Consider the following 106,620-nt stretch of genomic DNA (forward strand, 5'->3'; position numbering starts at 1 on the left):
GGTGGTTTAGTTCTCAAATTTTTACTTTGAATTGTTGGAACTATTTTATAATGAGCTTGAATCATTTTTAGAACAATAAAGTCACATTGAAATGAGAGGATTAGACTCAAAGGTCTCCAAAAAAGCTCTAAGTTCTAAAAGTCTATGATTTAATATTCTACGAAGTAAACAGATTCATAATTCAGTAACGTCTCCACATTCTTTTTCTTTAAATAGTATTTTACTGAAATTTATAACCACTTTGATCACTGATCTTTGTCCAGGCTAAAGGCCTACTGGAAAAACACTAAATAACCTCAAATAATTAACCTTAGAGGACAGTGTGGTCTAAAAAAAAAACAGCAATTTTTCAATACAAACAAAAGATTTAAAGCAGGAAGCATGCTATCTAATCTAAGAGCAATAAAGGAACATCAACTTACACATAGTTTTAATATTTAATTGTAATGACTGTAAACTATCTGCTTAAGTTGTAAATATATCTTACATTGGCATTCTTTTCTTCAAAACAACAGATCCAAATATATCATCCAGCAGGAACATCCACTATCCCCCTAACCTCCCAGTTCTTTCAGACCTCTGTGTCTTTGGACGCAACCTAATGCTTTCTCCCTCATTTAATTTGGACAAATGCCATTCACCTAGCAAAACTCAGTCCTTCCTACCACTACAGGCCCATCGCACTTGGCATCTACCTCCATTATAACAGTTCTCAGGGCCACTGGATATAATTGTGTAGGTTGTGCACTGCACAAAGGCACCCAGATGAGGGAGTAAGTAGGTAGGCATATCCAAGCTCCCCTGCAAAGCCAGGTTGTACCTGCCTAGACGAAGTCTCTTTCGTAAATCTGCACGAAGGCACCTTATAGATTCACACTGACTCTTGCAGTTGTTTGGATTGAAATCAGTTTACCATCTATTGCCCCTCCTAGAGTATGCACTCATCAAGGATCTGGCAGAGAGTAGGAACTGAATGTGTGTTTGATTGATTCTGAATAAAGGTAAGATATAAACAGTTCCCGTAATCTCTTAAAATCACAGAGAAAACAAGTGATGGGCATTTGTCTCTCCCCTTACTTAGGTTGAAAAACATTTTTTATATAAGTTGTATGGAAAAAAAAGGAAGAAAATAACTAATATGTCATGAGTACCAACTTAGGGTCAGGAACTTCGCATATATTCTCTCATTTTAATGTTCCAAATAACCCTACCCACTAAGTCTTACTAGGAGTGATAATCAAAACATTTAACAACCAGAACAGCATGGACACCCACCATTCAGAGTGGACACTGGTCCCATCAGAACAGAGATCAGCTGTAAACAACTGGTCCACCTGTGCTGGTAAGGATTGGCTGAAAGTCAGCCTTGAGTGTATCATTCCCACATAACAGATGGGCAAATGAATGCTCAGACAGTCCCCAAGCCAGTGCTGTTTCCTCCATTCCATGATTTCTCTCCCTGGTCTCCAAAACCCAGCGGGAGTGTGAGAAGTTGGGCATAAGTTTCCTGTCTAGTCCAATGTCTATTCACTAGACGATATCACTTCCCCAAAGAGGGATAACCATTGTTAATGACTCTAAAATAATAACCCTTATTTCATAAGTCACACACAACAAATAGTCACATTGCTTTAGAGTCACACTTCTTATCTTAGTAAATCTGAAAGGGACGTTTTTATCACTTGGTATATTGAAGAGGTTAGCAAAAGGAGACAGTCCTTAAATAATGCTCCCAGTTCCCTTTGCAGTTGTTAAAGTCTATATTCTTTAAATTTGAACTACATAATGCAGTTCCTTTCAGCAAATACACTTCAACAGTTGAAGAATATACCAAATGTAATTTTGTTCTGTGAAAGTTCAGGGCAATACTTTTCATCCTACATATTTTACTCTCAGTTGAGAAATACTAATTTATTTTTCAGGACCTCATATATTCTTTGAACATATGTTCATTTTGGGATCCTGTTATTTACCCAATCCTTGGGTTAGCTACTGAGCAACACTATGGCCAGACACTACACATCATCCTACATCCCTTCTGTGAATGAAAACATTCAACAATGTTTGGTTTGTTTCAAGGCTGTTTTCCATTACAACCCTGTAGGAGACTAACAAATTTCTTTCTACTATAAAGTGAGTTATTCTCTGTAAAGAAAAGGGGATTTTTTTTTCCTTAGGTCAGTTTTACTACTATGTAATACTAACCTCCAAGCAATCAAGTGATTCTGATTTGTGACCCAAATGTTATTTTTCTGGCAATAAGAGTGAACCTATGGATGCATGAGACAAGTGCTCGGACCTGGTGCACTGGGAAGACCCAGAGGGATCGGGTGGAGAGGGAGGTGGGAGGGGGGATCGGGATGGGGAATACATGTAACTCCATGGCTAATTCATGTCAATGTATGACAAAAACCACTACAATATTGTAAAGTAATTAGCCTCCAACTAATAAAAATAAATGAAAAAAAAAAGAGTGAACCTAAGGAAAGATTATCACTTTAAAAATGCTATTTGCAAGACATGATTTCTCCTTTTTTCTTTAACAGAAATACATGGTGAATGTTTTAAAAATGCAAAATTTGTAGAAAGACTTGTTGAAATGACAACCAACCAAACTATGAAATACATAATTTAGGACTACACTAATGCAAGTACACATAGAAAATATTGCACATATGCCTTTTGTAATACAGGTTCTGGATCTTCTCTCTATGCAAGTCATGGGAAAGGTATTCAAAATATTTAACAACCAGTGGAGCACAGACATCAGCTAATCAAAATGAAGGCCAACAAAGCCCTGAAATAGAAGCCCAAACTTTTCCTCTGCTAGATTACAAATGAACTATTCAATTTCTGGGTAGTAAGAAGATCTTGGGGTTCCCTGGGAGGGGATAGGTCATCTGGGGTTATGGGGGGCACTTGAAGGACTCAGGGAAGGAACAATTTACCAACCACTAAGAGTTATAGATACTAATCAGTGACTCAATGAACATAAACTTGAGCAAACTCTGGGAGATAGTGGAGGACAGGGAAGCCCACAGTGTGTTGCAGTTCAAGGGGTCACAAAGAGCTGGACATGACTCAGTAACTGAACAACAACAAGAGGTATTCAGTATTTTAATAACCAGCACAGCTGGTTATGAAATAATTTTATTTATATTTTAATATTATATTAAATAATATCTACTACTGTGGGCAAGAATCCCTTAGAAGAAATGGAATAGCCATCATAGTCAACAAGAAAGTCCAAAATGCAGTACTTGGATGCAATCTCAAAAATGACAGAATGATCTCTGTTCGTTTCCAAGGCAAACCATTCAATATGACAGTAATCCAAGTCTATGCCCTGACCAGTAATGCTGAAGAAGCTGAAGTTGAACAGTTCTATGAAGACCTACAAGACCTTCTAGAACTAACACCCAAAAAAGATGTCCTTTTCATTATAGCAGACAGGAATGCAAAAGTAGGAAGTCAAGAAACACCTGGAGTAACAGGCAAATTTGGCCTTGGAGTACAGAATGAAGCAGGGCAAAGGCTAATAGAGTTCTGCCAAGAGAACACACTGGTCATAGCAAACACCCTCTTCCAATAACACAAGAGAAGACTCTACACATGGACATCACCAGATGGTCAACACCAAAATCAGATTGACTATATTCTTTGCAGCCAAAGATGGAGAAGCTCTATACAGTCAGCAAAAAAAAAGACCGGGAGCTGACTGTGGCTCAGATCACGACCTCCTATTGCCAAATTCAGACTTAAATTGAAGAAAGTAGGGAAAACCACTAGACCATTCAGGTATGACCTAAATCAAATCCCTTATGATTATATAGTAGAAGTGAGAAATAGATTCAAGGGATTAGATCTGATAGACAGAGTGCCTGAAGAACTATGGACGGAGGTTCATGACACATTGTACAGGAGACAGGGATCAAGACCATCCCCAAGAAAAAGAAATGCAAAAAGGCAAAATGGCTGTCTGAGGAGGCCTTACAAACTAGCTGTGAAAAGAAGAGAAGCGAAAAGCAAAGGAGAAAAGGAAAGATATACCCATCTGAATGCAGAGTTCCAAAGAATAGCAAGGAGAGATAAGAAAGCCTTCCTCAGTGATCAATGCAAAGAAACAGAGGAAAACAATAGAATGGGAAAGACTAGAGATCTCTTCAAGAAAATTAGAGATACCAAGGGAACATTTCATGCAAAGATGGGCTCAATAAAGGACAGAAATGGTATGGACCTAACAGAAGCAGAAGATATTAAGAAGAAGTGGCAAGAATACACAGAAGAACTATACAAAAAAGATCTTCATGACCCAGATAATCATGATGGTATGATCACTCACCTAGAGCTAGACATCCTAGAATGTGAAGTCAAGTGGGCCTTAGGAAGCATCACGTCGAACAAAGCTAGTGGAAGTAATAGAATTCCAGTTGAGCTATTTCAAATCCTAAAAGATGATGCTGTGAAAGTGCTGCACTTAATATGCCAGCAAATTTGGAAAATTCAGCAGTGGCCACGGGACTGGAAAAGGTCAGTTTTCATTCCAATCCCAAAGAAAGTCAATGCCAAAGAATGTTCAAACTACCGCAAAATTACACTCCTCTCACATGCCAGTAAAGTAATGCTTAAAATTCTCCAAGCCAGGCTTCAATAGTACATGAACCATGAACTTCCAGATGTTCAAGCTGGTTTTAGAAAAGGCAGAGGAACCAGAGATCAAATTGCCAACATCTGCTGGATCATCGAAAAAGTAAGAGAGTTCCAGAAAAACATCTATTTCTGCTTATTGACTATGCCAAAGCCTTTGACTCTGTGGATCACAACAAACTGTGGAAAATTCTGAAAGAGATAGTAATACTAGACCACCTGTCCTGCCTCTTGAGAAACCTGTATGCAGGTCAGGAAGCAACAGTGAGAACTGGACATGAAACAACAGAATGGTTCCAAATAGGAAAAGAAGTACATCAAGGCTGTATATTGCCACCCTACTTATTTAACTTATATGTAGAGAACATCATGAGAAACGCTGGGCTGGAGGAAGCACAAGCTGTAATCAAGATTGCTGGGAAAAATACCAACAACCTCAGATATGCAGATGACATCACCCTTATGGAAGAAAGTGAAGAAGAACTAAAGAGCCTCTTGATGAAAGTGAAAGAGGAGAGTGAAAAGTTGGCTTAAAGCTCAACATTCAGAAAACTAAGATCATGACATCTGGTCCCATCACTTCATGGCAAATAGATGGGGAAACAATGGAAACAGTGACAGACTTTATTTTTTTGGGCTCCAAAATCACTGCAGATGGTGACTGCAGCCATGAAATTAAAAGATGCTTGCTCCTTGGAAGAAAAGTTATGACCAACCTAGACAGCATATTAAAAAGCAGAGACATTACTTTGCCAACAAAGGTCCGTCTAGTCAAGGCTATGGTTTTTCCAGTAGTCATGTATGGATGTGAGAGTTGAACTATAAAGAAAGCTGAGTGCAGAAGAATTGATGCTTTTGAACTGTGGTGTTGGAGAAGACTCTTGAGAGTCCCTTGGACTGCAAGGAGATCCAACCAGTCCATCCTAAAAGAGTCCTGAATATTCATTGGAAGGACCAATGTTGAAGCAGAAACTCCAACACTTTGGCCATCTGATGTGAAGAACTGACTCATTGGAAAAGACCCTGATGCTAGAAAAGATTGAAGGCAGGAGGAGAAGGGGACGACAGAGGATGAGATGTTTGGATGGCATCACTGACTCAATGGATATGAGTTTGAGTAAACTCCAGGAGTTGGTGATGGACAACAAGGAGGCCTGGCGTGCTGCAGTCCATGGGGTCTCAGAGTCGAACATGACTGAGCGATTGAACTGACTGAACTGATTATATTAAATATAGCATATTGATCAAAATAACCAGGACAGTGGGTGCCATCTGAAAATCAACTTTGCTGGTCAATACACTGTATTCAAAATGTTCATCAGTGCCTGCCAGGCCCCAGGCCCATTGTGCAATTCCCTATCCTTAGCCCCTGCTGCCCACGTAGCCATGTTCTACATGATATTCCTCTGCTCTGCACTGCAGGACAGGACTCAGGATGGACTCAGAATTCAAAGGCTAAAAACCCCTAGGCCAGCCAGCAATCTTTTTGGCCTGACACAAAAAGATAACCTGGCCAGCCAATCCAATTCCTAGTATTAGCAATTGGAGTTAGGAAATACAAGTAGCTGTTGGTCCTTTCCTGGCAGGAATGGAGAATGGGAAAGGTGATAAGAAAAGGATCATGAAATACACAAGTGTCAGCAGTACATCACAGAACAACATGTGAACATCATAGAACTACATGTGGACATCACAACAACCAGGTATCAGGAGGGATGGGACACAGGGAGACCTCTGTTTGGGAATGATAAATACAGAGGTTCCCAGGCACACAAGTAACAGAAGACCTAGAGAAATTCTCCTGGATTGAGACTACCACCAAAACCCCACTTCTATTTTTTTTAATTTTTACTATTTGGAAAAACAAAACCCACTTCTACTTGACCACCAGAGGCCTGATTCAAGCACCCTAGAATGGCGGGTTTCAAAGTGTGATTCCCGGACCAGCAGCATCAACATCACCTGGGAACTTATTAGAATGCACATTCCCATGAAAGCAGGAACTCTGAGGGTGAAGCTCAGCTGTCTACGGTTTATAAGCCCTGCAGGTGATTCCAATCCAAGCTCCAGTTTGAGAGCCCAGCCCTCAAGCTGGCTTGGCCAAGAGTGCCAGTGTTACCTGCAATGCACTGCAGCTGCCCTCAGGGCATCTCAAGGGTAAGCCTCCTAGAGGCAGATCTCCAGTGGGTCAGAGCTGCTCATCAAGGAAGTCACTTCTTTGCAGTACATGTATGCCTACCAGTTCCAGTGTAAAACCCACCAATCCCAAGCAGCTGCTGGATGCAGTATATACTCTGAACCAGGATCCACAGACAGGCCCAGGAATTGAAGATTTGAAGATATCACCTAAGAGTTCTAGACACTGAGTATGACGAGCAGCTTTTAATGTGTTCTTTTCATATTGTATGTGTGTGTGCTGAGTCATTTCAGTCGTGTCTGACTCTTTGTGACCCCATGGACTGTAGCCTGCCAGGCTCCTCTGTCCATGGGATTCTCCAGGCAAGAATACTGGAGTGGGTTGCCATGCCCTCCTCCAGGGGATCTTCCTGACCCAGGAATCAAACTCGCATCTCTTGCGTTGTCTCTTGCATTGCAGGTAGAGTCTTTACCACTGAGCCACTGGGGAAGCCTTTACTTTTAGATAAAATTGGGTTGTCTTTCTCCTGGAAGCGGGGGGAGCAGGTGTTTGTAGCTGAGGTGTGAGAGGGAGACCCTTCTAGGCAGAGAAACTTGGGTCCCGCATGTAGGAGAAAGGTCGGCGGACCAACCAGGCAGAAGCCAACCAGAGGGACATGCCTGTTAGCCACAGCCTGCCTTCACTGTCTGCTGCTCGTGCTGCCAAGTTTTTAATATCACATGACCTGTCCTCTAGCCACAGGGTCTACCCCCGACCTGGGTGCAATCAGGTCAATCAAAACACTTACCTACAATGTGACCTGTGGATCTGTACACCTACTAGTCTCCCACTCAGAAATGTGAAGGCTGAAACAGTTAGAAATAACAGCTGAAGCTTCCCGAAAAGGCCCTGAAGAGAAGAATCTATGAAGCATCACAGCAAGGCAAACCAACAAACAGAATGCTCCACACAGCACGGGCTTCTAAGACCTAAAATCAGTCGGCCATCCATTAAAGGCCATAATCACAGAAAGAAGCAGAGATACTGAGAATGGCAGTGATAGGGACATCACTGTCAGACATCATGGAGTCCTGGAGAGAGATGGAAAGCAGAACTACCTGGATTCCTGATGGCTTGTGTCCTTATAATTGCCACCTTTTCATGGTTAGGTGATCAGAATTACTGGAATGCCTGAGGAGGGGGAAGGCTGTTTAAATGAATTTGAGTGTAAGAGCAGGTGAAGGCAATTAACAGGATGCTGGAGACCCAGAGTCCATTAGAAAGACAAAGAAAATGAAAGAAAGAAACAAAGAGATACATGCTGACCATCAGAGACAAAGTGCCTACAGATGCAAACCTTGAAAGCCTTTCTGTTGAGATAGGGTCATGGCCACAATCCCTTCTCCCAGGAGGTTAACCCAAAGTCCAATTAAATGAAGAATGAACAAATGAATGTACCAATGAATAAATAATAAATAAACACATTTTAAATGAAGGTGTAGGTAATGACATTTGTCACGATAGAGAGAGGGGACTCTGGCCAAGGTCCAGTGACAGAGCAACAAAGCTTCTAAGATCAAATCACAATGAGAGGACAAACAGCACCATGGGCCAGACCTTGTCCAGTAGAATCAAAGAGGAACCGAGGACTGAGTCTGTGGGATGGCAAACCCAGGGACCAATCTCAGCCTGGCTCTTCTGGCATCCTCTAGAAGGGCTAGTTAACGTTTTAAAGAGCTCATGTTCGGATTTCACGCCATTTTTGACCTTTCCTCAGGACTGGCCTGGGTGGGGATCGCACTCCGGGGCCCTGGAAGTGATGGAGTGGGGACGTTCTGGCCCGGACATATCAGTTCAGTTATCAAACGTGGCAACGCACAGTCCAGCACCAGCCATGGCCTCCGGGGCAATGAAGGAATCACAAACCTTGCCAAATGCAGTGGCAGCAAAAGTGGCATGGAAAGCCTGTTCTGAAGCAAACAACTTAGGGTAACAAAGGCGGAAGTTTCCAAACTCAAAAGGGCATATGCAAATCTTGGCCTAGTGCCAAGGGACAGGCAGTGGACCAGAGACCTTGGGAAACCCTGTGGGGCCTTGGGGCATTCCCACATAGTGCAGGACATTTGCTCTGAAGGCCTCTATTCTGACCCTGCCATCTTTGACCCCCAGAACACTTTTTGTTCTGAATTTTGTTCTTTCATCCACCCAGAATATGGATGGTGAGAGGAATTCAATTTTACTAGGAGTTTAATACCTCTATTTCAACATTTTTTTCTTCTTGGAATGTATAAATAGGGATTTGATGCCTTGAAATCAGCTGAGCCCGGGAGAGGCGTGCTAATCTTCCCACAAGTACAGGTGGCACATGTTGCATTAGGGTTTCTTCTCAGAGCACACCTGCTTTGCCAGTTTATAGCCATGATAACCTCAAGTGCAGGGACTGAGAAAGGAGAAAAAAAAAAGACAGCCTCTGAAATCCAAAAGCTGATGGCCTGGTGCTCACAGCTAGGCCATGTTCTTCCACTGGATATTTTAACAAGTTCACATAAAACTTCAAACAAGTATTGTTTGAATGTGAGACAAAGCAAGGACACTTCATAATTTTGTCTTAAGCACAAGGTAAAGTCACTGTGCTCCAAACAAACTACCAAACATCACTCACTCTTGGCTAAATGAGGAACTGCTATTTCTTTACCAGTTAGATGTAGTGGTCCCCAATCTTTTGGGCACCAGGGACTGGTTTCACGGAAGACAACTTTTCCACGGACCAGGGTTGTGGGATGGTTTCGGGATGATTCAAGCACATTACATTTACTGTGCACTTTATTTCTATTATTATTACATCAGCTTCACCTCAGATCATCAGGCACTAGATCCTGGAGGTTGGGGACCCCTGATTAGAGCTTTAACCTTTCTCTAGCTGGCCCTTCCTATAACAAAGATTTCAATGAGATACCCAGTCAGAGAATCGTCTCTAATTCCTGACAGCATCAATCTAGAAAGAACCTCCGCTTCCTCAGACCCTTCCCCTACTTAACCAAAGCCCAAATCCTTTAATAAGTAGGTTCTTTCTATTATCCTCTCACTGAGAGACCCCATGGCTTCCCAGGGTGTGCATTCAGCCTCTCTGTAGCAAGTGGTAAACCCAACCTGATCAACTACAGGTGTGTTCCTGGTGGGCTTTAACTGAGGGGCATTGCCTTGCCCCTAACATGCATTCTTTTAATTGATTTGTCTTATTGCTTCTTTGTGTGTGTGTGTGTGTGTGTGTGTGTGTGTGTGCGTTTTGCATGGAAGGTGGAAAGACGAACTTTCAATATTTTATTTATGATTTTGTAGAGGTAACAGAGTTTCCTATTGAGTGTAAAATATCTACAAAAATTTAAGAAGAACAAATAACTAGTCATAATTATATTAGGAGAAACTGCCTGTTTACATGTTGTAAACATGTAAATAAGTAACATGTAAATAAATAAGTAATGTTACTTATAAACCACGTGAGTCCATTTTAATGAAATTTTGGTGGTATTTTAACAAAATGGCTGTCAAGGTGGGGGCTCAGGGATGCATAACATTTTTTCCCACTTTAAGTAATGGTAATTGCAACTTTGATTTAGGAGGATTTGCACCAAAGGAGATTGCCAGGAACAAATCACGAGGGGAAAGATTGTATTCACAAGCCTTGGATGTGCAATAACAGAGATCCATCCTTAAGAATGGGGAAATTCTGGGACATCTGAGGGGAGTTGCACACAATTTCCTTGTGGGATCACCAAGAAATTATCAATTTCTGAGTCTTAATAATAAATATAACTGGTAGAACTAATCAACACAAAATAAAATGGTCAGTGTCTAAGACAGCACATGCTAAGATGTATTAGAAACAAAAAACTGAAAAAAATACATGCCATTTGTAACACTGGAAACTGAAAACTGACCCAAAGTTTAGACTCGGTGGAAATAACCACCATAGAAAAACATGGCAACTTGTAAAACTGCACAAGAAAAAATTTGTTATTTACTATAATTTTACAAATAAAAATCACAGGTTCTTAAAATTTTTAGACATGTAAACTTTGACCCAAGGAAACAGACTTTGATTAAAAAAAAAAATAACATCCACAGACTATAATTTACAAAGCAAATTTTACTGTGAAAAATAGTTTATTGATAAAGCAAATCTTTACTGTGAACTTAAAATGAAACTAATGAATCCCAAAGAAAATATTGATACTTTCAGTAGAATAAAAATACAAATGGGAAAAAAAATCGGTACAGTTTAGAAAATCGATCAAGGACTTTAGTTGGCTTAAGGCAATTTGTTTCAATAAGAATTTCCTCAATTAAAAAAAAATCTATGTTGGGGTATTAGTTAGGATATAGATACCTATGACAGTCCAGATACCAATGACAACAAAAATAAAAAAGAGTGGCTTAAACAGATGGAAAACTATTTCTCTCTCAAGATACAGTCTGTAAGTGGGAGCACCCGATGGCTGGTCGGGCAGTTCCATGGTCATCAGGGACCCAGGCTCCTTGTATCCAGCTGCTACACCATCCTTGACATGCCTCCACATCACTCAAGGTGGTTACTCAAACTTCAGTCATAATAGGCACATTCTAACCATGAAGAAAGAGGAAAAGAGGAAGAGAACCTCTTTTTAAGGACACTTTCCAGGAGTTGCGATGTCACTTCTGTTTACATTTCACTGGCCAAACCTTAGTATGCAGCTATACCCAGACAGAAAGGAAACGGGCTAATGTAGTCTTTTAGACAACTGGCAATGTGAACAGTTGAAAATATAGTCTTATTACTAAGCAAGAAGAGATATATGTGCTGTGTGTGCTCAGTCGCTAAGTCGTGTCTGACTCTTTGTGACCCTTTGGACTGTAGCCCACCAGTCTTCTCTGTCCATGGGATACTTCAGGCAAGAGTGGCTTGCCACTTCCTCCTCCAGGGGATCTTCCCGAACCAAGGACTGAACCAGCATCTCCTGTGTCTCCTGCATTGCAGGCAGATTCTTTACCCACTGAGCTATTGCAGAAGCCCCTTAAGACATATATAGGGAAGCAATTAGCAGTCTCTTTCTTTTTTAGCATAATGGTGACATATATACATCCTTGTACTCAGAAATGGGGAGTCCAAATGTTCTTGTAGCCAAATAGATAAGGTATCCAACCTAGGGGCTCAAAAAGACTACTAGTTCAAATGGCAGAGTAAAAAGGCAGGTGCAAAATATCTTGATGCCCTTCATGGACACATTAGGAAGGAAGGTTCTAAGTGATAGACTCTGGACTGTTGAGCTGTGTACAACGGGATTCCATGTTATAATTTGGGATACTCCTAGAGGACTGTTATTCACACACTAACTATAAATCAGAACACTTCAACAGAAGCTCATGGTAGATTCTTGTCCACCCACATCTTGTATTTAGACCTTTGGGAATGTAACTTTGCAGCATCTCTCATCAAGAAGTGGAGTCAATTTTGCTATCCTGTAAATTTGGTCTGGCCTTGTAATATGCTTTGACCAGTAGAATCTAGTGTGGAATCCAAGACTAGACCTCAAGAAAGCCTTCTAGACTCCTGCTCTTTCTTTTGGATCCCTGCCAAGCTGCCATGTGAACAAGCCCCAGCTAACCTACTGGATGATAAAGCTACCCCCATTGCCCAGGCTTACAATCAGTCAATTCCCACAACCAGAGCTATTTAGCCAGTAGCTGACCATAGATATGTGAGTAAACAGAGTCAAGACCAAAAGAACCACCCATCTGAGCCCAACCCAAACTGCCAACCAACAGAATTTTGAGTTCAAGAAATCGTTGTTTTAAGCCACTAAGTTTTAAGAGTGGCTGGTAGGAAAAGTTAACTGATGCAGAGCCTAACTAAAGTAAAACCAAACCAAGCTCAGTTACCCACAAAGCCTGAAGCTAATTCTGAATATTCTCCTTAATGTATTCAGTCCAAACCCCTGCACCCTGGGACGTACAGCCACTAGTTAACAGGTCCAGGAGGCTCAGGCATCTTGCCATGTAGTAGTAATATATCTTGCCATGCTCCAGCACCTGGCATTGTGGAAGATCTCCACATGAAGAAAATTACAGCATGCAAGTTATTCACACACAGTTTATCTTGCATTTTTAACCATAAAAGTGAATCTTTTAAAAACACGGTGTGCCCATATTTCAATTTTAGCAGTAAATGTGCATTTATAATAGCATATGAAAGCAACACTTTTTCTCCTATTATCATGACTGGCAACAGTTGCCATCTCCCAGAAGAGAAGACTCAAAATACTGTGACACTGTCACATAATGGGCCATTGTTCTCAAGGACTCAAGTTCACTGACAAACTGTCTCACCAATAATCACAAAATATGGTAAATAAGAAATCCCACTTAGGTGATACGATTCTCACAAGAAGTTGTCAGGTTTGCATTCTGTAATGGTACTTCTCGTGACATTTTGTGGTCGTCAGTGTTCCAGCCATATATCAACATTAAATCAACCACAGGCTATAGAAACAGACCTGGCTACAGAAACTGGATATCTAAGCAGTGCAAGCAGTGTCCATATTGGCCTCCAGGGGAAGGGGTTCAAGGTTCCTCTCTGATCCTCTTCCTATCCTCTTACACAAGTCATGGCAGAGTGCTCAACTGATGGGTTCAGTTCAGTTCAGTTGCTCAGCCGTGTCCAACTCTTTGCGACCCCATGGACTGCAGCACACCAGGCCTACCCTGTCCATCACCAACTCCCAGAGTTTACCCAAACTCATGTCCATTGAGTCGGTGATGCCATCTAACCATCTCATCCTCTGTTGTCCCCTTCTCCTCCTGCCTTCAATCTTTCCCAACATCAGGGTCTTTTCCAGTGAGTCAGCTCTTCGCATCAGGTGGCCAAAGTATTGGAGTTTCAGCTTCAACATCAGTCCTTCCAATGAATATTCAGGACTGATCTTTAGGATGGACTGGTTGGATCTCCTTGCAGTCCAAGGGACTCTCAAGAGTCTTCTCCAACACCACAGTTCAAAAGCATCAATTCTTCTGCACTCAGCTTTCTTTAGAGTCCAACTCTCACATCCATACATGACTACTGGAAAAACCATAGCCTTGACTAGATAGACCTTTGTTGACAAAGTAACATCTCTGCTTTTTAATATGCTGTCTAGGTTGGTCATAACTTTCCTTCCAAGGAGCAAGCATCTTTTAATTTCATGACTGCAGTCACCATCTGCAGTGATTTTGGAGCCCCCCAAAAAATAAAGTCAGCCACTGTTTCCACTGTTTCCCCATCTATTTGCCATGAAGTGCCATGATCTTAGTTTTCTGAATGTTGAGCTTTAAGCCAACTTTTTCACTCTCCTCTTTCACTTTCATCAAGGGGCTCTTTAGTTCCTCTTCACTTTCTGCCATAAGGGTGGTGATCATCTGCATATCTGAAGTTGTTGGTATTTCTCCCAGCAATCTTGATTCCAGCTTGTGCTTCCTCCAGCCCAGCGTTTCTCATGATGTACTCTGCATATAAGTTAAATAAGCAGGGTGACAATATACAGCCTTGATGTACTCCTTTTCCTATTTGGAACCAGTCTGTTGTTTCATGTCCAGTTCTAACTGTTGCTTCCTGACCTACATACAGGTTTCTCAAGAGGCAGGTCAGGCAGTCTAGTATTCCCATCTCTTTCAGAATTTTCCACAGTTTTTTGTGATCCACAGAGTCAAAGGCTTTGGCATAGTCAATTAAAGTAGAAACAGATGCTTTTCTGGAACTCTCTTGCTTTTTCGATGATCCAGCAGATGTTGGCAATTTGATCTCTGGTTCCTCTGCCTTTTCTAAAACCAGCTTGAACATCTGGAAGTTCACAGTTCACGTACAACTAATGGGTAAGATTCCTGAACACCTGTTGAACCAGTTTCTAGTGCGTGGAGCCTTAGGAATATAAACAATCCTAAATGGAAAGCCTGTTTCTGGATTCATTCCATCTGGAGCTGGTTGCTGTGAGCTTTTTTCTCATTGGAGTGGCAAATTCTGAAGTTTGATTTTCACTTACAGGAAATGCTAAGCCATTCACCCTGCTTTAGTTCTGAGTTGCAGGCTGCCTCTACCCTAAGCTGCCCTGTGAACAAGCCCAGCTCAATACAGTGCTGAACTAGGGTTTGGAGCCAATGTCGCAGTTAACAAAATGTTGCTTTGCATTGTTTTGACACTCTTTTAAGCATATGTATCCTTTGTAGAACAGCAAGAGTGGTAGGGCCAAGGCAAGATAAGGATTCCTGAGTTCCCTAGCCTACTACTACCGTAATTCCATCCGTTAATAACACCTGGACCTTACCTCCATCCCTAATGCTAACATGGTCTCGGAAGACAGCAGAAATATGTCCTAGAAACTGACATTCAGAGGGCAAGGTCCCACAGAAGAGACTGAAGTTCAGTCCTCAAACTACAGAAGCAGCACTGCTTCTGTAAACCCAAGCTATAATCTCCCATGTGTAATAGGCAGGTGTTGGTATTGGTGCAAATAATCATTTTAGGAGCTAGCCTTGTCCCTGGCTGCAAAGTATGGGAGCAGGAGTGTCTCTAACACAACCTAGGTCTCCCTACAAGAAGTGTGTGATATTTTTGGCCTATTGGATGGTTAGATCCAAATAATCATATGGCCAACTAGATGGCAGGTCCAGGGGTAAAGAGAAAATGATGAAGAGATGAAATTCTGGTGGTATCATGTGCCTTCTCTGAAGTTTTCTGAGTCCCTTCTCCATGCTACGTTCTCATGTTGACTCTGATTTGGGCATCCTCTAAATTCTAATCTATGAATTTAAAGAAAGATAAAAGGATAGAGTAACAAAAAATAACTGTTAGTGATTTGCAAGGCTTAATCAGGAAACAGTATATTCCTTGCAATGGCTTTTCTGATCAGGTATCTTCAGTGAGCATTGGCCAAGCTCCAGTCATGGCTGTGGATTTCAGAGATTTCCACTGTGGTATGCAATCATTGCAGGGAGGTAGAGATCACTAGTAGAAAAGAAGCCAGGTCTTTATTGCATGGGGAAGGTAGACTCTTGCCCTGACTTTGAGAACTGAGGTGGCCTGGACATAGTGGAAGGCCCTTTACCAGGTAGCATGATTATAGGATATTTTAAATGAACTAAAATTTCTTGTACAGGAGATAATTTGAGCTGTAGGAGTGATGGGAGGCAAACTAGGAAAGAGGGAATTAATGGAAAGAAGAAACCTTGAGATCCCAGAAACCAGGATGGATATATATGAAAGGAAAAAAGGACACAAGTACAAAGATACACCCAGATTTAATTGTAATCAGCTATCAAGAATGTAAAAAGCCACCTATCCAATATATACTGGGAAACAGTAGATGGAATACTATGCCAATATTAATAGAAAATGGGTAAATTATATTTTGGTAATGCTTTTATATGGCCAGTATAAAAACTAAATGGTGTGTGGAGACTTACAGTTGATTCTACAACAGAGACAAATAAGGTATCAATCCTAACTGATAATGACTGTCACACACCAAATACTTTAGCCAAGATGAGACCTTATTCAAAGATATTTTCTGTCTCAGATATAGCAAATAGGCTTTAGTGTCCACCACTGAAGGAGATATGTTAGTTCAAAACTGTATTAATGATGGAAGGTAGACAGTTGACAGGAATAGTACTCACCATCAACCTCCCATAGGTATATGGAGACCCTAAAAAATAGGCCACGTAATTTGATAGTCCAACACATGGACAAATCTAGTATCAAGTCACATAATTTGATAGTCCAACACATGGACAAATCTAGTATCAGATCACAGAAAGATAAGAAATTAACTAAGCATGTCTTGGGGGCAATATGGAAGGCAAGGTTGAGAGTCAAGAGAAAGATACAGCTTGAATCTGACTTAGAGTGGCCTAAATGAAAGTTCTCCCAGTGGGAAAGCAATGTATCAGGGAAGGGACAAAATAATCAGGTCACGAGAAAGACCAACAGATGGGGGGAAAAAAGCCTGTTATGACCAAGTTTCTGTAACGGCTATATGGAACAGTACAGTGAGAAAGGCCAACACTTATTCCAGTTACCTCAGTGAACCACTGCTACAGGGAAGGGGCACCAACCAGCATGGAGAATGCTTAAGAGAGACAACGGCCTGGATACCAGCTCTGGCCTTACCAAAAATTTGGGAAGCTTTTAACCTCTTCCTGGTAATTCCCAGTACCATAGCTATTGGTGAGATGAAAAAGTCTCATTTGTTAATGTAGAGAAATGAGAATCCGGTACTTTGTACCAGTGCAAAATATCCTGGGCCAGTCAAGTCACACACTGTCCACAGAGGGGTAGATCTTCTAGGAATCAACGGTATAATATCAATCATTACTCTTCTTAAACACCTAACACCTTCTTGTGAAATAACTAAGGGCTAAGAAGAGCAGGGAGAAATATCAATAACCTCAGATACACAGATGACACCACCCTTATGGCAGAAAGTGAAGAAGAACTAAAGAGCCTCTTGATGAAAGTGAAAGAGGAGAGTGAAAAAGTTGGCTTAAAACTCAACATTCAGAAAACTAAGATCATGGCATCTGGTCCCATCACTTTATGGCAAATAGATGGGGAAACAATGGAAACAGTAAGAGACTTTATTTTGGGGGGGGCTCCAAAATCACTGCAGATGGTGACTGCAGCCATGAAATTAAAAGACACTTGCTCCTTGGAAGAAAAGCTATGACCAACCTAGACAGCATATTAAAAAGCAGAGATGTTACTTTACCAACAAAGGTCCATCTAGTCAAAGCTATGATTTTTCCAGTAGTCATGTATGGATGTGAGAGTTGGACCATAAAGAAAGCTGAGCGACCGAAGAATTGATGCTTTTGAACTGTGGTGTTGGAGAAGACTCTTGCGAGTCCCTTAGACAGCAAGGATGTCCATCCTAAAGGAAATCAGTTCTGAATATTCATTGGAAGGACTGATGCTGAAGCTGAAACTCCAATACTTTGGCCACCTGATGTGAAGAACTGACTCATTTGAAAAGATCCTGATGCTGGGAAAGATTGAAGGCAGGAGGAGAAGGGGACAACAGAGGATGAGATGGTTGGATGGTATCACCAACTTGATGGACATGAGTTTGAGTAGGCTTTGGGAGTTGGTGATGGACAGGGACGCCTGGCGTGCTGAAGTTCATGGGGTCGCAAAGAGTCAGACACAACTGAGTGACTGAACTGAAGAAGAGCTACGCATACAAGGGGTTTTAATTTGGGTTTCCTCGGAAGCCGACCCTGAGACAAAGATTCTAACGCAAGCAGTTTCTTTATGAGTTGGCCCCAGGAAACAGTCAGACAGGAGTGAGGAAGTGAGAGAGGGAAATGAAAGCAGTCAGTACGGAGTTTGTTATCAACACAGCCACAACTGTGGCCGACTGGAGCTTCGTGCCATGGGTAAACTCTGGGGAACAACTTTGTTTGAAATTTGATGGCAACTGGAGCATTTCAAAAAAACACCTGGAGAAAAAGCATGCGGACCCGTCTCATCACTGACACTGGCCCAGGAATCTGAACAAGCTGCACTGGCTATGGCACCATAATAGACCACAGTGGGGAGCTTTGCCAATAATTGGGAAATAATAGAACTTTATTTGGGTGACAGTAGATATTATAGTTTCACCAGTTAGGTTTTCAAGCCAAACACCCAGCGACTAAGATAGCTGCAAAGATTCTAGTTCAGTAACCTCTCTTAACTAGATCTCATACAATGGATCTAATTTGGGAGCATACTTCACGGGAGAATGTGTAATCTGACGAGAACCCAGGTTTTCCAGACAGTGTAAGCATTTGTAGGCTGGCGAGCCAGAAGGAATTGTGTGATAAAGACTGAGAGACAAGTGACTCTGATGCAAATGAGAGACTGCTGAGCTATCTTCCTGTGATTTTAGAGTATCCAACAGATGAAGACAGATGCTTCACAAAGGCCTCTGTGGAAGCCTGGGGGTTACTGGGGAACCAGAGTCCCTGGTTCCCTCCTTGCACATTCTCCAAACAAGCAATCAGGTTAGGTCAGATTCCAGTACCATCTATTAGACCACTTTTACTGGTGGGCTGGAGCACTGTGCATCTGTCAAATTGCATCCATGAATACAGCACTCTTCCACTGCTTCTGGTCTCTGAGCAGCTGACATGGTAACTGACTATCCTGTTCTTCCAATCCAACACGGCAGTCAGGTCCAGGGTTACTAGCCCATCAGCCCACGTCTCTGGTGTGAAACAGGATTTATTTGTTGGGACTTTGAAATTTTCTATGACAGTTTAATTTCTCTGTGAAAATTGACAATCAGAGGGGTTTCCTATGGAGACTTAGGGTGTTGTGCATTTCCAGCATCATATGGTTTGGACCGTGCTATCATCTGCTTGCTCACTGTGTGGACTCCTTGGTAGGCTACATTCACCAGTGATGCTGCACATAATCTAGGAGAGCTGAATTTCCCATCTCTTGGGTCCAAGAAAGAGCCATGTGGCCAGGAAAATGGTCCCATAAAAAGAGTGGAAGAACTTACCTGCAGATTTTCTCTCCTAAAGTAGATAGCCACATACAGCTTAGTCATTAACCCCTTTGGTTTAACAGAGAAAGAACAAGTAGGGAATGTTACAGGTCCATGAAAGAAGTTCAAAGATGGTAATTGTACCTGCTCCCACCCTCCACCTTCATTTCTCCCCCAAGAAATGCTGAACTGATTGATTGGTCTGATCAGAGTCCAAGACCCTAATTGGGTTATTTTTCAGTGCACGGAAATTGTGGGTATTAATAAGACCCTCTAATGTATAATTTTCTCCATCTCAAGTGACTGGAACTTTTAATTTCATTGGAATGGAAAATTCTGAGATTTTATTTTGGATCTAAGAGCTCTGGATTGAAGTTTGGAGCAAAGCACCAGCTAGTGAAGTATGACTGCTTACTTTTGCCTCTTTTGTGAACCTTACAGAAAGGGTGGTTAAGCCAAGAACAGATTTAGATATCTCTGGGTCCCATGACCTAACATCATTGTAAACTCATCTCTTAATAGCAACCCAGTTTCATCCCAACCTCCAACAGAGTACGAGTCTCCTAATAGTGGAAACAGTAAAAATAATCCAATCAGGAGCACGGCAGTAAGAAATATGAAATCTGGACAATGAACAAAGACTTGTAAGAGTCCAGCAGACGATGGATTGTCATTCTAGAAGATCTATTCCTATGTTGCAGAACCCCAATGACAATGAGGATGTGAAAGATGCTGACTTGCACCAAGCTTTACCAGTGGTACACTAAACAGAGTTGGAGAGGAAATGCAAAAGATCTTGGGTCAGGGAGAGAGCAACTCTTTAGTCGTCCAAATTTTGTTTTTATAACAAACACCACCATCCCACATGCCCAGCTTTACTTAACTGCTATGCGTTTCACACTAGGCTCTGGTCCATTTTCCCTGTTCCCTCATAGCCTGACCTTGACTGATTAATCACACACTCACAGTTTCGTGTGACAGCCCCTGTGGCGGAGGCAGTACTGTAAGGCATTCCATTTGTGCTCCTACATTTGCCAGTCCTCTGGCAAATACACAAGACCATGTGACTAGTTTCGGACAATGAAATATAAATGGGTGTGACGTCTGTCACTTCTGGACTGAGGAAATAAAGAGCCTATGTGTGATCCTCCAGAGTCCTGTTCTACGGTGGCAGCTCAATAACCCACACGTTCTAGATGGTGCAAGTATGAACCAAGGGAGCTTCAGTCAGGCTGGAGCCTGGAGTGACTGTGTGGAGCAGACCTCCTCCCATCTCACATCCCACTGGCCTGTGTGGGATCTGTGGTGTGGCAAAGATAAAAGCTCTTGGTATACAAAAGCTTGGATACTCTGTCTCGTTAACTGAGCATACTCACATTCCTATAGAAGACCTCCCCTTTCTTCTGCATGCATGCTGCTTATTTCATACCCGCAACTGAGTTGTTAATAAATCTACGTGTTATACCCAGACTCCCCTGAACTGGCTCTATGTGACAAAAGATCAGGCACAAGTCAGCAAGCAAAGCTTTAACTTTCAACCAAATACATAGTTGTGAGCAATACAATTCAGTAAACACAACTATTTTCTACTGCACAAAACACAGGAAATAATTAAATTTCTTATAGACATTTCTTTATTATACTTTCCCACTTGAATATTTAGAGAATAATTTAAATGTAATGCATACTGACAGCAAGCACAGTATCAAATATTAGTTTTTTTTAATAATTTTCTGTTCTCACCCTTTATTCCTTTAGGAAAAAAATATTTAGATGACCTCAAAGAAACAATTATTATGCTAATCACAGTATGCAGTAACACGTACAAGCCCATACTCAATAGAAAAGAAAGCAACAAAGAAGTGAAAAAGTCTTTCTCCTCAAATCATTTTAATTCATTTTTCCACAGCCATATAAATTTAAAGTATGAAACAACAATAATACAGCTATAGAATCTAGGTTCTCTTTCAAAGCAGCGGCATATAAAACATAGAAAAGCTAAAACCTCAGCACAAGCTTCAAAAGAACAAGGACTGAGAGGATTTAGATGAAGACATGAAATACACAAAATACAGTACACAAAAATACTAGAATGCATAAAATATAAAGCTACACATTTCAGGTAGAAAGCATTGTAAAATATATAAAATATGCAAGAAATCAAAACCAAATTGATTTTTCTTAGAGTACCATGAATACACTGGAACTGGCAATTAGCATTTGAAGATGGGAACAAGAAAATAGCAGTTTCCCATTTAAAACTTTATTTCTAGGCTTTAGGATTTCACCTTCTTGACATCCTTCTTTCCAGAGCTCTCAGTAGCTGACTCTGCTTTTCTTTTCTGTGACTAAAATGGAAACAGATTTAATGTTCTGCTCCAATATGCACATTTTTAAATGGCCCAACAATGTTAAATCTAGGATGTAAATGCATCAAAAAAAAATTTTAACATGAATATTCACTTAAATGTTATACTCACAGTTAATGTTCTATATAGCCCAACAAACTATATTAACCCAATGTAAAATAACCTCCAAACATGTTTTCTTTTTAAGAAAAGACATAAAATACCCATCAAAAATAGTCGTCAAGTTTCTACTTACACATGGTACTAAAAATGTATGCTTAAAGAACTACTTAATACTTAAAATTTTCTGGGAAAAATGTTATTTATGAGTGTATTATTTTTGAAATGTTATGATAGATGCTAAAATACCATATTTCATATATTCTATGATGCACACTTATTTCCCACTTTAGCATCTCTGAAATCAGGATGCATCCTATAATTGATGACAAATCAGAGTTACTTGGCAGCAGTTTTTCTTAGTAGCACATAAATAATGCTTTGTCTTACAATAGAAGGCATCTTAGACTTGATGAAATATGGTAGTTTACTTAACCACACTCAAATAATATGTTAAAGAGTACTTGAAATTTAACTATACAAGGCAACCTGACTGAGTTAAAATTATCTTACTATTAACAGTTAACTTATTACCAAGTAAATCAAGTAAAGCTTTGCTGTCTCCTCAAAGTTCTTATTTGTATTCATAGTTCCACAAAGATCAGAAAACTTCTTTGATCAAATCAGAACTCCCAGTTTCAACCTCAGCCCCACCCCGCCCCACCCCTCTTCTACTCCCCATGACAACTTTAGTCTCAGTTCAGAGGATTTTACTTGCATTATACTTCTGCTTAAAAGTCATGAGAAATTTTTTAAAATACTGAGCCCTGTTACTAGGGAGTTCCTAACCATATACTCTACAAACAAATAGGAAACACGTGGTTGTAGTGTAATTCTTTTTCTGTCAAAAACAAATCAGCATTTCATAAAAACCAGTTTTTATAATAGGTATCACTATAGCATTAAACATAATAGAGGCATTTTAATTATGTAAAAAAAATGGGATCTACCTAAAAGTTAGGAAAATGCTGAAAATTTTACCATTGGAGTTTTAGTTGCCCGTTTCTTCTTTTCTGCTCTCTCTCTTTCCTCAATTTCCATATTTTCTTTCTCAATCAACGAAATCAGAGTATTACAGCGTCTCTGGAATTCCTGAACCAAATAAAGAAGACTTTTAATTTCTGCAACCCAGGTACAACCTTCAAAAAGTGATAATATCATTTCTGTGATAGAGAATTTCTAAGTTGGTATTCTTCAGAACAATATTCATACAGGTTATATTCCACTAAATATATGATAAGTGGATAAATATCATTCAGTGGGAGAATGAGTAAACTGTGGTACATCCATATCATAAAATACTGCTCAGCAGTAAAAAGGAAAGAACTATTGGTATATGCAGAAACCTAAATGAACCCTATCTGAGTGAAAAAAGCCAATTTCAAAAGGTTACATAGCACAGTGTTCCATTTATATAGCATTATCAAATGACAGAAGTTTAGAATGGAGAACATGTCAACGGCTGCCAGGGACTAGAAAAAAGGGATTGGGGGTGTGATTTTAAAGAGCCAGCACGAGTAAGTCTTCTGATGGTGCTAGTTACATGTACCCATGTGTGATCAAATTGTAATGAACTACACACTCGGGAGGAGGGCATGGCAACCTACTCCAGTATTCTTGCCTGGAGAATCCCATGGACAGAGGAGCCTGGCGGGCTACAGTCCATGGGTTCACAGAGTCAGATATGACTGAAGCAACTTAGCACACACACACACATGTGCACACACACCCACACACAAACATGAGTTCATCTATAACCAATGAAATCTGAATAAGCTCTTTGGATTGTACTAATGTCCATTTTCTGATTGTGACACTGTCCAGTGTTTATGGAAGATGTTGCCATCTGGGAAAACCTGGTGAAGGGTGCATGGGCCCTCCATGGACATTCCTTCACAGCTTCCTGTGAATCTATAAATATTTCAAAACAAAAAGTTAACAAAAATCACATTAAAAAAATAAGGGGATGTCCTCTTGTCAAAGTACGATTTGGAAGTACTCAGCTTACAAAAGTCAGATTTCTTTTTTACAGGGCTGCTCAGAGCCTTTAAAGTTCTAATAAGCACTGTCAACCACTAGGGTAGGAGATGGAGAAAGCAAGCAATTCCCAAAGCCATTCAATCAGCAGAAATCTCTTCTCAAAGCATACCTCGTGGGATCAAAGTTCTGAGGAAAGACTGCTGCAGTTGTTAATTCAAAGCAAACAATAGCTGGAAAGATTCCACATTAACCTTGCCACTACCTATATTTCACTGCCAGCAAATCAATGCATCCAAACTATAAACAGCTTTTATGAACATATGGTGAGCATTAAATATACGATTCATTAATATGGACACTCATATATATTAACCTTGTATACTTTGCTGTGTTTTAAAGGTAAATAACAGCTTAATATCAAAGGATAAATATCATTTTAAATGGTTTCTTTTTGCATAAGCAAAAATATCTGTTAAGATATAAAATAGCTAAATGCTCAAATAAAAATGTAGATTTATTAACAATTGAGAACTCCAACCAAAAAGTGGTCAAAGTACAAGAATAGAAAACAAAAATAATTTTAAGTGTCCAAATTTAAAAACTTTTTTCACTCAAAGACATGCAAAGTAAAACAATGATATATTTATCAAATTAGCAAAGACATGTTCATGTGTGTGTGATATGTGCATCCAGTGTTGGCAATAAGATGGTGAAATGGAAGCTCTCATTCACTGATGATGGGATGCCACTGTGAAAAAACTGTGTCCTTCCCAAATCTGTAAGTTTAAGCCTTAACACCCCCACAGTGTGGTTGTGTTTGGAGAGCAGGCCTTTAAAAGGAAGTAATTAAGGTTAACCAAAGTCATAACGGTTGAGTCCTTCCATGTAAGGACACAGGAAGAAGACATCATCTACAAGCCAGGGAGAAAGGCCTCACCAGAAACCAACCCGCCTGGAGCCAAAGCCATGAGAAATTGTCACCTCATGTGGGTACTGTGTTATGGCAGCCCAAGCAGACTAAAATACTATCTTTCTAGAAATAAAATTGGAAATATCAATGATGTATCCTAAAAATTTCATGTTTTTGAATGAATAATTCCACTTCTAGATGCTTAACGTAAGGAAATAAGAGATGTACACAAAGATTTACAAAACAATATTTAGAGCAGTGTGCTTTTTAGCAGAGAAATCCTGGGAACTAAATTTTTGCTAATTTTGAAATTATGATATACATATAAATACATCTCACTATATACACACATACACAATAGAAATAGCTGAGAGAGAACTATGTGCAGAGTTACTGGTGGTTAACAGAAGCTACTTCTGAATATAGAACCAATGGGAACTTTTATTTTTTTCTTTATACTAGCATGTATTTTCTAAATTTTTTGTAATGAACACTGCAATCTGTAACATTTTTTAAAAGTGGCAGATTTTTTAAATACAGTTTTCTCTTTCCAAATAAAAGCTAGAAAAATGGCACACAGAAATATTATCAACTATCCAAGCAGTTTCTACTCTGTAAAGAAGGCAGAAAACCAAAGACAGTCCAGCCAGAAAAAAAATTCTTCATTAACAAATTATTGTTTAACTATTAAAAATAATCATCCTCAATTACTCAAGGTTAAATAATTTAGGAAAAATAACATTGGAATTTTCCTTACTTACCAAAACAATAGCAGTATCTTTAATATGCAGACCAAACACTCTTCATAGCTTCATTCAATACCACACATACAAATTAAACAGCATGTTATTCAATTTATCTATTATAGAAAGGGCTAAGTTGACCCTGATGAGATTTGATTGTTGGTTTCTAGGGAGACTAGATAGAGTCTTTATGTGAAGCTGATTCTTGAATCATTAAGCTATACCCTCTGGCTATTATTATTCTCAATAAGTAATAGTTGCCTGTGACTGCAGATATCTTTAGATACATATTCATGGTTCATATGGGTGATTCAGGAAAAAACTAATACTTTTGAGACAGTTTCATATGCAAGGAAGTAGACTATCTCAAGATGATTATAAATAGACTGTATAATAAGTTCTTACCTTCATTCCTTTTAACCTGTCACTAACTACAGACAAAAAAATAATCTAACTCTCTGGAGAAAGGCATCAAGGAATGAGTGAGTCTAGATGCTACCTTCCTAGCGTAGGTAATGCCACTTCCTCTAAAGATACCAACCCCATCTTTTATTCACATGCTTAAAGACTGCCTAACTAAGCAGATGGTATCATAAACAGAACACTAGCCAACACCAGAAATTACAAATAAAGAGGCCAGATTACCAATAAAACAGTGATTCGCTTTTTGAATAACTAAATGACAACAAAATGAGTCTGAGAAATTTTATGATGTCTAAAGCAATTTTATCTTATATAATTTCTTCTTTCACATACATGTTCCCCCTATATTGTTTTACCTTTTATCTTTCTATTTTCCGTGGGGTTACAGGGAGTGGTTCACATGGTATCAAACTGTTTCCACAGTTCTGTAGTCTAATTATCTCTTTCTTTCACGATTTCCCCACACTGGATTTAGGAATGAAATTGAAGGGAGAAAAACAGCACACAAGAGGAAGACAGGAGACACAAAAACAAGAAAGACAACAGAACAAAGTAGGAAAATGACAAATGGAAAACTGTTGTGCAGTGTTAATAGCTGTGGCCAAAGGGGGGAAAAAAGTACTTTGTGTTCACACACGCTCAGGAAATGCTAGGTTTTTAAAAGGTTAAACAAATTTTGTCATGGCAGGACTTCACAGAGCTTTTAGCAGTCTAATGTAGATTGCAAGGGTCAAGGGCAGGATTCAGAACCTTGTTTTGCATATTGTATATTTGCAAATCCTGGAACAATGTTTGGTAGAAACCAACTTGGGAAATGCTGTGCAGGGCAAGAGTGATGGAGAAGACTAAGTTTGAATCAAAATACAAAGAACCTAGGAGCTAAAAACAAAGAACTAAGCAATTTTACTTAATTCAGTTGACAAAAGGATCTCACTGATGACTTTTAAGCAGGAGGAGTCATGTAATCAAAGGTATATGATGTACTCTGAAATCTTCCCCTGATACAGAGTCTCAATAGGGGGAGCTCATAAAATTACACTCTCAATATTGAAAAGGACCTTTAAAAATCACTCAAGTTGATGCTGAATTTCTTCTATGAGGTCCTTGCTAATTATCTGTCCAGCCTGTCCGAATTCTTCCAATGATGGGGTACTCATTACCTCACAAGATTGCCTAGCCCACCTCTGAATAAGTTTAAAATATTCCCTTATCCAAAGCTACCATGTGCTACCTTATTTCCAACAATTGGTTCTAGGTCTAACCTTTGTAGTCAGATTGAACAAGCTGATTCCCTCTTCTGTATGACAGTCTTTCAAATATTACAAGGCAGCTCTCATGCCTCCATCACAATCACCACAATCACCACCAGACCTGCCAAACATCTCTCCTTTAGGGTCAACAGGCTCCCCCTTTACCCATCCTTCATTTAACATGTTTCCTGAAGGACTGTATAATGCTTATGTCTACCTTGGTTGTATTATTTCTTTCCTTCAAGTTTTCTTACACATTCTTTAAATCAGGGGTCAGCACATCTTTTCTGGTCGGCTCGGCAGACCACACGGTCTCTGTCACAACTACTTGGCTTTGCCACTGCAGCATGAAGGCGTGTGGCTGGGTTCCAACAAAACTGTACAGACACTAAAATCTGAACTTTGTACAATTTTCACATGTCACAAAACAGCCTTCTTTTGATTTTCTTTCAACCATTTGAAAATGTAAAAATCATTCTTGGCTTGCAGGCTGTACAAAAATAGGTAAAGGGCTGTAGTTTGCCAACCCCTGGTTTAAACTAGACTTTAGATTGACTTTAAGCAAACTGTCTGCCTTGGTTTTCCATGTCTTTTTAATGGTTTATGATTCTGTTCAATGCAAAGTCACCCAAGTCCCAACTTCTGAGTACTAGGACATGGATCTCTACCTTTATTTAATAAATGATGGGATGTCTGCAGTAAGTGGCGCTGCCCTGTACTGTGTGGTGAATATCAATCACGCCACGCACCAAGTTCAAACATCCTTTGCCCCAATACTCAGCTTCAAAGCATCAATTCAAAAGGCACAGAAAGCATCAGTAGACTTGAAGTGACTTATTGAAAGAGATTAAAGAGACTCCACATTACATTTCCTATGTACTAAAATCCTAGACACTAAGCCTGCCTAAGTCTGAATGACAGAAGGTCGGTGCCCGCTATTGGTTCAAAGTCAAAAGCAGGTGAATGAGCAGGAGCAAAAAAAATAAATAAATTGCACTCCACACTGGTGCCTCAAAATTTGTAGGTAGTTCCATAAAGTCAGAATTTTCTTCTATAGTTCTTAGTAAAACGAAACTGGGAGGTTTTTTCTCCTTTGCTGTTTTGTAAACTCCCTGTACTTTACCTTCAGAATCAACACCTTCAACTATATATTCTGCGGTATATTTCCCAGGTTCTTTGTCACCTGGGAACCCCTCTCATACTAACAAAAAGCAATGGCATTCTATGCTAGAATCTCAGGGCTCAAGCACACTGGCCATTAGATGGGAGTTATATACTCTAATAATAATAATATAAAAATATCTTATATTTCTTAAGCAAGTATCAAATGTTATGACAGTTTTACCCAATTGCTGCTACTTAAACATCGTTATTTGTAAAATGTCATGTCACTTCCTCACAGGCTAGCTGATGCTGCTATTTAGTCGCTACCTAACTGTTTGCAACCCCATGGACTGTAGCCCACCAGACTTCTCTGCCCATGGGGTTTCCCAGGCAAGAATACTGGAGTGGGTTGCCAGGATAGCACATAAGCATAAATACGGAAAACAAACTCCTGTTAGTCATGTATCATATTTCAGATTGTTAGAACAATTCAGTCTTAAATCAAACACTACAGTTACTAATAAAACACATGATGTTTACAACTGGCTATTCAAACCGAAGCTGCAGGGATTATAGCCAACTAAAGTCCATCATTAGAGAAAGGTAGATGAAAAGAAAAGAAAGGAAGAGGAAAAAAGAACTCAAACCCATTGCTACATTTCTTCACATTCTACCCAAACGTGACCCAATGATAGGGTCTATGAGACAGAAGCCAACTGCAGAACCAAAGTTCCATGCTCATTCATTCACTGAATGCCCACTTTGTGCAAGGTATTATGCTGGTACCTTTAGATGTAACCATTTGCTCTTGAAGGTTAAGACAGCAGTAGTAAAAAAAATGACTCTGGGGCAGATGGTAATATATTAGCCAAGGCCGGGGGGCGGGGGGGGGGGCGGAAGAAGAGGAACAGAGAAGAGAGAGAGATAGAAATTTGGGAATTATCAGCCTATATGGGAGTTGAGGTAGATGTTTGCCCATTTCCCCAGAGCAGTATTTCTATACAGTAAATCTGACCATGTCACCGCCCTCTTAAAATCTTTCAATGATTCCCCATTTCCTATGGAGCAGTGATCAAAGTTCAACAGGGCCCCTGGTCATTTGGCTGCCAGCTCTTTCCTCATCTTCCGGGACTTTCCTACTCACACCCCAGTACACCAACCTCCTTGCAGTTTGTGAATATGCTGTGTTTGTTTCTACCTTTGCACATGCCATTTTCATAGTCCCAGGGCCAATCCCTGCCTGGTCTTTCAAGGCTCATTTCCAAGAAGGATCTCTTCTGTGAAGCCATTCCTCTGACCTAACCCTTAAGGCAAAGTTAAGACTCCTACTGTACACACTTCTATATAGGATCCTTTTGAAAATTAAGGCTGAAGAGGACATTTTAGTCTTTCAAGCACATGGGGAAATAATATATAGCTATAAGCATAAATATATTTTAACAATTCTAGAGTCAAGAACTCATCAATAATTTTATATTTTACCAATTTTTTGAATAATGTATTAATTCAAATTCTCACATTTCATTAAGAAATTAATGCTCTGGATCATGCCCAGAGTGGCGGTTGCGGGGGGGGGGTGGGGGTGGGGGGGGCAGTGACTGGGCGGTGCCGGCGCAGCAGACATGCCATTTCCAGTTCACAACACAGGGATCACAGCAAACACAGCCTGCCACAGAAGCACTATGGCATTACTTCTCCCATCAGCTTAGCAGCGCCCAAGGAGACTGACTGCCTGCTCACACAGAAGCTAGTTGAGACTCTGAAGCCCTTTGGGGTTTTTGAAGAGGAAGAGGAACTGCAGCGCAGGATTTTAATTTTGGGAAAATTAAATAACCTGGTAAAAGAGTGGATACGAGAAATCAGTGAAAGCAAGAATCTTCCACAATCTGTAATTGAAAATGTTGGTGGGAAAATTTTTACATTTGGATCTTATAGATTAGGAGTACATACAAAAGGTGCTGATATTGATGCATTGTGTGTTGCACCAAGACATGTTGATCGAAGTGATTTTTTCACCTCCTTCTATGATAAGTTGAAATTACAGGAAGAAGTAAAAGATTTAAGAGCTGTTGAAGAGGCATTTGTACCAGTTATCAAACTGTGTTTTGATGGGATAGAGATTGATATTTTGTTTGCAAGATTAGCACTGCAGACTATTCCAGAAGACTTGGACTTAAGAGATGACAGTCTGCTTAAAAATTTAGATATAAGATGTATAAGAAGTCTTAACGGTTGCAGGGTAACCGATGAAATTTTACATCTAGTACCAAACATTGACAACTTCAGGTTAACCCTGAGAGCTATCAAACTGTGGGCCAAACGCCACAACATCTATTCCAATATATTAGGTTTCCTCGGTGGTGTTTCCTGGGCTATGCTAGTAGCAAGAACTTGCCAGCTTTATCCAAATGCAATAGCATCAACTCTTGTACATAAATTTTTCTTGGTATTTTCTAAATGGGAATGGCCAAATCCAGTCCTATTGAAACAGCCTGAAGAATGCAATCTTAATTTGCCTGTATGGGACCCAAGGGTTAGTGTATTATTTTTTCCCCTACAAATTCGCACTGTGCAATGACGAGTAGAAGCCATCTGCGTAAACTGAGGGAGACTTCCCATTCTGTTACGTATGAGTGGACATGTTCGTGTCACACTTCGTTTTTAATCTCAGCTAGAATTGTCCTCTGGTGTGAGAAGCATAATTATGTACCCTGGAAACCACATTTAATTGTATGTAGTTTATAATATCAAGGTCACTAACAATTTATATATAGAACTACCTTGTAAGTCAAAGTTGTGTGGGCATTTGTGCTTAAAAAAATAATAATAAAAAGGATACTAAAAAAAAAAAAAGTAATGCTCTAAGATACCAATATTAGCTGTTATCACACAATTAAGTACTAGTACATAAAATGAAAAATCATGAGTGGCCTTCCTTAAAAAATTTCCTAGTCTATACTGCATAAGCAACAAACAAAAGTGTCATTGTGACTACAGAATAGCTTGGAAATTTTTTAACTTGACTTCTGTTTTTCTAAAGTATACATAAAGAAAACTCTTCTCTGACTGGACAGATAATTTATCAAATATCCTGTGCTGAACTAATAACTTAGTTAATGTTTACTATCACAGATAAACCTACACAAAGGGAAGCAAGCTCATAAAAAGCTATAGCAATATTTTCTAAAAATTCTTTTTTCTCCTACAACTCTAATGAGGAATGTCATGTTCTTAATTTTAAATAAGGAACACTTTCATTAATAATAAAACTGTGATTTGAAAACAAACAGCAATAACATGAAATTTTTATTACATTGTACAACAGTGTGTGATTCTCTGAAACACTACCTTAAAAATTCATTTGAATTACCACAAAAGGCAAGGCAATTGTAATCACTAATTATTAATACTTTCATTCAACTCTAAAGTCCATGGCCACAGGATATGCACACGGAGCTTCTTGAGAGTCTAGGAGAGGAAAGAAAAAACTCCCTAGAGTCTAAAAATTACAAATATTTTTTGGCTAAAACGAAAAGTCAGAGCAACCTTGCCAAGGAAGCATAGTCGCTATATCAAGAAATGTTCTTTATTTCAGACAGCCAAATTCTGCTTTTTATCCTTTGAGTACTTCAAAGAACCTAAGCAGGAGCAAGGACTTACTAATTAAACTCTGGATACTTTCAATATGTCCTTTCCAGTAAACTGACTAATGTGCTAGATCTTTTAGACTTCTCAGATTCTTTTCAAATCTCCCAGTCATGTCAGTCTGTCACTAAATGAATGAAGACAGTGCCCTGAAATTCATTCAGTAAAAGGAATTAATGAGACACTGTTGATAAAGGGATTGGCAACCTTATAGTATAAAAGGTACTATTCAAAGTATTATCTTTTCTTCTGATAGTCATCTGGCAAAGATACTTTTAATTCTGATAGTTTTAAATGTCCTAAGACTAAGACCTCATTATAATACATTTTTTTCTTAGAAGGAAAATGGTTAAGGCAATTCATATGCTCTGAGCTTAAAAATCTAAATTGATCATATCCTTCCTACTTGTTTATGTAGTTCAATAGAGACTGATTACTTACTTAAAGACCACAAAATTTCTCAGAGAAAGAAATCACCATCTTTTTAGCACAGAGAAATGGAACTAAAACTCATTTTCTCTTTTGTACAGCCAGCATTTTTAAACGGAAAAGAGCCTCAAAGAAATTTTCAACCTTTAGCTGAAGGCTTTCAAAATGTGGCATATTCAGAAGTGAAGGTTCATGCCTTTAAGCATTTTAAGACTGTTAGTTAAGTCAGAAGCCATGAATTCAATAGTTTGAGATCTCTGAATAAAATATAACTACCAAAGTTTCTATTTTTTTCTAAGTATTTCACACTATTTATTGCTGTCTCTGGAAAAGTAATCTTTAAGCAAGATTGTTTTTAAAGACAGCTTCTTTAGTAAGCTAAGTTTAAGGTTTAATCATTAATAAAATGTTAATTTGAACACAGTGACACACTCACATAATGAATCAAGTTATATCCTCTGTATTTTGGGGTTTTTCAATGAAGTAAATTATTTTAATTTTGGAAATCCAACTGCCTCCTTCAAGAGGGAAGTTTCACTTCCTAGATTGTGAATGATCCACTATACAAGACCAATCATTTAAAATGAGGCGAAAAGAGATCATCTAGAAATAACAGTAATCCATTTTTTAATTCCCTAATGATTTATATTATCATGAAATATTCTAAAAAGATGGTCTAAATAGTCTAAATCCAGAAACATACATAAAAATTACCCATTAACTAGGAAGGAAATGATATGCTGGAAAATTTAACAAAAACTCTGGATTAAAATATTTACTATGAAATAAGCTACTATGTTTTTAAAGATTCTTTAGAAATCATAAATTCCACCTTCCAGAACATAATTAAGGACAGAATTGTCTTTGTTTTTAACAGACAAAATAAAAGTTTCATTTTTCAGTCACGTATGTAGTTAATATCTACTCTTTGAAAAACATACATTAGAGATTTAAACCTCTTGGTAAAGAAAGATGTGAATGTTTTGTAGAAAGATGGAGGAAAAGATTCTTTACAAGGGAGTTCAGAGACATCTAGTGGTCGTTAACAATACACTTGGTTTTTTCCTGGAAAATGAAATAAGGTTACATAGTTCTACAGTCATGTTCATATTACAAATAATATAAGATTTTCCCTGCACTTCTGAATCTGTTTCACCCTACTGCTTTAGCTTAATGTTTCCAGAAACTGAAAACAGCATTAAACTCAACCTTTAAAAAGTAGTAAAATATCACTGAAATAATACACAAAACTCTGCAAATGTTCCATCATATAAAAGGGCATGTATGATCTAAAACATAATTCAACAAATGCAGGTGGGCATTTGTTTTTTACAAGCTGTTAATGCTGCTGTAAATTAGATCACCATATGCATAAAACCCCAAATGGCTAAAAATTTTTAATGCCTGGCTTCTGAAAGGAGTTCTCTGCTAAACATGGTCATAGATCCACCAAGCTAGAAGGCACCTTAAAAGGCCAACAAGCTTACTGCCAAAGTCTTCAGACTGTCAAAATAGAATTTAATTTTCAAAGCTAATAGAAAAGCTATTCTACACTGTTCTTCAATAGTCTATTTCAACAATCCAAAGAACTTGTCAAATAACTCTTCCCTCCAACATCAGTCCTTCATGCTACAGATTAATCCTCATCTTTTTTATTCTTTCCTCAGTTATTTCTACTGTGTATTATTAACATTTATACCTCTTCCTATTCTTTTATACAAGTACAGCACTTTACATTCATCCCTATTACTGTCATGTAGCAAGGGAGATTCAATCAATTCATCATTACAATTTCTCTAGTTCCTTTTGTATTCTGGCTTGATCCAAAGCATTTGCTACCTCTCTCAGTATTATGTATTCCACAAACTTGATAGACACAGTCTAATAACAATCCAGGAACACTCTAAATTTGTGTTAAAGTTTTAACACAAAATATCTGATTTATAAAGCATCCACCAAAATTAGCCTTCAATATAGCAACTTAGACTTTTCTTTTCTTTTTATTCAATTTGAACTGAGAATATAAAATGGGTCAGACAAAATATTAAGCATTGCTTCACATCTCTATGAACTTTTGGCCAAGAAAACATTTATGATAGAAACTAAAGAAAAATGTCCATTGTTTGGATTGTTGGTTTCTGGCTACTTTTAATGTTTCATTGTTATTGTTCAGTCACTCAGTCGTGTCCAACTCTTTTAGGCTATATGAATCTATTTTTGTCTTAATTACCTCAACTAACAAAAGACTGACACTGCCAAGATTAAAACATGTTGCATTTATTTCCGGCTTCCCTGATAGCTCAGTTGGTAAAGAATCCACCTGCAATGCAGGAGACCCCGGTTCGATTCCTGGGTCAGGAAGATCTGCTGGAGAAGGGATAGGCTACCCACTCCAGTATTCTGGCCTGGAGAATTCCATGGACTGTATAGTTCATGGGGGGTCACAAAGAGTCAAACACGACTCTTTCCATACCAGCATTTACTTCCATACCAGCAAGAACACTGCTAAGCGGCATTAGGATTTAATAGAAACACAATTCATGTCAGAAAGTAACAGGAAATTACATCAAGCTAAAATAAAATCTCTTAATTATTCAGTTTCATGATATTCTTACAAAAACTCAGGCAACAATTACTTCTCATTAAAAATAAATTCTTAAGTTATTCACACAGTCTCAAATATCACCTGCCTCAATACAAAGGGGAAACTACCTTTACAGTGGAGAGCTCTGATGGCCACCAATAAACCCGGTAATCAAACTCACCATCACCAAGAGTGTGACAACCTGACATAATGAGCCTCCTGATGTGATATAATACACTTCACTTAGGCAGGCTGTTGCCAAAAATGCTTAACCTAAATCTAACTGTGAGCAAACAATGAGATACATATTGGGCATTCTACAAAGTGAGCCTGGGTACCTTACAAAAGTCACTGTTGTAAAAAACAAAAGTTGTAGATTGAAGAGACTAAAGAGACTCAACCAAATGCGATATGTGAACTGTGACTGGCTCATCAATTTAAAACAACAGCTGTGAGAGATACTTTGGGGACAAGTGGAAAATTTTGTACATGGACTGTATACTAGATGATACTACTGAATCAATGTTAACATTTTCAGGTAGGATGATGGTATTGTGCTCATGGAGGAAAATATTTTTATTTAAGAGATAAACACTTATTCTTAGGAGATAAATACTGAAGTATTTAGAGGTGAACACATGTTGTCTGTGACCTACTTTCAAATGGTTCAGAAACATAGATCTGTATATTAATAAATAGAAAATACAGATCTAGATTTCTGAATATAGCTGTTTCTGAATTCCTGAGTATAATATATAGATTCTATTTGTATAGATAGATTCTATGTATGTAAGTATATACACACACACATATACATATATATACACATACGCATACACTAGTAAGAAGAGAAAGCCAATGTGGCAAATGTCAACAATTACAGAATCTAAGTGAAGGATATGTGACGTTTGAAATTTTTCAAAATAAAAAGTAGGAGGAAATAAGCAAGAAAGGAATACATACCATGGCAGTTCTAGACTTGATAAACCAGTCAAATCTAAACTGAGGAGCATTCCGAACACACTGCCTCAATTCTTCATACACGTTTTCTCTATCAAAGCCCATTTTGTGTAACATACATATCAGGAATCTATCTTCTTCCTCAGTATAGTTCTTTCCTTTGCTAGTTCCATACTGAATACGTAACTGATGAAATGGAGCCTTGTATCTTGCAATCTATAGATTTAAACAGAATAGTGCTTCTAACTAAATGTGCAGTAATAATAAGTCAAAGCCAACCACCATTTAATCATCAATTGAAACAATCTATTGGTAATTTGACAATTAGGAAATATAGTACTTTAGCATCCAGGGCTTTCTTGATACTAATCCTTCGTTGAATTCTTGCTTCTCCACGTTCAATTTGAGCCATAATTTTCTCAATGTCCTGTAATTCATTGCAACGCTCCCAAAACACAGCTGAAAAAAACAAGAGTTATTATTTCACAATTCTGTCATCTTACATAAATGAATCCAAGGAACTATAGAATGAAGACTTAGCAGGAAATGATACAGTGAACTTATACTGTTTATACTTAAGATTCAGATTTATCAGTATATATAGACATATATATATATACACACACACACACATATATATGCATATACACAGGCTCAGATGGTAAAGTGTCTGTCTGCAATGCAGGAGACCCAGGTTCGGTCCCTGGGTCCCTTGGGAAGATCCCCTGGAGGAGGAAATGGCAGCCCACTCCAGTACTCTTGCCTGGAAAATCCCATGGACGGAGGAGCCTGATAGGCTACAGTCCATGGGGCCGCAAAGAGTTGGACATGACTGAGTGACTTCACTTTCACTTTCACATGTGTGTGTATGTGTGTGTGTATATATATATATATATATATATATATATGTTCAATTATTAAATACTCTTAAGGTGTAATAAATGAGCGATATTCAATAACTCTTTTCATTTAAAAGTAAGACCTCAACAAGAAGATTTTAGGTTAGCAATTTCCCTTTCATGAAATATTATGAAGCTTTTTTTCTACTTTATTTATTTTTTATTTATTTGGCTGCACTAGGTCTTAGTCGTGGTAAGTGGGATATTCTATCTTAGTTGCAGCATGCGGGATCTAGTTCCCTGACCAGGGATTGAACCCAGGCCCCCTGCATTGGGAGAGTGGAGTCTTAGCCACTGGACCACCAGGGACATCCCTATTATGAAGTTTTTGATTATCCATCTCAGATGACTAGAATTTCAAAAGGTACTACAGATATTGATTTAAGCTATGTTTTTATTTGAACATTATATCCTCTAGCACAGCCCCAATCAAACTGTCCTGAGTTAGTCATCCTACCTGGCCTGGTGTCAATTTGAAGGAATATCTGACATAATATCTTCTTTAATCAACTTTTTTTTTCTTGCAACTTCATACACATTGATGCTTAGTCCCCTTCCTATCTTTTGAAGAAAATTCTACTTCAGAAAATTTCTCAGCACATATTTTTTTTACACTATTTTCATTCAACTCTTGTGGCTAAAATTTAACTCTCTCCTCTATTTTACCCCTTTTTAAGTCTCCAAATGCCCTAAACTTAAGTGGCAAATGTTAACAGCAGTAGTAATGTTATCCTGATATCAAAGTAAAGAACATTCATAGACTTGATGTTATACTACACGAAATAACAACTCAATATAATCCACCTCTAAAGTCCCTGGCAATCACCAGAAGGCTCTTTCACATTTCCAAAAGAAAAATAAAGTATCTTCTCCCTAATTACACATACTTATTCAAGCACTAGCACTATAAATAAATTAGAAGTTAAAAAATAAATTAATTAGAAGTTGTTCCTAGTCTGTATTAATCTTTGGCATATTTATTAGTATTTCAATGTTTCCTCCCTACTATTTTTCACAGCAAAAATATAGAATTTCACTTGTTAGGCTAAGTAGGCTTTGAGGGGCTAGCACAGAAATCTAAACCTACTTTGTAACATTTCTATGGGGAAAAATGTCCTAGGTTCTATATAGCTGCTGCTGCTGCTTCTAAGTCACTTCAGTCGTGTCCGACTCTGTGCGACCCCATAGACGGCAGCCTACCAGGCTCCTCCATCCCTGGGATTCTCCAGGCAAGAACACTAGAGTGGGTTGCCATTTCCTTCTCCAATGCGTGAAAGTGAAAAGTGAAAGAGTGAAGTGGCTAAATTTGAGAACTCAACCTATTTGGACTTCAGAAACTTCCTATGTTCTACATAAAGAAAACTTACTACACATACTTGTCTATTTTAATAAGATTTCTTTTCAGAAGCCTGAGGTTGGCTGCACTGTGACATGGAAATCAGTATCCACTCCATATGCTTTGGCACATAATTTAGCTCTGGTCAAGACCAAAGACACAGCTGAGTAAGAGAGGGAGTTGATTCCAGGACCTGTCAACAAATTTATTCAAGCAGTCTTTTCAGATCTACTCCAGCTTGCCTGGAGTTAATGCAATTCATATAACCTCCCTGGAGCAAACTGGAACCCTGAGAGTGTCTGAGGATCTAAAAGAACCTGATAGGAATTCTCTACTTTAAGGACAACCTAGAAAAACACTAATTCCATCCACTGAAACTGAAGTCTTAGACTTGACTTGCCCAGAACCCTTGTTTTATCGGTGCTATACTTGGCTCTATTAGCTAACTAGCAGGGACAACAGCAATTTGTTTTTGTAAGTCTTATCATCTTTTCATAGAAATGCAATTATATTTTATACTTTCACCTACAGTTTATTCATAAAAGTCTAAAGGTCTCTGAACAAAGGTATAATTAAACTGACACAAAGAAATGCGTAAGGTTACAAGTAAAACACCATTTTTGAAGTTATATATACAAACCTGAATACTCCATGACCTCCTCAGGGGATTTGCCCTCCACTTCTCGAGCTATATTATCAATGTCATCTCTTCCATATTTCTCATTAGCTTTAATGAACTGATTGAAATCTCGCTTAGTCCAGTTTGTGAATCCCTGTGAACAAAAAAGCAAGCATCATCAATAGAGGTTAAATTAACAACTCCAAATATTATTCTATTTAGCTCTATACAACAATACATTAAAAAGAGGTCAAAAGACTTAAAATTTTTCTCCTTATAAAATCCCAGGTTTTTTTATGTTGGAATCAAGTTGAGTTAGTGTTACTGCAAAAATAACTACTTTTCTATCATAAAGAGAATATATTTCCCTGTAAGTACTAAAAACTGATTTATAGTTCCAAGATATTATATAGTTTTAACTCCATATTTTATAGATGCCTACTACATTAAAATACAAATGCATAAAATAAAAATGTTAATATAAATGCTGAAGTCCTGGATATTCTAGTACTTCATTTTTTTCACAGATGTGTTCCCATGTAAATTAAGAAAAAAATGTGGATGCTTTAAATAAAAAAAATACATAAAGAAAAAAAGACTGAAGAAAACTTTTATAACTCTTTACATCATTCCAAACTACTATGAATAAATAATTTCTGTTCAAAATTATATTCATAAATAGGATTTCTATAAACGGTGTTATTGGGCCCACTTGATTTCTTTCCTAAAAGAGAACAGTTTGACCAATCAATGTTTTCAGTCTCTTTGGTATTTATTAGCATGTCTCTGAAGTCACAAGACTAAATTTCTGTCTTCCACTCCTCCTGTCCCAACTCACATAAATGTGATACCCTCAACAAAGCAAAACTCCATCCCTAACCTCTAGTTGATAAAGTTTTCCGATTACCCCACATTTTGTTCCTTTGTACTCCTGTGATTTTTTTGAAAGAATTATTTAGGGCAGTAAAGAAAAGTGACTAAAGATGACTTCAAGTACTAAGAGAGGCAAAAAATTGATTCTGTTTCTAATTACAAACAAAAGCAATTTCTCAGTTGAGACTGTATATTCACAATATGTTGTACATTTACAATATACTGCCAGCCAAGGAACATTCTAAGACCATAACTTTATTTTTGTGTTCAGGAAATAAATTTTGAAAATAAAACATGAATTTTTAAATGTTTTATTTTATTCTATGGTAAGTCCTAATATTTAGCCAGCTGCAATTACATTTTCCAACTGAACTTTATGACTTCCAGGCATTTGGCTCAGAAACTTATGAATGTAATTTGTAAAAATTCATTCAATAAAATCACATGTTATAACAAAGAAAAGATCTATATAATAAATAAGATATAAATATAAAAATGAACTTTCAATAATTAATATGGAAAATTTCCTAGCACTGGGCTTTGCATATCACTCAAAAGAATTTGTTGAATGATAAATCTTGCTGGCTATTTTCTATACTAAGGTAGAACACATTTTTATTTATTATTTTGCAAGTATCTTTTGCACTGTAATTCTTTTTATCTTCTACAGGTTATTTTGGAAGTATGTCACTCATAAAACTCATTAAAGCAACAATGACCAGAAAGCATTAATATATTGTTCAAATGAAAATGTTTATATTTGTTATTAAATATAAATATTATTTAAATATTTAATAATTACTAACTTTTAACTATACAATGAGTATCTTTAAAAGTTTCAGAAATTTCTCACCATTGTATTAAAGTTCTTTTCAAGAAAGGATATGAAGCATTTTGAGAATTATGAAGCCATTCCATAAATAAAAGATTAGTAGAGTATAATTTCAGAGGACAGCTCATAATCAATAAAATAAATTTTTAAGAATATGCTAGTAATTACTGTCTATCAGGATTCATATGTGGGTTAAGTGACTTTAGTATAATTGATAAAATGCATGTCTTATTTCTAATAATTGACACATATTTTTCATTTATGTATCTTTTAGTATTTCCAAAACTGTTTTATGTAAGGGATTAAAATATAGGGACAGCTGATCTAAATGTATGTCTACACTAAGGCCCTGTGCTGTGCTGGTGTGTCTGATCAGGGTACCAGGCCCATACAATAAAAAGTAAGTGTAATCTATATTTTCTTTTCTTCTACTTGTTGACTAGAAGTATTTCAATCGCTTAAAATATTTTACTTGTGTGAGAAGTTTTTCTTTTTCTTCAGTCTCTTCTGGTGTAAGAGGTTCAGCTCCATCAATCTTTTTTTGTTCCTCTCTTTGAGCAACAGCTGGATTTGGGATATCAGGATTCCTTGGGACCTAAAGATCGAGAGATGTATTATGAGTAAACTGTTGAGAAAAATTAATTAGGGGTGTACATACTTGTATCAATATGTAGAGTTATTTCAACGGTAAATTATCATACCATGACACACGATTCTCTCCACATTTCTACTACCATGATATTACCAAAGTAAAATTGTTCTTAAATGTGCCATGTGGTATTTTATAGTTAAAAACCCATTGCTAAAAAAAAAAAACCCATTGCTAAATGCCACATTATATTCTAGATTTAATCATACTGTGGAACAAAAAAACATCCCTATGATATCGTTAATACATGGTAATAATATCATTATCCCCAACACCAACATTATACAATAAAATCTCAAGCCCAGAAACAAAAAGTCTGGTAATACGGAAAGAGTCCATATTCACCTGGCAATATAGACCAGGGTATAGAAGTGGCAATGCACCTGAAGATTGCATCCAATGCTCTGATCAGTTCAGCGTGCAAAAAGAAAGGAGTGCTTTTACTGCCTGCCAGGGTATGGAAAGAGAGACCATCTTCACATAAAATGCAAAGACTGAAAGAACTGACAGATAAAGAAGAAGCAAAAAAAAAAAGAGAGAAAGAAAGAGACTATATATATATATATATATATAAGAGGGAAGGGATAAGCAAAGCACACAAACAGCTGCGATGGGGCCTGCAGTCAAGGGAAAAAGACTACAGCAGCCGTGACCAACAGAAAGTGTAGTGTATACTATACATCTCTGCATAGTATAGAGAATTGCAATACACTGACAACTGAGAAGAGAGCTCAAGTTCAAAAGACTGAGGACAGAAGCTCAGCTCTACAAGGAAGCAAGCAGTCAGCCAGTCATCTGTATCTCAAAACTGTAGCCCCAGGGGCCTCCGTGTGGCCCCATGAACACAGACAACCCGTACAGTTCAGCAGTATGGAGCAGCATTCACTGTATGGAGTGATAAACTAAGTTACTCAGCGCAAAGCCTCACATCATTTTTAAGTGCATCTGCAGTGACAATGCAGCACATTGATTTAGGAGGGCAGGTATATAACATATATAGTACATTATTTATAGCATTCCATTAAATATGGCAAGAAGAGGATTGATGGTAAGCCTTCCACTGTTTGGAATGCACATCATAAATGACTCATCCTCCAAGGGTATCAAATAGTCACAGTTTTACTGTGATGTAATTATAAATGCATATTAGGGTATATCTCTCTAATCGTTATACATATTTCATAGCGTTTCAACCACAGGATTGTAACTTAAATGTTTTAAAAAACTATTGTATCCAGTAGTTGTTTAAATATGAAACCTACTAACTGGGCAATTAAAAACCAATACTGAAGGACTTCCCTGATGGTCCAGTGGTTAAAACTCTGTGCTTCCAATGCAGGGGCACAAGTTTGATCCCTGGTCAGGGAACTAAGATTCCACATGCATGGTGTGGCCAAAAGTAAAAGTCTTAAAGAAATACTGAAAAAACAGATTCATTTATAATCATCAGTATGAGACAATCAAATTAGTAAGTACTGACTGTCTATTTTATCCATAGCACTATGACAGGTGTTCACTGGAATATAAAAAGTAGCCAACATGGTCCTTGCCTACAAGGAGCTCACAACCTAGTTGTGGAATTCTGAGCTGTACTCTAAGAATTCTAAAGATCTGGGGAGATGGAAAAGAGAGGAAGAATACTCTAGGCTGGAGCAGTAAAGCAAAAACAGTGAAGGCAAAAACCAGAAGGAGCAAATATAGAGTTTATGTTGAGAAGGGATAAGAAACAAGGCCAGGTGGAGACGGAATTAGAAGGCCTTCTCAAACCACACAGTAGGCAACAGCAAGCCACTGGAGATTACAAGGGAGTAGTGTTATATCACCTGTAAACCTTGTGCTGGATGGACTGAAGTAGGGAAGCGACTAGAGGCAAGAGAACCAGCTAAACTAGTCTAGAAATGAGGTATGATTACCTGACCTAGGATGATAGCAAATGGAAATGAAAAGGAAGCTGTAAATTAAAAATGAAGTATAGTTCAGTTATATGCATGGTTTAACGTAACTTTTTTCAATAGCTAAATTCCACTGTTAGATTACCAGCACACCAGCAATTTCACTCTGAACTATCACAAAGACTTTTAGGAGAATGCTTACAATAGCTTTACTTACAAGAGCCAAAATCCAGAAAACAGTCCAGATGTCCGTCAACAAGAGACTAGATAAGCAAACTGTGCTATTTCCTTACAATGGAATAGTACTCGGCAATAAAAAGGAATGAACCATTGATAATGAGACAACATGGATGAATCTCAAAAACATTATGCTAAGTGAAAGAAGCCTTACAAATATTATACGATTCCATTTCTGTGAAACTCCAGAACAAAAAACCTGATCTACAGAGGAAAATAATATCAGAACAGTGAGTCTGTCTGGGGAGTGGGTTTGGGAATTGACTGGAAAGATGCACTTTCTGGGGTGACAGTAATGTTCTACATTTTTGTAGGGACATCAGTTATGTGGGCATACCATTTGTCAAAATTCATCAAGTGATACACAAGATTTATATATTTCAGTGTATATAAATTTTATCTTAAAAATCAAATAAATATTGAACTCTGGCTAATAATATGCATATTGAAGTGCTTTTGGGTGAAATATGTCTGCAACTGGGAAATGCATTAAAAAATAAGGATATTCATTTGATAGAAAGCTGGAGAAATGGTTAAATAGGTGATAAAGCAAATATAGTAAGATGTAAATTGGAGAATATATGTGGTGTTCACTGTATAATTATTTCAACATTTTTCTATATTTGAAATTTTTTCATAATAAAATGTTGAAAAAATTACAGACACAGCTTTAAAAGTTTAACAGACCCCCTTAAATTGCTGGTGAAGTTACTTTGGCCTCAAATTTTAATTTTAATTGAGGAAAACCTATTTAATCTTAAGATATTGCTCTACCAAATAGCTTTGAACTTTGCATACCCAAAAACCCTTACTTTAACAAAAAATTTCACAAATACCTCATTTTTATGATAGAAAATGGATTATACACCAACACAAAATAAACTGCTTATTCCTATGTAGATATTCCCCAACACTAAAAATTCACCCCTTGAATTTTAATAAAGGCAAAATCAGAATATTACATTATATCCATTAGATTTTAGGATCCACTGCTCCTGTTTTTAATACAGCAAAACTTGAGAATGACATTTAATTTTACATTTACTATTTTAATTCTAAAAATTACTCAAAAATAGCTGTTAGAATTTTTTAATTAGAAATGACTCAAAATTCCTAAATTCCTGTCTCTCCTACAAATAATCTACTTCTTAATATTTATTATTTTTAAAAGGTATTCATTTTTCACCTCATGAGGTTTTATGAGCATTAAGCTCCCCTTGATCTCAAAGTGCTATAAAAGAATTAAATAGACAAATTATAGGCCAATAGACTAAACAGATACCTAGATAGTATCTCAAGTAATCATATTGTATATATCTCACTGATGGTCCCCAGCAACACTTAACATACAAGAAGTTATCTTTCAAGAAAACAGCTCAATTATTATTTAGATTTCTAGTCAGACTGCAAGGAATTTGTGATTAAGAGCTATGTTCCATGGAAAAGTGAAAAACTTTTTGGAGGGTCATGTTTCTTAGGAGTTTCAGCAAGCATTTCATAGAAATATGGAGTACAGAATTAAATGTGACAACACACAAAATGAAAGTAGTGACCTGAAATCAACTCACGTATTTTAGTGCTACCACAACAAAACAGGTGGCCCACAATGACACATTACCAAAACTCACAAAGATCATAGAACTTCCTGCATTTGTCAAATGTTTACATCCACTTCTAAAGAATTGTTTTACTGAAGATATATGTTAGAATGTTCTACAGCCTTCTTCAGCTTCTACTACGGCAAAACTCTTTCACTGCAGGTCTTTAGACTCCATGGGACTTCAGGATACTCTGGATTTTTAAAATTCTGCAATTGAAATTTCAATTCAGTCACCTTCTTCCAACACAAAGATTTTAGTGAACAAGTAATTAAAAGCATTAGGGTAACTCCTTTACACAAGAGCAATGAAGCTTCTGAATATGTCTAACTTGCAACAAGGTCAAAACTTAGACAGCAGGGAAAACAGGCACATGATACACAGCTCTCCACCAAGCGGTGAGAGCAAAACAACTACTTCTCTCAGCTTCAAATAAAACAAAACTCTTCAATTCCAGATCTTATTATCAACAATACTGCTGTGACTTTGTCATGCCGAGTATGGAACGGAAAAAACACAACAGGAAATAAAAATGCAAATAAGCAGGCCCTGGAGAAAAATGCTATTTACCAACTGCTTCAAACCTACTGAGTCCCTCACTAGCTCCACCCCAAGTCACTAAAGAATATGACTGTGGGGACTCAAAATGGGCAAAATGGAACCATGCACCACAGTGACCCCAGCTTCACACAGAACCTCTAATCCCTGGGCTAACAATCATTTAAGCAAAAAGGGGGAGAGGAGTCCCTTTTTGAGAGCTTAACTATGTACAGAATATCAGGAAACTCAACACAACGGTCCCGTTTATCTGAGAACAAACTATTGCTCCGTTCACTTTTGTGGCTCGGGTTGAGTTTTCTGGAGGTTTAGTAGGAGGAAAAAAAATCAATGCTAGATATCCTTGAGAAGATATGCCCAACACTTATCAATACCACATCGTCCTTAACAGGAAGCTTTTGCAGATGATTAACATGCCATGCTCATCTGTCCATACAGTCGGCCCTCTGTATCTGTGGGTTCTGCATCCGTGGATTCAAGCAACCTCAGATAAAAAAATATTCGGGAAAAAAAAATTCCAAAAAGTTCCAAAGAGTAAAACGTGAATTGGCTTTGGTTGCATGCAGGTAACTATTTACATAGCATTCACATTGTATTTAAACCTATTTGCATAGCAATTACATTGGATTAGGTAATGTAAGTAATACAAACATGATGTAAAATATATGGACACATTTGCATAGGTTACATGCAAATCCTACGCCATTTTATTTAAGAGACTTGAGCATCCACGGATTGTGGTACCTGTGGGGGCTTCTGGAACCGATGCCCCGCAGATACTGAGGGACAACCGTACTCAAACACAAGACCCACCCAATTAAAGCACCCACCTTAGCTCAGGTCTGTAGCCCCTGGTAAAGAATGGAAGAGACAAGGTTCAGAAAGAACCAACATCCAGGATATTTTCTTCTTTGTCTTGTAAATCCTCAGCTAAGTATGCATATGGAGGACCAAGGGAAGTCTTAAGACAATACAAAGGCAATCCGGGATGGGGCTGAGGAGAGCTTGGGACTAGGAGTGGAGTGCCAAGGGATCATTCTCCTTCCACCTCCAACCCACCACCACACTCCCAGCCACCTCCATCTTTTCATCTTCACACTGTGGCAGCTTCCTGGCTGGTTTCCCTGGAGAAACTCACCATTCTCTGTTGCAGCCAGAGTGGTTTTTAAAAATGTAAAGCTGATCATACTCTACCTCTTATAAGTGGTTTGACCTTGAGCAAATTACTCAAGGCCAATTACTCAACCTCTCTATGCCTCAGTTTCCCCAACCGTAAAATAGGTATGTAGTTTCAGGGCTCTTCTGAGAAGGATGAGCTAATCATTTTAAACAACTGAGGAGAGTAAGCAACACAAGTAAGGACTAAATAAGTATCTGCTGTTATTATTCCATCGCCCACCTACCCCTCTGCCTTAAATAAACATCTCAAAGGCTTTCTTTTGCTCTAAAGTTTCACCTAATTAATATGACCTATAATTAATGTTCAATGCTCCACATGATCCAACTCAACCCACTCATCAATCATTCTCCTTCTCACCACTCCCTAGCAACACTGGCCTTCTTTCAGTTTCTAAAGGGACACTCTTCCTTCCTACAACACCTCTGTATCTGTGGCTCCCCAACCTAGTGATCCTCTTCCATACTTCACTTGGCCAATTCCTATGCATCTCTCTGATCTCAACTTAAATGCTGATCCTTAGAGACCACCTCCCTGAACTCCCAGTCCACATTAGATATCCATGTTATGCTCCCTCGTAGCACCCTTTGTAAGCAATGAAACCAAATAAAGTCACTACTTTGTGCTTTCAGCGTAATGTCTGTGTCCCCCGTTAAAATGTAAGTACCATGTGTGAGGAACCCCCTTGTCTTATTCACCAGTTTATCCTCAGAGCTTGGCACAGAATCTGGCACAGGGGAGCACTCGATGAATATGTATCAAATGAAAAACAGCCCTCCTTTCACTCACACTCCCTTTCTTGTCACCTCTCTCCAGGAGGTAAAGAACAGAACACAGGAAGGTGCCATAGCATGGATTCCACGCCATCTTCCTTTTCATCACTCATCCCTTTCCTCTCTTCTCACATCTTCCTCCCTATCACCCTTTAAAAGTTGTACTTTCATTCCTCTCTCTTGTAAAGTTTCCTCTCTCCTCCATCTCCTTCCAGCTGGCCACTGCTCAACTGTTCATGTAAGACCCCCAACCCCTAACCAGAATTGCCTGTAGTGACAGTCCCTGTTTACATTAAAACCAGAGCTGTGGTGAGAATGTGGTGGGCACTATATTATCACAGGGAACAGAATTTCAGTATCTCCAAAGAAGGAATATAAGCAGCTATATTAGCAGAGGTGATTTTTTTATTGCTGCTACTTGACTACCACTTGGCTCACCTCCCATGTCAAACCACTGTAAACACAGTCCTTATTTAGGGCTGCAGAAAGAAGCAGAGTTATGTCACATGCAGAAATAGCCCCGAATGTCTGAGTGGTAGGAGCATAGCATTTGAATGCTTAGGACCTGTGTTTGAGACCAGCACCTTTGGCAACTCTGTTAGCTACCTGACCTTGAACAAGTCATTTAACCTCTCCGAACTGGTTTCCTCACCTATTATATAGAGGTGAAAACAACACCTATCTCATAGCATTTCTTAGAAATCAAATGAAGTGGTAAAGCATTATTCAATTATAAGATGTTCTACACAGATATTTGGTTGATTACTGAGGTCTAACATTTCAATTTGATTCTCCTTTCAAGTCTCACTAATAACAGTCAATAAAAGTAACAGAAAATAATGATCTAAAATGTTTAATAATCCCTAGTGGGATCATGTATATATATGCTTACCTCATGAAATCTTATTCACTACTTTATTAATTTTACTATTTTTATTTTACATTTTGAACCTATAATTTCCCTGTTTCTTCGAACGTATCGCTGTTTTCACTTTCTTTGAAGCTGGTTTTATACCTGATCTGATGTTCAACCGCGAGTACTTTACTCTTCTACAACTTCCTAAGAAGGATTTTATCCAGTCCTGTTGGTTAAATACATTCAAATTTAATCACATTTCCCTAACCAGATTATAACTAACCACTTTATTTATAAATGTTTACATTTATATTCACCCTAAGTTTCTTGTTCCTATTTATATATACATTTCCACTCACATTCACCTTAAGTTTCTTATCCCTATTTAAATATATCTAAACTTTGGTACATAAACAGCAAGCAAAACTTTTTTGTTCTATTTCAAAAGACAGTGCTCCAACTCTGGACACATAGTAGAAACATTCCAGAGAGTCATTCAGTTCCAAAATATGAACTAACTAAATATCTTATATATATATATACACACATATATATATGTATATATATATATACACATATATGGAGCTCTTCTAGGCACATGACAGCTACTAATCAAAATGATTGGTCATAGTTCCACTTGTGACAAAGATTCACAATAAATTTTAAAACACAGCTTTCAATTCATAAAACAAAAATCTTCATAAAATTATATGAGTGTTAGTATCTGCATAATTTTGTTCATACTATCAATTATTATACCCTTGGTCATCTCTTTCCATTCACTAGGAAGCCAATTTCAACATACAGAAATAGCCTGGAATGCTTAATCTCTCAATGTGATAGCTTTAGTATCACAAACTTTAAATTTCACTCACTATCAATAGGTTCCTATCTACCTATATAAATAAGAAATTTGAATTCCAAAAGATCATTTTTAAATTCCACAATTCACTATCATTATCATTATTTTAACACCTAAGTGAACATAATCTATTAACCACTAACGGGGCTTCTATCAATCTATGAACAATCAACATGAAAATACTATTTCTTGGTCATTTTGAGGAAAACAATCAAAAATTTCTTATCATCTACCATACATTCACTTCTATCTAAATACATACCTATTGCTTATTCTACATATTCTTTGAGCACATAAACACTAGCATTATTTAAATAAAATGAAATTTTAATATTTTTAAATATTTTTGAAATAGTAGATAATTCTCCATTAATCTCATTTTGTGATGATCTCACTGGTGACTGGGTAGTTTGATGCTTTACTTCTAGTAAAACCTTCTCTTTGATTTTAAAAGCACCACTATATTTATTTACTCTTAGGTTCTCTCACATTAAAATGGAACACTTTCTAGTCTAGCTTAATACATTACATTAGCTTAAAAGATTATATTATGCTAATCTAAAAAACTGAAAAATTACCTTATAGCCTACTGTCTTCCTATAATAAAGAATTTCCTTTTCAAGGAGCTCAAATAAACGTGGTGGGAAAAATTGAAAATCCTGAACATTTGGCTGTTTTGGAGGTCGTGGAGCCTGTGGGGAAAAAAAATGCATTACACACATATTTGTTTTCAGTTCATGAAGTGAACTTATCTTTTCTTATTTCTTTTATATGTAGAAAAATAAATACAATGGAATCCATTCATAAGGCTGGGGCATATCAAGTACTTTTCTGTATTGTTATTTTTTTAGAGGCTAAGATTTAGCACTAATATAAGTAAATCTGAATCAGAGACCATGCTACAAGAGAATTCTGCCATAGGACATGAAACCTGGCCTCACACTGCTTTACCTTTGGAACCTTCGGCTCACTAACACGTAAAGCCTCTCTGAAGTAGGCATCCACAGCGTAGTTTGCTTTGCGTTCTCGTTTGGGAGGTTCAATCCATTCCACCATTCCAAGCTGTACACAAAAACAAGAATGCAGAGTTTAATTACTCCAAATTGTTTTATAAATATCCAGTACATCAAGGCTGTAGAAGTGTGAGAAAACCAAAGCATTAAGAAGAATCAAAACTTGATTTGTAAAACTCTCACTGGAAGAGATACATGCACCCCAAAAGAATCTGGAAAAATAACTAAATCACTATGCTGTACACTTGAAACTAACACAATATTGTAAATCAACTATACTTCAAAACAAAAAGTGTTTTTAAGTCACAGCTATACATCCCAAATTCCAAAACCTCGTTCTATATAGCAATTTTAGGTGCAAGGATGGTTTTGGTTTTTTTTTTTTTAAGTATGTGTGAAGCTTAGCTCTTCCTTATTAGTAATTGAGAATTTGTACAATCTGGTTAATATTTTATGTCAAAATAAATAGTGACTTAATACTGGAGGAAGACTAACATTGGTTCTGGTAACTCTGTTAAGTGTATGAATTAGAAAACAGTTGAAAAGCATGAAATACTGAATATCAACATGACAGCCACATATACCTTCAAATCAAGAGAAATTTTAAAATGAGACCTCTTAGTAAGGTAGTTGTGAGACAAGCCAGTGGAATCAGAAAGACTTGAATTTGAAACAGGTTCTGCCACTTTATCAACTGTGTAACTTTGAAGAAATTATTTTTTCCATCTGTAAAATGGTAATAATAATAATACCTACCTGAGGATTACATGGACCATATATGTGAAAGCATTAGGTAACTGCCAAGAGCTAAATGTAAGCTATTATTAAACATCCAAAGTGGGGTGATTTAGTAGCATTTGGTAGACAATGATTTGGTAGCATTACAAAACTTTACTCTGATATCAGCTAGAAAAAGTTATTTAAAAGTCAATATACAAAAGTGACAAAATGAAGTTCTAGAGTCTGAGGTATGGTTTTCTAGCTCAGATATTTTTCTTGATTTCACACTACCTAGCCTAGTGCTTTTACATAAAACTGGCCACTAATCTACAGTTAATGGTCCCACTCTATTTGACCACATCTACAGGCTGAGTTTTAAGAGTGTATAACACATTTTAAGTATTTTTTAAGCTAATACATTAACTAAGATGACTAGAATGGTTAGAAATCTACAAATTCTCAGTGTCTAAAGAAGTAAAGGATAAAGTCAAATAAAATGGCGGCATCCACATATGGAAACATCTGTGAGACAGAAAAAAATAGTTCTTTGTTAGACTAAATGTCTCTTTTAACTCTGTAAGTTCATAACAGATGGATAGAATAATGTGAGTTTATGTAAAATGAGAAATACTCACAACAGTGAAATGAGTTGTTTTGTTTTTCCCCTCAGATGGGCTAATGTGAGATGACAGTAATGGAAAAGACATTTTTCAATAACTAATATTTTATTTGTCTCAATTGGGGTTAAAATAAATCAATAATAATGACTTTCTAAAAGTAATGTATCTGGCCATTTAACCTATACATGTGTGAAGGTCTAGGTACTCAAATTTGAAACAAGTATTAAAGGCCAATTCCTGAACTTTCAAAAACAGAACAAATATGCTAAATTAGTTTTAGATAAGAGTACATTAATACAAACTTATTTAGGTCAATTTATTCAGAATCAATGTCAGACACTGTGACTTAATTCATCAAGTATGGTTATGAACCAATGCAACTAGTTCAGCAAATCTTATATGAAAATCTCCCTTACTGTGCAATTTCCATGATATGTATGAACAACATTCTTACAAGTTTTCAATTCTTTTCAAAGGACAGTATGAACCTATTTTAAGAACCTATCTAAAAAATAAGGAAACACATAATAAAATATAATCTCAACTCAGAATATTCAGATAAATTCTGATTTAATCATTTAATTATAAAAGTATATAAAAAAGTATGTCATTATAATTGTTATTAAAATTTTTTGTTATCTGCACATCATTTTTGCTTAGAAGCACAGGAAAACTTGTTATATTAGAAATGACAAATATTTTATCAAGCCTAATTTTTCCCTAAGAATGTAGATAAAGATGCACCAGTGATGGTTAGACTCTTCACTGTTTAATATTTTCTACTTTAAAAAACACTCTTAAAACCAATAAGCCCACAGGAATAACTGCAAAATTAATTTTTAAAAAGTCACATAATGAGATCTAAAAAGCTTATTAGGAAGGCAGTTCCTACGCTGTGCATGCAGGCTATCACCTCCATCTTATCAGAGTAAACCATAAATGGTCTCAATTAAAGTTAGAGATGGAATAACCAGATAGATTTTGGTCAAGATACTAAAAACTAACCAGGAATAATGGTAGCAACAAAGCATTATCACCACACTAGTTGCAATGCAAATTAAAATGACTCACCTCTCATTTTTCAATAAAATCAATACCCAAGAATAAGCTTTTTTTATTTTAAAAATTCATTCTGTCAGTTAAAAAATATAACAGCTTTATAGAACAATTTGAGTAACAAAATTAAAATGACAGAATTGTATTATAACTGAAAAAATATTCTTAAGTCCATGCTGATATAAATAAATGAGTATAGAAATAAATGGGGAGAAGGGACAGCTTTTCCTTACAGAAAAATCCCAATTAATAAATATAGATGGAATGAAGGAAATACAAAATTACCGTTAGGTAAACGCCCCAATAACCATTGTAGGCAAACTCCACCAAGAGATGCCAAAATCAGTGTGTAAAACTTTGAGGAGTAGCTCCCCCCACCAAGATATTTATCAATTACAAAGGGAAAATTGGTAACTCTACAGTGGAAAAATCCAGCAGACGTCACCTCAACAAAGTGACTAAGATTAATGTCCCCAGTAACACAACATAGTGACATCATGTTCCCTGGTATGACGTACTGAGAAAGACAGAACATCCCTTCCAAGGCATTCTTGCCAAAAACACAAAATCTTTCATGAAAAAAAAACAAAAACCCAAAGTGAAAGACAAACTACGAGACAGCAGAAAAATGCTGTTCAAAAGTGTCAAGGTTATGAAAAATAAAGAAAGGCTGAGAACTATCACAGATTAGAAGAGACCAAGGAGACACAGCAATGAAATGCAATGAGAAGACAAGCCAGACTGAGAGAAAGTGTTTGCAAAAGACCTATCTGACTACCAACCAATGTTTCATGTAAACTCTGAGAAGAAATAAATCTTGTCTTATTAAAAAAAAAGAAAAAGACAGCTGATAAAAGACTGTTATCCAAAATATACAAAGAACTCTTAAAACTCAACAATAAGAAAATAACCAATCCGATTTTTAAATGGGCAAAAGATCTGAAAAGACACCTCCCTAATGAAATACACAGATGGCAAATAAGCAAGTGAAAATATGTTCCACATCATTCATCAGTGAAATACAAATTAAAACAAAGATATAATACTACACTGCATGCTTGCTCAGTAGAGTCCCAGGTATGGAACCTACATCTCCTGCACTGGCAGGTAGATTCTTCACCACTGTGCCACCTGGGAAGCCCCGTTCACTGCCCATGAGAATGTAAACAGTATGACCATTTTGGAAGACAGGTTGTCAGTTTCTTACAAAATTAAATATTCTTACCATACAATCGGGGCTTCCCTGGTGGCTCAGTTGGTAAAGAATCCACCTGCAATGCAGGAGACCTGGGTTCTATCCCTGGGTTGGGAAGATCCCCTGGAAAAGGAAATGGCAACCCACTCCAGTATTCTTGCCTGGGAAATCCCATGGACAGAGGAGCCTAGTGGGCTACAGTCCATGGGGTCGCAAGAGTCAGACATGACTTAGCAACTAAACCACCACCACTACCATACAATCCAACAATTGTGCTCCTTGGGATTTACCCAAAAGAGTTGAAAATCTATATCCCCACAAAAACCTGCACATGAATGTTTATGGCAGCTTTATTCATAATTGCCAAAACTTGGAAGCAATCAAGATGTCCTTCAGTAGATAAATGCATAAATAAACTGTAGTACATCAGAAATGGATCTTAGCACTACAAAGAAATGAGCCATCAAGTCATGAAAAGACACAAAGAAACTTTAAATACATATTACTAAGTGAAAGAAGCCAAGCAGAAAAGGCTACATACTGTATGATTCCAACAATATAATATTCTGGAAAGGGCAAAACTATGGCAATAGTACAAAGATCAACTGTTGTCAGGAGCTGAGGGGAAGGTGGGATTACTAGGCAGCACACAGAGGGTTTTTAGGGCAATGAAACCATCCTGGATGATATTATAATGGTGGATATCAATCATTTATAAATTTATCCAAATCCATAGACCGTACAATTCCAAAAGTGAACCCTAATGTAAATGATGGCCTTTGCATGATAATGATATGTCAATGTAGGTTCAACAGATGTTCAATGAGATGTTGATAGTGTAGGTTGATAGTGTAGGAAGCTCTCGGAGGGGGGCAGATAGAATATGGGAACTCTTTGTATTTTCCACTCCTTTTTGCTATGAACCTAAAACTGCTCTTAAAAATAAAACTGTTTTTAGAAACTGCAAAGTGGGATCCTGGATTGTAAACCCTGGAACAGGGAAAGGATACTAGGGTACTGGGGGAAAAGGTTAACTTTCTATACTTGATCATTGTAATATGATTAGGTAAATTGTTAACATGGGAAGCTGAGTGAAGGATACATGTGGACTCTGTACTATTTTTTGCAATAAAGTCTAAAGCCATTTTAATATTAAAAGTTTTAAAAAGTACAGCCATAATTTCAGTTTAAACAGAGAAAATAAACAAAATTCCCATTTTTTCAAGGGAACTTTGTGGCCTATGAAGTATATTACAAGGCATTATTTTATGAGACCACCTGTAACAAAGTCCTTCCAGAATTTAACCAACTATATGTCAACAATAATATTATTACTAATGTAATTAATACTAAATACTGCACATTTTGTTCTAATCGCTCTAAAATGTAATTACTACAACCTCCATTTGATTGGTGAAAACACTGATGATCTAAAGTCACTTGATTATGGTTACCAAAGGGGAAAGGGGGGGAGGGATAAATTAGGAGTTTGGGATTAACATATACACACTACTATATATAAAATAGATAACCAACAAGGACCTACTGTATAGCACAGGGAACTATACTCAATATTTTGTAATAACCTATAAGGGAAAGAAATCTGGAAAAAAAAATAGGTGCACATATAACTGAATTGTTTTTCTGTATACCTGAAACTAACACAACATTGTAAATCAACTATACTTCAACTAAAAAAAAATTTTTAAGTCACTTAATTAGTAATAGAGTTATGATTTCAGCTTCAGAATCCAGGAACTCAACCAAAATCCTATACTACTCCTCAAAAACCAAAGTAGTGGTACAGTAATAGCAGCAACAGCAAGAATGATAATGATGATAGTGATAGTGGTAATAATAATAACAATAAACAACCAGCAAAATATATTAAAAATAGCCCGTGGATAAGATCATTTTGACCTACATAACTTTCACTCTATCGAAGAGTATTGTAACAGGTAAATGCCAGTGTTTTGTTAAATATTTAATTGTTATGGGAAGAAATGCTAATCTGAGAATCTAACGGTTGACAGTAAAAAGTTACCTTCTGTTTTTCTCTATAATCTTCTCCTTCAAACTTGTACAAACTTTGTTCAATGTCCATTCTAAAATTTCTCAGAGAAGACTCTCCCATTTTCTGCAAGCGTTCATTCATCTCTGCGGTCTAAAGTTGAATGCATTGAAATCAGAAAATTATCACTGAATTACTTACAAAAATCTGTGAATTCTCTGTCTTTTTAAAGGCAATTATTGATATGAAATATAAAATCTGTTCATTTACAAGGTAATAATGCAATGCTAACATCAAACTTGAATATAAATTTAATTTACCCCAAGTATTTTAAATATTTCAATGGTTCTTCTTAAGTGCTCTCACTAAGGCTTTCTCTAAAATCTTTCATCATTGAAAATATAGCCCTATTATAATTTCTGCTGCATAATTTTAATGGGACACATGGTAATGCTAAAACAAAGGCAAACTTGGACTAAACAACACATCTGCACACTAATATGAAACATAATAATATAAGATTGCTCAAAATCCAACCTCAGATACCTGAAAAGGTGCTCAATATCAATAATTGCCAGGGAAATGCAAGTCAAAGCCACAAGGAGATAGCATCTCATACCTGTTAGAATAGCTATTATCAAAAAGACAAGAAATAGCAAGTGCTGGTGAGGATGTGGAAAAAGAGGAACCCTTGTGCACTACTGCTACTAGTACAGCCACCATGGTAAACAGTATGAAGTTTCCTCTAAAAATTAAAAATAGAGCTACCATATGATCCAGCAATTCTAAACTCCACTTCAGGGTATTTATTTGAAGGAAATGAACTCATTAATTCGAAAAGATACCTTTACCCCCATGTTTGTTGCAGCACTATTTACAATGGCCAAGACAGGAATACAACCTAAATGTCCATCGATGGATGAATAGATAAAGAAAATGTGGTGTATATGAATACAATGGAATATTATTCAGCTGTTAAAGAGAAAGAAATCCTGCCATTTGAGACAGGATGGATGGACCTTGAGGCTATTATGCTAAATGAAATAAGTCAGAGACAGAATGGAGAAGGACATGGCGACCCACTCCAGTATTCTTGCCTAGAGAATTCCGTGGACAGAGGAGCCTGGTGGACTGTTTCAGTCGTGTCCGACTATGTGCAACCCTATGGACAGCAGCTCACCAGGCTTCTCTGTCCACGGAATTCTCTAGGCAAGAATACTGGAGTGGGTTGCCATTTCCTTCTCCAAGATAATTTCTAATCCCATGCAAAAAGAAAGGTCGTAAAATGCAGTCCTGATAGAAGTGATTAAATAAGAAATTTACTTGGCCCTTAAGTACAGTAAATACCAATATTATAAGTATGAGGTATAACGTCACTTGATTTTAAACTCTGACTCTTAGTCTTTCTCACCAAAAATTAAACTAAAAAAATAAAAAATACTAAATTATCCCTAGATATAAATCTACAAATTCTTACAGAGAACATGTAACATGTTCTCTGAAACATGCATTTGCAACAATACAATACAATAATTATGCTGAAGTATGTCGATTTAAAGCAATCGATCCGGAAAACAAAAAGCCATTTTAACCTACCTTCTTTTCCCCTCTTTCTAGAAGAGTTGTAATGTCTTCATCTGTCAGCTCACTTTCTTTAGAAGCAAAAACATGGGTGGCTCCATGACGTATCATTTGCAACATTTCCTCTTTTGCCATCTTGTTAGACTGTTGGTCAATGAGTCTTCCTAATAATAAAAATAAAAATTGTATATATTCAATGATATTTCAGAGAAAGCATAGCATAATAGTTCTAGTCAGACACTACTACATTTAACCATGAGTCTGCCTACAATGCAGGAGACCTGGGTTCAATTCCTGTGTCTGGAAGATACCCTGAAGAAGGAAATGGCAATCCACTCCAGTATTCTTGCCTGGAGAATCCCAAGGACAGAGGAGCCTGGCAGGCTACAGTCTATGGGGTCACAAGAGTCGGACACGACTGAGTGACTAAGCACACATTTAACCATAAGTAAAGCTTTACAGCAGAAAATTAGTGAACTTTGAAGTAGTTTTTTAAATGAATAACCCTGCAAGTTTTTCTTCTACCATACCTTCCATTTCAATATGAATTTCCTTCTATAAAATTCACTCAAAACACAGGAGAACAAAAACATTTTTTCATGTTCAAGCTTCAATTCTCAGATCAAATTTCTCTGTATGAAAAGACACCCTCTAATACATAATTTAAATTTTTTAAGCCAAACTTTTATCTGCTACATAATATCAAGTACTTCAAAAGACATGCCATTGACATTCAACTATAAGCTAGAGAGGTTCAACTACCTACCCCATATACTGAACACAAGGTTTCAAAATGGGGATTTTTTTTTTTAATTTGACTTTCTTCTCTAAGATTGCAGATTTTGGTCAACTATCATTAAAAGTAATCTCCTTTGAAGAAAACTGCATGTGTTTTCCCAAAGAAACATCTAAGTAAGTTTACACATATAAATACCTTGTTGTATGACAATTGAATCCAGTCTCAGTTTTATCTCAGCTCTTTCAACAATCCTTTCTTCAACAGTGTTGTCGGTGATGAGACGAAACACACGTACTGGCTTCTTCTGACCAATACGATGTGCACGATCCTAGTAAAAAAAAATCCTAATATAAGACACTGGGTATTCTGGATAAAACGTATGGTATAGCTAGCTTACGCTATAAAATTCTGAAAATAAAATTAGTTCCTGATCTCTTTAGACTGGCCACTTTTGAAAGAAGGATAATGAATGTTAAGACTATCTAGAGAACCCTAGGAACAAAGAAATCCACAAATATTCTGCTGTATCATTAATGGAAATTTCCAGAAGAACAAAAGACAAAAGCCCTTGAAGATAAGGTCTAAAAAGAGCTGAAAAAAGAGCTGAAAGCTTCTGGACTGGGTTACTGAGTAACTTTAAGCCATTAAATAAAAACATTTTCCACCCTAGCGAGGAGTTTTTTAAGTGAGGGGCAAAGTAGTTAACAAGGGTTGCTATGGTGGCAAAAGTCAGCTTTCTCTCATCAGCAAGCAGTTCTTTCTGCTTACTGAGGCAATTCAGCGATCTGCAGTAAAGAGTCATAAACATTAATGGGAGATTAATACCCTTACTGTATGGTCTAGAATTTAGTCCTGTGGCTTACAGTTGGTAAAGGTGACAGGTGGCAAGTTCTGATAAAAGATAAACAGCTAGGGGGAGTACTTTTAAAAACCCCAGAAGCTCTCAGCAAATATGTGAAGGAAGAAGGGTAGCTGAGCAAAAAAAAAAAAAAGCAAAGAAACAAGTTTCAAACAGCCCTGTACTAAATATAAAAACACCAGCACCAGTAAGTTTCAACACAGCTCGCTGAAAGAGAATGCAACACCCCTACACACATTTACATTTCAAACTCAAATCAGTAAATTGTGAAAGATCAGCTATACTCTAACACTTTTAAGGAAATGAAGCGTTATCAACAGACTTTCCCGTTCACTAACTTACCGGGACTTACTCCTACAGAGTCAGATCAACATGTTAAAGTAGTAATAATTGGTGCTAGTGGTAAAGAACCTGCCTGCCAATGCAGTAGACATAAGAGACGCAGGTTAAGATCCCTGGGTTGGGAAGATACCCTGGAGGAGGGCATAACAACCCACTCCATTATTCTTGCCTGGAGAATCCCATGGACAGAGGAGCCTGGTGGGCTACAGTCCAGGGTCGCAGAGTCGGAGTCCAACTGAAGTGACAGCACCAGCAGCAGCATGCCAAAGCATATGGATTTTAAAATGTCCTAATGTAAATATTTTCAATTCTCTATTACAAAAGAAAAGGGAGGACTTCTAAGCTCTGCCTCATTGGCATATGATTTTGTTTCCAAAGACAGTCAATTGTCCCAAAAATTCTGGGGATTTTGAATGCATAGCTATTTTGTATCTTTTTACTTCTGAAATTATATTCACCTTAAAATTTGAGTCACAGTGACTGAATTTGTAGCCCTAGTTCAATAAATGATACCATGATTAAAAGTAAGAAAAGCTCCTTGAATTTTTTAGGGTGGAGTAGTTTCTGATAGTGTCTCTAGGTAGCAAATGTTTTCCTGGAATATATTCCTTTGTTACATTTTCACCTTCTTGCCCCAGTTGTTTTATTACAGAAGTTAAAATCCTACCTCTCCCAATTTTAATGCTAAGGATTGTAACATATTTAGTTGTTGAGCAGAATAATACTTAGAGACTAATTTTTAATCCCTTATCATTCAAACATGAATGTATCTTCTTCAATATTTAGGAATGGGGAAAAATTACATTTGTGTTTCATGATAAAAGCCAAAATCAACACAGAAATGCTACAGTTAGATTTGGCATCTATCTGTTTTCATTTCATTTGTTTTTGCAATTAGCATAGCAACTTTGTTTTCCAAATAAATCTATTTTAACATCTACCAAACTTCCCAAAGACTGCTGTTACCCTTTCATCATAAATTACTTTCATGCTTTATAAATAGCAATAGTTTTCTCAACGAAGATAAATTTCTGATATCATTAAAGATAACTAACCATAGCTTGCAGATCCACCTGTGGATTCCAGTCTGAGTCATACAGTATAACCACATCAGCACTTGCCAAGTTAATTCCGAGACCTCCAGCCCTGGTACTCAGCATGAAGATGAATTTGCTACTATTAGGAATATTAAAGGCCTCTATTGCTTCCTTTTTTTTAATTGATAGGAGATGGAAGGAAAAGAGAGAAAAATAAAATTATATTACCAGAGTTCTTAAGAAATAAATAAACATTTTAACATGCATGCTCAAACCCCCACTTTGTAATATTCTTCCACCTTCAAAAATATTTAAGCATCTATCTATAAACTGCACTGTGTATACAGTAAAAAGTATATTAAATAACGTAACTAATCTTTAGACACTTACACCAGTAAAGACAAACAACAATCACAAAGACAAATTTAACCAAGCAAGTGATAAATTATTTTAAAACAAAAATAGTGAAAATGTTTTAATTGAGTGAGAGCTGAAATTTAGGGGGCAAAATGTCAGATATCTCAACTTCATTCCCATTAATTTATGAAGGATTAACAGAGAAGATATAGTTTAGAAGACCAACCAAGAGAGAAAAAAAAAGTTGAGAAATGGGAATGAGAGCAACAGATAAAGGGGAGGTAGGTAGATTTACTACCATATGGTGAAAAGGAGCAAACAGGGAAGTAATGAGGAAAATCAGGAAGGTAATCCATGGATATTTAGTAAAGAGTCTTAAAAATTAATAGGACATTAATATCCTTACTATATAAAGATCTCAATTAATTAGAAAAAAAACGCTAAGACCCCAATAGAAAAATGAGGGGGAAAAAAGAACAGACAGTACACAGAAGAACAAATACAAACGGCTAATAAACACAAGAATAATGTTCAGTCCCACTAGTCATCAAGTAAATGCAAATAAAAAAACATAATACCATTTTTTGAAGATTAAAAGAATGATAATACTCAATGTTGACGAGGGGGCGATGAGACGGGCACTCTCATACATTGCTGCTGGGAGTGTAAATTGGTACAACCTTTCTGGAAAGCAATTTGGCAACATGCATCAAGAGTCTTAAATGTGTTCATACCCTTTGACCCAGTAATTCCACTTCTAGGAATTTATCCTAAGGAAATAATCAGAGATGGGCACAAAGATTTATGTAGAAGGACTTTTACTTAAGCATTCTTTATAATAGTGAAAAATTGGAAACAACCTAAATGATCAACAACAGGGGGATAAATTATTTATTGTATGTCCATAGGATGAAATAGTACACTGAAATTATTTTTACGGTGATTTTTTTGTTACTAATATGGGGAAGTACAACATAATGTTGAGTAAAATGTATCAGGATACTGAACTTTATATGTAGCATATACAGTATAATATTAATTACTTATATATTATATATGCATAGAAAGATCAGCCAGAAATACTTTTATTTTCCAAATTTCCTTGGCAATCATATATCACTTTTATAATCATGAAATACAGGAAGTTCTATTTTTAAGGAATGGAATGGCATGGTCAAAAGCTGCAGGCAGAGAAGGCGACTCTGCTGCAGTCCATACAGCATGTAGAGGGGCAGTACAGAAAGCAGCATGGTGTAGTGAGAGGCAATTTGGTGTAGAGGAAATAGCAAAAACCTGGGCGTGAGTCATAACTCTACCATTTATTACACATGTGGTTCTCAGCAAGCATTTAACCTCTCTGAGACACAGTTTCAAGTGGAGCAAATTATGCCAATACTTCACTGGGCTGCTAGGAGAATTCAACTGGAACTATAAAGTTGCCTAGCTTATAGCTGTTGCTTGACAAATGTTAGCTCCTTTCCCTATAAAAGTGAGGTTAAAGTTAAGGTAAGTCAAGGTTACAGAAGCTAGCTGAATTTAGCTATAGCTATGGCAAATCTGAGTGCTATTGAGAAAAAACTGCTTATGAACAGCTCGTGAACAATCTGAGTAAGGAATCCAAGGTAGATTTCCACTTCTTATTGGGAAGATAGATGAAATGCTTATCTGAATGATGACATAATGGGGAGACAGGATGTTTCCAAAACAAAATGAACAGCTCTCACTGTGCTGCATCTAAAGTCAAAACATGTGATTCCAACTCTCTGAAGGGAGGACATTATTTAGCATTTTAAGAGACCAGATAATTGGGGCATAATTAGGTGAAGTCCATATTATTCAGGAGCAGAGAGATTAGTCAGAAATGCAAATTGGCTATTTGAGATCAGAAAGCACCTACTCTTCTGCTTTAATATCATCTTCATTCCAGGAAGAAGGGCCATCTTGAATGGTATTATATGGCCCATGCTTCATGTGGATTGGCAGAAATCCATTCTCAGGAACAAATCAGCAAAAGCCCAACAAAGTTTTGAGTCACCATTTCCGAGAGAGTCAGACTATAGAGCAGGAACAGTGTAAGCTTTGAAACATCCTTATTTATAAATATTACCACAACTGTTTCCCCATAGTGGGTAGCAGGGAAACTCTTAATGTGAAAAGGGCCTGTGCTTCTGCTATAGGAGGCACACGAGGGACAGAGTGCCCACTACAGCTACGGAAGGACAAGGACACAGGCTGAGAGTCTCGGTGGCCTGAGAAGGGGTCCAAGAGCTGAGAAGTGAAAAGGCCTGTGTGCACTTTCGTGACCTGTGATCTATACTGCACTGCACAGTACAAAAACTATGTTCATACCTATTCTATCCAGTGATCCTCACAACACTGTCAGGAAAACAAAAGCCTAGGCATTAACAGTACCCTTATAATATACAGTTAAAAGATACTGAGGCTCAGAGGATTAAATAGCTTGCACACATAATGGTGGAGTTGATGTTAAATTCAAGTCTTCGGAAACCAAGTTCAATGCATTTTCCACTATACCATGAAATCACGGTCTCTGCCCACAGCATGAGTATAGACTTAAAACAGAGGCCAAAGACAGAGCCCTGAAGGGTTATAGAAAAGAGAAGATAAATTAGCAAAGCCCTCCCTCGGAAAAAGTGCTTTAAAGGGTTTTCTATACATTAGACCCCTGATATTCATGAGAAATAATCTTAAAATCTTTAAGAATTTCCAAGTTAAAAGATACTTGGGTGCTAGACAGGCTTCCTCATTAGCTAAGTGACTCATTCCTGCACACCAACCTTTTAGTCTTCCAAGATCCAACTGAATGATAAGCACCTGTACCTATGTCGTCCAAATTCAGTTTTACAAAATGTCTATTGAGATCATTTCCTTTACAAATTATTGTCTCATGAGTCCTTACAGTTGCTCATAAACTGCAAAAATCTCAACTGTTCAACTCCATGAATGGCGAGGGTCTAATGTAGGAGGCAAATCAGGAAAAGAAAATGACATAGAATCAAAGGTCAAAGAGGGAGCTGAGAAACAGCAGTCAAAAGGCCTGGGATAGCAGTGGTTAGAGAAGGTAAGGATGTGATGGTGCAGTGTCCTTTTGATAAGCGAGGATGTCTCTGAAAACCTTGGAAAAGAATGATTTGTAAAGAGCCAGTGTAATGAAAGTCCAGCTGAAGATCTCAAGGAGCAAGAGATGGTAGTGAGCAATTCAATGCACCTAGCTAAAGAAAAGGCCAAAATTCAAAACTACCTAATGATGAAAAACATGGCGTAACTGAACTCTGATTTTTCAAGTCTTGTTTTATTTTCTCTTCCTCACCTCTCTTTCTTCATGTGGGGTTTGTCCATCCAGTCGACAATACTCGTAACCACGCCACATACAATAATCCTCCAAAATGTCCAGCAAGCGTGTCATCTGGCTAAATATGAGAACCCTTGAACCTAAAACATTTCACCAAAAAAAGGCAGGTTATTCAACTTGTGTAAAACTAACTTGAAAGTTACAAAAATAAAAGCAAACATCATATGCAATATAAATATATAGCATGTGAACACTCATACCACTAACGAATACTAAGCCTCCTACACACATCTTTTCAACAGATACTATACAGAAGTATTTGTTGAGTTAAACATTTTTAAGGTCTTCAAAATCCCCCACACATATTGAGATGATTTAAAGTCTGCCTTTACTTTGTCCTGAGGATGTTTCTAGTCTCTCAGGCTCAGGAGATACACCCTCACATTGCTTCCAAGCTTCTCTTCCTAACATACAAATCTGAATGTGTCATTCTCCACAGCCAAATCTTCTGCAATCACCCATACCACCTTCAAAATAGCCCAAAACCCATAAAGCATAGTTTAAATGGCCTTTTGTAATAGCTCCAATTCATCTTCCTGGACTCATCCACTGCCACTCTACCCAAATACCATAAGCTCCACATTCCCTTCTTTCACACCTCTGCTTCATTGCAGAGATGGAAAACCCTTGCCTTCCTTTTTTCCACTGTTTACTCCTACACATTCTGCAGTGCTCACCCCAAATGTCATCCTCGTGAAGACTCCCTCAACTCCTAATATCTCAGCATATCACAGCACTTATCACAATGACTTGCAATTATGCCTCCTCACTGCACTGAGAGCATCTACAAGGCGAGGACTGTTGTCTTATTCGTCTCTGTATACCCAGCCCATAGGGGCTTCCCAGGTGGCACAGTGGTAAAGAATTCACTTGCCAATGCAGGAGACGCAGGAGACACGGGTTCTATCCCTGGGTTGGGAAGATACCCTGGAGAAGGAAATGGCAACCCATTCCAGTATCCCTGCCTGGGAAATCCCATGGACAGAGAAGCCTGATGGGCTACAGTCTGCTGCTGCCGCTGCTAAGTCACTTCAGTCGTGTCCAACTCTGTGCAACCCCACAGACGGCAGCCCACCAGGCTCCCCTGTCCCTGGGATTCTCCAGGCAAGAACACTGGAGTGGGTTGCCATTTCCTTCTCCAGCGCATGAAAGTGTGAAAAGTGAAAGTGAAGTCACTCAGTCGTGTCTGACTCTTAGCAACCTCATGGACTGCAGCCTACCAGGCTTCTCTGTCCATGGGATTTTCCAGGCAAGAGTACTGGAGTGGGGTGCCATTGCCTTCTCTGGGCGACAGTCTACAAGGGCACAAAAGAGTCAGTCACAACTTATTGACTAAACAACAACATACACAGCCCACAGGACAATTCCTAACCAAAGAGTAAGTACTCAACAATGTGAGATGCATAAGTGAATGAATGAATGATGAATGACTAAGCAAAATGTTATTCATATACAATATTAAGTTATTTCACATTAATTTGAAGATTTGTAACTTACCCTGTTCTTTGAGTTTGGCCAATAGTTTATCAAGGACTACCATTTTACCACTGTTGCTAACAATGTGCTCATCAGTGGTGTAGGGGGGACCAGGTTCAGCACCATCAAACAGGTAAGGATGATTACAACACTTTCGAAGCTGCATTAGAATGTTTAAGAGTCGCATCTTGTCCATTTTGCCAGCAGAGTTTAAAACATCAATATCTTTCATCAAGATTTTTGTATACCTAAAAATTTAAACTATAATTAATCATCAACTATTATACAGGCTTCATATCAAGAAATGTCCCTTTGGAAAAAAATGCCCTTTTGATAATCTGCTTAGATTCCTATTTAAAGAAAAACAAAAAGATCTGATTGGAGACTAAATCTGATAAGCAAAATCAAAAAATTAGCGAGGATTTGAGTATTTTAACTTGTATGCTGCCTATAAACCGATTTCCTCCTGCTTTATCCATTGCTAAAATTCGCCATCAGATGATAACAATTCAGACAACTACATACGATAATTATTTAATAACTACAATATTTGCTCAAAGTTGGCATCCAGCTTTTACTTGTTTCAGCTAAAAACAGTTGCAATTTCTTATACCTGTCTTCATAGGTCATTTTTTTTCTGACCCTATAAACATTTTTATTGTCTTTTCCAGACCTTCACCCAGGAAAAAAAACAGATCTATGTATCCACCTGGGGAGTAGTAATATTTAATTCTAACAATAGCCAACTTGTACTGAGTGCAAATGCCAGGCATATGAATCATCTTGTTAAATCTTCAGAACTCTGAGATACGTACTCCGCTTTACTGATGGAAATTCAGGCAGCTAAAAGAAGTGAAACAATTTACTCAGAGCCACACAAAGGGACAAAGCAAGGGCTTGATCTTACTTCTGAGTCTAGAGAAATATGCTCTTTACCACTACCCTATACTGGCTTCAATAATAGAGAAGTGTCTATATAGTATAAGTTATCTAATTTTATTTATATAAGCAACACTTTGCTTCTCTTACTAGCATTACTACATTAACATGTTCAATTTATATCAAATTTATGATTCTGTGTGACTCCTCTTGTCAATTTCCTGCTCTGCTTGTATTTCTCAAAACAATCCAGCTTCTGTTTTTATAATATCTACAATCATTGATATTTTCACTCATTATTATGGTTATTACTATTTTCATTAATGGAAAAAGCAAGAATAACTAATAAATGTGCCAGTGACATTATCCCTTTTAACTCTGACATCATTCTTATAAGTAAAGTATTATTATCACCATTTTACAGAAGGGAAATTGAGGTTACATAATTTGTCCAAGCTAAACAAGCCATTAAGAGGCAAAGCATGGACTCAAACACAGGTCTATAGACTCCCCATATACTCTTCCCTGAAGGTTAAATAAAACACTCATCAATTTTATATTAAAATATTTGAACTATTTAACTTGGCACTTAAACCTAAAATGTACTTTCTGAACTAAAGTGACAATTGAAACACTACAAAGCTATTTTTTTTACCTTTATTACTATTTTTATTTTTTTTCCAGTCCCCTGCTCTTTTTTTTTTCATTTATTTTTATTAGCTGGAGGCTAATTACTTTACAGTATTCTAGTGGTTTTTGCCATACACTGACATGAATCAGCCATGGATTTACATGTGTTCCGCATCCCGATCCTGCCCCCACCTCCCTCCAATAAATCTTTATACATAAATTCTAGCAGAAATAAAATAACCCACCATTCTCGCTGCATTTTACTCAGTCCCAAGTAAATCTTGATTTCCTTTTTAGGAGGCAGACTCTTCTCCACATCAGTTTTTATTCGACGTAACAAAAATGGTTTTAAAACCTAAAAAGTGAGTTTTTATAAATGTTTATAAAACATTCAATATTATAAACCATTTATTTCATTGACAACACTCTAAAGTGAAATTTACTTCCCACTGTATAATCTGAAAAACACTACCAACACCAGTTGCTAATTTTCTTGGTAAAAAGAACCAAGTAACGGCCCATTAGCAAATCAGAATAAGGGGCCTAAATTAGACATCCATGATTTGATAGCACAAAAGACAATAAAAATTAAGACAACAAGATTACTGACTATTGAAAGAGTACAAAAAAAATCTTTTTAAAATAATCTGCTGTCATATAGTATTTGTAAACCTGAGAGGAAATCTGAGATCAGAATATGAATCAGATTGTCTCTAAAAATGAAATAAAAATTCAAGCCATTTAAAAATGGCTTTAAATATATGAATGAGAAGAAAATGGTTCAATGAAAAAGAAGATCAGAACAAAAAGAGAAAAAACATGAAATTATCCATGTATACCTGCAAGGCAGATTCTATAACAAGGAAAAAAAATATCTCTGGGGCACCTGAATGTGCCAGACAATGTACCATGAACTTTAGAATCTAGAGTATTAAATCCTTACAATAAGTCTTTGAGGGAAAGATATTTCAATTTTAGTAACATCACCAAATTCACTCTGCTAGTAAATGGTAGAAACAGTAATCAAACCCACATCAGGCTGATTTACATTTAGCTCAGTCCCTGATTAGTGGTTGTAAACTGGGCAAGTTCTTTAACTTTTCCAAGCCTGTTTCCTCATTCATTCATCCAAAACATATAGATTTATGGTATATATCTATGCTAAGCATTTTAAGTGGGGATAAAGATACCTATTTCCAACACTGCTCTGACAATCTGTGGTAGTACATAAGTAGAGTTTAACCACGATAGACATCAGTAAACTGTAGCTATTATTACTAGGGATCCATGGGCAGTAAGGAAAAGGGAAGTGTAAAAGAAGACTTTTGGTTTCCTGTTTGGGCCTCTTAAATCTGTCTAAGTTGCATTTTTAAGAGTTTAAATTGTCTCTGAGACATTCAGGCAGAACACGCAGATGGCAGTGGGATTTGTAAGTCTTGAGCTTGGGAGAGAAATAAGGAGAAAGAAATTTGGGCGTTATAAGTATAGAGGTATAGCTGAAACTCTGGGAGTAATCCTCCAGGGAGAACACACATGAAAAATGAAATCAAAGACAAAGCCCTGCAACACTAAACTTTCAGAGACAAAGAAAGAAAAGCCCATGATGGGGACAGAAAAGAACAGCCAAAGAGATAAGATAAAAGGTATCCCATCCCCAAGACACTAAGCACGAAAGCACTGCAAACAGGCATGGTTAGAGGTATGAAGGATTACAGAGAAGTCAGGGCACTGACCAAATGGTATAATGAAAAATCACAAATACTTGTGAGGTTAAGTTTCAGTTGTATTTAATGGTCAGTGGATTCAGAAATGAATAGGACCCATCAGAGACAGAGTAGCCATTCCTCAGAGCTGACCAAGTTCCTGCTATGAGAGGCCCAGCTGTACTACAACTTGTATGACAGGATTCTTCGAAGATTTGTCTTCTACGCCTCTGCATTCTTACAATAAGTTCCCTATTACATAAGGTCACTGGTTTCTGACTTGTTCTGTTTAACTCTAAATAAATATTTACATAACACATGATGACTGGTGGGGCTTCCAGTCAATAAATAAATTTAATGAGCAGTTACTCTGGACCAGGCACACGGGGCACAATGTGGTGGAAAACAGACAGGATCCCTGCCACATTAAGTTTACATTTTTCTGGGGAAGGGGGAGATAAGGAGAGGTGAGCAATACATGTTTTTTTTAATTTATAAACAAAGACTGAGACTCTCATTAAAAACAGCAGACAAAAAAAAAAGCAAGACACATCTATACCCTCTCACAAAACTCCACTCAGTCAATTAAAATTATAGTTGTACATTTTTAAAAAGAGTGAATACTGACTTCCCTGATAGTCCAGTGGTTAAGACTCCATACTTCCAATGCAGGGGGCGCAGTTTCGATGCCTGGTCAGTCGGGGAACTAAGATTCCCACATGCCACAGGCATCACGGCCAATAAAAAAGAAGAGTGAATAGACGATTTGGTGGTGGATGAAGGGGGGAGAAACTAAACTTTCAAATAGCTTAGCCATCAAGGGAAGAAACCAGAATCACAGATTGAGAGGGACAGAGTGTTGAGGGAGTACTGTTCTGTGGATATAGGGAGAAGAGTCTAAGTGTGGGTTAGGATTTAATGAGGGAGATACTTGAGCATGTTTACATGTTGAGAGAGAAGAGCCAACATGGAGAGAGAGGTAGAAAATTCAGCCAATAAAAAGGAAAAATTAAGGAGAAAAGTCCTTAAGGAAACAGGAAAAGATGAGATCCAGGGTTCATGTTGGAAGAATTAGCCACTGCCCATGAATTTGAGCGAATTCTGGGAGATGGTGGAGGACAGAGGAGTCTGGCATGCTGCAGTCCACGGGGTTGTAAAGAGTCAGACATGACTTAGTGACTGAACAACCACCAACAAGAGAAAGAAAACCTCTTCCACTCAAACAGAGTGGATGCAGATATTCTTGGAAGATGGATATCCTTCAAGGAGTTCCTGCCTAATGACTTTTATTTCCTCTTTGAGAAAGGAATGACGTTACTTGCTGAGAAAGGACAGGGAACACATGCGTTAGAGGTCTCGGGGAGACTGGGGAAAGTCTGAAATAGCTCTTACAGGAAGTGAGAGAGAATGCTGAAGAAGGCTACGAAGAAGGATCACCAACATCATCAAATCCCAGAAGGGGAAGGTATTAAGGGGAAGGTACTAAAGGAAATCAAACCATGTCAGCAAACATGAAAATGTAGTGGTTCCAACCTGTACAGTGGGTGTCATCTTCTTTATCAGTCAGTATTGAGCAGTCCCAGTACAGAGCAGGTCACTCTGCTAGTAAGTGGTAGAAGCTGAATTCAAACCCAGAGGACAGAGACACAGTTACATAATTTATTTAGGGCTTTTAGGGCAGAAATGGCAGATCAAGAGAGCAAGGGAGTTTGAGATATTGGCCTCCAAAAAAGTGGTTCATGTGATAGAGAACCTGCTCCTTGCTGAATACAGAAAATTTAACAATAGAAATGGGCTGATGGATGGGGGTAAAGCAGGGGTCCAGGCACTGGATGTCTTTGTGAGATAACAGGACAAGTACAAAAGGAGTAACATGAGTGAAAGAAGGATACAAGAAGCTGTTACCAAAGAAGGGAAAACTGGTGTTCAATGAATGCAATCTCATTCATGGGATCCATGGGGTAGAGGAAAGGGAACAGCCTCTATGGGAGAGGACCACATTGTCCATGGAACAGGGCCAAAGCAAAAGAGCTGTTCGTTGAGTGTATCGTGGGAGCGTGCCTCCCAAAGAGGCAGTCAGAAAGGTTGAAAGAGAAAAACACTGAGACTGAGCTCAGAAGCACATCCACAGGTTCCAAAAGATTCAGTCTGTTTTCCAGCTCGGTTACATATATGGTTACATTATTTAATTCCTGTCTGCTATTACTTACTGCGTGAAGTCTTTCCACAAGTTTTTGATCACCAAGACAATTTTTAGTGTCAAACCAAGAATCAAAGTCCTGTGGAGGGGTGAAAATTCTGCAGTAAGTGTGTAGTTTTTTTTTAAATAAATGTAACATTATATAAATTCTTACACAACTCATATAGCAATAATTCATTTTAAAAGCACTGTCAAAAATACGTTAACTGTTATGGCCAATATTATTTACTTCTGAAAATAAATACTGGAGCAGTTAGCAAAATTTGAACACCATTATACAGGTACTCTACCAGCAGTTTTTCTTTAAAAGGCTTTTATTAGGCTTCCCCATACCATAGCGGAGAAGGCAATGGCAGGCCACTCTAGTACTCTTGCCTGGAAAATCTCATGAATGGAGAAGCCTGGTGGGCTGCAGTCCATGGGGTCGCTAGGAGTCAGACACGACTGAGCGACTTCACTTTCACTTTTCACTTTCATGCATTGGAGAAGGACATGGCAACCCACTCCAGTGTTCTTGCCTGGAGAATCCCAGGGACGGGGGAGCCTGGTGGGCTGCCGTCTATGGAGTCGCACAGAGTCGGACACGACTGAAGCGACTTAGCAGTAGCAGCAGCAGCATACCACAGCAGAATTATAACCAGTTAAGAGGAGTAGGAATAAGAATATAAAATGGAAGACATGCTAATGAAAATGTTAAACAATAAAGTGAACAAAAGCAAGGTAAGTTATGTAAATAGGTAGCTAAACTTGATACTTTTTATTATCAATTAATATCAGTAATGAGGAAAATCAAGCTCCAACGTCCTTAAATCATTCAATTCTGTTTGTTGCACTAGCATAACCTTGTGCCAATGATAAAAACAGTATAAATCATACATTTATAAAATATGTTGCTTTTCAAATCACATATTATAAGCTCTTTAATATTCACCAAATGTTAATACCTGCAATAATTCAAGATTATTTCAATGACTCTACTTGCTAAACTAGTATGCAGAAAGCCCTTCCAACTTAGTTAAAAGAAAATGTAGAAAGCACTATTCTGAACTCAGCCTACCTCGTGTCGTAAGTTGTGGTGGCAATGTGATACAGGCAAACTTTAATAGGATAATCTCAAAGCAAAGAAACTTATTTCTCTAAATATCCCCATTTGAAAAAATTTCTATTCAAGAGCTAAACCACAAAGAATCACAAATGAAAAAGAACTACCAATTTCCATCTATGGCAACCCACTCCAGTATTCTTGCCTGGAGAATCCCATGGACCAGAGGAGCCTGGTGGGCTACAGTCCACAAGGGTCGCAAAGAGTCAGACACAACTGAAGCGACTTAGCACACAGGCATACATTTTGTGTTTTGAAAACAGATGTCTGTGAACATACGAAAATTATACTTCAAACGCACGACTTAAACTTACTTCTGCAGAATTAAAGACATCAGGCAATAAAAAGTTGAGTAGTGCCCAGAGTTCATGCAGGTTATTCTGCAAAGGTGTTCCAGTCAGGAGCAAGCGGTTAGTTGACTTGAAGTCACGAACAATCTCTGAGAGCTAGAAAAATAAGTTATGTTAATATTGTTTTATTTATCAGAATGTTCAACATTCAGTTCTTCATCCAACCCAAAACATTTTTTGAATAAAAGTTGAAATAACTATTAATCCTAGTTCAGGTGACATTGCCACAGTGAAGCACAGCTGGACAAAATATTATAGGCATTTCTACACTTACAAGAATGCAGATCCCAGTCACATCTGAGACCCTTCCCCCACTTAAAAAAATTTATTTCCTTCTATTTTCGGTCCACAGAAATAGTCAGAACTCTATGGAATCCAGGCTGGTCACTTTACAGCATAGAATCATCTTCTCCATGCCAATCATGTTCATCCACCACACCTCACCAACTTCTAACTTGGCCTGGTCACAATTTTTAAGCACCACACTTGAGCCCGTCTTCCCCGAATATCTTATGCTAACTTTCTAAATATAAAACCACAAAAATTAAAGCAGAAAAAGCAGAAATCACGGTAATCTTATCAATAAAAAGGCTCATTTTATATTGCTCTTAAATTAACAATTATTCTCTAACACGTATCCTCTTATCAAGTATTAACTACAAAAGCACCACCTGGTGATTTTGCTTCAGTTCTGTCTCTGGTTCTCCCAAAGCAGACCAATGACTCAAAGAGCGGATCATCATCATAACTGATGCTTTTTCTACTGTTGATGGAGTGGAATGGCAAGAAATATTGCTATTTTTCAATGTTAACACCACACTCTAATTCACACAAGTCAGGTAATTCTAGAAAATGAATTTTTTTCCTAATCCATATGATATAAGATAGCTCCTCAATAAAAAATAAACCAAAGCAAATGACATTTGTACACCAATATTGCAAAAATATTAAAACACTGTAGCATAACAGAGTTATTTAGCCTGCAACAGGTATAGTAAATGAATTTTCTTTACATTTAAAAATTGGGTTCAGTTTTCATTTATCTTTTATTCAATCATTTAAACTCCAAAATCATTTTTAAAACTGATTTTCATTTACATTCTTTGAATAAAATCACAATCTATCACTTTTTAAATTCTGAATACAGGGAAGTAAACCAACAGATGTGGTAGTTAAAAGAAACTTTAATACAGATATTCAGAACTAGCTTACCTTAGATTTTTCATTCTTTATTCTGTGAGCCTCATCAATGACAAGGTATCGCCAGTGAAACTTTTTGAATACAGATTTTTCTTTAATTACCATCTCATAAGAAGTAACACAAACATCCCACTCTCCTGGCATCATTTCATCACGAATAAAAGCAGCCTGATGTAAAACAAAGTTCCTTATATTAGAATATGCTGACAAGATGTCACAGAATTAAAGCATCAAGAGACTATTCTAGAATCATTTGGTCTCATTCATTTTAGAGATAGGAATGCTGAAGCCCAAAGGTACTTTGTGGTCAATTATCTGGATGACACGCGAATACTTCCATTAATGAAAGAGAAGCAGAGGCTTCCATTAAACAAGTACAGTATATTCAATGAACTGGAGAAGTCTGTATCACCAGAAGATGACAATTACTCTTCATACCACAAGGGATCAAAAGGACATGGGCAAAAGGAACTACTTTCGGAATACCATACTCTTACCAAGCTCCAAGCACTAACCAACATGATATCATTTTGATAAATGAAAAAAGCTCAATACACATGAGTGATTCCAACCTTTTGAGATCACTCCTATGTTTCCTTCACTTTCTAGCAGGGATGAGTCATAAACTCTGTTAAAGGGTCATGAAAGCCCATTAGTGTTTTTGTGAAAGTCCTGATGTTATGAGGCTACAAATGTGATTTTATAAAGGAGGCTTGCTCTATCTACTACAGGAATCTACTAAAAAAAGGCGAGACTGCTTAAAACTATTTTTAAATCTTCATGTGGCCAATGTGCAATGTGACTGAAAGCGCTTCTAATGTGTATTAACTGAATTCCAGATCATCTCTATTATGGGTTAAAATAAAAACAAAAAGGTTAACAGGGACACCCTCAACAAATATTCAACGAGTGCGCACTTTGCATAAAAGGACTGCCTGGACTGAAGGAGAGGACAGGAAAAAAGGCCTCTGTAGATCTCAGCCTCACCCTGGGAAGTGGTCATAGTCAAAAAGTTAATTAAGACATGAGGGAGTTAGAGGCAAAATAAAAAGAACCAGGGCGCCAGACCCCATCTGGTCCTGCAAATACTTTATCCTTATTAGATTTTTTGAAATACTCAGTTTAATGGTTCCTCCTACAGTTTCACAGAACATACACATATTTTAATTTAAATTAGCTCTGCTTTGAAACTTGTGTAACTATTTGATAGTTTCAGAGTTAAATATCGACAGAACATTCAATATCACATAATCCAAAAGTTCACATAGGTGACAAAAATTAAGGCCCTTTGAGATTCATTCAACATCACAGTCAGTAGCAAGACTAGAACTAAAACCAGATCTGTTTCCGTGTCCATGACCTTTGATGCCTCTAGAGTAGAAAAGGAAGGTGTCAAAAACTATGTTTGGAGGACTCCCCTGGTGGTCCAGTGGCTAAGACTCTAAGCTCCCAATGCTGGGGGTCCAGGTTCAACCCCTGGTCAAGGAACTAGATTCCACATGCCTGCAACTAAAGATCCCACATGCCTGCGACTAAGATCCTGCTTGCCACAGCTAAGACCAGGTGCAGCCAAACAAATAAAACATTCTTTTTTAAAAGAGAATCACGTTTAGGAATCATACCTCTAAATACTTCAGAACTACATTAGCTTCAAATAGGATCATGATTTTCTCAAATAATTTCCTACCTCAATTAAACACTTACTGTAGCCTACCTCAAATATTTTATTACCAAATTGACCTCATAAAATGTTTACAGGAGGCCAGGAAAGTAAAAAGACCCAATATATCTATCCCATGCAGTACAAACGTTCAAATCTGTCTATAAGTAATGTTCCAGATTTTCTCTATACATAACGACATCAATCTTTAAGTGTTGCATATGGCACATTAATTATTTATGTAATTAACAATTACTGGTTCTCAAACTCTTTGACCATGGCCCACAGTAAAATTGTGTTTTAGGTTGCAATTCGGTATACGTATGTGTTTGAGGACATGTTTTTAGAAAGAAACAATACATATTACATATTTTCACTCCTATTTTCTATTCTAGCCTATCTCAATGTTTCCAAAAATTGTTGGCACCACCCACTAAGCTGAATCCCAACACATTAATGAGTGGTAATTTGCAAAACACCAACTTTGAAGGTTAGTTTTCATGATTAAGAAGTGTTTGAAGTCTCTAGAAGAATTTCAAGCTCCCATGGGGTAGAGGTAGGGCGTGCTAAGACTCTTCGGTCATGTATGACTCTATGCAACTCTATGGGCTGTAGCCTGCTAGACTCCTCTGTCTGTGGGATTCTCCAGGCAAGAATACTGGAGTAGATTCCCATGCCCTACTCCAGGGAGGGGGTCTTCCCAGCCCAGGGATCAAACTCATGTCTCAATCTCTTGCACCATCCTGCATTCTTTACCACTAGTGCCACCTGGGAAGTCCAGGAGTGGTAAAGAGATAGGGCACACTCTCCGACATAAATCACAGCAGGATCCTCTATGACCCACCTCCCAGAATACTGGAAATAAAAGCAAAAATAAACAAATGGGACCCAATTAAACTTAAAAGCTCTTGCACAACAAAGGAAACTATAAGCAAGGTGAAAAGACAGCCTTCAGAATGGGAGAAAATAATAGCAAACAAAGCACTGACAAAGAATCTCAAAAATATACAAGCAACTCCTGCAGCTCAATTTCAGAAAAATAAATGACCCAATCAAAAAATGGGCCAAAGAACTAAACAGACATTTCTCCAAAGAAGACATACAGATGGCTAACAAATACGTGAAAAGATGCTCAACATCACTCATTATCAGAGAAATGCACATCAAAACCACAATGAGGTACCATTTCACGCCAGTCAGAATGGCTGCTATCCAAAAGTCTACAAGCAATAAATGCTGGAGAGGGTGTGGAGAAAAGGGAACCCTCTTACACTGTTGGTGGAAATGCAAACTAGTACAGCCACTATGGAGAACAGTGTGGAGATTCCTTAAAAAACTGGAAATAGAACTGCCATATGACCCAGCAATCCCACTGCTGGGCATACACACTGAGGAAACCAGAATTGAAAGAGACACGTGTACCCCAATGTTCATCACAGCACTGTTTATAATAGCCAGGACATGGAAGCAACCTAGATGTCCATTGGCAGATGAATGGATAAGGAAGCTGTGGTACATATACACAATGGACTATTACTCAGCCATTAAAAAGAATACATTTGAATCAGTTCTAATGAGTTGGATGAAACTGGAGCCTATTATACAGTGAAGTAAGCCAGAAAGAAAAACACCAATACAGTATACTAATGCATATATATGGAATTTAGAAAGATGGTAATGATAACCCTATATGCGAGACAGCAAAAGAGACACAGATGTATAGAACAGTCTTTTGGACTCTGTGGGAGAGGGCGAGGGTGGGATGATTTGGGAGAATGGCATTGAAACATGTATATTATCATATGTGAAATGAATCGCCAGTCCAGGTTTGATGCATGAGACAGGGTGCTTGGGGCTGGTGCACTGGGATGACCCAGAGGGATGGGATGGGGAGGGAGGTGGGAGGGGGGTTCAGGATGGGGAACACATGTACACCCGTGGTGGATTCATGTCAATGTATGGCAAAATCACTACAATATTGTAAAGTAATTAGCCTCCAATTAAAATAAATAAATTTATATTTAAAAAAAAGAAAAAAGAGACAGGGCATTAACCAATTAAATCCACTCTTTCTTGAAAACTCCCAGAGACACTTCATGGAGCCCATGGATTCCATATAATAAAATCGAAAACCACTGGCATACATGTTGGTGATGGACAGGAAAGCCTGGTGTGCTACAGTCCATGGGGTCGCAAAGAGTCAGACGCAACTGAGCAACTAAACTGACTTAAGACATGATGAAAACACAAGCCCAGATATTTCTCAATATCTATGATCTTCAAGAAAATTACAGCAAAACAAATCAGTAATTTGGAAATACAAAATTTTTATAAGGAATGGTATTACATTTAAATAATAGCAGAGATCAGAAAGAGTTCTAAGTGACTAATTTGCTACTGGAAAATATGAGGCATAGGGAAGAATCAAGCCTGTAATTCTAAATTTATGAGCTCAGTATTTCAATATTTAAATTATTTATAAGTTAAATTTAAATAAATTTAAGTAATTTTTCTTCAAGCAAAATGATAAGAATAAACTTACATAATTCATTATGTTACCACTCTTTTGAGAATATTTTTTGATAACCTATCTAAATATGTAAAATAGAATAAATCTTTACTCCAAACTATGTTCTCTGGAGGCAAAATAAAGACCAAGTTTAATAATATGCTTTCTAAGCTGATTATTCATTTTGGCATTTTTGCATAATTCATTATTTTTAGATTAATTCAACAGTCCTAAAATAATTGTAGCCTACTAGATTGACAAATAGTTAATTTAAACAAGAACCCTTAATTTCTAATATTTTCTAAGAATGTATGCAGACACCTATTCTTCTATTCAAAGATCAAAACTGAAAGCTGTGTCTATGCACAAACACAAAACACAAGGTTCTCTGTACAAGGATAAAAGGTTCCATTCATGTGTGTCTGCATGTGCATGTGTGGATGTAAACAAGTCAAAATCAAAAGTAAAAAAATTAAACTGAAATGCAAACTCATACACTTTTGGCATCAAAATAGCACAAATGATAGAATCACTGATAAAATAGATGGTCAATAAAATAAGATTTTTTTAAATAAAAAGTCACTCAGTGCAACTCAAAAGTGCTTAGATTAATGAGCTAGTTAAAAGTAAATGCAAATAAGCATAATAACGGATTTTCTGTTATGAATAGGTAATACATCTACCTCAGAAGAGTGTTGTGAGAATTAGCTCAATTAATATATTAAAAGTGCTTACCTGGTACAGATGAACTTATCTGAAAGCAGAAATTGAGACACAAATGTAGAGAACAAACATATGGATACCAAGGAGGGAAGCGGGGGTGGGATGAGTTGGAAGATTGGGATTGACATATATACACTACTATGTATAAAATAGATAACTAATGAGAACCTACTATATAGCACAGGGAACTCTACTCAATGCTCTGTGGTGACCTAAATGGGAAGGAAATTTTAAAAAAGAGGGGATATATGTATATATATAACTGATTCACTCTGCTGTACAGCAGAAACACAACACTGGAAAGCAACTATATTCCAATTTTTAAAAAATGTATAAGTACATTGACAGAGATACACACAAAAGTCAATAACAAGAAATAATGTGGTATTTAAAAAAAGCACTTACAAAAGAATCTAACACAGAGTAAGCACAACTTAAGTGTTCTTCAGTAGTAGTAGTCAACTCAAATGTCTTTTATAGCAACAAAATTTAACCCCAGAAATGTTGTTATTCTTGATTGCCTTTTAAAACCTGTTTCTCACTTACTCTCGCATCCTTGTCTCCAACGAAACAAATAACACGAAGAGATGGGACCCATCGCTTAAACTCGTTCATCCAGTTGTGTAAAGTCGACTTTGGAACTAAAACCATGTGAGGTCCAGGAATGTTTCGGTAATGTTTCAGGTAACCAAGCAAAGCAATTGTTTGTAAAGTCTTACCAAGACCCTGCACACAGAGAAAAAAATCCATAATCCATTTTTTATTTAATGAAACATCTGTTAGTAGCAACATTACAAAAGATATCTGCCAAGTATCTCACGTTGGGAAAAGTTAAAAGACTTTTTTTTAAGTGAATAACCATTCCAATTCAATACTTTGGCTGAGCACAAAAAGCAGCCAAGAACTTGTAGTTAGAAAGTTGCTCAGCAAAGCAATTTTCTATTTAGGAGATTTTTACTCCTAAAGGAGTGAGCAACACCTATCATTTTTTCTACTACTTTGCAAAATTAGGAATTTTGTGTATTTCATAAAGACACATTTCCTTTATCAGCCTGCATGGTGTTAGTGGTGGTGGTTTGGTCACAAAACGTTGGACACGCATAGCCCTTCAGACTCCTCTGTCCATGGGATTTCCCAGGCAAGAATACTGGGATGGGTTGCTATTTCCTTCTCCAGGGGATCTTCCCAACCCAGGGGTCAAACCCTCATCTCCTAGGTCTCCTGCACTGCAGGCGAATTCTTCACAGACTAAGCCACCAGGGAAGCCCAGTCAGCCTGCTTAGATACCACTCTTTCTTTCCCATTGTCTTCAACATTATTACAGCCCAGGTTTGAAATATTCAGACTCTGCATCTCAAGAGGTCTATAGCTCTATACTCGCATCTCATACCCCTGAAGACCTAAGGAATCATAAGGGAACAAAACATGAAAGAACTTTGTAGCCAGAAAGGAACCTAGGAATCACCTAGTCCAGGTGACTTTTTAAGAAAAATAATACACCGAACACCCATGAACCCACTACCTAACCTACGGGAAAAAGAACTATGTTCAATGTCACATGACCTCTTAAAACACTTTCTGACTTTGTCTCTAGTCAAGGTATATATTTCTTTTATAAACCTAAGCTAAAAGCTATTTTTATAGGCTTTATCCTGCCTGACATTTTACTTATGAGATGGGTTTTATGGATGCTATGCATTAAAATCTTAAAATGAAAAAAAATCTTAAAATGTTTATACTCCTCAACCAAGTAATTCCGCTTCTAGAAATACTATGGAAATAATCTGAGAGGTGCAGAAAACTAAATTACAAGGTTCCTCATAACAGTATTATTAGACATCAAGTAGATTATATATATATAGACCAATATATACTATATACATATATATTATACATACTGTATATATATAATACATCAACCAATCCATATGAAATGAATAAAATTATGTTACCTTCCTAGAATTGATTATTATGCATTAATTAACAATTATTTTTACCAAAATGTTTTAATTATATGGAAAATATGTACGAATGTGAGGAAATCAGAATACCAAATCATATATACAATATGACCTCAAATATGAAAAATAAATAAAACCAGAGGAAAAAGACTAAAAAGAAATATGCAAACTGTTACGTGTTGTTGTTTCTAGGTAATAAAAATAAAACTTACTTTAAATTTTTTCCTGATTTTTTCCCCAAATTTTCTAGCATCATTAAACTTTCTCCTTTTTAATAATTAAAACATAATTGGTATCAGCATAAATTCAATATGAAAGATCTTTAGTTAATTCCTGTTTAGACAGGCTGCAGCCAAGAGCTTGGGGCAAATAATCCTAGTCTTTCCCTTGTCCTGGAGAAGGAAATGGCACCCTCCTCTGGTATTCTTGCTTGGGAAATCCCATGGACAGAGGAGCCTGGGGGGCTACAGTCCATGGGGTTGCAAACAATTAACTAAGCTCCTTCCTACACGAGCTGACTGCAGTTTTCAACCCAGAATACTAAACCGTAAGGAGTTCCAGACCCTGGATTTAAAGGACCTGCCACACACCTACCAGTTGCTTAGCCAGGGATGAGTACTTATGGAACCAACTACTACACTACAAGCTATGGAGCATAAATAGTCATGTGGCTCATATGGACAAGTGATTGCAAATACGGCTCTGGAGTCATAAATAGGAGTATCACTGCCCTCTCTTAACCCACGCCGTATATATTTGGTCTTAAAATGTCAAACGAAGTCTTCATATACTCCTCTGACCTGCTGAATTAGCATTTTAAATGGCCTTACTTTTTCTCTTTGGTCATTTTTTTTTTAACACAGTGCACCCTCAGAATCCACAGCTTTCACATCCAGGTATTCAACCAACCGCAGATCAAAATCCGCACAGGGCCCAACTGTGCTATGCCATTCTACATGAGGACTTGAGCTTCCACAGATTTTGGTATCCACGGGGAGTCCCTGAACCAATCTACCCCGTATATGGAGGGACGACTACACCTCCCATCAATTCTCAGCTCATTTCCTGACCCAGCTGGCACTCTACTATATCAAGACTCAATACTGCTCTTCACTTTTTTGTTCTTTATTCCATCTATTCACACTTCGTTTGATCCCACACAGAGGCATTTACATTCACTCATGCATGCATTCATTCATTTAGCGTTTGGCTTTTAGCCCCACCTCAGTCCCAAAAGGATTTCAGGTAGCCTACAATGAAAACATGGAACATAAATTAATGGTCAAAGAGAAATAAAGAGGGCCAAGGAAAGTAAAAGGTAAAGAATAGGAAAAGGCACAAAAGACACAATGGGCAGACCATTAAAAGTTACACAGATGTTCCATTTCGGCGTTCACTATAGTTCTGAGCTCCTTGGAAACCAAAGTGCAAATATCGACAAAAGTACAAGGAGTTTTTTTTTTTAATACCATTTGAGGAAATTTCAATAACAAATCTGGGGGCCTGTGAAAGCATATGTTCCAGAGGTTAAACAATTCTAGACTTTACAAATACCTTGTATGTTACAGCTAAATAAAACATCTAGCCTCCAAACTCCAGGGCAGGTGGGAATTTCAGCTCGGGTATTTCAGATTTACATAAAATTATTGATAAATGAGAATGTGTTTTTAGCTACCAACTCCTTACCATTTCATCAGCCAAAATACCATTGACTCCATTTTCGTACAAAGAGATCAACCAGTTCAGTCCTCGAATCTGATAATCTCTCAGTGGTCCTCCTTTCACATCTGAAAAAAAAATCAAGGCTCACATACTTTCATTAGTACAACCAAGTAAAATTTTTCTAAAACTAAACTGAAAACAAAAAACATCAATATGATGAGGTACTTACACGAAGGTGACACTTCAAATCTAACACACACATTAGATGTTTTCCGACTCTCTGAGAGGAGCTCTTCATCTTCTTCTTGTTCTGTGCGCCTGTGACGGTAGCTGAAACAGAAAAAGAAGTATCTTCATATTCAATCCAAATGCTAAAGTGCCAATTAAGTCAGTATATTCTGTTAATATCTTTTATGAAAAAAAAGTTATCTAGAGTCTTGCATAAAAGTTGATAAAACCAGCTGACATTTTTATTGGTTGACTTCTATTGAGAAAAAAATATATTGTCTCTAAAACGTATTTACACAGGAGATAACCTTGTTTTTTGGATATAAAATCACACTAAATACATGAAGAAGGAAGGCAAGTATGAAGGGCAGGAGGAAAGAAGGGAAGAAAGTTAGAGAGATGCCAACATACTCTCCAACAGAAATTAAGCTCTGCTTGTCATCTTTCTTTATTCGAGGGCGTCCCAATTTCATGTTCAGAGGAGATGTTGGAGATTTCTGTGCTGAAGGTTGAATGAAATGTGCAAAAAGCTCTGTTTGCTTCAGTAAAAATTCAAATCTCTTTGCTCGATCTGCTTTCTAATTTACAAGACAAAAGAAAAAGTAATGATTTCCTTTTGTGTTCTTTCAAAATTTAACAAATACACACATTGCACTTAATTTGTACTACACTCTAAGTACTTTAAACATACTAACTCATTTAATTCTTTTAATAAATCTATGAGGTAGGTACTAGTATTATCCCCATTTTACTGATGATAAAAAATAAAATTGAGGCCCACAGAGAGTAAGTAACTTGCCCAAGCTCCCACAGCTAATAAGGAGAATTTGGAAATGGTATTTTCAGATTGTTTGAATAGAAGCCAAGTGATCTGCCAGGCTTAATAAATGCCTCAATGATAAGTATTCTGCTTAAAGTATTGGGGTCAAAAAGCAAATTCTGAATGGTTTGGAAAGCCAAGAATTTTCATCTAGAAATAATTTAAAACTCAGAATATAGTGTCATCTTCTCTCAAAATATTTTCAATGATTTGGTATAATACATTTCTCTCTTCAAGTATAGTGATCTGCAGAATTGTGGTTTATGCTAAAAGTATATAAAGTTTCTCCCAAAAGTGAGGACTTAAGAGAAAAAATATACACACACACATATAACTGAAACAGTTAATACACATTAGCAATTCAAAAGTGTATGTTATAAATTCTAAACAAATTTTAAAAGGTCATATAGCTTATACAAATAAATGCAATAAAATTTTTTCACTAAAAACATCTTAAAAGATCAAAAGACTATTTATAATTCTAGATAGAGAAAAAAAAGAAGGTGATTTTTTAATTCCCAGTCACTTTCTAACCACAGGGTAGACAATGTTTGATTACCAATGAAGGATGCATAATTAATAACATAAGAATCTTCCAAGAATTCATTACCATAAATACAAGAATTAGACAAATACATTCAGACCAGTAGCTGGAAGGAGGCCAAAATCTTTCCATTTTATGTTATCCTCACTGGAATGTTGTTTCTAGAGTTGTTAAAACATTAACTTGTCCACGTTAGATGTGGCCTTAAGCGTTAAGGCACTGAGTTCTGTAAAATCACTACAAACGACCGAAAAATGTACTTCATCTCTACTTACTTTCAAAAATAACCCCTAGACAAAAAAAAATTCAGTTCCAACTACCCATTTACTTCTCTTTTCAGTTAACCAAGTTCACTGGTTTTGAAAGATCCCAAGGCATAAAAGTCCAGTTAAAATTAAAGCTAAAATATGGGTTTGGGTGAGTAAAAATTAAATAATGAAATGTACAGCAAAGCACCAGGTAGGTATATCTAAAGTTATATTGCTTAACTGTGTAATATTTTCATACACTGGGCAATTAGCTTTCCCTCAAAAAGATATACTACATGTTTCATAATATGGAGCATTCATTCACATATCCAGAGCAAAAAGAGAGAGAGGAAAAAAAAATACCAGGCTGGTTTTGTGACCTGCTTTCTCTCAGCCATACTGATATTGCCACTTATATTTTCACTTTGTGGATAAAATATTTCTAGCATAAAACATCCTATTATGGGGTAAAGAGGGCTAAACAAAAATGAAGAGATGTGGCTTCTGGTCTCAACTATTCCATATCATTTCTCTGATACTCTATTTCCTCATCTGAAAATGAGGAGATTCATTTATCCAACAAAAATCTATTATGATGGATTATATATTAAATTACTTTTCAATTCTGAAGTCTATGATTCTGTATTCATCATATACACACATGTATTTTTTAATCTTTCACATCTCCTCTATAAAAATTAACTAATGTATTCACTCTTCTACCCAAGAACATATTTACCATTTTCTCTTCATATTCTGGATCCATTTCCTTTTCAGATTTAGAAGCTTTAACAGCAAGTTTGAGTTGAAATGGAGAAACGTTTTTCTAGAATTTCAAAGAAAATAAATCATCAAATTGCAAAGCAAGGTCAGCATTCTCATTTGAAGAAAATAAAAAGTAATTAAATACTAAATAAATAAATCCACATGGGCCATGCATGGACCAATGATGAGAGCATGTCATGAACAGGGCTTATGATTAATCCAGTTCTGTGCACCTGAGGTCCAATTAAAAAAAAAATCCAAAGAATTGTAAAGCCAGAGAAATAATACTAATTAAAATAAAAACCAAAAGGTGGGAAAATGAGCCTTTTCACCTATTGTGTAAAGTGAAAGAAGTGCATGCATAACCACTCAAGAGGAGATTCAAAACCTAGGATATTTTCAACCACAAACCAAAGAATTCAAGGAAAGTAAATATTAATTCTCAAAGGTGCTTCTTTATGTAGTGGAAACAAGCCAAACTTTCATGAGAAAAGACTGTGGTTTCTGCTCCTGAAAAGATGTAATTTTTTAATAGTTTTTATATTTTAATTATAACATTAAAACTTTTACATACTGCAGTATGATCATTTATATTTGAAACAATGAAACAGTAGTTTCAAACTTCTGGTTTATGTTAATTTTCTCCAACTGGACAGAAAACCTTTTAAAAGTATATAGATGAATATCTTGTAGAAGCAGTTTCTCAGGGCTATTAATTATTAACCTTTGATATTTAAAACACTGTAATTTAATGAATAGTAACATAAATCAGCTACTTTAAAATACTGAAATTATCTAGGGGGTTATGTCAGGTACCCAATCCTTTTTAAAGACAAGCTTGTACTTATAAACAGATATGTAGAATATACCTCCATCCCTGTAAGAAATCAAGAAATAAAATAATAAAAATACAAATCTACCCATTAGTACCAAAGTGGAGGGCATTTGAGTTTTAACACAGACTGCAAAGTCAAAACACAAATCTGTGAAAACTAAAGAAATTATGTCCATTTGAGCATGACTTTTAACAGCATGTTCCTAAAAGCTTGGGTCATAAATCAACAGAAGAATGTGATCTTAAACAAGAAAAATCTGGCTCCGGTAGTTAATAAATGTTTTCCAACATTTATTAAAATTTCTATTTTGAGGAAATCCAAACTAAGATCATGGAATTTGACCCTGATCAGGGTTCTCCTTTGGAGCACTGATTAGATACTGTCCAGTTATTCTTAGCCCCAATAACAGCCGTCTTGATTTACAGCATCTCATACGTATATATGTGGGATGTTTTGAATGTAATTATGGATGGATGAGAATAGAAACTACTCAAATGCCCTCAATACCACACTTTCAAACTGTCACATATGCTAGAAACCCTCTTTTATTTTCAAAGCAAAAAGTAAAGAAAATTGGATAAGAAAATCCTTTATCGTTCCTTGAAAAGCTAAATGAAATCTACTTTACAAGTTTCAAAAATTACCTCTCCTCAAATACCTAAGTATATATCTAATAATGTGGAATGCAAATTTCACTTACAGAAAACTAAAGCTTTACTATTCGAAAAACACTTGTTACTTTTTCCTTACCTTGTAGTAGAATATCATAAAATTTTAATTATATGATAATTAAAATTCCTAATCGTGAGCATTGCCATTTAAAGCAGTAGGCAATTACTTAATTGGCACTATCTTTCACAACAAATTTTAAAATATCTACCTTCAAAATCTTCCCATTTTTGTATGTGTATGTTTTTGCAAATACACCTCTCATCCCAGGAAATATAAAAGGTGACTAAGATATTCTAATGAATTCCTTATGGGTTTTCTCATCTGGTAGTCTAGATGCTATAAGAATGCAACACAAGGTCACCAAGATGTCCTGTTTTAAAGACCATGACCTTTTTCTTGACATTTTCATTACCAAAAATACCAACTCCAATTTTCATGGCGTTGGGTTATCCAACTGTCACTTAGAAAAAGGAAGTTCAAGAACCAGAAGGTAAAAAAAAAGAACCAGAAGGTAAGCAAAAATACCCTTCTTAGCTAAATTTCAGAAGACAATCCACTCTCATCTACTTTATGCATCATGAAAATGCTCTCATTCAGAGACTATTTTCTTTTATTTAATATACACACAATTTCAGCATGATTGATAACCTGGCTTCCCATTCTACAGAGAGGAAAAGCAGCAGCAAACGACTTGGGAACCACCACTTGAAGACAACACCCTGGCAACAGCAAGAGGAATGGCCAAAACCAGGGACTGAAACTTCAGTTCCACTGCAGGAATAGCCCTTCTGCCGGGCGTTCAGGTGACTTCCCTCCCCCTGGTGGATCACTTGTAATTCTGTATTTTACATTTGTTTTATCTGAAATGTTTTGTTACATCTATGTTCTTTATCAGAACAGAGGATGAGATGGTTGGATGGCATCAACAACTCAATGGACATGAGTCTGAGCAAACTCTGGGAGATGGTGAAAGACAGGGAAGTCTGGCATGCTGCAGTCCATGGGGTCACAAAGAGTTGGACACCACTGAGTGACTGGGCAACAGTCTGACAATTGAGGGAGGAGACTGAAAAATTATGAAAAAAAAATCAACACAATATTGAAGTGTATGGGAGATGGTTATTTAATTGAGGGGAAACAACCTCCTAGGTCTTAAATGCCTTTGTATCACTGTCAGAGTACAATAACTGACACATGTAAGAAAAAGGCATTTAATCTGTACTTTTAGGACACCAGTTAAGGCATCAAGGCAGCGTGTAAATATTTAGAATGGGGGGAGGTACCAGATTACTTTATTTGAAGGAATGGTACAAATGAAAGCACTTAAGCAGATGTTTTGGCTATTCAGATTTTCAACGAAAAATTAAAAATAAAAAAGAAGCAGTGACTAAAGTAGTAAACTTCAGATATCCAGGAAGTAAGTTCCAGGCAGCATCTCATTTCCCTGTGCTGAACGGACAAATGAGGTACTATTAGGGCAATTTCTGATGAGGCCACAGAGTTATATCAATATCTATGCCTCAACTCAGTGATTATACAGGTTTTCTATTGATTCCCAATCTCTTCACAATTCAAAAAATTTAATACACCCTGGAGATTCGAGAACCTTGATTGCCGTACAAAAGACGGGTGAGCACTTACATTCGTCCAGTCTAGGGAATAAAAGGCACCTAGACACGCTGCTGAATTTCCCAACATTGATTTATATTGATTTATATTTAGCCCAGCTTTAATCACTGATATTGTTTGTCTTACCGATCAAGTACCACACAGATCTTAAAATGCGTATGTTTTCTATGGTTTTCACTTAGCACTACAATTGTCTTTCTGTTTAGTCAACCTTGTAATAGTAAAATATGTCACTTAAGCAACTGCTGAATTTAAAATTACTCTAATTCAGAGCGAAAGGTGTTAATTTCCCTCAAAAGCTTTTCATTTGGTCGTATAGTATCATATAATGATTCAGACAAAGCCACTGGAGATTGCTAAAGCATAATTCTCATTACCTACCTTTTTTTTTAAATTGCGATATGTCTACTCGTAAATGGAAAAAAAAATCCAGCCATAAGCAATTTTATTATACATGAAACATCCTTATGCCCCATCCTATTCTTTATCTTAATTTTTCAGCAAGTTTCCTAGATTTTATTTGCACGTCTCGGTCCATACGACATATGCCTTACGGAGATAATACACATTTTTCTGGATCTGGCTTTAATAGGTGTCAGAGCGGTCCCCTTATGTACAGTAGCAGCAGTTCATCCTGGCGAGGCTGAGTTTAAAAAAATGTTTAAAAAAAAAAACCTGCGTGTGTCCAGGAGCCAGCAGCGCCCACTAGGAAAGAGAGGCGGAAGCCTGGAAGGCTTGGGGCCGGATTGGGGGACCATTTGGGTGGCCCTGGAGTGAAACACTATACCGTCGGGGGCGGGGCAGGAGAGGGTGAGGGTGCACACGTTGGAAATTTTCCTAAGTCAGCGTCCACGGTGCCTCAGTTTGGGGTTTGGATTGGAAGGGGGCGGGGGTACAACGCCGAGAGCTCATTTTCTCGGGGTGACACCCCCGCCTCACTCAGCAGGCGGGGACCAGAGGAACAAGAGATGAATTTTTTTCCTTTTTTCCCTGCCACCCAAGGGGCCGACACTGCCAATCAAAGATGGAAAAGTCTCTCCTCTCGTCCTCCGCCTCCCCACCACCGGCACCTGGAAATTCAAATTTAAAAAAAATAAGCCTCCAGCAAAACCCCTTTTGCGCGAGTGTGGGATTGAAGGGCCCAGATTTCCCAGGCAGAGGCCGACGGGAAGAGGGGGAGAGAGAGCGAGAGGAGAGGGAGAGGCGGAGGCTTTTTCCTGCACGGCCCCATCCCCCACCCCGTTACCCCAGTTCCGGGAACGCGAAGGGGGCCGGGGGCTGTTGGGGGGCTCCCCAGCCCCCCAGCCCCGGGATAACGGGAACCAGCCACCCCGCGCCGCGCCCGCGCCCCGCCCCCGCCCTCCCGGCGGCGAGAAGGGAAGGGGGAGGGGAGCGAAGTCGAGACTGTTCCGCCGCCCCCATCCCGCGCGCCCGCCGCCCCCAGCCCCGCCGAGCTCTGCGGGTACCTGTCGGCGCCCAAAGGTCAAGGTTTGGGCCCCTCGGAGGGGCCCGGCGCAGGATTTGTCCACCGCATACACACCCCCTTCCTATTTACCTCCTTCTTCTTCTCGTCCTTCTCCGTGGCCACGGTGGCTTCGGTGGCCGCGGCGGCCGCTCCCTCCTCCTTAGAGGTGGACGGCCCCGGCTGATCGTCCTCTATGAGCACGATCGCGGCGGTCGCATCAGAGGCTGCCACGGTGCCTGCCACTGCGGCGGTGTCCGGCTCCATGGCGTTGGAGCGGGAACGAGGAGGGGGACGAGCTAAGGGGACGAGGGCTCCGGGGCGGCGGCAGTGTCTGCACTGGAACGAGCTGGATGGAGCAGGGGTGGGGAATCACTCGCTTCCAACCCCTTCGTTCGGGCCCCCCTTCTTTAAATAACCCTCAACCCTGCCCCACTTCCGTCCACCCACCCTACGTCATGGCCTCCCCCCGTCACCCTCCCCCCTTCCTCCGCCCCCCCCCCCCGAACGATCGCGAGACTCCCCCTCCCCACTCGGAGCCCGGGCGGCCCCGCACGACCAACTGTTGCCTGAACGTGGGGCGCGGACAGGGGTGGGGGCGGAAACCCCCAGCCCGCGGCCCCCTGAAAATCTCGTTCCCCACACGCCCCCAACAGCCAGCCCGAGCTCCCCTCGCAGATGTGTGCAGAAGGAATCCTCTTCCCCTTAAATCTGCTCTTTGTACCTCGGGGCGCTCTCCCCTTCTTGCACAAAGAACTTTTCCTCTGCTTATAACTGTACTGTAGAAGGTCTGTCTCACCATTTGCAAGCCCAGAACCCCTCAGGGGACTGCCCTTTCCGAGGTTCCCAAAGGGGAAACTGGTGGTGCCTTTCCCACCTTTGTAAATTCTGCAAAAGAAGCATTCCTTGAATGTCTTGAATGCAGCTGCAGACGTTCACTTACAAGGCAAAGCGTGACTCGATCTGTTTTCAACTCTGCTATCTGTTAGATGGCCAGTGTACAGAAGCCCTTCTTTTGCGTTCACTCCTGAATTTTAAAAGTCCTGGGGGGCAAGGTCAAGGTCCCCACAGAGCCTGGGGCAATTCATGTTAGGTGCCTAATATTAATAATTAGATTGAGTTATTGTGGCGGGGTTTTTTGTTTTATTCATATCCCTGTTGTTATTTAGTAGCATGAACGTGGGTACAAAGGAATTTCGTAAAGGGTATGCAAATATCAGTTATTAAATATTATTGTTTCTGTTTCTCCCCACCCATTTATTTTGATCAATAACAGGAAGATTTACATCTTAGTCTTAAAATTCAGTCATTAGGGAAAAAAGATAGCAAAACATATAGAACACAGTATACCAAGCAACAATCACAAAACTAAAATTTCCGAAAAGAAGCAAGTATTTTCCAAAGTGGAAAGAAGTCATGATTAATTTCCCTCAAAACACCTTCCTAAATTATGAATCTGAAATCGAGTGTGATTTCTGCAAAAAGCGGGAAAGCACACAATTACCCCCCAAATACATCCCTTTCTCCTTGGGATAGTACCCTAAATTCATTTTTTGTTTTAAAGCTGTGACGCGTTAATGTCCAAAGACCATGTGACATTTCGGCTATTGTTGATCATTTACACCTTAGTGTGAATGAGTGTGAGATCCTGTCCTGGGACTGGTTTTAAGCAGAGAAAATGAAAGAGCAAAGAGCAAAACACAGAAGGTGGAAGGAGTGTGCCGCTGAAAAGAAAGGACAGGCTGGTGGTGCTAGCTTTTCTCTGATTTTTCTTTCATTATATTCTTCTCATTTACTTTAGATTTTGCCCCTAGTGCCTACATTTCTCACCCTGAAGTACACATGTGTACTATCCAACAGGTATATGGAGTCTCAATATTAAAAATCATTCCTATTTCTGAAGCATCAATTGCAATCCAAAAGTGGGATGGAATTAATTTACTTGACAGGTCATTCTAAACACTATTTTTTTAAATTAAAATATGCAAATGTATTAAAGAATGAACCGCAGAGTTTGAAGTGTCTCCAAATGATAGCTTGAAACTTCTAATTGAATATCCTACCCCTTCCCCACTAGCTGTTCAGTCTCCTCACTCACTAAGTTGTCTGGTGGGAAAGTTCAAGAAGCACCTTCAGAGAAGGATGCATCCACCTGGCTTGAGAAGGACCCTTCCAGACAAGGGCAATGGAAGAGTTCTTTATCACCAAATTGCAGCTATGGGAGGATAGAATTCCCCTCTTCATTGCCTGGGGCATCCACAAAGAAAGTCTCAAGAAATATTCTTTGTGTATTGATGTGTTCCTGCTTGCAAGGGTACTTTATTCGATTGATTTTCTCATTTCCAGGGTATGGTATTTCAGTTAAAGTAGTGGTCTAAATGCACTTTTGTGAGGAGATGTGGGGAACTCACATACTTTCATAACACCTTTTCTGTGGGAACATGTGTTCCCAGTTCCAAAAAAAAAAAAAAAAGAATTTAGAAATTAATTTGGGGGAACAAAACATATTTGTATTTGGCAATTTTCCATGTATGTATTATGTGATCCTTCCTTTGCAAGATGACGTGGCTGAAAGTGCTACCAAGTATAAGTTTGGCTGGAAAGGTCAAGGCTTGGTCCACAGACCTTGCCACCGATTCATGTAAATATTGCCCTTTGGCTTGTGGCAACAACTGCTATTTACAGAGCATGTACTATCCTTATTTGCAAATCTGCCTAAAATTCATTATCTGTAGACTTTGTTCTCGAGTCACCTTGTTTCTGATCCTACTCAGCACCTTGCCCTGTCTGTTCCTACTTTCCCCTATTATGTCTTTTCATTTGAAATGGTCTTGAGTTGCTCTTCCCTGTTGAGGCTGTAGGGCAAGGCAAGTTTTTACAGAGAACCGTGGAGTCATCTTTGAGAACCTCAAAACGAATCCTAGTCCATAAGACAGGACAATATGTCCATTTTGGCCAATAGTGAACATTGTAGAAGTTATCCAATAGTCATTTTCACATAGCCAAAACTTGTTTACTAGCTACCAGAATGTGTGTCCAGTGGTGCTTTTAAATGCTTTCATAAATTTCATAAAGGCAAGGTCAAGGGCTTGGTGTTCCTTCTCTATCCTATATCTGAAATTCATCACTGAAACCACAGTATGCCAAGAACCACATTGTGATCCCATTGCTCAGTGTTCTTCAGAAGCTGGAACAAACACTTCTGTTAACAGTATCTTGCTTACCACTCTAGTGATCGTTCTGTTCTTATCAGCAAGCTACTTCACGATTCTTATCAAAGACATTTAAGCTAGTGACATTTCTGAAAATATGCAGTTTCCTTGGTACGTTAAGCAAAAGGTAAAATAGTAAAATAGCTAGTATGTCTATTGTATACTCTTGTATCAGGCACTGTGTTAGGCTCTTTACATATGATACTGCTAATCCTCCTGGTAATTTATGAAATAAATATTTTATCCCTATTTTACATATCAGAAAACAAAGACTTAGGCTAAACAACTCCTCTAAGGTCCCCCAGATAGTGAGTGACAGAAACCAGATTCAAAGCCAGACTGTCTGGCTCCAAACCTCATCTTTCCACTTCACCTTTACTAAGTTCTCTGTTTTTCACAAGGCTTCCTCGTTGACAGCAAAAATTATGTTGAGAAAAGAACTGAAAAATATTTCTGCCAATTGTCTCCATGGTGTTCACTCTCTGTTTTTTAGAAGAAACTGTCACTTTTAAGGCTTTGGTATTGTATCAATCCAGATAATTTCTTTAGCTACACATAGAAGTTGTTGTAAGGTGGAAGTTAAAGAATAATCTCAGATTCTTCTTGTATCCAAATTAAATCCTTAGAACAGTAATGGACTCAGGACAGTTAGAATTCAGGGACAGGGGGAAATCTAACAACTTAGATGTCTGAGAAGAAGTATTTGGCAAAATATCATATAGTATATTCATAAATGGAATACTAAATGGTCATTTTGAATGATTATGTAAATATATATCTGATGACATGGAAATATGCTTCTAATATATTGTTGAGTGAAAAAAGGCAAGCAAGAAAACAGAGTGACCCATTTTTGCAAAAAGAGAGAAAGAAATTATTTACATAGATTTGCACAAAAGAAAGGTCTGAAAGGTACCACGCTAAATGTTAATAGTAGTTACAACAAGATGGTGGGATTAAGGGTGACTTTTTCTTATTTTTGCTTTTCTAATCTAATTTTCCTCCATGAAGGTATTCATACTTATAAATGACATCATATATATATAAATTGCTTTACTGTGTACCTGAAACTAACACAATATTGTAAATCAACTATACTTCAGTAAAAAAATACTGAAAAAAAATAACATTTTTCTCAGGTGAATCAAAAAGTATTGCTGAAACCTGGGCAGGTTGAAATCATCCCTAATAGAAGGAGTAGGAAATAGTAGACAGGGTAAGTTAAAAAACAGAGCAATTTCACACTGAAGAGACAATGCAGCTATTTAATGTGTAATATAGCAGAAGAAATATAAATTACTATGGTGTTTATAGTAATGCTACCTGGTTAAGGAACTGGTTTTTGTTGACAATATTTTAAGTTGCATGTAAAAGAATTTTTTACTTCTAAAAGTTATCACACAAAACCTAGCTCAGGAAAAAATATAGCCAGATTTTTTAAATAGTGAAAGAACTTTTTTACTTCTAAAAGTTATCACGCAAAACCTAGCTCAGGAAAAAAAAAAATATAGCCAGATTTTCTAAATACTTCCCAACCTGAAATTCTACACACCCATGCATGCCCTAAAATATGAAACACAGGCTAAGTAATCTGAATTGGGTTTGCTAAAAAACAAATGGTGAATATTATTAGAGGCAGAGTAGCACAGTTATTACCAGCTTGGTCTCTATAGTCAAAAAGACTTGTAGTTCGAATTCTACCAAATAATTTAATCTCTCTAAGCCTCCAATTTGCAGCTGTAAAATGGATATAATAAAAGTCTATTTGAAATGAAGTGGAGGGAAGGGGGCCCAGGGGCTGGCTCCCCAGTGGCATCATGTTTTCCCTGCTCCACATATACCCTTCAGTTGTTATGTTACCCTCTGTAATTTCTCCCACTTTTCCTCTTTTAATTTTGTCCCTGGTGTCCATTTTGGACAGATTTTATATGCATAATAATGTATTTATAGAACACTTTTCAAGGCTCTTTTTACAGCTTACCCACTCTGTGTGGAACAGTATGTCAAGGATTATGATGACTGGCATAGAAAATGGATTATGTCCTTTCCCGGAGCCTAGACCAGTGGTCTCAAAATTTAACATACCAGCATCTCTTGAAGGGCTTGTTGAACACAGATGGCTGGACCCACTCCCAGACTTTCAGAATTGATAGGCTTGGGCTGTGGCTAGGAATTGGCCTTTCTTTTTGTGACCCCATGGACTATACAGTCCATGGAATTCTCCAGGCCAGAATACTGGAGGTGGGTAGCCTTTCCCTTCTCCAGGGGATCTTCCCAACTCAGGGATCAAACCCAGGTCTCCCACATTGCAGGTGGATTCTTTACCAACTGAGCCACCAGGGAAACCCAAGAATACTGGAGTGGGTAGCCTATCTTTTCTCCAGAGGATCTTCCCAACGCAATAATCAAACCAGGGTCTCCAGCATTGCAAGAGGATTCTCTACCAGCTGAGCTACTGGTCCTTAGGTCAAGGGTCATATAAAAATGGGCATCTGGCTGTGTTTGCTGACCCATACCTGAAAAAGACTCATTGTCTAAGAAAGATAAAGCAAACACTAGCGGACAAGTGGAAAAAAGAGGCATAACAAAGCAATAAACATGTAAGTAGGTGTTTAACCTTGATAGTAACCAGGGAAATGCAGATTAAAACAGCAATGAGATACTGCTATACATCCAATAGAATGGCTAAAAATTTTTAAAGTTTAACAATACCAAGAGTTGGTGAGGATGAGAAGCAGTGGGAAGCCTCGTGTAGTATGGGTTGAGTGTGTACATTGTGCAACCACTCTGGACACCAATTTGGCATTATTTACCAGCTCTGAACGCACATGTACCCTTGCATGATAGAGAAAGAGATGTGCCACCCAGATTCTCCTTCAAGGAGGGACATTCTGTGCAGATATGAGGAATGCCATGAACAGATAGCCTCCAGCTGCCAACTCCTTGAAGGTCTAGTTTAGCTGCAGAGAGTTGCTTTGCCCCAGGGTCACGCTCTTCCTAAGATGAATGAACAAGGTCAGGGTGTCAATGAGCCGGGCCAGATGCAGGGCACGCTTGATGGGCTCTACTTGTTCCGAAGCTCTGCACTAGGTTGGCTCAAGCTTTGTCAGACTTGTGTCACAGGTCACCGTCCCCCTCGGCCCAATCCTCCTTCCTCTGCCTTTCTTTCACAGGTGTTGGTCCTCATAAACATCTTGCATGCAACACCCCATCTCAGCTTTTGCTTCTGGATAGCCCAACCTATGACACCTTGGACCTAGAAATCCCACTACGATAATATATCCCAGAAAATATCATTCTTATGTCATCACCAAAATCTGTGTACAGGAATATTCATAACAACTTTTGTTTATGAGAGCCAAATATTGGAGACCATGCCAATGCCCATCCACAGGGGAATGGATGTGATGTATTCCGTGATGGAATATTATACCAATGAAAATGGCAGCTATATATATCTACATGCATGACACAATATTGAGTGAAATAAGCAAGTTATAAAAGCATGCATACTGTATGATGCTATCCATATAAACTTCAAAAATAAGTGAAAGTATTTATGGTTACATTCATAATTGACTATAAAGAAAAGCAAATAAAATGATTAGCATGAAAATAAAGATAGTGGTTATATCCAGGAATGATCTTCAAAATTTTTAATGATTGTTATGATTCAAATCCTATTGGATAGATGCTTTTATATCTCATGAGAGTATGCTGGCTCAGTACTAACACTGGTTTAATTCTAGGTGGAAGAAGAAGGGGTGGTCAGAGAGAGAGGCACTTGGTTTGGAGGTGCCTTCCAAAATGCTAGCAGTGCTTGGTTTCCTGCTCTGGCTAGAGGTTACATGGGCATTCACTTGGTAGTAATTTATTAAATTGTATACACACATTAAAAGCAGAAAAAATTGACATACTATAGGAAAGTATGAATGCTTTATAAACATTTGCTTTTAAAAATATAATATGGATGATTTGCATTAATGTATGACAGAAACCAACACAATATTATTTAAACAATTTTTGTTTTAACAAAAAATAAAACAACCCCCCCCCCATAAAGCACTGAGGAGATGGTGCGGGAAGTTAAGAATGCTGAGAGCTCATGCTCTCTTATTTCACTGTGTGCTTATTTGTTCTGTAACAATATGATACAAAGCAGACCTTGAAAAATTCTAATATGGTCTATAAGAGGTATACAGAGAGAAACAGTGTTGTTCAGAAGAAGCAACATTCTTTCCCAGCTGAGAGGTAACAGGAGGAAAGCATCAAAGAAGGACTATTTGAGGTGAGCATTGAAGAGTAGTGAGGATTCCAGCAGGTACAGCTGCAAGGGAGGTTGGAGGGAAGGGCAGCTTTCAAGAGATGGAAGATGTGATTAAGAAATTAGTCAGACTGATGAGAGCAGCATTTCCCAACTTGTTTTGATGTTTAATATTCTTAGATGTTAGAAAATGTAAAAAATTCTAAATCATATGTTATTTTTTGTAAGAGATACCTATATTGACTAACTACTGTTACTAAGTGCTAGATATACAGCCAAAGCAAGACAGAGTCATGGAATTTACATTGACTGTATCAGGACTTAAGTTCTTTCTACAGGCACTATTCTTCCTGAGAGCAGAAAACGATCTAGACTTATCCTTGTAAATTCAATGTTTTGTGTGTGTCTGTGTGTGTGTTTCTCTGTGTGTGTGTCATTTCATGTTTAAACTCAGTCAGATTTCGGTGTAGCCTCCCTCCCTCTTTTAGGACCTTCAAGTTGATTTTGAACTCCAGAGTTTATGTAAGACTAAAATAGCAGCGGTGAGGAGGAGACATCCACATCTTGGGCTCTTGATATATTCTGCACTGGCCTTCCCTGAGATATACAGTCACCCTGTCATCCATTCCTTCTGCCATCTCTGAAGGTGGCCAACTCCCCAACAGGCTTCTAGTGACCCTGATCCCTACAACCACCCAACACTGCTTCCCCTGGTCATAACCACAAGACTCCAGCTTCTGTTTTCTTTTCCTACTCGCGTTCTTCTCAGTTCTGAGGCTCTCATCTTAGGATGGAAGGATGGATGGAGTGAGTAACATAACATGTCTTGCCCAGCAAGGATTCTTTCCAAATCTTTACATCTTATATCCTGGACTAAGACATAAAACAATCTAAAAACCAAGAGTATGTTCCGCCCTTCTTTTGTGACATCTGCCCCGGAATGGAGACCATCCTCATGTGTCACCTCCTGCCTCAAAAGGTCACAGGGTTGGGACTTCCCTGGTGGTCCAGTGGCTAAGACTCCATGCTCCCAATGCAGCAGGCCCAGGTTCGATCCCTGATCAGGGAACTAGATCTCATGTGCAACAATGAAGATTGAAGATCCTGTGTGCTGCAACTAAGACCCAGTGCAGCCAAATAAATAAATAGTGTTTTTTAATTTAAAAAAGGTCACAGGGTTGAGGTTAGAAGAGAGCTTGGGTAATCTTAAGAGAAAATCCTATTGGGTCCATCATAGTGTAGATTAAATACCACAAATAGATAAAAACTACTCTCAAAACCTGATTGGAATTCTTGAATTTTGTGCTTTAAAAAATGTATTTTAAAAATATATGCTTATTGCTTTAGTAATTTTTGTGTTTAACCTTTGAATGATGACATTGGAAAGATGGTTCTACTTGGCAGATGTAGATATTTTTATTTCTGATAAGCAAAAAACTGAGTTGAATTCAGCCATAACTCTATTTTTTCTGTTAGGATTTTCAAATTGCTAGAGAAATCTTCAGGTGCCATGTAAGAATTTTGATCAGATAAATGCAGCCTATGGGTCTGATGAGTATCATCTTGGGAATTCGTAGAATTTTAATCATTTTTACAGTCTGTATTTCAACATCAGCATCCCTTTGATTTTTTGCAGATATGTGTTAAACAGCTTATGACCAGTAAAAAAAAAAATTTAACACTCTAAAAAGGTGAAGACCAAGATGGCAAGTTAGAAGTATTCAGCTGGATGATCAAAGGAGCACCTGAATCATGAACACACCCATCTGACCCACTAACCACTGCACTTGTTCAATTCCTAAGGGAAATATTGGGTAGAGCACAACATTTGTGAAAAGTAGATTTGGGAGGTAACTCTGGAAAGATGTGTTCAGGATAGAATCCTTTCTGATAATTTTTAACTCCAATTTCTGAGAGAAAGGAGGCTGGGTGATGTTAGACCTGGGATTTGTGAAGCAGAAAGGAGATCCTAGTCAAGCAGAGCGAAATAGGGGAGGAGGGTGAAGGGAATTAGGAAACTAAGGCATGGGAAATCCCTGGTGGCCTAGTGGTTAGGATTCCAGGCTTTCACTGCCATGGCCAGGTTAAATCCGATGCACTGAGAACTGCATGCGCGGTCTGGGAACTGAAATGCACGATAAAAAAAAGAAAGAAAGAAAGAAACTAAATAGGGCAAGAAGTGAAGTGAAGTGAAGTGAAAGTCGCTCAGTCATGTCCGACTCTTTGTGACCCCATGGACTATACAGTCCATGGAATTCTCCAGACCAGAATACTGGAGTGGGTAGCCTTTCCAAAACCACAGTGACTGCAGCCACGAAATTAAAAGATGCTTACTCCTTGGAAGGAAAGTTATGACCAACCTAGACAGCATATTAAAAAGCAGAGACATTACTTTGCCAACAGAGGTCCGTCTAGTCAAGGCTATGGTTTTTCCAGTGGTCATGTATGGATATGAGAGTTGAACTATAAAGAAAGCTGAATGCCGAAGAATTGATGCTTTTGTACTGTGATGTTAGAGAAGAATTTTGAGAGTCCCTTGGACTGTGAGAAGATCCAACCAGTCCATCCTAAAGGAGATCAGTCCTGAGTGTTCACTGGAAGGACTGATGTTGAAGCTGAAACTCCAATATTTTGGCCACCTGATGCAAAGAACTGACTCATTGGAAAAGACTCTGATGCTGGGAAAGATTGAAGGCAGGAGGAGAAGGGGACAACAGAGGATGAGATGATTGGATGGCATCACCGACTCAATGGAGATGAGTTTGGGTAAACTCCGGGAGTTGGTGATGGACAGGGAGGCCTGGCGTGCTGTAGTCCTTGGGGTTGCAAAGAGTTAGACACGACTAAGCAACTGAACTGAACTGAGCCTTTCCCTTCTCCAGGGGATCTTCCCAACCCAGGGATTGAACCCAGGTCTCCCACACGGCAGGCAGATTCTTTACCAGCTGAGCCACAAGGGAAGCCCAAACAGGGCAGGAATAGAGTAGCAAAGGGAAGGTGAGCTGTAGAGAGTTGGAGGAGGGTTTTCAGGGCCTCATGTGTCAAAGGAGACTAGCTGCGCCTATTCCCTTCACATGAGTCTTTCTCACCCCAAATTCTATAAGGAATGGAAAGTATAAATGGAGATACATGAATAAAAATGAGCTCTTCGTTATGCTGCTCTGCATGGAGCAGAATATCTATGTTGGATTTGTGTATTTGAAAAGCGAGGCTTTTCAAGTAGTGGTGATTTAAAAATCAATGAATCATTTATGCTTCTGCTCAGCCTGTCTTCCAGCCTCTGGCTGCTGACTCACCTATAAGAATCTTCCTCCCCAGCCTCATCTATGTTAGGCAGGCTTGTTTTTGCCTTTGCAGGCCCTATGCACTCCTTCTGGTGAACGCTTCAGTCAGCAACATATTAAACATATTACAATGCGTCCCCATTCTGCATTAAAAATTTATATTTTCGCTATAAATTTTTGAAAGGGCTTTTGTAATTTTGCTCTTGAAATTATGTGCCTATGCATAACTAATTTAATTTATAATGGCTGTGATTTCTACATAATCATTGTGCACACTTGGAAATTCTTGGAAAGTCAGAAGATCCAACCTAAAAATTGTTTTCAGAGACAACTGACTTTTTTAATAAATGTAAAATTAAATAATTAATGAACTTGATAGAATGTTATATTTTGTGTCCTTTTAATTGAAATTATTTTTGAGTTTTTTTAAAGTATTTTACAGTCTATTTTAAAGATCTCACTTTTTAACTTTGAGAAAGCCCATAAGTCCTAAGCACTTAGTTATAGTTGTTTGATGGATAAAGGCAGGCACTGAACACACATTTATTCATGTGTATGTGTGTTGAGGGGGTAGTTATGGTGATGGTGAATGGTGAGACTTGTGCTTTCTCGAAGCCAGAGTTTCATTTATTTGAATTTTGTTCAATGACCATTTAATTCTTTGCATTGGATGCCTTTTGTATGTAAATACAAGTATAGGACATAAGACCTTTATTCAGTTAGGCAAAATGCCATCTGATGAGAGATGAGAATGATCAGAGCTATACATATTAAGGAATGTACAACAGAATTGACAAAACTTGAATTGTTAGCTATCAGAGATGAAGGAGATGCAGGGTTCACGGATAAATCTGGTTTCAAACTTGGTGACTAGAAACATAGTAGTATCATTAACAACCATAAGTAAGTCACAGGGCAGTTATGGATAATATAATGATTTTAGCCATCTTACAGAAACACTTAACACATACAGAAGCCCATAACTAAGCGAGGTACTGGAAGTGATCCTTAAAAAAGATGTACAATACTTTTGCTGCAGTAGTAGGGCTAGGGAAATGATAGAAAATTAGTCCAGCTTGCCTTCATCCCCCTCTGCTGGCCCTAGGCTGAGTAGATACAAATTTTTACCCAGCTTTGAATACATCCTAAACACCACTTCAGACTCCCTCACCCCGTGACCTCTGCCTGCTACACTAATCCCCAAGCCTAATGCACCGTCTTGGGATATTTTCCCTACTCCTGCTTTCCATCTGCCAAGCATTGCAAGAGACGGTTACAGACTCATGCTGCTTTGGACAACTATGGTAGTCCATGCCATCTGCCTCCAACTGGGCTCTCTCTGTCGCTCTAAAACCTTCATTCACTTTTCTGGATTCGCTATCAGTCTCTACCACTAACTGTTCCCTCCTTTACCTTGGTCGTGTTCCTAAACCCTCTACACTCAACTTCAATTCCATCAGAAGTTCCATCAGATTAAATGTGATCATTCAGGTAGAGCAGTTACCATAGTACCTGGCACATAGAAGTTTCTAAATAAAACACTTACTGTTATGACTGTGAACACTGAATGAATGCTGTAATGTGTTGGATTAAAAGCTCAGATTTTGGAGTCAGACAAACCTAAGTTTGAATCCTGATTCTGCCATCAACTAGCTAATGAGCAAGTTGCTAAACATCTCTGACTCAGTTTTCTCATCTTGAAGATGGAAACAATACTTAGTATTGGTATTATCCAAAGTAGTATAATGTAACATTATACTATAGTATAAAATATTATACAAAGTAATATAATATTATATTATAGTATAATAAAATACTATATAAAATTGCATAATGTATAATATAATATTATACAAAGTAGCATAATATTACTACTTTACAGGAATTTCCTGAGAATTAAATGAAAGTATGTATATGAAGCCATGTAAAGAATGCCTGTAATAGGAATTCAATGTTAAGCCACCAGGTTTATTATTTTATTTCTTTTAAAACATCAACTTATTACTTTAAAAAAAATCATCATCTCCCTTGTGAGAGACCACAGTTTTTAATGTCATCACCTCAGTATATTTCCATTTCTTCACAACCTCTTATTCTTGGTTTTTCTTTTTTTTTTTTTTTTGCCACCTCTAGGCTTGTGGGATCCTAGTCACCCTACCGGTGATTAAACTTGTGTCCCTCTCTTCGATGACGCCTTCTTTGCTTTAAGGAGGCTTCACATTTTGGCAAGAATTTTTGTTCAACCCTTCAAACTAATTATATTAAAATTATATTTCGTTCCTTTTTATTTCCAAACTCCCTCAATACATAGTCTCTTGCCCCCATTTTCTCTGAATACAGTCTCTCCTCAATTTCCTGTAAACTTGTTGCTACCCTCTCGAGCGTGCTGCATGCTGAGTAGCTTCAGTCATGTCTGACTCTTGGCAACAACATGGACTGTAGCCTGCAGGGTTCTTCTGTCCATGGGATTCTTCAGGCAAGAATACTGGAGTGGCTTGCCATTTCCTTCTCCAGGGGATCTTCCCAACCCAGGGATCAAACCCGAGTCTCCTGTGGCTCCTGCATTGAAGGCAGATTCTTTATCACTTAGCCACCAGGGAAGCCTGCTACCTTCTTATTGACCATTTATTGAAATTACTTATTTCATGGTCTCCAGTGAACTCTTTGACATATCCAAAGAGACTCTCTCAATTCTCATTTTCTTTGTCCTGTTTTCAGTGTTTGACACTGATAACCCTAAACTCCATATTATTTATTTTTCATCTTCATTGGTTGCATACATTTTCAAATGTAGAAAAGTACATGGAATAACATAACCAATATATGTATCCTCCATTTAGTTCTATCAAATCTGGCCAGATCAACTTTCAGATTGTGTTTGAAAAAATAAATATTTCAGATATAGATGATATTTCTTGTATGCCCCTCCCCAGTCTCAACCCTCTCCCTTTCTTGAATTTAACAATGATCATGCTCTTTCATGTTTATATATTATTACTATTATATGTATATAGCCATAAACAATATATACTCTTTTCAAGCTTTATATAAATGATATACTGTACATGTTTTGTAACTTTTTCTTTATGCTCAACATCATATTTTTGAGATTTAACTCTGTTTATACATGTTGCTTGAGTTATTCATTTTAATTCCAAAATAATATTCAGTTTCCTGAATACCAGGGTTCATTTTTTCATTCAACTCCTGATGGACATTTAATTTGTTTCCTTTATTTGAGATTACCAATCATGCTGCAGTGAGCATTCTTTTACATGTATCCTTATGCACAAAGGTTAGAATTTTGCTCAGGTCTATAGCAAGAAATAGAATTTCTGGGTTGAAGGGTATTATACAATGTCAAATGGCTCTTCATAGCAGTTCTATCAACCTATACTCCTTATAGCAGTGATCAGAGTTCTATCTGTTCTACATTCTCAACAACACTTGGTGTTGTCTGAATTTTTACATTTTTGTCAAACCAATGATTGTGGAATAGTATCTCATAGCTTGAAATAAAAAACAACTTATTGGGGTATAATTGATTTACAATATTGTGTTAATTTCACATGTACAGCAAAGTGAATCTGTTATACAAATACATATATCCACTCTTTTTTAGATTCTTTTCCCATATAGGCCATTATAGAGTATTGAGTAGAGTTCCCTGTGCTATACAGTAGGTCCTTATTAGTTATCTTTTATGTATAGTAGTGTGTATGTATCAATCCCAACCTTCCGAGTTGTCCTTACTGGCCCCCCCGTAACCATAAGTTTATTTTCTATATCTGTGACTCTATTTTGGTTTCATAGATAACTTCATTTGTAGCTTTCTTCTGGATCCCACATATAAACGATATCACACGATATTTGCCTTTCTCTGTCTGACTCACTTCACTTAGTATGAGAATCTCTAGGTCCATCCATGTTGCTATAATGGCTTGAATTTTTAATTTCCCTGAGTAGCAATGAGGCGAATCATCCTTTCACATCCTTTTGTCCTTTCATGTCCTTTGCATATCCTTGACTATGAATTGCTTAGTCATTTATTCATTTATTTATTTTGGGCTGTGTTGGGTCTTCGTTGCTGCATGAGCTTTTCTCTAGTTGCGGCAAGTGAGGGCTACACTCCAGCGGCAGTGTGCCGGCCTCTCATTGAGGTGGCTTCTCTTGTCTGCACAGCGTGGGCTCTAGGGCAAGCAAGGGCTTCAGTAGTTGCAGCTCATGGGCTCTAGAGCACAGGCTCAGTAGTTGTGGCACACAGACTTAGTTGCTCCACAGCATGTGGAATCTTCCGGACCAGGGATCGAACCCGTGTCTCTGCATTGGCAAGTGCATTCTTTACCACTGAACCACCAAGGAAGTCCCTTTATTCATACATTTTGTCAGTTTTTCTTTTTCTTATTTTTCTGGGGGAGAGCATGCCCCCTGCAAGGCATGTGTGGTTTTAATTCCCCAGCCAGGGATCAAACCCATGCCCCCTGCGCTGAAAGCATGGAGTCTCAACTACTGGCTCTCCAGGGAAGTCCCTGTTAGTTTTTCTACAAGGTTTCTTTCCTTTTTCCTCACTGATTTGTAGAGGTTCTTATGCATTCAAGACACAAATTCATTTATTCATTTAATGAATATTTTTCTAGCATCCACTTTGTTCTAGAAATGGTTCTAGGTGCTGGGAATGCAAGAATGTAAGAACTCCTGCCCTTCCAGAACTCTCATTCTGGTAGGGGAAGGTAAACAATAAATGCAATTGATAAGTAAAATAAAATAATCAACAGTGAAAAATCTTCAGGAGAAAAAATAAACAGGGAAGAGAGATAGGGAGTATGTGTGTGTGGAAGTGGGAAAGGAAATTGTTGAACTGCAATTTTTAAAAAACCTTTATAAAATTTCACACAATGATTTTTTTTAAATTTTATTTACTTATTTATTTTTGTCTGTGCTGGGCCTTCGCTGCTGCATGGGTTTTTCTCCAGTTGTAATGAGTGGGGGCTACTCTCCTTTTGCAGAGCGTGGGCTCTAGGGCATGCAGGCTTCAGTAGTTGTAGTACAAAGGCCCAGTAGTTGCAGCTTCCAGATTCTAGAACACAGGCTCAGTAGTTGTGGCACATGAGCTTAGTTGCTCCTCAGCATGTGGGATCTTCCCAGACCAGGGATCGAACCTGTGTCTCCTGCATTGGCAGGCAGACTCCATCACTGAGCCACCAGGCAAGCCCCTGAACCGCAGTTTCAAATAAAGTTGTCTAGGAAGACCTCTCTTAGAAAGTGACTTTTGAACAAAGACCTGAAGAAGGTTAAGAGTGCAGGCAAATCTCTCTGAAAGTGTTAGCCGTTCAGTCGTGTCCAACTCTTCGCAACTCCATGAATTGTAGCCCGCCAGGCTCCTCTGTCCATGGGATTTCCCAGGCAAAAATACTGGAGTGGGTTGCCATTCCCTTCTCCAGGGGATCTTCCCGACCCAGGGATCAAACCTGGGTCTCCTGCATTGCAGGCAGATTCTTTACCATCTGAGCCACCAGGGAAGCCCAAGAGTGCAGGCAAGGTGAACCGCCAGTGCAAAGGCCCTGAGGCAAGAGTGTGCCTGGCAAATCCTAGGAATAGAATGGAACAGTGTGATTAAGCAGAATGAGTTGGAGGGAGTGGTGGGAGAGTGAGTTAGGTTATGACATCTAGAGTGTAGAACCTCATAGGTTATCCTTTGTCAATTATAGTTACTGAAAATGTTTTGCCATCCTGTGGCTTGTCTTTTAACTTGTTCATGTTATCTTTTTTTTGCCTGTTCTGTGATTTATTCTATTCACCCAAAAATATATACTGGCCAGCCTTCTGAATCAGCTAATATTTAGAGATCTACCATGTTAATTTTTGCAGCTGCATAGTATTTCACACAGTATGAATGGACCACAGGTTCATTTGTATTTCTTTACATTCTTAAAAAAGAAATGCTCAGATGAACATTCTTATACATTCTTCTTTGGGAACATCTACATGTTAACCGTATAGTAAATGTCAAGCAGTGCAATTTGTTTGTAATTAAGTATATGTGTCCTTTATATTCTGATATTGCCACATTTCATACTTTCATGTTATCTTGAAGTGCATACATTTTGATATCTAATGTAGCTAAATGTGTCAATCAATTCCCCTACTTCCTCCTTTTTAGTGTCTTAAGTAATCATTCTCATTCCCTAGGTCATAATGATATTCTCCTATTTTCTTCTGAAAGTTGTAAAGATTTGCTTTTCACATTTAGATATTTAACCCACGGGGAATTGACTTTTTTTCCTTCTATGGTGTGATATAGGGATCAAATTTTATTTCTCCATGTGGATTATCAATATTCCCTGCACCATTTAGTGGATAATCCATTTTTTCCACATTAATTTGAAAAGTCAAATATGCCACATATCAACTTTCCATATATGTGTAGACCTGTTTTGGGGCTCAGTATTTGATTCCATTGGTCTTTCTACCTCCATACCACACTGTGTTAATTAATACAGGTTTAAAGTCAGTCTTGACGAATGGATGAGGAAGCTGTGGTACATATACACCATGGAATATTACTCAGCCATTAAAAAGAATTCATTTGAATCAGTTCTAATGAGATGGATGAAACTGGAGCCCAGTATACAGAGCGAAGTAAGCCAGAAAGATAAAGACCATTACAGTATACTAACACATATATATGGACTTTAGAAAGATGGTAATGATAACCCTATATGCAAAACAGAAAAAGAGACTC

At 37.8% G+C, this 106,620-nt stretch overlaps 1 protein-coding gene, 1 non-coding gene and 1 pseudogene across 7 annotated transcripts; 2 read left to right on the forward strand and 1 right to left on the reverse strand.

Annotated features, from left to right (window-relative positions):
• Positions 1 to 20,915: 20,915 nt before the first annotated feature.
• Positions 20,916 to 89,555, reverse strand: SMARCA1 (SNF2 related chromatin remodeling ATPase 1). 6 transcript variants are annotated; one of them, XM_020889681.2, is made up of 25 exons: positions 89,212 to 89,555; positions 84,494 to 84,580; positions 82,554 to 82,720; positions 82,144 to 82,244; positions 81,939 to 82,039; positions 78,838 to 79,017; positions 73,412 to 73,567; positions 72,164 to 72,295; positions 70,758 to 70,826; positions 67,090 to 67,199; positions 65,357 to 65,583; positions 63,818 to 63,939; positions 61,221 to 61,256; positions 60,148 to 60,300; positions 58,087 to 58,219; positions 57,168 to 57,316; positions 55,605 to 55,724; positions 49,908 to 50,018; positions 49,535 to 49,648; positions 40,827 to 40,949; positions 38,671 to 38,803; positions 36,136 to 36,254; positions 35,799 to 36,011; positions 22,749 to 22,859; positions 20,916 to 21,716 (listed from the first exon to the last, which is right to left on the reverse strand). In XM_020889681.2, the coding sequence occupies exons 1-25, from the start codon at positions 89,383 to 89,385 to the stop codon at positions 21,711 to 21,713; spliced, it is 3,147 nt and encodes a 1,048-aa protein (XP_020745340.2). In that variant the 5' UTR covers positions 89,386 to 89,555; the 3' UTR covers positions 20,916 to 21,710. The 6 variants fall into 6 exon arrangements, with proteins under 6 accessions (XP_020745340.2, XP_020745339.2, XP_020745338.2 ...); XM_020889680.2 differs by having other exon boundaries at positions 20,916 to 21,647; positions 22,718 to 22,859; XM_020889679.2 differs by having other exon boundaries at positions 22,718 to 22,859.
• On the forward strand, positions 28,878 to 31,030 carry LOC139033328 (poly(A) polymerase alpha pseudogene; annotated as a pseudogene).
• LOC139033345 (small nucleolar RNA SNORD112) lies at positions 84,694 to 84,764 on the forward strand. Its single transcript, XR_011485930.1, has one exon. It is a non-coding gene; the product is annotated as a small nucleolar RNA SNORD112 (small nucleolar RNA).
• Positions 89,556 to 106,620: the final 17,065 nt, after the last annotated feature.

The sequence above is a fragment of the Odocoileus virginianus genome, unplaced genomic scaffold (genome assembly GCF_023699985.2).
Source record: "Odocoileus virginianus isolate 20LAN1187 ecotype Illinois unplaced genomic scaffold, Ovbor_1.2 Unplaced_Scaffold_2, whole genome shotgun sequence".
In the NCBI taxonomy this organism is placed as follows: Eukaryota; Metazoa; Chordata; class Mammalia; order Artiodactyla; family Cervidae; genus Odocoileus; species Odocoileus virginianus.

Coding starts and splice junctions, on each gene's coding strand:
- SMARCA1 (XM_020889677.2), bottom strand. CDS start 89,385: ATGGAGCCGGACACCGCCGCAGTGGCAGGCACCGTGGCAGCCTCTGAT. Junction 82,040..82,143: donor ATTTGAAGTGTCACCTTCGT/GTAAGTACCTCA, acceptor TTTTTTTTTCAG/ATGTGAAAGGAGGACCACTG. Junction 21,648..22,748: donor GGGCAACTAAAACTCCAATG/GTAAAATTTTCA, acceptor TTTCCATTTTAG/TCACAGAAAAGAAAAGCAGA.